Source organism: Pseudoliparis swirei, chromosome 22 (genome assembly GCF_029220125.1).
Source record: "Pseudoliparis swirei isolate HS2019 ecotype Mariana Trench chromosome 22, NWPU_hadal_v1, whole genome shotgun sequence".
Taxonomy (NCBI): domain Eukaryota; kingdom Metazoa; phylum Chordata; class Actinopteri; order Perciformes; family Liparidae; genus Pseudoliparis; species Pseudoliparis swirei.
Window position 1 is genome coordinate 15882545 of NC_079409.1, and position 141700 is coordinate 16024244.

General features: G+C 42.1%; 4 protein-coding genes and 1 pseudogene across 12 annotated transcripts; 3 read left to right on the forward strand and 2 right to left on the reverse strand.

Annotated features, from left to right (window-relative positions):
* Window positions 1-2050: 2050 nt before the first annotated feature.
* On the forward strand, window positions 2051-9738 carry LOC130213521 (protein tyrosine phosphatase type IVA 3-like). 7 transcript variants are annotated; one of them, XM_056445226.1, is made up of 8 exons: window positions 2052-2368; window positions 2638-2690; window positions 5022-5473; window positions 6220-6357; window positions 6560-6652; window positions 6831-6961; window positions 7433-7507; window positions 7877-9738. In XM_056445226.1, exons 4-8 carry the CDS (start codon window positions 6250-6252, stop codon window positions 7992-7994), a joined length of 525 nt encoding a protein of 174 aa, XP_056301201.1. In that variant the 5' UTR covers window positions 2052-2368; window positions 2638-2690; window positions 5022-5473; window positions 6220-6249; the 3' UTR covers window positions 7995-9738. The 7 variants fall into 7 exon arrangements, with proteins under 7 accessions (XP_056301206.1, XP_056301201.1, XP_056301202.1 ...); XM_056445227.1 differs by having other exon boundaries at window positions 2671-2690; XM_056445228.1 differs by lacking the exons at window positions 2052-2368; window positions 2638-2690 and adding exons at window positions 2727-3363; window positions 3463-3516.
* A 972-nt stretch (window positions 9739-10710) lies between these two features.
* Window positions 10711-17614, reverse strand: LOC130213268 (cytochrome P450 2J2-like; annotated as a pseudogene).
* Window positions 17615-27193: 9579 nt separating this feature from the next.
* On the forward strand, window positions 27194-38976 carry LOC130213514 (zinc finger protein ZFAT-like). Of its 3 annotated transcripts, none has more exons than XM_056445210.1 (24): window positions 27194-27332; window positions 28435-28593; window positions 28741-28881; window positions 29288-29425; window positions 29625-29723; window positions 29819-29941; window positions 30055-30116; window positions 30535-30620; window positions 30810-30902; window positions 31223-31371; window positions 32090-32181; window positions 32398-32546; window positions 32631-33528; window positions 34076-34202; window positions 34348-34580; window positions 34859-34940; window positions 35179-35298; window positions 36494-36667; window positions 37100-37188; window positions 37336-37474; window positions 37623-37729; window positions 38138-38234; window positions 38353-38450; window positions 38528-38976. In XM_056445210.1, exons 1-24 carry the CDS (start codon window positions 27314-27316, stop codon window positions 38726-38728), a joined length of 3675 nt encoding a protein of 1224 aa, XP_056301185.1. In that variant the 5' UTR covers window positions 27194-27313; the 3' UTR covers window positions 38729-38976. The 3 variants fall into 3 exon arrangements, with proteins under 3 accessions (XP_056301185.1, XP_056301188.1, XP_056301186.1); XM_056445213.1 differs by having other exon boundaries at window positions 38534-38976; XM_056445211.1 differs by having other exon boundaries at window positions 30813-30902.
* Window positions 38977-39960: 984 nt separating this feature from the next.
* mtbp (MDM2 binding protein) lies at window positions 39961-68112 on the forward strand. The gene is made up of 23 exons (XM_056444636.1): window positions 39961-40108; window positions 40515-40598; window positions 40701-40774; window positions 41691-41839; window positions 42179-42237; window positions 44396-44540; window positions 45096-45210; window positions 47825-47935; window positions 53265-53359; window positions 53620-53686; window positions 53940-54057; window positions 54971-55150; window positions 57252-57320; window positions 59276-59440; window positions 60621-60714; window positions 61234-61392; window positions 63175-63270; window positions 63443-63706; window positions 63854-63972; window positions 64575-64687; window positions 66509-66622; window positions 67406-67471; window positions 67568-68112. The coding sequence occupies exons 1-23, from the start codon at window positions 40042-40044 to the stop codon at window positions 67607-67609; spliced, it is 2565 nt and encodes an 854-aa protein (XP_056300611.1). The 5' UTR covers window positions 39961-40041; the 3' UTR covers window positions 67610-68112.
* A 10381-nt stretch (window positions 68113-78493) lies between these two features.
* On the reverse strand, window positions 78494-113852 carry sntb1 (syntrophin, basic 1). Its single transcript, XM_056443898.1, has 8 exons — window positions 113132-113852; window positions 100407-100662; window positions 93169-93286; window positions 92942-93031; window positions 90583-90719; window positions 88680-88876; window positions 83330-83559; window positions 78494-80774 (listed from the first exon to the last, which is right to left on the reverse strand). Exons 1-8 carry the CDS (start codon window positions 113664-113666, stop codon window positions 80682-80684), a joined length of 1656 nt encoding a protein of 551 aa, XP_056299873.1. The 5' UTR covers window positions 113667-113852; the 3' UTR covers window positions 78494-80681.
* Window positions 113853-141700: the final 27848 nt, after the last annotated feature.

Consider the following 141700-nt stretch of genomic DNA (forward strand, 5'->3'; position numbering starts at 1 on the left):
GCTGATGCCCCGCCCACTCCTCCTCTCTACCTCCATCTGCCTGATGGATCATGGAGGTCTGGATCGTGGTCCATGCCTACTACCAACTATTCATACACTCTGTCATACTCATTGAATGTGTTGTAACTCTGTAATGATTCCTTCTGTACACATGGCATCTATTGTTCTGTCCACCCTGGAGAGGGATCCTCCTCTGTTGCTCTCCTGAAGGTTTCTTCTCTTTTTTTCCCCCTGTAAGGGTTTTTTCTATTTCTTGGGAGTTTTTCCTGATCCGATGTGAGGTCAAAGGTCAGGGATGTCGTATGTGTACAGATTGTAAAGCCCACTGAGGGAAATGTGTAATTTTTGATATCGGGCAATACAAAATAAACTGAATTGAATTGAATGATGACTTAATATGAGTTTGTGTCTGCGCAGACTCTGTGGGGGAATAGTCAAGTGTGGTTTGTATTCATTTAATTAAACATTACAGTGCTCGTTGCAGACACAGCCATGTTTCACTCTGCTGAGGGCACCGTTCTAGTTTGTTTTATAGATGATTATTAAAGCTCTGCAGTCAGCCAGCCGAATAACCCTGGTTGTATGTATAACACAGATAATGTTTATCATCTGTCTAATTTCAAACGTGTCACATGCAAACATTTTGTTCATGCCATGCACATGTTCCTCTCTCTCTTGACTGTGCTTACAATCATAGTGATGACACACGTGCTTGAAAAGCTATAACATACACGTACTGAACGATGTGAGCAAGCCGTACTCCCCTCTATTCTATGTTTAGATGTCGTTTGCAGTCTTCAGCAAAGGACATCAAGGCAAAGTAGTATCCTCTCTTTTTCCATCTTGTTTAGAAGGTTTGTATCTGTCTGACAGTCACTTTGTTTTGGAAACCCAGTGATCACCACTTGTGGCTATATTTACTCAGATTATCCGGAAAAAAAGGTGACAGGTCACCTCAAGGAAAGTAAGAGGTGAGATAACACTGGGCCATGAGCCGAGTACTTGTCACCATAAAGCATTCAACAAACACAGCTCAAATTCTGAGAGCACGTTCACACACAGAACATTACTAAAGTAATAAGCAGCAGTCATGATCCTGAACACACACATTTAAACTGGAAAGTGTTCAAGTAGTGAAGTAGTGTGTTTCAGCTCATTTGAGCTGTTAAGAGGTGTTTTTTAAAGCTCTGTGCGTGGGAGAACAGTCATGTCAACCTCTACCCAAAGTGATTGATAGTGAGGTGAGGCCCCATCTTGTTCTGCTTTGAGACGGCACTGTATGACAACCTTGTGACTCTCTGCAGTCACATATTCATACCATAACCTTGTAAACAAATCGGAAAAACGAACCTTAAAAACTCAGAAATACAAAGTTGCGTGGATTTATTTGAAGCTTTCCTCAACACATTGTTGGCGAGAAGAAATAACTCTTTTTATTCCGTTTATAGACAAAAGCGCTGATACGCTGAGGCAACAGCAGTAGTAGTTTCACACAGGCTGAAGGAACACAAACAAACTTGACACTATTGTCAATTAAGGGGAAAGTTAATTCCATGAACTGGGACTCAAAGGTTTTACTTGTCCCGTCTGTCTGGTAGTAGCTCAAAGGAACGGCTATTTTTAGTTGGTACAGGGAGGGAAAAGGGGGAGAGAGGGAGGAAAGGAAAACAAGAGAAGATCCAGACAGACGTGTCATGACATAAACAACTCATTGGACCTCCAGTTCCACACATTATAGAGATTATATTATATTTGAGAGAAACATGAACTGAAATGACTGATCTGTATTGATTGTGTCACTAGGCACTGCACTGGGTGTGAGACCACACACACCTCCTTGACTGAGCCTTGAAAGCATCAGCCTATAGGAAGGGGTGAGGAGGGTAGGACGGCACCTCTTTTTTACCCTGGAACAGGGGAGGGAAGAAGGAGTCGAGTGGATGAAGAGCATGAGGAGGAGGGAGTGAGGCTCTTCTGCTCTCCCTCTAAGAGCATTAACTGTCGAGTGTTCTGGTAGTGACAGGGCTGTCAGGGTCAGATGGCTGCTCAGCCTGATTAGACCAGCTCACAGCAGATCCTCAGTCCAGAACGCTGCAATGCTACAGCAAGGTAGAGCCACAAGCCGACACGTACAGTACAGACATCGCAGCGGTTACAGAGAAGCCAGGAGGGGCAGGGAGAGTTCAGAGTCATAGTGCGGCACCGCAACAGGTTGTTGCACAAAGACCTCATTTTCTGCTGGTTGACTTTTTGGCTTCTAGAGGCAGACGACAAAAACTAAAAAAGAAGCATATTGACTTTTCTGTGCCAAAGAGGGAGGAGGAGAATTGATATTTAGCCTGGGGTTGGCGATGACATTGAATAGCAGGTAAGGACAATCACTTTATAGATCTGTTACTAGACACAGTGGTCGAGCTAATCACAGTTCTTCACTGGGACAGACTGAGTGACAAGACAGGGTTGCAGACTGTTGCTTCCACGAAAATTGTGGTGTGTCACGGAATGAGCTGCTGGTATATATACAGCTATAAATACAACTGCAGGTTTTCAGTGTCTACAGGGGTTTACTATTACAGGCAGTCAGCTGGTTGTAGGACAGCACTCACACTGTTGAAGGATTATTGCATGCTTTTGCAGGACTAACTGTGGTTTGTGGATTTTCCTGTTCAGCATCAAATCTGTCCACTGAGGTAAGAGGGAAGACGGTATGTTTGCTGTTTCAGAAACAACTCAGTTTAAGGCATTTAGCACATCTTCTTTTTTCAGAGTGACATGTGATTGGAGCTGCTGCAGAACACGTCCTCTGTAGTTGTCAACTAGAAGGCAGCAGAGGTGAATGTGTGAACAGGGTCAATCCTATCTGAGGTTACTCACCTGCAAGGTTACTGTGTTTCCACATTGCACGAAGTGTAGAAAAGTTTGGCAACCCTAACGCGACTTAAAATAATATTGAGATACATTTGTGACCCAGCCTGTGACACGAAAACAGCCAGGAGACCAACGGGCGACGCGTCTGTTTTTAGAAGATCCGCCTCACGGTTGTAATTGGAAAGACTGCTCCCGTCTCGCCATTTTCCCCTCATGCTTCTTATGCTTTCATGTGATGATTTTGAATTAAGTCACTCGGCTTTAGATGTCAGCTAAATGCCCAAAATGTCTGCACTACTTGTGAGAAGTTAGTATTAACATATGTTCTATGTTTAGATGCTTTTGAGCTTCTTTTTTTAGACCTTTCTGTCTCTCTGGTTCAGTCCCTGCTCCGTCTCGTCTGGGTCATTCACTTCTGTTGTGTTGTGCGTCTCAGCAGAGCTTTATTTTCACATGAGGCTGGTTAAACAAAGATGGCATCTTTATAAAACTCATGTAAGTAGTTGTTCTATCTACACTTTGAATTGACTGGATGGAACATTTATGATGTCTATCCTGATTAGTGGTAACAACAGGATAAATTCCTAATCATAGATAGTCATCAACCTGGAATAGACTGCACTCTCCTGGTCCTGGAAGAGTTAGTGAGTAAGTCGGCATGTGATTATGAAGAGTGTGTGTGTGTGTGTGTGTGTGTGTGTGTGTGTGTGTGTGTGTGTGTGTGTGTGTGTGTGTGTGTGTTTGTTGTCAGAGCTGAGATGAAGAGGTGAGGATGGATTACCCAGAGTGCCTCTGGACTTTCGCTTATTGTTTTTCTGGATGTTTGAGCACATGACTAAGAGATAATCAGCATTTGTTTTTCATTTCTTTGTTTAAGATTAAATACTTTTCACTTAATTGCATCATGCCAGCCTTGTATGTAAGTATGTGAGATTTCAATAGGTTTATCAGACGAGTAGTTTATTTTGCTTGTTTACCATGCACAGTATTGAACTTGTAGACTTTTGAAGAAACTGTATTTTTATTTCCAAGCTGTATTCATCTTTTTATACTTTCACCGAGACAGAATGCGGCAAATATGTATTTTCCTACAAGTATAGTAAACCAAAAAAATATTGTTTTTACATCACATCATTAACTGTTCAAGAGACACTATTATGTTGTCTGAAGGTCATCATTCATTTTGTAAAACTCAAACTAAATATCAACATGACATGTATCTGATAAAAAACAGCTGTTTGTGAGACACAATATTATATAACAAAGTATATAACTGTTGATTCACTTTTCATAAAGTAGTAATCTGACATACATGACGTCTTGTCAACAAGGACCTGCTCTCCCTGACGTAGAAGTAGCCATTGAGCGAACCTTCCTTTTCATCCTGCTTTACACCCTCCAATACATTAAGTATCCCAGTGTTTTTATTTATTTATTTATTTTTTCCCTTTGATACCACATTTGACTTGGTTGATATTGTGCAGGCTAATATAATAACATTATCATATTTTGTGAGCCACGTCATGTATTAGATTGTCTAGCTCATGCTGCAGCTGACATCTGTCTCACAGTTTTTTTGTCCATTGAATGCAAGTGGAACCACTTTTATACATCGTTCAGTGACTCCATACGATGACAGTTTACTCATCATTGTGTGAGCACTCATCACAGAAAGACAGAATCAGGACGTACGTGCAAATATTAGCAGTGTTGAATATGTTCATAAGCTAGAGGCCTTGATATTTGGCAGGTTTTAGCTTGTTATTTTAATATTTAATTTAAAATAATTACAAGGACCAACACATTTCCAAAAGCCCACTCCGGTAGAGAGGTCTGACCTCTTATAAAATAAAATAAAAAAATCTAGCAATTTAATTTTATATTTTAAACTATGCTATAGACGCGTGTTTAGTGATTTTGATGACAAATCTTTAAGATATCCATATGCACACGCACATTTGAGTGTTTATCTCTGTGCAGCTTCCCGCCGATTGGCCTCCATATTACTGACGATGGCTGTCATTATAGCCACACAGTATGGGCTGATTTTGCAGAACACTGGAACAAATGCTGAATTATTGAAATGTGCACCAACTTTAACAACTGAAATTAATTTGAAGAGTAACATTTAGTTTGTATGTTTTGTCATTTAGAACTGCTGGTTGATGGAGTTTGTGCGGCGGAGTGGTGACTACTGCCACGCTCAACACATTTAGAGCCAATCTGGGATGAAGCTGCACCATGCAGTCCTGTGGCCCTGAACCCTGAAAGACCATCGGCCCTCACCCTGTGAAGCAGCCAGCTCATGGGGTAACACGTGGAGCCTCAACACTGGAAGCTAACGGGGGACAGAAGGAAACAGAGAGCTACTGAGAGTGAGAGACAACGAGCGAAACAGAGGACTGAAGCATTGACAATCACAGAGACACCAACAGAGAGAAACTGTAGCTTCCTGGACTACACCTGATGGAGTAAAACTTTACTCAAGACAACAACCGTAAAGGCTAAAAACAGGATCCCAACAGGAAGCTCAACAAGAGACAATAAGTCCAGTCACCAGAATACCTGATATTAGTTAACAAGCAGCTACCTGCTACAGCTAAAGGTGAGAGGTGACTGGATATGGTTGTGCACACAATCTTTTTACTTTAAAATCAGCTTTTGGTTTACCTTGAAAGATTATTACAATAATGTTTTCATGTTCCACGCCTTGCATATAAATACAACACACTCCCCATTTTCAGAACTAGTTCATGTTTAATGTGGATGTTTTATCACAGTAATAACTTAATAATGCACAAACCATGAACAGTATTTTAATTATAAACAGTGCCATTGATACTGGAAAGAGGAGGGGCCTGATGTGCTTCTCCTGTGTTCCTGGGTGTTTTCCTTGAGGCGATGCTAAGTCATCACTTTTTTTATCCATTTGTTCATAGCATGTGAAGACAATGATATCACATACACAGTTCTCATCAATACTCTCACTAAAAGAGAGTATTTACTGAGTGTATGGCTCAGTACATGTTCTTAACGGCCTCTTTCACAGCAGTCAGTTTGAAATGTCAAAGCAAAGTAAACACAGGTGTAATTGATCAAACTGATTATCCAGCTCTCTTTATTGAGTCACATGTCTTGCATAACATGGGGTCTTGGTCAAAGATACAGGAGAGATGTTTCATGGAAGAATTATTCAGAAAGATTTGACAAACTGCAAACAACATCACCAAAAAACATTTTAGCAAATACCTAAGGAGCTTGAGAATGTGCACAAAATGTGTGTCTCAAATATTTGACATCATGCTACATTTCTGTTGTTGTAAACTTTACATTTCTCCCTGACATTAAAAGGTCAGAGGTGAACCCGGGATTTCAAAGGTCATGCTGGCCAACATGAACCGTCCAGCTCCAGTTGAACTGTGCCACAGGAACATGAGATTCCTCATCACACACAACCCCACAGACAGCACACTCGTCTCCTTCATCGAGGTAGGAGACATGCGTCTGTGTGTGGACCCCCGTCGGCACACTGGAGAGCTTCAGAGAGATCACATGCACAAGCCTCATGTATAAACTGCATGTTTTTCTTTCCAATGATATGCAAACTGAAACAACCAAGACGTTTTGATCGACAGCACGTGTTTTGGCGTTCTTTGTGAAAATGATCTCCTCCCACTGTCGCCACTCTCAGGATCTCAAGCGCTTCGGTGCCACCACAGTTGTTCGTGTCTGTGATATCACCTATGACAAAACCCCGTTGGAGAAAGACGGCATCACTGTGGTGGTGAGCGCGCGCACACACACAAACATACACACACACACACACACACACACACACACACACACACACACACACACACACACACACACACACACACACACACACACACACAAACATACACACACACACACACGTATTATGACATAACAGAAGTCCTGTAACTGTTCAGATTTTCTTTCAGGATTGGCCGTTCGATGATGGAGCCTCGCCCTCAACTAAGCTGGTGGATGATTGGTTGAGTCTGCTGAAAAATAAGTTTCAGGAGGAGCCAGGATGCTGCGTGGCAGTTCACTGTGTGGCTGGACTGGGGAGGTGAGACAAATGATCCATATATAGTTTGTCTTTTATAGTTAATTGAACTTAATCCTAGAGAGGGTGACACACACTCACACACACAGACACACACACACACAGGGATCAACATGTAGAGAAAGTGTAATGTTTCTGGTAAAACTAGGTCAGACCGGTTGGATCAGTCACACTGTGGTTATTGTCCAATACGTTAATAATGATAATACTGTAAACAACAACAAAATTGGATGATAAAATATCAGAAACCTTTTTCGGTAGTTTTAGTGGCATTGATCTCTCTTGTACTAGTTTAACACTATACACACACACACACACACACACTTTTGATTAGTTTACAGTAACTGATCGTTCTGGCATTACTGAAACTTTTTTAAAGATGCGGCTAAGCTGTCGTTATTTTTACTCAGACATCGGTCTCAAGAGACATGGATGTGACTCTGTGTGTGTTTGTGTGTGTGTGCATGCACACAGGGCTCCTGTGCTGGTTGCTCTGGCTCTGATAGAGAGTGGGATGAAGTATGAAGATGCTATTCAACTCATCAGACAGTGAGTACATTTATATCGCCCAACCTCATCATGCAGAAAAGACAAGCATCATACACATATACAATATGAAACAAAAACCACAACCTATTCAGATGTGGATGTATTGTACACCAGAACACTTTTTGCAAGATGCAAAGTGCTTTACATGGATTAGGAAATCATCTTTACACACCACAACCACAATGCATGAACTTGAGTGTTTCTTTCTTTGGTGCCATCTGATGGTGGTACTTAAAGAAGTCAATGTAGCAGAGGAACGCACACTGAAGAACCAGTTGAATCCAGAGCTGGATTGTGCAATAAGGGTAATCAAGAGGTGTTATACCGTTGACTCCCATCCGACATTGTGTGTCTTTATGTGTGTTTCAGGAAGCGTCGAGGAGCCATCAACAGTAAACAGCTAACCTATCTGGAGAAATATCGATCCAAGCACAGACTCCGCTTCAAAGACTCTCATGCACACAAGAACAAATGTTGCACAATGTGAACAAAACCCAAAGACACCTTGTGGTCCTCGACGAATGCTCTCAGGAATCCAACCGTACAAGCCTTGTGTCATAAGTACATTCTGTAAACAGGCTGAATTGTGTGCCCTGGAAAATTTTGCCAGCAGTTTTTAGTAGAACGCATCATTGTTCCCTTTGTTTGTGATGATCTCTTGATTTATTTATTGGAATGTTTGCTTCGAGATAGATTACAGGAAAGAAAGATATGGCAAAGGTGGGCCAGGGAAAGAAAATCACATAAACAATTACATTTTGTAGAAATAAAATACACAAAAGTGTGTTCAGGCATGGGAACCGCGTTGACATTTTAAATAAAACAAACCCAAAGTGTGCTCCTACGGGGACATCTAGGCAGATTTGGTGTAACTGATGTATTGGCCTTCAAAACCTTAAGTCAGAGTGGATATTTTGTGAAAATACCATTGAATTATTATTTATTTTTCTACAGATATTCTATAAGTTTAAACTTCACCATAATCACGGTATGAAATGACATGCAGTATTTCTGTGAGTGTTTCTTTGAAAAAGATTTTTGGTATGACAAACCTACCAAAACCAAAACACACTGGATTCAAGGGTTGTTTTAGCAGCTTAGTGTTTTTATTGAGAATTAGTGTCAATACTCTAAGATGCCCCTTTCTTTTACATTATTCCTGTTGGTGTCTGTTTTCAGTGTAACTGCAGACATAAGAGCTCATTTTCTGACATTTGTCAATGATCAGAATTCAAATCCACTTCTAAATTGTTAGATTAAGCAATTTTGTACCTCCGGCTTTCATTTGGTTTTGTTGCAGTTGCAGCGTCACTTTATTGGGCTCAAATGATGTGTTTACAGTGTGTGCATTATATTATGCTCTGTTTATTGACACCCACAGAAGAAAACACAGAAGGCTGATTTGAATTCAGGTTTAAAGTATACATATGTATAATAATAAAAAAGGAATTGTTAATAATTTAACAGTAATGGTACATTACACGTATTCTAAAAATGACAGAGAGATGTAAACTAGTTGTAAATAATATTTAATGAGGTTTCTCTTTTATTATCCTAAAGCTCAGGGTAAATCCCTCTAACACATTGACTACAAAGGGTTGCAAAGAAATTAAAATCATTGCAGGTATGACAAATGTTTTCTTTTTTATGTTTGTGAATCAGGGAGTAATTTTCTTTTTATCAGCCGTATATGACCCAGTATCTCAGTTTTAATCCATGGATTGTATATCGGTAAACTGAGATATGGTCAGATCCTAGCACAAATAATGCTGGGCATAATTTAGACTAGGTTATAGTATCTTGTTCATGATTTCTTGTGGGGTGGAATTAACTTATTCATCACATTGATCCTGAATGAGGCATGTAACCTATGGCTTCATGTTTTGCAGATGATAGAGAATACACCTTTTATGGATTAGTCAATTGCTTGTGATAGTCTCCTAACGATCTGATGTCATGAATAACAATTTGTAAGAAAGAAATACAAGCAGAGGATGTCAAATTAAGGTAGAGAGAGAGAAAAAAGATAATTTACCATCTTTACCTGAAAGTTTAACAGATTGGCAACAGTTTGTTCATATTTGTGTGTGTTTTAGAGTCTTTAGACCATTGTTTATCATTGGGACTGGCCCGAGCTGACACTTTTTAAAATGTAAAAACAAATGATGTAAATGTCTGTATGTTTGTAAATGATTGCACTGTTTAATAAAGGTTTTGTCACTGTCCCTATATTTGAATAGGTGTTCATTAATTGCTCTGCCTATATTAATGTGCCAATACAATCCTCGGTTTGCGCCCTCTTTCAGTTCCATTCTGCTGGAATTAAGCAATTTCATTAATTAAAATGATAAAATAAAAAGAGCAGTTGTCAGACACCTGATATGACTATACAGGAGGAAGCATATACATTTCCACCTTCACCAAAACAAATTCAGTTCATGCTGCTTGAGGAGGAAACATAGATTTAGTCTCAAAATATGAGAAAACAACAAATAAACACTGATATGCATTCATAGTGTAACCTTCCCTAAATTACTGTACCTCATTCAATTCATCATAGTTCAAATTAAATTGATCTAACTATGAGTTTGCGAGTGCTTGCGCTGCCTTGTAGGAAAAAGATCGTTCAGGCCTTAGCTCGCCACCTAGAGGCTTCCTTGTATTTCTACACTCTACTGCAGAGGTATTCAACTCAAATGTAAAGAGGTCCACTTAGAGACATGTTCTTGTAGCAAAGGTCCAACAGATCACATACCTGCAAACTCATGAGGGGTGAAAAAGGTGACAACGGGGTGGGGGTCCTCTGCTCTGACTAAGTCAGTGCCCACAAACCCTTCTAATAAGAATATAATAGATGTTTGTATATATATATATATACATACAAACATATACATATATATATGGCCGCCACACCTTGAAATATTTAGTAATATTTATTTTGCATGGGCCCAGGTGTGAATAGGAGCCCATTCAGACATCTCTACGGTCCACTTGAGCGACAATCACACAGGTTAACAAGTCCCACGTTACACTATTTTACAAATCAAGTAACTTCCTGAATTTGGTGCACTTGAACACTTTTTTAATTTTTTAATTTCTAAATTATTTTAGAAATTAATTCCTTTTGTTCCTTATTTTATCCAATAACCAGTAATATATAATATATAATAAACCTGCCCACCCACCCTGTCTGTGATATCTCATCAGAGGCCCACACCCCGGGAAGTGGCTGAATGGAGAAGGGGTGGAGGGGTTTCTGTGAGATTCACAGACTGAATTCCTGCTGGAAATCACTCTATATACAGACTCTGGTTCGGTGCTCCGTGACGTCACTAGCGAGTAGCGACGTCACAGCACAGAACCAGAGTCCTTACATGTCACGTGACAATGTTTCCATGGTGACGGACAAGGTCACGGAGATCGAAGGCACTGACAAGAAGTGACTTCCACCAGGAAACCTGTTTAAACTTTATGTGCATGTACATGTTGTGTATGTATATATGTACTTATGTGTGTGCATACTACTGTTTATATCTGTCACGGGACACAACATGTAACTTTCTAATCTTTCATGGAACAATGTAATTCTCAGGCCAGCAGAACATTGTACAATGGTGCTAAAACGCTAGCGCGATTAACATCCGCTAGCTAAACGGCGCTAGCCTTAATTAACTGTCTTCACTTTAACTTCTACAGTTAATAACTGTCAAAATATAAAAGCGAGCGAACATAACATTAATATATATATGGTGCTTATGTACGTTTCTCACCTGTAAACAGAGACTCGCATCAACAGCTGCGTCACTGTCTGTTACGCTGGTCTAACTTGTTTGTTTAAGACAAGAATTACGGCACCAGTCATGGCAAAACCCGCTACCGCCCCCTACTGGCGAACACAAGTATAACAATATTTAAAAAATCATTCAAATTTGGAAAAATGGAAAAGTAGCACATCTTCAAATTTAAGAAGCTGGAACCATAAAATGTTTTTTTAATGATTTAAAGTGAAATTATTATCAAATTTTTTTCTTCTTTTTTTCTTCTCTTAAGCAACTAATTGATTAATCTAATAATATTTTTAGCTGAACTTTGGTAGTTTTACAACAAAATGTATAAAGTAGAAATATTATTAATGATATAATGATAGTAATAAAAAATATGCGTTGTCATTATATATCATATGGTTAAAGTCATTCATAAACCAACTTCCCTTTCTTTGGCCTGAACAACAAGGACTCGTGAGCTCTGCTGAGCCATGACTCTGTTCCTTGAGTCTGTTCTGCCTCTACCTGGCTGTCACTAACATTATAACTTCTATACGATACCTGCCATAAATATCATGATACCAGAATTCGATACAATACCATAAAAACAATGATACCAAAAATACGATACTGGTAAATTTGTCTATAATAGTATTAAATAAAACATCTGTATGGTTCACTTTTTAACAACTTTTTCAACACTTAACAAATGGCAGTATTATAAGTATTAATACAGCCAGATATTAATGAAACTACATGGTTCCATCATAGCATTGATTATACACTATGAGGCCTTTAGTCTGTATCTGTCCAGATGATACAGAGTTCATCAGGATGAGCAGCTGTAGAGTTGCATAACTTTACAGACTGTCTGCCTTGGAGACAAAGAACTTAAACATTTCACTTCTGGAATCATCTTTTTCTTCTTTTTTTTAAAGCTGAAGACTTTAAGTCTCAAAAGCTCCGCCACTTTGCGCCACTCGCTGTGAGCGCTGCAGCGCATTGCGTGCAGACCAGTGGCGTCCCTAGGCTAAAAAAACCGGGGCTAAAGCCCCGGATGTTTTTTAATTAGCCCCGAATGTTAATTTAAAAAAGAAAAAGAAAAAAAGATTTGGCACAAAAGTGGTTGACACTTCCAGGTCGCACGTGACGTCATTCACCCAAAACAGCGGAGTCAGACTGGCAGCAGGCGCACGTAGCAGCAAGCTGCTGTCTGAGAGTGTTTCTATGTCTACACATTTCGCTGCTTCACTCTTCTGGGCTAAGCCCAGCGCCGCCGCTCCCATAACGCGCATCGCTCTGCCGTGATACGCGTCGACACAACCGCGCACACGTGAGCACACTCTCACTAGAAAAACTCACTAGCCGGCCAGTTGAACCCCCCCCCCCCTCCCCCAAAACAAAAACTCTTCGGATCTACACGATTCACTTGGATGACCTATTTTGATTTCAAAACGGTGAATTTCACCGAAAGGTGACAAGTTTGCAGGTATGAGATCATAATGTCAAACTATTTAGTGTGGTATATATTTAAGTAGCCTGGTAGTTGATTCAACATTTGCATGTAATCAATACCTGTCAAATCAAATGAATTCAGTACAATTAAAACACTTTTTAACAATATTTATGATCACGTAACATAAGAACTGGACATATGTGTGACTGCAGATATGTATAATGTTCTCTCATGAACAAAATAAAAGCAGTGCTGCATTTTTAAATAAAATAAATACAAATTGAAAATGTTGCATGTTTAAATGAAGTGCTTCACTTCAGAAAAATAAAATAAATGGAGGAACAGCTTAAATTTCCCCGTTTCTGTTTCACAGTCTCAACTCCTTTTACAGATCAACACATCTTAAGAGTATTAGAGCATCGCTCTTATGTCCCACTCCTTCACTTTTTTGCTCAATGGGAGAATTGAGCTCTAGCTTGTCCTGCCAGGATTTTAAACCTGGGCTTGAATGGAGTCAGGGCCTCATGCACATGTGGAGGATTGGTGAGCCTTGAACAATATTTATTTTTGATGATGTTCATTGTGGAGAAAGCTGCCTCACAGTTGTAGGTGGAGCCAAATATGGTTAAGATGTATACGGCAACTTCCCTCAGACCTGGGAAAGCTGTGTCAGGGACCATTTGGAGCCAGAAAGTGGAAGGGTCAGTTTTTAGAAACTGCTCTTTCAGGGACACATCTGCTTGGAGATCAACCAGTTGCATCTGGAGATTGTGACTTCCTTTGAGAAGCCCGTTATATCAGTGATGATAAATGGGTTCTGAATGAACATGGTGAGCTGCTGTCCAAAGCTGAAGCTAACAACATCGTTGCTGAAGTTTACGGTCAGCTTATCAATAAAGTCAACAAAAGAAGACACATCTCTCTCTCTCTCTCTCTCTCCACCCTCCCACCTCTTTCTTCTTCTTCTTCCCAGCACCCACTTCTCTACTCTCTCTCTCTCTCTCTCTCTCTCTCTCTGAATCTGTTCCTGCACTGCTGGGAAGTGTGCAAAGTCTCCCTGCATGTCTTCCTTGAACAACTCAAGGTAAATCATGTGGATCACCAGCGCAGATTCACCAACTGTAATAGTGACTGATTTGTTATTCATTCCAGTCCTTGCCAGAGAAAAACGACATATTATAAAAAGGGAGAAAGCCAATTGATAGTGAACGGGTGAAATGAAAACACAAGACTTTCAACCAGGAGACCGGTGTTTGTGTCCCAAAGAAGGAAGTGGTTATGATCCCTGGCCTATGGCCTGTGTCCTCTGCTTGATCGTGAGAGGGCTGATCCCCCCCCCCCCCCCCCCACACACTATGTGAGGATCACCGTAGGGTCCCAATGCATGCTGGGACAAACTCCACTATTTACAAGTGAAGACACCAAGAAGACAAGTGAACGTGTTGCTCCTCACCAGCAGAGAACGGGAGGAACGCAGCTCGCTTCACGAACTTGCCCTCCTGGTTCAGGAAGTGTCCGGGGTTAAAGGTGTCGGGCGTCTCCCACTCACTCTTGTTGAACAGTATCGAGTTCAGATTGGGGATTACTGTCACTCCCTGGCGATGGGAGTTGTAAAGACAACTCAGAAAGATGCAACACGGTTGTGTAGAATACATATACATTGCATGATGACAACTGACCTTAGGGATCGTGTAGCCTCCCATGATCTTCCATGGACGGCTGTCTGGACGTTCCAATCACTTCGTCTATCTCCGCCTGGACCTTTGCTGCGAAACGGGGGTGACAGACGCAGAACTTCCACATTAATGAACAGAATGGTTTGTTTTACAGGAAGAGGTTTGTTGCACAGAATTAGTCATAAATGAGAAGTTCTCAAATTGTTGCGCACTTATTGTAACCTTGGGAATCAGAGCAGTCACATTGTGCACCTAATTGTCACTGATGCCAAGTGTGATAACGAAGGGATTCACGGATCCGGTCGGGGCTCTTACCCTGGATCTCGGGGTGCTTTACCATGTAGAGGAAGGCCCAGCGCAGGTCTCAGATCCAGCCAAGAACAGATCCAAGACACACACAACCAGGTTTTCCTCATCAAAGGATTCGTCAGCCTGCCCCTTACTCTGAGAATAAATACAAATACATGTATTGAAATGTATTAAAAAATAATAATAATGTACTGCATGTCACAGCTAACGCAGTCGGGGTTATAATCCCCGATGACTAGGTATACTGTGCTGAAATTCCCCCCCCAAAACAATGTGGACCTATTAATTAAAATAAAATATTTGAATCTATGCTGGAACTTGTCCTTTGAAAATATTGTAACGGCTTTGCTTTATTAGATTCAAAGGAGTTTATGTTGTTGGCCTTGGCTTTTCTTTAACAGCTGATCGTTGTGATGTAGATACAAAACAAACAGATATGGCGTCTTGTGCTGATTACCATCTCACTCAGGTAGCAGTCCATATAGTCTCTATTGTCGGAGGGATCCCAGTTCTGTTTGTGCTTCTTGACCTCTACTCTTACGAAGTCCTTCACACTGTCCCAGATGTGATGGATTGTCTGATGAGGCCCTGGCAAGCGTCTCATCAGCAGAGGGAAGGCGTTGTAAAGCTGCCGAGTAGAGCAGATCGGAACAATAGAGATTGAAACCGTATTTCGGAGAAATATTCGATGTTACAATCAATCAGCGTTAAGATTTAAATGGCCGTACCTGTGCCCAGATGGAGGCTTCGAGTTCAATTAATTTGCGAAACCACGAGATCAGTTCCCTGAACTTCTCATCACCGTATTCAAAGCGATGCCCAAAAACCACGGAGCAGATGATGTTGGAGATCGCGTTGTTGAGGATGAGGTGTGAATCGAAGGCCTTACCTCCACAATTAAACAAAAGATTTCAGTAATGTGTGTATTTGTCATTGTGTATCATTGTGTATGTGTAGCTGTGAATGTACTTCTTACCTTTATGGCTCTTGAACTCTTTTGCACAATATGAAAATTCCTCAAGTGACTTCTTGCCATACCCAAAATGTTTGAGGGTTGAAATTGAAAAACGCCTCTTCTGCTTCCATAGATTTCCATTACTGAAAAGTACACCTGATCGTGGACAAAATGTTATTTAAAATTGAGGAAATATATAAGGGATATTCTTTTCCAGAAATATTTAATAGTAACAATAATAAAAAGTGAATTATTTGTCCCATCTGGTAAATGTATTTTTTCACAGCGCCCCGAGCAACTCGTACTCAGGACTTGAACCGGCTCATCTCTGGTTCCGAAGCCCAACTAAGCTACATTTGTATTAGATGAATTTAGCCTACTTGTTTTTATCGTGCATATATCTCATACCTTAAACATGTTACCTTTTGTCCACCTGATAGTGGAAAAAGGATACTATATAGAAATCTGGAAAATGAATGAATGTTATTTTTTTACACATTAAGTGTTGGTCTTTTTATTTGTGATTGCAAAAACAAAAAAGTGTGAACTTTTATGTTAAAGAGAAATGTTCTAATCGATTCTACAACAATCACATTGGTGGAGATGTTGATCCCAAATATCATGAAGATTTGACAACATTTAAATTCTTAGCAGGAACAATAAACCTCTATTTGTGTATTACTGTCATGTGTGTGTGAGGTCTGCTCACCCAGTCCCTGGGATATCTCCTGCAGCAGTGGGAGGTCTGGTCAGTCTGCCAGGCTGTCTCCCTGATCCACCAGAGATCCCTCAGAACCTCAAACCGGTTCAACACCACGAACCACAGCTGGCCCATTCGAAGGCTGTACACATCTCCGTATCTCTCTGCTAACTGTGAGTGGAATTGTGAGAGGAGGGAGAGCATGATGCTTAACTTGACAGATAACACAAACAGCCCCCGTTCGATCTTTTATATTTTCTTTACATCTGAGAGTGTCATACTCTCATGGGTCCTGGTGTAATCCAGAATGAATAAATTGCCCACGATAGGAAAGGCCTGGGGCCCCGGGGGGAAGCTTCCCGGCCGACGGTTCTTGATATAATCTGCAGTGAGGATGAAAACTACAGTGAAGAACAGCAGACTTTTGACATCCCAGTTAATTAAGGATCCAAATACAGAACAGATTGAATCCGTTCTGCACTTGAGGACTCAAGCCTGTCTAAATAAAGCCTGTCCTTGCTTGTCATATAAAAGACTGCCGTGTTGCCCAGAGCCAGTAAGCTCACCTATTGCTCTCCAGAGGGAGAGATTCAATATTGGCTCTTAGCAACAGAGCAGAGGACTCTGCCCTCCTAATGTTTTGTAAATTGTTTCAAACACTGCTACTCAGTGACCCCAACAATTAGGCAATACTGCACTGGTTATCAGGTAATAGTTGTGTTCAGAGGTGTCAATGTAAACGGGGGTCCTTACCCTTTGAAGGAGAGCTGATAAAAATAGATAAGCCCTGCAGCAGGAGGTGTATCTACCGGATCTTACAACCTATTATGTAAGTATTTTAAATTTCTTTCAAAATAAATACATATACTACTCATATACGGTCTACATGTATTTATTAAGGCATTATTTTGAAATGCATTCAGAAAACAGTGCAGATGTAGTGCAGGTTGAGTAGCAGCAGCTGGACCATCAGGGCCTCAGGTGAGGTCTGTGTTGAGGTGTATTACCATGGTTGACAGTGTAGACATTGTCTACCTGTTTCAAGTGAATTATTATTACCGGTACGTTAAAACATTTATGTGCAGATAAGGCTACGTTTTCTTTTCTTTTTAGGGAACAGTCAGTTTGAGTGACAGTGACGTCATGACGTGAGTGTAGCAGTGTCCTGGACATGAGGGGTGAACCGTACCGTACAGCAACTTCAGCACGTTCGTGTTAGCTAGGTTAGCTGTACTGAACACATTCATTACTGGCTAAGAAACACATATAACACTAATAAGTAACTTAATGAAAACATGACGAATACAATCGAAGACAATTACTATGCAAACAAATAAAGCCAGCTCAACTTGTATTTACTTTCTGAATGAGTTAACACGATATTGCCCACAGTCCCGTTCATAGAGACGTTACCTATTGAGGAATCCCGAGTCGCTTTGGGGATCCCCCACAATCCCGTGCTGCTATTGTAAAAGGCAGATACACATTTATTATTTATTATTTTTTAAAGAAGAAGAACAATATTGGACTTCAGACTTTTTTTTTTAAAGGACATTAATCATTTTACCTCTCTAAAAGTTTCAAGAAGTTGAGAGGGTAAAAGTGTATCTGTCAAATAAATTAAGTAGTTTAGTCGGAAGACAATACACTTGTATTTATCATACATCTGCCAATCATCAAGAAGAAGTATGTGCAACAAATTAAATTATATTTTAACTCATGGTCCCTTTAAAAAAATACTGAGATAATAATATATGATCAAATATAATTAGCATCCAGTTTGGCTTTACAGCGCATACAGCTGTATACTGAACAGCAATAGATCACTGAGAAATAATAATATAATAATCATAATAATAATAATAATAATAATCATAATAATAATATTTCTCGTTTGAATCAAATATATAATGTATGAAAAATATGGGGGAAATAATTAATATCTCTCTCTGTATTGCTCAATCGCACGCACGCACGCACGTGCACTAACGTCAATGCCATGGAAACCGGACCGAGGCTATAAAAAGGCCGCGGACGTTCTGATTCTTCCCTTTGCACTTTGGACTTTGACATGAGCTGAACCCCCCGTGGACTCTCCTGTGAACCCAAACCTGTGAAGGATACTCTGAGGCTTTTGCACTTCTTGAGACTTTTTGCTGGATACAAAACTTGTTGGCGAACCGAACGACACCAGATCCGGACTACGAGAGACCTGAGACCCTGAAAGAGGCCCTCCGACGACCGAGAACCGAGGACGAGCCCCTGCTGAACGGACTGGGCTTTGATTTGGACTATAACTGTGACGGTAAGACCCATTTTACATTTAATTTAGCATTTATATTATTAATGTGTCCCCTTAAATCCATAAAAGTGTTCTTAGTTTAGAAATCAGTGAAACTGTTTGAGTTTTAAGGTTTAAAATGTTGTCTGGCAATGAGGGGAAAACGATGTTTTGTGAAAAGTGAGCTTCAGTCGATGATTCGTCGTGTAAAAAAATATTTGAGCTTCAGATTGTCTTGAAAATTGCTGAAGATGTGCGGAGTGTGTTGACAATTAGTGTAGGGCATCGAAACCCCTATGATTGTGGATTTAAGGCATCAAAACGTCGAAGTTTAACTTGGCAATTACAGAAAAAAGATGGCGCCTCGAACGTTTTTATAGAATTTTCAAGTAAAATTTGCAAAGTGCATTTATTTTGTTCGATGTGAAGCGCTGGGGCCTCCGCGGTCACGTGACCTGCATGCACGTGACCCTGAGTTGCTCTGTTGTTCCCGTTGAAACGGGACTTACTGTACACACATCTGCTCCTTTACTTTAGCATATTAAAGTGATTTATTTGACATTCAACATTGAAATGCAATGTGCTCGTTGTTGCGGTGCTTTGCTTTCGGGGGGACAAGAGAGCGATCTGTTAAGTATAACTGATGGGAGCGCAGAGCGCGCGCTGCCTCCAGCACCTCGTGAACGGGAGAATAATGAGTTACAAACACGTCCAGGCCCAGGGGCCCGTGGTTTCTTAATCCGTCCATGATTGTATTTATAAGGCGCCTTTCAAGGCACTCGAGGTTGCCGTACAACACATTAAAACAGTTACAGTTAAGACAACCGGAGATTGTCTTATTCATCTTTTTATTCACAAACACCAACGTCCTGAATAAATGTATTTGCCGAGAGCTCAACTGTCGCTTAATTGACCACCAAAAGCTGTGAAAGGCCCCCAAACTTTATGAATTAATAATTATTAAATTAACTAATTCATTATGAATCCCACTTTGTTGTTTGGGGCATATGCAAATGCTGCTGACATTATCAATAACGATAATTATTATTATTATGATTTCCATAAAGAATACATCTTTATATAGTCAACATGTCCATCTTTGTGAAACATATGTTTTTAATATTTACAAAATGTATTAAAGTTTAACATGAAGTGTCACATGGAAGCAGCATTACTTGATTCTGATTCCCTCATCTGTTTAAACAGAGCTGCACTATGTTGGATGTAACTGCTCAATGTATAAAAGGCTCTTATGCACTCTTAAGCACTCTTATGTGGTCTGTCGTTGTTAGGATATCTGTGGTTTTTTTATTTTATATTATTTCTAATAATAATATTATTGCTAAATGTAATACAGAAATATGTATTTACTGTAACGAGAAATCCTGACGGTTTGAACCTTTCCCTCTTAGCTGCTCTGAACGACATCATGCCGCTGCTTGCGCTGGACGTCATCCGGATCGCCTCAGACGACGAAGGTAATCGAGGTGAGGCTGTTATTGCATTTGTGGGTCAGGCCATGCAGGGTGGTTGGGGTCGCGGTGGTTGGGGTCGCGGTTGGTTGCGTCCCCAGGTCCCATTTGATGACGACGAGGGAGAGGAGGCCATCTCGGACAGCGAGGACTCTGGCTACGGCTCCATGTCCGAGAGGGAGGACGAAGAAGATGACCAGCCCTTCCTTCCTCCCATCCCCTTCCTTGGTGCGCCGCCCCCCTTCTTCCCCCGGCCAGAAGAGGACTCCGCCCCCTCCTCCGGCTCGGCTCCTCCGTGAAGAGGACCAGGAAGAGGACGGCGGGACCCTCCACCAAGAGGACCAGAGAAGAGGACTTCGGGGACGTTGCTACCTTCCGAAGATACTGGCGGACGGATGAGGACAGCGACGAGGATTGAGGCCGACCACTTGCTTGCTGCAGGATCTTAAACCTTCATGTCTGGCAGGACTGACAAAGCCCCAGACAGCCTTCCCTCGCGTCTGGCGGGGTTGGGAATAGGTTTCATCCTGCAGCACAGGTTTTGGTGCGGTCAATCCTGAAGAAGCTCCGTCCCCGTTGTGCACTTTGGAGTCCCATGGTCAGGAGGACGCAGTGCGGTCATTCTGCCTTTAGAACAGCAGCTCACTTGATGACATCATCACATCAGCTGCTCTTGCTCTTGAGTTTACTCGGGCTCTTCCCTGTGAAGCATTTTTACCATCACGCCACCAAATTGTCCCAGCACAATTTTAAGGAGGCAGCATTCTGGGATATTTGTCTCCCAAGTATGACAAGTCATTTAGGATGCATCACTGTTAAAGTGGGCGGAGTCACATCCGGGCTCGGATGTGACTCCGCCCACTTTGGCTCTATGGGAACTTCAGAATTGGAACAACTTGACAGACTTAAGATGTTTCACAAGTTCAGACAAGAACTGGTTTTGAGATGAGGACCACGATCTCCGCCCTCCACTTCAGGCCTCGGATCCTCCACAAACAGAACACACTGGCAGTGGGAGGAGGACAGCGACTCGGATTGAGACCCCCAGCCTGTTCGCTGCAGGATTTTAAACCTTTATGTCTGGCAGGACTGACAAAGCACCAGACAGCCTTCCCTCGCGTGTGCCGGGGTTGGCATTAGGTTTCATCCTGTAGTGGAGGTTTTGGTGTGGATCATCCTGAAGAAGCTCCGCCCCCAGATGTGTACTTTGGAGTCCCAGGCACGGGAGGATGCAGTACGGTCATCCTGCAATTAGAACAGCAGCTCACCTGATGACATCATCACTTCAGATCCATTTGTATGGAGGCTTAATCTTGACAACCCGACCAGATGTGATGATTAAACAACTCACATCTCACCTCAAGAAAATACCATTCCAAAGTTTCACCTTCCAGTTGTGTATTGTCTCCTCCGCCATTGTTCCCTGATGCTGGTGGGAAATGCATTCTGCATTCGGTAAAGTGGAGCAAGTCCCATCCGGGCATCTGAACCGTGGTTGGCTATATGGGGACTTTAGAATTGGAACAACTTGACAGACCTATGATGTTTGAATGAATAATGGGTCCACAAATTGACCTTTGACCTCTAACTATGAAGGCAACGACGCTCGAACTTGAGATCCACTACCAGTAACTTACCTGAAAACCATGTCACCAATACAATTAATACAATGTCACATTAGGTTTAATTAAAAACTTACCTTCAAAAAAACCTGCAAGTATTATAATAATTACAACTTAGACCTCCAATAAAACTAGGAATCAAAATAAATAAAATTAACGCTTAAATTACTTTAGAATTCAAATTAAAACTCCTCCCACCTCCCGACGCTCCCAACTAATGGAGTGACGGGTAGGTTTGCAGACTCGCCTATCCAGGTGAGTAAGGGTGCTCGGTGTATCCACACCCCCCTTACAGCTCTGCTTCCTGCTTGCTCACACCATTCCACTTTACCACAGACCTTCAGTCTCTTCCTAACGAACTACATAGGTTTTAATTCTTTAAAAACCGTAACACGAACTTCAACCACCTCGGGCTCGGGGGCCGGACTCAGCTGGGACCACAGCCTCTCCTTCTTAAAATTCTTTTATACTCAATAGTGGCCCTTACTAATAAATCCCGACTCCCTTTCAATTTAGGAACTCTTACCAGGGTCGAAGATCTAACGTCAGGGGCATCGCAAGTGACAAGCGTTGGTCAGTGCATAGTCGGGGTCTCCCATCATACGCTTAAGCTGACAAGGCGGTAGCAGGGGGACCCAAAAAACCAAAACCGTCCCGGTTGTGAAACAGTGGACCAGCTCTTTACCCTCGCAAGACTGCTGGAGGGGTCCTGGGAGTTTGCCCAACCAGTCTACATGTGTTTTGTGGACTTGGACAAGGCTTTCTCCTGGGTTCCTCTGGGGCTTTTGTGTGGGGTGTTGCAAGAGTTTGGGGTGCCGGGCTGTCAGGTCTCTGTGCGACTGCAGTATGAGCTGTGTTTGTATTCTCTGCAATAAATCAGATATGTTCCCGGCGTTCATTTGACTCTCTCTGGTTATTTTTAGAGTTAGGTGAAGGTGGCTGAAGCAGACAGATGTGTGATAAAAACTACTAACGTTAAGAAAAGTTTCCAAGTCTCTTTTACCCAGGTTAAGGACCAGATGACTAGATGAGGAGGATGGAGGACCAGATGAGGACCAGATGAGGACCAGATGAGGACCAGATGAGGAGGATGGAGGACCACAGCACCAGATGGACAGCGGCGGTGGTCTTTCTTTCAGTGGGCTGAGTAAGTAATCCCTCTCCAAGACTACAGAAGTAGTACGATTCCATCAATGGAGGCCAGATTCAACACAACAATGTGTCGTTGAGTTCAAAAGTATTCATCTCTTGTGTTTGTGTCTCACAGGCAGGACTCCACTGGGCTTTTGTCTCACTCTTGGGGAAGCTGAGGGTGGGCGTCAACCATCCCAATGCCCAGACCCCCAGCAGACCTCTGAACCCCTCTCAGCACCCCAGAGAGTCCAAGACCCAGTGAATAAGGTCCTAGCTGCCCCCCCCACCCCGACACCACCCACCAGCCAGGAGGACGAGGAGGGTCCCGTCCCCACCAGCACAGAGGACGTAGTTTGTTTCCATCTGGAAGCTCCTCACACAGGAAGCTGTCATCCGCTGTTTGCATCATCTGCTGACAAGAAATCAAGGAGGAGACTGACGCTTCAGGCTGAACGAGAAATAATCATCTAAAAGCTTTCAAATGTCATTTGTCGCATAAAATCCTGTATGTTCATGTTCATGTATGTACAGTATTGTTACTGTTTATTTACTGAGTAGCACAATTATATACATGTTCAACAAACCTTCTCAACATGTCTTTCTTTATATTGTATCATTTTTCTGATCGTTGATATGGCAATGTATAACACTTTATATATAAATATTCTCCCTTTTTGATTTCCATTTGACTCAAAGGCCTTATTGTTATTTCTGTTCATGATTATATACTGTTGATATAAATGAAATGGAGAAACGGCCAGCAACGTGCAGTATGATTGTTCCCAATTCTATTCAAATATACTCAAACAATTGTTATCTTTACTGATCGCGTACCAGAACATAAAGTAATTTATGCATCATTATAGACATATGTAGGTGCAAGGGAACAAAACATGCCTGTAATAAGTGGGGAAACAGGTAATTTAATTAATTAATATCATTATTATCATTTGTATAACACTGCGGGCGCTTATTTCAAAATGATCATAGAGAACTTACCAACACTGAAGAGGCACCGACGATAACAAAATAAAGAACCCTATTGAAAATAACTACAAAGGTACATTTGTGTTTTTACTTTGCAACAAACAGGTCCGGCTCAGAGAGTATTGTCAGGTACATACTGTTGGCCTGAAGAGATCAATGAAACATTCGAGATATCACATATCAAAAAGGAAATTATGAAATGACAAGGGCACCTCATAACTGGGAACCATCCTGGAACCATTAGGTGCATGGTGGTGGAGAACAGGGTCCTCCCGGTCGAGCACTTTCAGTTAGAGACGGATCCAGATCCTCTCCAGGAGCTCCTTCCTCCCAGCTGCCATCTCACTCTACAAACAGTCCAACATTTTTTACAAAAATCAACCTAAATGCAACTTTGGTGAAAATCACTTTCCTGCTTCGAATCACTGCTTTCAGTTCAGATTTGTAGTCACTGACTTTGTTGTTAATAAACTTTTTGCTCAAGCTAAGTGTTGCATCACTGTTCAAATAGACCCTCCCATTCTGTTGGACCACTATTAAAAAAATGATCAATGGTGAGAGACAAATAACTGATTCAGTTGGAATTGTGCCATGAATTGCACATAATGTTTCGTAAATTAACACATAAAAAAAAAAAATCAAATCATTTTGTCATACGACCAATGGATTTCTATGACTTTTCCATGACTTTAAACCAAGTTTTCATGATCAAACAATTTGTGAAATCTCAGTGTATACATGAAAAAGTGAGAACATTTAGTATTTAAACATACAATACTAATTCCAAAGCATAAAGTATACCATAAACCAGCGGTCCCCAACCTTTTTTGAGCCACGGACCGGTTCCGTGTCAGAAATTATTTTCACGGACCGGCAATATAAATGACGTCATAAATATGACGTCATACAATTATACGAAGCGCATAAAGTGCCAAAACTACAACTCATCATTACGCCGAATGAGTGTGAGCCGTGCGCTTGTTTACCTGCAACGAGCCGCTAGTGGAGACGGCGACACAGACGTGTGTTTGGTCCGCTGCTCCTAACCAGTGGCGTCCCTAGGCTAAAAAACCCGGGGCTAAAGCCCCGGATGTTTTTTAATTAGCCCCGAATGTTAATAAAAAAAGAAAATAAAAAAAGATTTGGCACACAAGTGGTGCGACCTGGAAGTGTTACACTTCCAGGTCGCACGTGACGTCATTCACCCAAAACAGTGAGTCAGACTGGCAGCAGGCGCACGTAACAGCAAGCTGCTGTCTGAGAGTGTTTCTATGTCTACAAATTTCGCTGCTTCACTCTTCTGTCTTAAGTCGACTCTTAAACGAGGTGACTGTGTCTGCCTCCCGGACTGAAGGTGGAAGCTGGTTCCATAAAAGAGGAGCTTGATAACTAAAGGCTCTGGCTCCCATTCTACTTTTTAAGACTCTAAGAACTACAAGTAGTCCCGCATTTAGTGAGCGTAGCTCTCTAGTGGGGCAATATGGTACTACAAGCTCCTTAAGATATGATGGTGCATCACCAATCAAGGCTTTGTAGGTTAAGAGAAGAATTTTAAAAGTGATTCTTGATTTTATGGGTAGCCAGTGCAGAGCAGCTAGTGCAGGTGTGATGTGATCTCTTTTCTTAGTTTTAGTGAGAACACGAGCTGCAGCATTCTGGATCAACTGGAGGGACCTAAGAGACTTATTAGAGCAGCCTGATAAGAAGGAGTTGCAGTAATCCAGTCTCGAAGTAACGAACGCGTGAACCAATTTTTCTGCATCTTTTTGAGACAAGATGTGCCTGATTTTTGAAATATTACGTAGATGAAAGAATGCAGTCCTTGAGATTTGCTTTACGTGGGAGTTAAAGGACAAGTCCCGATCAAAGATAACAACAAGATTCTTTACAGTGGTGTTGGATGCCAGGGCAATGCCGTCTACAGAAACCACATCACCAGATAATTGATCTCAGGTGCTCAGGGCCGATTAAAATTACTTCGGTTTTGTCTGAGTTTAACATCAAGAAGTTGCAGGTCATCCATGTTTTTATGTCTTTAAGACATGCTTGAATTTTACCGAGTTGGTTGCTCTCCTCTGGTTTTATCGATAGATATAGTTGAGTATCATCTGCATAACAATGAAAGTTTATGGAATGTTTCCTGATAATATTGCCCAAAGGAAGCATGTATAAGGTAAATAAAATTGGTCCAAGCACAGAAGTAAAGGCAGACATCGCCCGACGGAGTTGCCATGTTCATGGCTTCCTCCCAAGTTTCCATCCACAGTTCCTTTTGCGCAAGTGAAACATTGATTTTCGCTCGGCGAAAAAAGCAAAAAGAGATTATTGACGAGAGTTTGTCAATGGAAACGTGCCCACAACCCGATGTATCAACAGAAACACATGAGAACAGTCCTAACGCTCATACGCCGAGTGAAGCCGAAGTAGATGCATGACAAGTTGAAGTAATAGCCTGTCTTGTTGAGCTGATAAACCCATATTCTGAATCATTAGTCCCACATCCAACAATGAGGCACAGTACCATAATCACAAGGCACACCGCTTTGAACTGAAATCGTGTCTCCTTCAGGATATAATGGTCATTTCTAAGGGAAGAGCGGCATACAAACAAGCAAAACAATGCTGTGGTGGGACCCCAACATGGCCGCCAGAGTTTGTTGTGGTCACGTGAGTGAATACGCTCTATACCTGCCCATAGGCCCCGCCTCTCAATATTGGTAATCCAATCAAAAGACGTGCACGCACTACGCCTGCGAGCTGGCTCCTGTGCCGGTTCCGGGGCCAGCTAGCTGGCCTACAGGAGCCAACTCTAAAGCTGATTGGTTGACACAAAATGTTCATTCCCATTCACTTTAAGCTATCAGCGCCCGCAATGTTGATTCTGAAGGTCTAAGGGCAGATTTTAGCCCCCTGGCAACACACGATGGCTGAATATGATTGGATAAAAGATCTAACATAAAGAACAGCCCTCCAAATCTCAACCTGGGGCTGGAAGCAGTGCAACCAAGAGGAAAGCTATGAAATGAAGAGTATAACTCTTATTCTGGGGAACAATTGAATACATATTTGTGGGAACATTTATTTAAAAAAAATTATATTCTGATGATGTTTAGGCCAGCAGAGAAGGCCTTGCTGGCCCTGACGGCCCACCACTGTAAAAATGTTAGTTAACGAAATCCTTGGTCCAAATTTGTTTCTTTGAGAAAATCTGAATTGGTTCTCAGCCGCAGTACAGTCCTCCTGCCACAGAGGGCGCTGCCAGCTACATCGTCACTGAGTCTTGTCCACTTCCGCTGGTTGGACGGACTCATGTGGCAGATTCGACAGAAATGTCAATGCGCGTAATATAAAATGAATCTCTAAAATCCCAATTCAGTTATTATTTGTAGCTGTATGACTTCTCAAATCTATCCATAAATTAGTTTTCCTTTGTTGTTCGGGCGCTGGACAATGGACGGTCAAAAAGCAGGTGAGGATTCAACTCGAATATGTTTGTCGGGTGTTCACGTTAGTTTGGGCCACATCAAAATAAACCGATGTTAGTATTAAACGTGTGCTGATGGAAAGTGTTTTAGTTTATATTCTCACCGAGGACATTGTTTCAGATGTTCTGTTGATAAAGTATTCTACAGGGAGTGGTCTGTCTTGGTCGACAGCGAACTGTCAGTTCACCGTTATATCGATATGCAAAAAGGAATGTATTATAATAAATAAGAGATTGTCAAACTTATTAAAAAAATTAATTAAATAACACAGCGCTCATTACTAACCCAATATGTTCATTGGTTCTTTTTTATAAAAATGATGTTTGTTGATTTCACAAAAAATAAAACCCTCATATCTGTCAAAGCACGAATAACTGCTGATGAATGCCTGTCAGATGCGACGATTAATTCAATCTGATACCAATGTTTTAGCAACTTTCCCATGTAATACATTTACATTCATGTAAATGACATCCAATTGAAAAAATGCAATGAAATAGTGGATCAATATAGAACTAGCCTCGTTGTTTACTGTTGCATGCCCTTCAACGTTGCTTGGGTGGGAACTATTGGCCAACTGTGATTAATAATATACCTACTTTTGAATCCGCTTTGTTAGATGTGGACTGTGGAACGATAACACTGAAGCAACGAGTTGAAATTTGACAATTTTAAAGAATCTTTTCACCAACATGTTTCTACCAACTTGCATGTCCTCCTCTATTACCTATCATAAGTCTGCATTAAAGCAACACAATATTCCTTCTCTTTAATTTCTCTTTTTTTTCCCCCAAGTACTGTTGCATGTACAATATAGAAATACATTTGAACAAAATAAAATGGCAGGGTCAACAGTTTTGAAACTGACATCGACACAAAGTAACACATTTAAAACAACATATTACAACATGTCGGAAGTAATATAACATTTTAAATTAAGATTCAAAAAAACTCTGAGGAAATGGGGGTAAAACGACTCAAAATAGCAATATTTGATTTGTTGCTTTAACACATGCAAATGTCGCCAATCACTCTCTTACAATTATTGTATGTTTCCCTTCTCCACTTTTCTTCTTCTCTCCCCAGCTGGTTCTGTGTTTATGTGTCGGCTCTGCAACCTCTTCTCTCCCAGTCGCGCCCAGCTACTGGTCCATTGCTCCACGCTGCACACCAAGCAGGAGCCTCCTGATGACATCATCATTTCTCTGTTACCTCTTGCAGGAGAGCCCGTGGAGACGTTGGCAGGTAAGATCAGAGAGTCAAGATGACAACACAGAAAATAAGTGTGTGTAGGATAAGATTGTTGTTTGTTTTGGACTCTCAGTGGGATTCTTCTAAATGAAAAGAGCCAGTCTTTCTTCTTATCTGTTCTGCTGTCTTGTGGACCCACAGAGAGCCCAGTGAAGCGAAAACGAGGACGACCGAAAGGCTCGAAGAAGAAGACTTGCAAGGCCGACTCTACCCAGTCTAATGTTCAAAGAGAAGAAGAAAGGAATACAGAGATGGGAGAAAAACAATATCGCGCAGCACAAGGTGGTACTTTTTCTATTTATGTGTCCAATAAGTTTTCATGCAAAAGATAGTACCCTCTGCACAAGAGAAGATACTTGCTTAGTTTATTTTATATATTTATATATAAACCGAAATGGTCAAGTTCATAAACTTGACAAGAATGCGATCGTGAATATCACCTTGCTGGTTGAGTCATAACAGACAGATATCACACTCTGTTTTATCTGCTCATAAATACAGGCAATGTCAGTGTTTTGGGCAAATGGCTTTTCCCTGGTTGGTAATCTATGTAATCTAACGGCATTTAAGCAATTATTTAAATTTCTCCTAAATTAAATTTGTGTTTGTTAGAGATTTTAGTGAGTGTGCAACACAAATTGTTTTTCCCGCTCTGGCCTTTCTGACAATTTGTCCCCCCCTCTGCTAGGAGAAAGCCATGACGGGATAGTGGGGCTCGAATGTAGAGACTGCCATCGCTCGTTCAGCAACAGACGACAGATCTGCAAACACATCTGCCTGAGAGAAGAGGAAGAGGAGGAGGAAGACGAGGATGGAGAGGAGACTGGTGAAACAACAAATCAGCAATAGCAAAGTTAACATGTGCCAAAGATGCATTCAAAGGGAGCATGTTTGGAGTTATCCGTACTATATTATAGATTATTAAATACCTCTACGTTAACATACAGGAGAATATCATTGACATACTTTTATTATACTTGCAAATGCAGGGGATTCTGGATAACAGACAGAATCATTGTTTACAGGAAGCAACTGTGGGGGAACAGGAATCGAGGGTTCTGGGAGTCTGGATCCAAACCAAACGCAACAAAAACCTGTAAAACCAGGACTCGTGAGAGAAAAAGGTTAGTTTAAGTTGAGGACATGGTTTCCTCAAATGTCTTCTTACCAGGAGAGACGAAGGAGCTGAGCGGTCTGACCCTTTCTTCTCTGCTTGTAGATGTGAGCAGCTCCAGACACACGAGAACCAATCGGAGCCGCACCTCCAAAGAAGGAGGCCGAGCAACGGGAAACAAAAGGTCGGTCATCAGTGTTGTTCTAACGGAAGATGAAACACTCCCAGGTTTGTCTTCAAGAGCTTTTCTTTGTGCTAGCTTGCATGCTTTAACGAACAACTGAGTCGGCTGTGGGACGATACATATTTATGAGCAAGATTATTACCTTTCATTTTAACAGGTGTTTCTGTAATGGTTCCAGTAGAGGACATTTCAGCAGAGTCTTCGGCCATCCGACCTCAGGTAACAAATACACGGGAACATTCACCCAAATATTGAAACGTATTTCCCATTTACCTCTAGAGATTCATGCCTAATCACACACCTTTACATCTGTGTTGTGTCCCAGTCCCTGAGGGTAGTGCACAGACTGTTTTGTCAGCAGTTTCTACCAAAGAGATAATCTTTGGTAGAAGCTTCTTGTGTCGTGGTCCTACTGACCTCAGTTTAAATATTAACATTAGGATGTAGGCTCAAAAGCCAAATACAAACATTGTATTTATAAAATGTACATTGTTTTATCATTTCAGCTGAATTTCAACTGTGATGATTCTGTGCTGCAACGTTGCAGTGTGTGTGTTTTAGATTATTATACAACATTTATTTGATTCCCAATATTACATGGGTTTATTTATTATTTGTTTTTCTGGGTGGTCCGCAGTCTGCAGTTTTCCAGAGTCGGTCACAAGACCTTGCAAGTGAAGCCACTTCCTGTGAGGGGAACCCGAAAACAAATCAGGAGCCAAGGTAACATCATGGAGAATGTCCATCTCGTCATGCTTTCAACGTCGTACATACCTGATGGTCATGATGACAGATAGTCAGTAAGCTGGATATAGAAGATCTGACGACGAGAGTTGATTTGTCAACTGCATGCATAAGGATGTAAAGTTTGTAGTTGTAGTAGTCCGACGTATCAATTATTTTTCATGTCAGCAGTGGGATCCCTTTGTCAACAACAACAACCACAATAACAGCAGCAGTCAGCAGAGGCTTCCAGGAATATTCCATAAAGCAAGATGCTCCAAAGTACTGTAGGAATATATTTTATTAAATATATTAATATTGATTTAATTGTATAGTAGTTGTAGTTTTGCAGGTTAAGTTTGCTGAATGCTCCTTTTGTAAACCACGAGCTCCACACAACTGTAAATACATCCGCTTCTAATCTAATAATCTGTCATAAATGAGTTGTTGGACTTGTTGAATGTTTTTTCTGTGCAGTCTAAAGCCAGTCCAAGAAGTTTGTTTACTTTATGAGCAACAGCACCAATCTCCAATGCCACAATAGCAACAACAATGATATTAATCATCTGCCAAGTGTCATATTGTTACTCTCTGTCTCCCAGTTTACTACAGAGCCAGTTGAAGATCTTTTCCTGTGAGTTCTGTAACAAGATCTTTAAATTCCGACACTCTCTGATGGCCCACCTCCGGACACACACCCAGGAGAAACCGTTCCAGTGTCCACACTGTGAATACGCATCAGCCATTAAAGGTAAATCTAGGCTCACTAGAGAAACTTATTGAGGCCACACAGACATTACCGCTTGATTATTATTAAAAGTGAGACTGAATCAAGATGGTAAAGTTACAATTTAAGAATCCAGTAGATAGATAGATAGATAGATAGATATATACTTTATTAATCCCCAAGGGGAAATTTGTCGTGACAGTAGCAGCAACACACAAGAATAAAAAACAAAACACAAAATATAAGAAACAGGGATGAAAGATATAGAAGTATACAAGTAAAATAAAGTAAAATACAAAATATATATGTAAATATACAACACACATGCATACACAACACACAACAACACTGACAAATCAAAGACAAAAATATTAAATATAGACAGAGTGCAAAAAGCAAAGTGTGTGTATGAGTGCAGAGCAAATGAAATGTGTGTGTATGTGTGTAGTGCAAACAAATGAGATGTGTGAAGTGCAGATCAACATAGTGTAAGTATTCAGTTATTGCACTATGATCTGGCAAGAGGTGATCTGTTATAGAGCCTCATAGCTCTATGTAGAGAGCGGTGCCTGTGTGAGTTAAAACAATAGTGACAAACAAGTAACACGCAATTATTGGAAGGATACATATTTGTACAACTTATAACAGAGCAGGGTAATTTCAGCAATCTCTAAATAACAAAATATAAAATTGCAGTTACAAACTAATTAAGGCTGCTCACCTTGTGCGTTTCCCTTCAAAGCCAACCTGAATGTTCACCTGAGGAAGCACACAGGAGAGAAGTTCAGCTGCCAGCACTGCCCTTTCAACTGCCTCAGCCCAGGACACCTCAAGGTACTTGTGTTACCTGTTTTTTATTTTACTGTGTTTGATATTATTCGTTACACTGAGATATCTTTGGTAGAATTTGTATTAACATGCAATATTTGACACCCAAAGTGAATTCTGCTGTTCTGGTTTCTACATCCAGATGGATTGGATCCATGTTCAGGTTGCAGCTGCACTGTTTGTTCTGCTTGCCGCAGTGAGTCTGTGTTTCTGGTCTTGCAGGTCCACATCGAGCGAGTCCATATGAAGGTGAAGCAGCACTGCAGCTTCTGTGAGAAAAAATACTCCGATGTAAAGAACTTACTGAAACACATGGAGAAGCGGCATAACCTGAAAGACCCTGCTGTCCACCAGAGTTACCAACAACTAAGGTTTGAGCGACATCATCGACATTATTTAACATTCCTATGTGGCATCGCACACGTCTGCCCTTCTGATCTGTTAAACTTTGTCAGGTTGAAGACCCGTCAGGGCCTCAGACAGCTCCTCTACCACTGTCCCACCTGTAAGCGGCGCTTTAAGAACCAGCTGGAGCGGGAGCGTCACCTGTTGGTCCACGGACCCCAACGACCCTTCGTCTGCCTAATCTGTGATCATGCTGCAACAAAGATGGCCACCCTCACTGCTCATGTCAGGAAGCACCTCTTCCTATACATGTGCTGTGTGTGTGACGGGACGTTTGTCAGCTCTCATAGACTGAGGAGCCACTTGAAAGAGTCTCACCAGGAGCTTGACCAGGAGCAGGCCTTCACTGACTGTATCAACAACAGCTACTATCTGATACAGCCCGGAGGAGGCATGTGGGGGGAGGGGGAGAGGGAGGATACAGAGACGGGGATGAAGGGAGATCCAAGGATGGAGCAGGAGGGGGAAGCAGAGAGCATGAGGGAGGAGGATGGACAAAATGGTGTCGGAGGGGAGGAGTGCCGAGATGGGGAAGTGGAGCAGCCGAAAGTAGCAACAGGCGAAGATAAGGAGCAAGAGGAAGAACAAGCCAAATCTCCGGGTGAAGGAGCAGAAGATGTGCGGAGGAAAGAAGGAGAATTAGAAAACGGAAGTGCACAGCATGATTCCCAAGATGGGCTCCATCAAGCTATTTCTAGAGAAACGACAACTCCCTCTGACGGAATGGATGAAGCAACCGCTGCGGAAAAGCCACAGGACAACACGGCGGACACCTGCTCCCCGGCAGTTGGAGAGGACTCGCACACTTTTGTATCGGCAGAGAGAAGTCACACCCCTGTGTTGGAGGTCAGGACTCAAGGAAACGCACACGCAGCCGATGAGAACACACAAACTCCTTTGGCGTCGGTACCTTCAGGGGAAGACCCTCAATCTCCACATTTAGAAAGTGTAAGTTAATTTGAGGTACTCAAGATGGGCAATAATGTCCGCTCGAACCGCATAGCGCTTATTTAAGTATTTGCCAATTATTATGATCTCAATTCATCATTTTGGCTTAGTTTGTCCTATTTCGTCCAACCAACAATCCAAAACTGAAAATATTTAGTCCTGATATATAATGTTGAGACATTTACATTTCAGAAGCTCACCCAAGAGATTTTTTGGATGTTTTACTCAAAAAAGGACTCTATGATTATCAAAATAGTTCCTGGTTGATTTGCTGTCGATCAATTAATTTACTAAATGTCGGCACAAAAAAAAAATCTTACACTGCAATACTTTTAATGTGGCATTATTCGACAGATCAAGCTGATTATGTTCCCCATATCTGATTATCCTTCCAAAATACAGTTCTTCTGCATGTATAGAAAAGGCAATGACTGCTCTCAATTTGATGTAGTCGAATTATTTTATAATACATATTACTAATATTTCATACATCTTGGAGGAATTCAACTCCCGGCTGTCTGACATGTCCTCTGCTCTCTGCCCGTAGGTGTCGGAGGTTTTGCATCAGAGTGCGTTTCAGCAGGTGATCTCAACGCTTCAGAAGACTCGGCTCGACACGGAGTCTTTCCAGCGGCTCAGGAAAATGTACGGAGACCTGGAATGTCAATACTGTGGTGAGGAAGATGACGAAAACCCCATTGAGGAAGCAGATTCAGTTTTGTCCTGTTATTTTATTTATTTAGTTGAATTTTCTTTTATATTATTATTATTTATGACTTGGTTTGAGTGTTAACTAGTGTCCTTTGTTTCGCTGTACAGGGAAACTGTTCTGGTACAAAGTCCACTATAACGTCCATGTCCGCACACACACCAAGGAGCACTCGCACTACTGTTCAAAGTGTAGCTACTCGTCCATCACCAAGAGCTCGTTGAAGCGACACCAGATCCAGAAGCACAGCGGTTTGCTGCTGCCTTGTTCCAACCCGGGCTGTAAATACACCACACCCGACAAATACAAACTTCAGGCCCATTTGAGGACACACCAGGAACAGGTAACCGGCTTTCACCTGGAAACATAACTATAAATCAGTCACGTTTTTGTCTCGTGGACCTCAATTCAACTTTACATGTGTTTGATCAATTGAAGTTGATCTGCAGTACAATGTAAAATTCGTTAAACTAGTTCATGAAAAGTATTGATGGAGTTAAATCTAAGCTTTAATCTGGGAGATTTTTACCCTAATTTAATTCTGTAAAGCATGCAAATATTTACCAGTGATGTCTTTTAGTGAGATTAGTTTTAATGTTTTTATCTTGTTGCTGTGCACAGAGGAAGAGTGTGATGTGTCCTGTCTGCCAGCACAGCTGCCCAGAGCACAGGCTAAAGCACCACATCAAAACATCCCACCCTGGTAAAGAATACATAGATGTACATCTAAAGACACACACACACACACACACACACACACACACACTACCTATTTATGTGTGTTTCAAACCTGTGCCTCAAATCAATGTGACACTTAGCAATTGTTTATTATTCACTGCGACTGAGAATTAATACAGTAGCTCGTCAAAAGTTTAATACAATTTCCACTGTGGTTGCGGTTTCATTTTGTGCGTTTGTGTCTGCATGCTTGTGTTGGACAGACACACTGCCTCCGCAGGGTAAAGGACTGATGGTGCAACGGGCAGAGAAGTGCCCCTACTGTGACTCCTACTTCTTAAAGAACAGCAGTGACTTCCAGCGGCACATCTGGGCCCACCAAGGTGTGACATTTCTCTTCTTTTTAACACAGGCAAACGCTTACTCCTCGCACACGTGGGGAGAAACGCACACGGGTCCGTGCATGACCATGCAGAGGATTGCACGGCGTGATTATTGAGTTCTCTGAGGTTCTAGCCGTCTTTCTTTCTCCGGGCTGATGGCCTGACTCAAAACACGCTGCACACGTTGTAAAAGGAAATTGGCCTGTTGGTCAAGTCACATGTAAAACTAGAACGGGCACTCGGTAGAGCGCATACCTTCGCATATCACAAGATTGGGCATTGAATTATGAACATTTTGGCATTAGTTCCATGCCAATTGGATACAAATTGACCGCGCTATGGTAAAAAGAAGATGTTGACCTTTTCATGACCTTGACCTTTGACCCGATCGATCCCAAAATCTAATCAAATGGTCCCAGGTTAATAACCAATCATCTCACCAAATTTCATGCGATTCGGTTTAATACTTTTTTAGTTATGCGAGTAACACGCATACAAATAAATATATTAATATATAAATAAATAAATACAGGGCGATCAAATCATAACCTTCCGCATTTTCAATGCGAAGGTAATGAGGATACAAGTGTCTACTTGTATGCTGCTGGCATTACACACACACTCTAAGACATGCTGGTTTTTCAGTTTTAATGACAAACGTGTACATTTTGCTTCGATGTACGCGTGTTTATCTAATAAGTAATGTGAGGCTGCTAAAATCACCGCTTCTACCGATGTGGTGGCTCAGCTGAAGCGGTTCAATACATAAACCATGTCTCCATCAGCTGTGATGTAGGTGGTTTTGTTTTGAGGAAGTGACGTGTTCGTCAACTCCTCTTCCTCTCAGCCCCCTCTGAAACACTTCCTTAGCTCGAGGTTGTGAAGTCCAGAAGCTTCATCCAGCACAGGTGTTGATGAAGGTCTAATTGAGCAAAGCCAATTTACAAAAACAAAACAGTGCAAAACATAAGATGCAAATTTCTTACCGATGTTGTTTTATTAAACTGCAGATAATGTAATTACTATTAAAAATAACTTTATTATCCAAAGGTCCAACTTATCTTGGCCTCGTGCATGTCCAACACACCTCGTCAAATACCATCTTGCTTCTTCAGCCTCGTTTATCCTTTTAACTCTCAAAGCGTTTTGTTGCCGTCTCATGTGGTTAAACCTTTGCACACACGTGTGTTTGTAGGTTTGAAGCCGTACGTCTGCAGCGTGTGTGACTACGCCGGCCGCAGTCGGAGTAACCTGAAGACCCACATGAACCGACACAACACGGAGAGACTTTACCTCTGTGATCTGTGTGGGAAGAAGTTCAAATCTAAGGTCACCCTCAAAAGCCACAGACTAAGCCACTCTGAAGAAGGTACATATATTATTTATATTAATATTCATGTTTGAATTGATTATGCTTGACTAGAAGAATTTTTAGATTAGATTAGATATTCCTTTATTAGTCCCACGGTGGGGACATTGCAGGATCACATTAGAGCATTAATAAAAGATAAAAACACAATAGCAATACTAAATATACAGAGGAACACAAAATACATACACAAGGAAGTCTAAAGCGACGATAAATGGAAGGACAATTTCTATTTACCGTATGTATAATTTCATTTCATTTATTATTTAAATTCTTAAATGTAATCTGCCCTGCTATTTTATTTTATTGTATATTTGTCAACATGATTGCGGCTGCTTCAAGAAATTCCCCCTATACTACTAGGGATATAATATACTACTATATAATACTAGGGATGAATAAAGTAAAGTCTAATCTCTCTGTTTTGTTTAGGGAAGCGGTTTCAATGTTCAGAGTGTGACTTCACCTCAGTGTCCAAACCGTCCCTACTCAGACACATGGAGCAACATGCTGAGTTTAAGGTCAGAATAAACACACACGTATCACTTGTGATGTCATTGTTTTAACAAAATTGATTGACAAGTTATTCAGAAGAATCGATTCATATATCAAATGGATTCCTGCGCAACAGATTTATCATTGTTATTGTTATTTGTTTATCGATGTAGCCGTTCCGCTGTGCTCACTGCCACTACTCCTGTAACATCGCCGGCCCCCTGAAGCGACACTACAACATGAAACACCCGGATCAGAAATATCAGAATGCCGGACCTGGAGTGCCAAACCCCGATGTTCTGAAGCAGCAAGGTCCGAGCTCTGCTCTCATACTGTCTCCACTTTTGATTGAAGATTACTTTAAGCCTGTAACAGAACAGAAGGCGTGTTCAGCTGCATGACGTAACATTGTGAGTGTGTTTCTCTGTGTGTGTGTGTGTATGTGTGTGTCTCTGTTTAGGTGGTATGAAGTGTCCTGAATGTGAGTTTGTGTATGGCACCAAGTGGGAGCTGAACCGCCACCTGAAGAGCAAGCACAGTCTGAAAGTAGTGGAAGGCACATGGGAGGTAAACAGCTCGCACGTGAACAGACGAGAGACGGTGAACATCGGGTCATTTCTAGCCACGTGAGAGACGTGGCTCTGGGATAAAGCTGCTATCCACATGAGAGCATTATTTTTGTGAGCATGTTTGCATGCTAGTGTAAAGCTCAAAGCAGCAATGTGCCTGAAGTACAGCCACATACAGCTGCTAGCATGGAGACTCTTTGTGTGGTTTCTGTCGCAATCTCTCTTCATTTAAAATCCAATTTCTGATTTATAAACTTAAAAACTTGCTAAAATCCCCAAAATTGGAACCCCTCTTGGAAAACGTGCCTGCTCGACAATGTCGGCATATAGTATAAGTAAATTGTTTTTTTAATTGAACAAAGCATCAGTATTTTTGGGATCATACAAAGTCTGTATGAATATCCAGGTGGGGGAGACGGTAGAGACGGTAGAGACCCAGTTCGTGCCGGTGGAGGATGAAGAGCAGCTGGCAGAAGTATCTGTAGCATCGCTGCAGGACAACGGTAACAACAGCAGCGCCAGTGATAAACCAACAGACCTTTCTTATAATTGCTTCCCTTTGGGGAAGTGCTTCCATATGTACCATGTAATAATTACAATAAATGTGTCTTTTATGTTCAGTTGATATCCAGCAAATCACTGAATTCAGTTCAGAGACTCTCGACGCCGTCACCTCGATGGTCGCCATGGCTCCCGGCACAGTTACTGTTGTGCAACAGGTAAACGGCAACACATCCCTTAGTCAGGAAATTATGAGCGGTTACAACAAAATGTTGACTGTAAGTCGTGGCTGAAGTTGCAGGTGGCTGACGAAGAGGAGGTCGGCGAGTGCACAAACCAGCTGATGGTGGTGAACGCGGACGGGGATCTGAGTGGTAACCAGGTGATGGTGGTGGAGGACGCACACGGCCTGGAGGCTCTGACAGTCCTCACTCAGGGAGATAACACTCACCACTATATCGTCTACGTCCAGGAACACACAGTAGAAATAAACTAGCGATGCTAGCGACATCTGCTGAGTCATTAGTGTCAGCAGATCCGTTTACAAAAGTGAAGTAACATGAATTGTACCAATGGTCATTCAGGATTCAGTGAATGCTTCCATCTCATCATTGTGAATTTCCTTCATCGGTTTTATTTTTTATTCACTTAATCATTTTGCTTGTTTTGTTTAATAATTGTTTGTGTGATTATGTGTCGTATTTTGTACTTCCAAAGTATATTTGATTAAACTCTTGCCTTGAACTGCTCGATGTACTGGAGTGTTGTAGATGTTAGTAAAGGGCAATGCGGGTGAGTTCAGTTCAGTTTTTCCTAAAAGTTTGGTACAGTTTTCATGTTGTGACCAACATTTGATATTTGTGACAATATGATGTGAGACAAAGCAACACAGACCATCTATAATCTACTTCAAACTATCACAACGTATTATGTTTCTAGTCATTTAGGAGTCGTAAAACAGAAACTTTTGGGATAACATTAAAGAGGATGTGATTCTCTTCCATACTTAATTTGTGATTTAGAAAGAATAGCCAAAACATCGAAGCTCACGCGAATGGAGTTCCTCATAAAGAACCTAAGTAAAAGACAGCTAGAGGACCAGCGCTGTGCAGTATGATCTCAGTATACTGGTTTATGTTTGTAACTTGGGAACAGACTTTACAATGTGCTGTATGACACTGACTTGAACGTACACTACAGACTGTAACAACTTTGGAAAAGAGGTCAGTTGCCACCATTATATTTAATAAGAAGTCATGTCAGCATAGAATGAAAACCATTTAAAAAATAAGTGAATAAACAAACAATCAAGGAATGTATATATACACATCCCTTTAATGTGTGATATTGTTTTGAATACAGTATATTTACATGTTCCTGGTAAATGATACCATGGATAAACCGTGAAAAAGCCTGGCAAAGCTGCTACACTTTGAATGCATTATTGAAAGATTGTTTAGACAACTATGTGATTGAAAATGTTTTCATTTTCACATAGTGTGTATTCTTTAATTTGTTTTTAAAACTAGGACTGACACGTTAAGATGGGCTGCTGCCATTAAAGCATACATAACTGCCCTGTGTGTTGTGGATGGAAACACAGATTCTGACATGCAGTAGTTCAGCCCGGGTCCGCTAGGTGGCGGTAGTGCGTGTTGTGGTCTTTTGACAAACGCTGGTACATCGCACAGATTACAGAAGAAGAACAAGAAAGAACCGGTGGGAAAATTGACTGCGCGAAAGATTATTGTTCACATTTCTGCCCAAGCAAACATTCATCGTGAACATATTAACTCATATTTACATGACATGGACCGGTACGTGTTGGTTGTATCCTTTTGCCAAACGGAGGACGACCTGGCGGGGGAGTACACGAGTAAGTTTGACCAACGTCCGAGCTGCTAAACCGACTTTAGTTAGCCAGTGTAACGTTAGTTATGGTTAACAGTCTACGTGTGAGATTTGTCTGGTGGAGCAGTTAACTAGTATTTAGGTTACATTGGAGACTTCTGTCACATGTAATTTAATTTGGTAGCATTACACATGCCCTAACTTCACAGTACACACAAGAGATAACCTAGTTGGTTGGCTAAGTTAGTCTCTCGGCGTTAAGATGTTGGTAACTTGCAGGAATGTAAATGTGGTTATATCAAATGTTAGTAAAGCAGATAAATGTGTTTTAAATCGTCTTGGATGTCAGTATTTAGATAATTGCTTAGGATGCTCTACTATACATCTGAAATAAACCAGTTGATTAACCTACTGAGTGTCCCTGTCCACAGGTCTGGAGCCAGTAAAGCAGATGCATGACACGCTTGTGGACATTTCCACTCAGGAGGCAAAGAGAGGGATCTCTGTGCTTCCAGGTACAGTGCATTGGGCAGTATGGGCATCTTTCACCCGGTCCGACCTCCTCACACTGAAGCCGTTGTTATTCCACAAGTGTCTTTTCTGTGTATGTTCCCCAGCTTGTTCTCTCAGTGGCAGCCCATCGGTTCAGAGGTGGTACTTTGCTGTGCAGGCTTACCAAGGAGTCACGCAGGTGAGGCGCTTGGAAGATTCAAGACAGTTTTGCTTTCCGATAGTTTATTACATTACATCACATGTCATTTAGCAGACGCTTTTATCCAAAGCGACTTACAATAAGTACATTTCAACCTAGAGTACAAACTAAGAACAACAAGAATACAGGAAGTAACATTTCCTCAACATAGTCGAACTACAAAAGTACCACAATAAGAGCTATTTAAGTGCCACTGAAGTGCAAATCTGTGTTTTAATCCAGATATAGTCGGAAAAGGTGTGTTTTCAGTTTCCGGCGTTTATGTTGCGAGGAACGTGCCACACATGGGCCTCCAGCCTTTCTCAGTTTGTGAGGGAGGAACATGAAGTATCCATACTGTTGAAATAACATAATAAATTCGCGTTCAGGTTTCAATACACAAGACAATTGAGTCAGCGCTAAGTATTGCTAGTTTGTGGCCCAACCATATGAATCCTCTCACTTCTAGACTTGCATCACTCTGAATCTTACGCTATATTATATATTTGAAAAGTATTGATGTACCACTGCAACACAAGCTTTTTGATGGAACACAATCCTAGAGAACAAGTTCCTCCTAGAAAAGTAAAACAGGAGGTGAATGTGCTGACCTTTACTCCTTAAGTTTACAGAATGATGTAGAATACTGGATAAACCACAGCTTCAATAATTCTACAATGCGACACAAAAAAACATCCTGTCCTCTGTTTTTTTTCTTCAAAATGACAAAACAGAACTTTATGGCAAATTTGCAACATACATCTGATGATTTCCAGTTGTTGGATTAGCTATTAAGTTTGATGATAAAATATTGAATCCACTTGTATTTTGAATTGTACCATTATTAACACACTGATTGAGGAAAAGAAGCTGGAATTGTGAATTTATACTTGAATCTCTATCGTCTGTTTGGTAGTTTTGCAGCTCGGACTGGGAAGAGCTGGGTACAGGCCGTCAGAAGACAGACAGCGAAGAGGACAAGCCCACTGCACTGGAGTCATGTCTCACTTCTCTGAGTAATCAGGAGGCACCGGACCAAAAGGCTGATCAGCCGTCACTGACAGAGTGAGTGTCAGATGATACTTACTTTTCTTTATGTAGATATATATTCTGTTTTTTGTTCTTCTTGCTGCTGCTCTGTGGTGCAGGTATGTGCATGAATCATCTGTGTCTGCATAATAAGTTATTATCTGAAATAGTGAACTATATCATTGATGAGACTGCATTTGCAGAGTATAATGAGTAAATGGAAAGAAACAATTTTATATTTGATCTTAACTTATATCTTATTTTTTATCCAGTATTAAAAAAATACTATTCATGCGTCTCAAAAATAAATCTACGTGCTGCATGTTGTCCAGTTGGCTTGCAAGTCTTTCAGATGTGAATGTCTTTATTGATCAGGTTGTTAGAGGAGGCTGCAGAAGGACTTCATCACCTGTCAGACAAACTTCCCCCTCCAGGTACTGTTGACTAATCCACAGCACTCATTTTGTTTTTACACAGAACCTTCCTGAGCAGTCGGTAGTCATGTTCTCAGTTTGTGAAGATGTTAACTATGTGCACAGTCAGGAGGGCTGTCAATGTCTAATACAGTGCATCCGGAAAGTATTCACAGCGCTTTACTTTTTCCACATTTTGTTATGTTACAGCCTTATTCCAAAATGGATTAAATTCATTATTTTCCTCAACATTCTACACACAACAACCCATAATGACAAAGTGAAAACTGTTTTTTGCAAATTTGTGAAAATCTGTTAAAAATAAAGAACGAAAACATAACATGTACATAAGTTTTCACAGCCTTTGCTCAATACTTTGTTGAAGCACCTTTGGCAGCAATTACAGCCTCAAGTCTTCTTGGGTATGATTCCACAAGCGTGGCACACCTATTTCTGGACCTCAGACTGGGGCGACGGTTCATCTTCCAACAGGACAAGGACCCGAAGCACACAGCCAAGATAACAAAGGAGTGGCTTCGGGACAACTCTGTGAATGTCCTTGAGTGGCCCAGCCAGAGCCCTGACTTGAATCCGATTGAACATCTCTGGAGAGATCTGAAAATGGCTGTGCACCGACGCTCCCCATCCAACCTGATGGAACTTGAGAGGTTCTGCAAAGAAGAATGGGAGAAACTGCCCAGAAGACTTGTGGAATCATACCCAAGAAGACTTGAGGCTGTAATTGCTGCCAAAGGTGCTTCAACAAAGTATTGAGCAAAGGCTGTGAATACTTATGTACATGTTATGTTTTCGTTCTTTATTTTTAATAAATGTGCAAAAATGTGCAAAAAACAGTTTTCACTTTGTCATTATGGGTTTTTGTGTGTAGAATGTTGAGGAAAATAATGAATTTAATCCATTTTGGAATAAGGCTATAACAAAATGTGGAAAAAATGAAGCGCTGTGAATACTTTCCGGATGCACTGTATGTTTACCTTCGCATTGAAAATGCCGGAAGGTTATGTTTTGATCGCCATTTATTTATTTATTTATTTATTTGTATGCGTGTTATTCGCAAAACTCAAAAAGTATTGAACCGAATCGCATGAAATTTGGTGAGATGATTGTTTATTATCCGGGGACCAGTTGATTAGATTTTGGGATCGATCGGGTCAAAGGTCATGAACAGGTCAAAATCTTTCGCAGAACTCAAAAAGTATTGAACCGAATCGCATGAAATTTGGTGGGATGATTGTTTATTATCCGGGGACCAGTTGATTAGATTTTGGGATCGATCGGGTCAAAGGTCAAGGTCAAAGGTCATGAACAGGTCAAATCTTCTTGAATCACATGGAATTTGGTGGGATGATTGGTTATTATCCGGGGACCATTTGATTAGATTTTGGGATCAATCGGGTCAAAGGTCAAGGTCAAGGTCATGGAAAGGTCAACATCTTTTTTTTTACCATAGCACGATACATTTTTGTCCAATTGGCATGCAACTAATGCCAAAATGTTCATAATTCAATGCCCAATCTTGTGATATGCGAAGGTATGCGCTCTACCGAGTGCCCGTTCTAGTTTAATATTATTTCAATCTTTTAATCTATGGTGTTGAATCCCACAATGATTCCACGCACTACTTTCCTGGTTTTGAGTCTTGTCATAGTCTGGACAGCACGGCTCGCCAGTTTTCTCCACTTAATGAGGAGAACAACAAACGTCTAGTTTACTTGTCGGGCAACAGAGCAAGATGTTAGTCTACTACGCACAACAATCTCTCAAGTGAGAGTTTTAATGTTGCCAAAAGCTTCCAATCACAAGGAATTAAAGCCTCTCAGCTGTGTGTGTGACAAGGATCCAGTCCAATTTCAAGCAATTAGATTTTGAATATCTGCATGCTGCAGCCTTGTAGAAGAGCCTGGAGTAGCCTACTCTACTTCATACATATGCACTCAGCACTGGGAAGATAGAATACCTTTGCTCTGACTAGTTCTCTGCAAGTCTGCCTCCTAAAGGGATATTTACTTTCACTTCATTTTCACTGTCTGAAGGAGCGTTTCTTAGTAAACATAGTGTCTCCTATTGACGCCTCGGGAAATCGTTTCAAGACAAAAAAAGAAAGACGACAGAAAAGTTTCCTTAATTCCAGTTTGGTTTGTCCCATTTCCCCCTTCAGGTAAAGCGTTGCTGGATGTGCTGCTGTTGGGCTCTGCAGAGCAGTCCCCTCTGACTAAAGACCTGCTGCCTCTGCTGGGAGCCCTCAAGCACATGTCCTACTGGCATGCTGCCAAGATCACTGTCATCACACAGCACACCGCTGGGTAAGCAGACGACAAATAAGCGTGCGTTACATTTCTTGAGTTGCACAAAGCAAATGATGACTACACCTAACTAATACGCTAACAAAACAATCTTTCTAAAGTCATCGTATGAACAGGATACCTTCACTGGGCTGCACACACACAAAACTAATAGTTTATGATGTATGCCATACGGGAAAATCGCAAAAGAAAAAGTGGCAAAGATTACCCAAATGCAGGAAAAGCATAAATATTGTACGATTTAGAGGATTTAATTGTTTTTGAAGTTCTCTGCGTTTACCACTAGGGGGCGTTAGACGAGTAATTATGAGCCAAGTACATTCTTCAGTAATACTTGAATATTCTGAGGAATGTCTTTACTGAAGCACTCATTTTAGATGTTGCTAAAATAGCTTTATTAAATCCATAGCAATGAACTGCTGTTGCACTCGCCTAAATAAGAGATATATTATAAATCAGCACTTTTTTTTTAACCTAAGTTACAGGAATCGATACAAGTTCCCAAAGTTCTGGTTCGGTGCTGTTCATTGAGTAATCCTTGTGTTTCCAACTCAGGTGGCAGAAAGCAGCGTCTTACCTGAGTGCCGGTCTGGTGGAGCCGGCTGACCTACACAGCTGTATGGATCATAGAGAACTATGGAGGGGCAGCCTGGTCATCAGAGAGAAGAAGGTAAAGACCTCAGAATTGAGTGGATAGTTTATTTCACTGTTGTCCTCCTTTACTTGATGTAGAAAGGTGGAGAAAACATGAATTCAGTTAAACCTGTACAGTACGAGAACTTTGAAGGTGTGTGTGTGTGTGTGTTAGCTGAGATGAGACAAATAACCTCTTTTGTCTCATCAACTCTTGAGTCTCTGTTTGTGTGTTTGCTGAATAAGCAGCGTAGAGGGCATGCTGCCTTTTTTAACGTACCTGTTTGCTTGCTCGCCCGGGGCTTTTTATGATGAGCAGTGCTCTCTACGCTGGAGCACACGGCTCGCTGAACTGAGCGAGAGACGGCAGAGGAAACATCACTTTCGTAAGAGCCCCCTTTACAAGGGCTACGTGTGGAGACCTGAGTCAGGCCTCACTGTTCTGTTATCTTTCTCAAATGGAATGACTCATGCAGTGCACACAAGGGCCTGGGGTACATTTTCACATATTTTCTTTTGAATTGTGTGAATTTTCAGTGTGACGTAAGTCTGTTTCTGCTGCTGAATGAATCTAGAGGTCACTGAGGGGTCATGGGAAATTGCTCTACCTTGCTGGCAGCGTCGGAAATACACGAAGGCAGAGGGCAAAATCGCCCCTGAAGAAATATGATTAAATATAATATAAAACCACGAAATAGAATTTTGAATGATATTGCCCTTTACAATTAATGGGGGAGTGCTGGAGTAGGCAGAAAGAGAGACGCGAGACCTCACCACTCAATGAGCAAAGTGGACTATTCACCATTAATCTTTCAAAGTGTGAAAGATCCATATCGGAGACCGATGGATTTTTTTTTTAATGTATCATTCAGTTTTTTGGGATGACGAGGGAGAGAAATGAATTAAAAGTATGTGGTCTGGAGGCGCAGATCTGGAAAGGAAGGGCAGGCAGGGGGAGGAGTTATTGCTAGGTTCTTCAGATAAAATCTTTGCCGCCCGGTCGTTGATAACCCCGGTTTTAGAGATCGGTGTGATTTCTGCAGTGTGTCTCATACTGTTGCTGTTTTTTGTTTAACCTGCCTGACTTTTCCCAGCGCAACTTTATAATAACTTTAACCGTTGTTGAGATCTAAAACGATATTCGACTGAGGTATCTTGAAACTTCTAAGAAGTTATTTATGTTATCTTATGTTAACTTATATGTTTGTCAAAAAATATTAAATAAGGCAACATTGTTTAATTTGTCATTCGCAGAGTGTAAAAGTTCTTATATATTAAACATAACCAAAAATGTCTTCAGGCCAGAGAGATTGGAAGAAACATTCCCATCAAATAATAAGAACTAGAAAGGGCACTCGGTCGAGCGCATACCTTCGCCGCAGCCACATTGTTGGTACTTGGCATGAGAGTGTGGGGAGCTTAATGTCATGTGAACATTTTGGCACTAGTTGCATGCTATAATTGGATAAAAATTGACCGCGCTATGGTAAAAAGAAGATTTGGACCTTTTCATGACCTTGACCTTTGACCCAATCGATCCCAAAATCTAATCAAATGGTCCCTGGATAATAACCAATCATCCCACCAAATTTCATGCGATTTGGTTTAATACTTTTTGAGTTATGCGAATAACACGCAAACATAACCTTCCACAAAATGCAACGGTAATAATGTTTCTGGAAATATGTTTGTTTGATGCAGACCTGTTGTGGAAATGAAAATAAGTTTCTAGGCTCAAATTTCTTAGTGATTTAATTTGTTTAATTTATTGATCTCGTGCTGTTTGGGTTCTTCCCTGAAATACGTGTAAAGCAGCGTTAGCTGACATCTTTTGGAGGAGTGGAACAACCTTCAAAACAAAACTTTTAAAGTGAAGTTGCAGGCCAGTTGAATGTCTTTCCGAGTCCACTGGCAACACCGTTTTCAGAAGTTTTCTCCGGTCATCTCCGGTCATCTCCGTCTACCGAGCTTCGAGTCCGCTGAGGCGAGCACGCGGCGTCTCCTTCACAGAAGTGACCTTTTCTAAGTTGCTGCTTTCAGATGTGCATCTGTCAGTAAAAGTTTCCCAGTGGGCGAGCAGCGGAACAAAGGAGAATTCCCAAAAGAATAAAAGCCTGTCTGAGAACAACCACCGCTCATACATAGCATAACAACCAATGCAGGGCTCTCAAGTTTTGAAGACAGGCAAGAGTGACATTTCCACCCCCCCCCCCCCCCCCCCAGAACTAAATTGTTTTCTTTCTTTCCTTTTCTTTTTTTTGATTGGCTGATAAGTGGCTCCTCACAGCAGATCTCTAGGGGAGCGCTTGATTCCTCCACGGTGAGGGCAGCGCGGCTCATGTTGGCGCGCTGCGGCAGATTAAAACATTAAATAGCCGAGAGTTTTTTTCAGCGTGAGAAATACGATGTGTGGCGGGAGTGCGTGACTTAAGACCGAAATGCGTGAGTCTCACGCTCAATGCGTGACACTTGAGAGCCCTGCCAATGCGTGTCTGTGTGCCTGTCTGTGACCATTAACCATCCAGCCATGTGACATAGCAAACGGGTCCATTTTGGTGTGAAACAAACATTTGATTACTGCGTGATGGACTGTGACGCTATTAATCAAACAATAAAATAAGTTGTCCCTCTGTGACCGGCTCTCTCCTCAGTTTGTGTCGGAGCTCCGTTTTGACGGCTTTTCTCTGCGCTCCTCATTGCGTCTCACACCAGGGACCCGCCCAGCCCCCTCCACCACGACGGACCGCAAACTGCAGTCCGAGGTGAGTCCTCTTCACTTCGTTTAAGCCACCTTTTACCCCCGAGCTAAAAAAACAACACCCTCAGATCACCAAAAGCCTAACTGGTAGAACAGTTCATACTGCACTAAGAATGGGGCCCTCTTTGTGCACATGTGTGATAGCTAGAGCCTGACAATTAGACTGAAGAGCCATTTTGTTTCAGGACTTTGTCTTTTGTTTGCTCTGACCAATCAGTAGCATCCTTTCCATTAACTTTGAAGCAATGTTGGTCCTGGTTTTGTTTGTATGAACACATTCATATAGGCGGTGGGATTCACATCCTGCCACTTGTTTCACGTTTTTTTGCGTTTTGCTAAGAAATGAATGTTAACATTACTTTTTTGTTTACAAGAAAACTCCGTGGGGTAACTTTTCCCAATTTGTCACCTCATTATTTATAGTTTCTTTCTCTATGACAAAATACATTCTCTGATGTGCCAGCAGTTGCATCACAGTAGCAAGCCGAGTTTTCTGCCAGAGGGCTGGAGGCCCTGCACTTGGTCCAAATGATGTCAGTGAGGAAATTTTGTTTAGAGAAATGTAAAATGTTTGAGGTTGTTATTAAGCTTGAAAGAAGACTCATGCAGCTATTGTATGGCCTTTTCCCTTCACACTTTAGGGACGGTTTTGATTGACAGCATGTTAAGTAGATAATGACTGGATTTACATCTAGGGGAGAAGTGTTCCTTTAACCCCAGGTCAAGCCTCATCTTACCTCCAAGCTAAAGAGTTGAATGAGCTGCACAATCTCCTCATGATTTCTGGTGGTTAGATGGAAAGGAGTTCAAAAGGGTCACTTCCTGGTTGCCCTTCAATCACAACAAGGAACCTGTGACTGAAGGACCACCAGTCAGATCAATCACATTAATGTCATCTGCCAAATGAAGGCAGCCCTCTTGTACCTCTGATGACCATATAGCCACAAAACTGTATTAAATATAGATTTTGGCATCTCATCACAGAGAGCCAAAGCCCAAGGGTTTAACGAAGAGAAATGTGTCTGCTGCAGTCACATGTTGTTCCTCGGTTTTGTCCATCAATCTTTCACCAGACTTGATGTCCTTCACGTGGCATCCTTCAATTGCATCATTCACTTTTCATTTGTATTCAGCATTTCTAATGGAGCGGTTCCGAGGTATTTGTCTTGAGGGGATATGAATCTCTGGCAGCGACTGAGAAACTAGAGTCAGCTGTCAGCTCGCAGTGATATCTCTGTGTAGCCTCAGTTAATGTTCATGTATCAACACTTTTGTCGGTATGTGATTAGTATGAACTCAAAACCTTTTCATTAACTATTATAGACTTAAAAACAATGATGTGAAGCATCTGACTTTTTTTATTTTTGGATATTGATACCACGGCATTGGGTATTGACCGTTGGAGAGAACCAATCTGATACCAGTTTTTATTTTTATAGCTCTTTAAAAAAAAAGAAGAAAAAAAAATATATATATATGCTTTCATTTGCGTCATACTACTTTGTTATAACACTGCACCATGAACATAGAGCTTCTTGCTGGTATATCCAGACTGCAAATTGCGATTGTAAGATAGTAAGACTTCCTTTTATTGTTGGCATACTGCATTTAACATATTGTTAAATATTGTCATCTTTTTCTGGCATACAAAATAGTACAGTAGTACGAGTATTGGAACACGCACTTGGTTACTATCATAGTTTGTGACTAATGGTAAACATTACCTGCTCAAGGTCAGCATGTTGCCGCATGAATGACATAACAACACATATGTTTACCTTGAGCACTAAAACCCAAATGCGAAATGTTCTAGCTTGTAATCTGTCGTATTTTTTTGATTGTGTTCTTTTCCATGGAGAAGATGTTGTGTGCTGGTTGTGTGCGGTGTAAAAGCTGTGTATTTGTTGAAGAAGTGTACCCCGTGTGAGACGAGGTCTTTTATAGCCGTTGGCATTGTTCTGTAATGAGTCTTCTTGCGGAGATCAACATCCATAACAATAAAGCCACACAGAAGCTCTGCCTCAGAAGTTATGCCCTGATATGAGGTCTAATAGCACACACACACACACACACACGAACGGGCGGCCTTGATGAGCATTAATAGAAATAGGACACTTGGCTTCCAGGATGTCTGTTGTACACACTAAAGAAATACTGATGATGTTGATTTGCGCATCAGGATAGAAGTGATACAGAGGGGCTTTTGTAAGTCATCATTTTGAATGTGTGTTGTGTTGATGTCAACCATTGTCTGCTTTGTGAGTATGTTGTGTGTGTGTGTGTGTGCATATGCTCATTAATCAGTTAACACAGCAGAGTGCCACAGTTGAGTTGTGTGTGTATGTGATCGTCAGATCTGTGTACAGAGAAGCAGATGGTGGTGATTGTCTTGGCGCACAATAAAAACAAGACTCCGAGGACAACAAAACTATCACATCTCCGCTCTGCTGGGATAAGTGACTGTAAAATCTAAACTATGCGCTGACAAAAACTATGAGGCCTCCTTACTGTCGGGACTAAATGTTGTGTTAATTACTAACGCACACAAACAAAGGCGCCCAGCCTCAGTGCGTAGCGAGGCCACACTGGGCTGTGTGAGCACCAAACCCCAAGTGTGTGTTTACTGTGATTTATGACATGAGGGTATGAAGTGTGGGCTTCCCTATATTAAATACTTATACATGTTGGTCTATTATATGGTTAAAATGTTCAAACAGTCATTTGTATGCTGCGATATTGATATATATTATGATGTAATTATAGTACATTTAATAAAGACAATGTTTATTGTGAAAATATTGAGATGAGGATCTGTAGAGTAGATAAAATACGTGTCAAATCAAGACACTTAATCACATTGATTTCCTGCTCATTGATTTTCATCACTGGATGAGCTAAAACAATGACAGATATTATGAGAATGTTGTCCTTGTTACAGGGTTGATGTTCTATAATGATAATCAGAAGGCTGGGCGTTGAGTCCAAGTGGAAACAGTGATTTTGAAAAAATGTACAGGGAATGAAATATGGCTCAAAGTACGATACAGTCCTTCTACACATGTTCAAAACGATGTCACAGTCAACTTTTCTATTCATACTTAATTATCCAGTAATCTGTTCATCAAAAAAGCTTTTTATTAAAATGTAATGTTCTACACAGATTCCACTGCCTTATAGCACATTCAAATGGTGACATTTAGTCTCTCTCTCTCGCTCTCTCTCTTTCGTGTCCTTTTTATAATTTAAATAGGCTATTGGGCACAAAATCTGCTTTCAAAGTTCTGCACATCCTCCTGAACCCTTTATCTTATAGTGAAAGTCCGACGTCAGATTGTCACTAATGTCCTCGGCTGTTTTGTTTGTTGCAACATACCAACGAGTTCTTGTTGATGTATTGAGGCTTGGAAATAGACCGTTTGTTTTACTCTTACCTCTTTATTGATGTCAGATGGACATTTACTGTAAAAGGCTTCTTTGCCTTCACAGCGCTCCTGAACTGCACTTCCAGCTCGGCTCTTCACAAAGGAAGCTCATGAGACAAGATTACAGCAATCTGTGTACTTCAGGATGGGAATAATATGCAAAGTAAACACACAGCTATCAGAATGGATAAACATTTGCATTCTCGAATCACCCAAAGTCATGTGGAAAAGTACAAACACATTTTAACTGCAGGGGATGTGTAATTTGAAACCATGACAAATAGAGGGACAGTTTCAAGTAATGAGGACTGTTTACTATTGGAAGCCACTGCATTAGTGATTCTCTTCCCATGGTTGAACAAATGAGGAATGCACTTTACTATCTTGCTAGCAAGACTGGAATTTGACCCAGGTTCATCTAAAATCTCGCTCTACTCTTAATCTTTGAGTATATCAGAAATGGGTCAGCCCTTCATTCTCCAGATCAATAAATTATGAGATTGAGATTTCAGGCTTTCCTTGGAAATAATGTAAGTTTCTTTTTGCAAAAGCCCTGTTTTTCCATTTGACAAATTATTTATTTATGATTTATTGATTTCTTCATAACCCAATGAGCTCATTAAATAAGTAGGACAACTGCAGATAGTTGAAATGTAGGTCTCTTAATATTTTCTATTTTTTTATGTGAGCTACATTGTGTAAATTAACTGATGGGCTCCTGAGAGGAAACATGATATTCTGTGTTTAGTATAGATGCAAATCTTTTGGTCAATCACGATGCGATTCAAAATTGATTCTCCATGTGCTGCTGATTTCAGGATCTGCTATGTCAGCTGTGCACTAATAACATTTATTTATTTGACAAAAGTCACATCAACTGATTGCAATAAAGTAAATACACAAAGACAAACGCCCAAGACCAAAGTTGACATTTACTCATGCTATACTTGTACGAATACACATTTTACTCAAATATTTGTCTATTTCTCAGTGACTTTAAAAATATCAAGTTTAAGTTGTAAACAAATTAAAATAAATCTGCCCTAAACCTGCTCAAAAAACAATTTCTAGGCCTGGGCTGGTTGACATTTATTTCTATATGTTCAACAAATCACACAATGTGAGAACGACTTTGTTTATCGTGAATCCGTTCAGAATCTGTTAATATTTAAAGTGTTACGTAACGCTGATGTGAGTCAATTACCGGTTAGTTAGTCAGCAGTAAGTTAATCAACAACAATCTTGATTCAATAAAAAAAAATCTGTTATATGTACATGTCGCAGTAAATGGATAATCTTTGTGAACAAGAGATTTGAAGATGTCATCTTTAGCTGTTGGAACTTAAAATATTCATTTGCCAAACAATTGATGGATTAATTGACAATGAAAACAAGTATATATATATAAGTATTATTTAGTGGGTGTACCGGTGGATGTCCGTGCTCAGTCTCTGTGTGTTTTCCTTCCTGCACACACGTCTGGGTCCAACATGTAAATTTGGTGACATTTCCACTGGAAGTCCAAATCCAGATCTGGAACTGAGAGGTCAGATTCAGGGTTGTTTGTATAACATGGCCTCTGAGCTGGTTAAGGTTGAGCATCTTGCTCCAGGACTCCTCCGTTCTATCTTAGTCTTTCACCTGTTGGATGTTCTCCAACTCCTCCAGCTGTTGCCTCATAAACTACTGAGATATTTTTGTTGTTGTTGCTCTATTTAGATGCTGTTCTGCGTGATAAGATAGATAGATAGATATATACTTTATTAATCCCCAAGGGGAAATTTGTCATAAGATAACACTGTTGTTTTTTCTTTGTCCTCTTCTCTGTGTTTGTTTGCTTCTTTCTTTATGCCTCCTGCTTTCTCTTCTCCTCCTCCCCTCTCCGTCTCTCTGTCTTTCTGGTCCTTGCAGGTCTTCCATTACTACGCACCCATTTTGGATTTGGTTCAGCTGGTATCTCTGTCCGACCTGCCCAGCTTTCTGATGTCCACAAGCCAGTTTGAACTGTATCCTCTTTCCTGAAGTGTGTGTGTGTGTCTATGTGTGTGTCATAATAAAAACAAAGTCATTATTTTTCCTCGCATTTAGATTTAATACACTTGAGATTACCGGCTTGAATACAAGTCACACAAAATGTAGCTTCTCCTGTTTTTACTGCTGCGTTCACACCAACAGCGTGGCGAATAATGAGGATTATCTAGTCTCAAAAGGGAGTTGGTAACACCGTCTCCCTTTATTGTTTTGTTCCTTCACCACCAACAAACAGAAGCGTGTCTGGGAATTCGATGAAAGCTAAACTTCTGTTGGAACAGTTGAGGTCACTGCGTGGAAAGGTATTGCCCCATAAAGTGCCCTTGAATGTACACATATTAGAAAAAGTCAGTCATATAACTTCATAATCTCAAATGAAGTACATAACTTAATTCATTGTATTTAAAGCTTATATTTCTGCTTTTTTACTTTTACAGTCAAATGTGAGTTCATGTCGAGAGGACATAATGCCTATAAGATGCTTCTTGTATTCCATCTGTGGGACTGCGGGGCTGTGTGATGGTGTATGTTTATCGACTGTGTTTCTCTGTCTAGGTCGGAGCGTTATTCAGCTTGTCCTGTATAATCACCCCCATTGCTCAGCACGCTGCCAGCCAGCTCAGCTCGCAGCGCTGGAGAGAGTCTGTAGCCAGCAGACCGAAGGCTTTACCCGGTAACACTGTTTTCCTCTTCATGTCCTTTTTATTGCCTTGTTCAATTGATGACTGTTTGGCAACAACAGGGGAGCCATATCACCTTCTGTGGGGAAATTAATGGGTAACTAGGAATATACTAATATCGATAATAAAACACTGCGCTGGGGAAGTAGACTTGGAAGTAGGACTGAATCAATTTGGAAAGCACCACTGGAAAAACCTGAAACAAAATGTACACCGCAGGATTAACTGATATGGCCATATGTGTGATACATCTGGATTGCTGGAGCAAATGGTAAACAATAAATATAAGAATTGGACAGCAGGGATAAAATACACAAAACGCTTCATCAACACATTTTAGAGTAAGATATATTCGAGGTCCAATGTGTAGGATTTATTGGCATCTGTCGGTGTTGGGCAGAAGGCAACCAACAGAATGCCCTCACCGCGCTCGGCGTGTAGAGAACCTACGGTGGCCTTCGGGTAAGTCAAAAACACAAAAGGCACATTCTAGAGCCGGTGTTTTTGGTTGTCCACTCCGGGCTACTGTAGAAACATGGCAGCCCTCGCTCCCTAAGTAGATGTGGGGGCCTCAGTCTAAGGGAACATAAACACAACCATTCTTGGCTTCAGTTGATTAATATGAAGGAAACATATTTAACTTAAATACCCTTAAATCCTACAGACTTGACCTTTTTGAAGTAGAATTGTACGGATGAAATATTTTGTTTTATACTCGAGAAATGTGAAATTATTACCAGCGACCCATAGGACAAATTAGGATTTAAAAATCATATGTAGAGTGTGGCAGGTGTCAAAGCAATGACTAATCGTAATAACGCAAGCGAAACGTGAAGAAGTGAATCACCTCTTTAGTCGTGGATTAACTCTGGTTGTAATCTCTCTTTTTCTGCCGGTACTCTGCAGTGCCTGACGTAGAGATGAAAGGTGAGAGCGCTCACTACCTCCTCTTGGTCCAGGGCTCAGATGAAGTTGGGTTCGGAGGCTGCAGGGTCAGGATGTTGCACTCGGACAGTCAAATCAATGGAGCGGCTGCCATGGCAACAGTCTCTGGGTTGCTGAGAGAGAAGTCTCTGTCATCACCAGGTAAATGAAGTTGTCATGTTCGTAGAGGTGTGTGTGTGTGTATTTCTGTGTGTGCCGCTGTGAATGTTTTATTGTTACTTTAATTGCTAAAGCCTTGAATCGCAGCATCTTGGACCTGTCTGGTCATCATCCTTTTAAAAAAATATATACTTTATTAGAGAATGTGCACAATATAGCGACAGGGATCAGCGAACAAGTATTTATTTATTTTCACTCCTGAATCTTAAATAAATATTGATAGAACATTGTTTTGCACTATCATTAAAATCATGCCAAATCAGCTATTCGCAGTTCCTGTTTGTTATGTACCCATAGATGTTCAGACGAGTATCACTGGATTCCTTCGATAGTGAAGAAAACGTGATGAGTCTCAGCAACTTCGGGGTTGTAAGGAGTCTTTTTTCCTACATTGTGAAAGTGGTTAATGCACGTTTATTTGCAATGGGCATGATCAGAGAGAACGCTGTCCTCGGGAAGTGTTTGAGTCACCCTGCATCTAAACATATGTGTATGATGTCTGTTATGAAGGAGTATACATTGCTGATGGTTTTAAACTACACGCGGAGAGGCATGCCTTGGTTTGAAAAACATTTGGAGGTTTTGAAACATTTAGCAGAAATTAATCTTCTGCCATTGCAAAGAAAAGCATTTCAAGTTTCTCTTAAAACATTGAAAGAGTGAGGGCCTTTGTTCATCTGGCTAGCCTGTATGAGCTTCACTGTTTCCCCTCCCCTCACAGCATTGGGAAGCTGTGCCTGTTCTGTTAAGGACTTCCTCATCCTTTTCACTAAAATGAGAACAATCAATCAAAGAGAAAAGAAGTGAGAACGGGTGTTGAAGAGACGGCTGGATTGACGGAGAGAGAGAGGAAGATGTTGAGGAGGAATGGAGTGAATGTTTAGGTGAGGGCTGAATTGGATGGTTGAACAAAGGCTTTGGCTGCCGATGGTGGAATACGTGACAGACACGTGAAACTCAAACTGTTGTTTGTTTAGTCTTTCCTCTAAACTTCTCTTCTTTCCAGATGAAAGTCCTTCATGGTTCTCAGGCTTCATATCATATTCAAGAGACCTACTGTGACGTTTCCTCCCGAGAGTTTCCACTGTTAACGTTTCACGAAACCTTCGGGAGACATTTTTTGAATACTGTTAAATGCAGAGCGAGACTTTAAAAGGTGCCCTAACTGCTTTAACGACAGCAGAGTCTTGGAATGCATTCCTGAGGGTGGTTGCACAAGAGAACGAGAACGGGCACTCAGTAGAGCGCATACCTTCGCATATCACAAGATTGGGCATTGAATTATGAACATTTTGGCATTAGTTGCATGCCAATTGGATAAAAATTGACCGTGCTACGGTAAAAAGAAGATGTTGACCTTTGACCCGATTGCTCCCAAAATCTAATCAAATGGTCCCCGGATAATAACCAATCACCCCACCAGATTTCATGCGATTCGGTTTAAAACTTTTTTTGTTATGTGAATAACACGCATACAAATAAATAAATAAATACACGGCGATCAAAACATAACCTTCCGCATTTTCAATGCGAAGGTAATAAAAATTTTAAAAAATACACGGCGATCAAAACATAACCTTCCTTTTCAATGCGAAGATAAAAAGCATGAAATGCACCTTTTGTGTCCTTCACTCGCATAATGTTGCAAGTATCTTTTGCCAACCAAGCCGTTCCAGATGTAATTATTCAACCATATGTTTACGACAAAGTATTGAGCAGCAATAGGTGTATCTGTTATTGATGACTCATTTAATGGGCCCCGACCTTTTAACCTTGTGATTCCTTATAATTGGGCTGCAATGATTTACAAATTTGTCATAATTCCTCTCAAGAGTGGTATTATTTGGTCTCATTTTACCTTGATTTTAATCGTTTTTTTGCAACGTATTTCAAGTGTACTGACCTCTTTCTGCAAAATCAGTGGAGCAGCCCTTGAACTCCATTGGCTCTTCAGTTCCCTCTCAAGAAGTATCAAAACATTCTCGAAATAATTTTCCAAACAAAGACACAGTGGAGATTTGCAAATGTTCCCTCCACTGTGTCTCTGTAAGCAGCATGTTGTGCCCTCGTACCCGTCTCCTAGGAGCCGGCCTGCTGACGAGGGAGAAGAAGGTGAACCAGGTCCAAACGCTGGTACTCAAAGAATATCTCAGTGAGTTCTACTTTTAAAGAGCTGCTAAAAATTGTAAACAAATCCCGGAATATACTGTAATTCTGGGAGTAAAAAGTAGGTGGTGTAGAAGTCGAACATTATTTGGACAGAAAATACTGCACACTCACTGTTGTGTCTTTGTTTTCGATGCTTAATGTGTGATCACAACCAAGACGAGCACTCAGAACAGCCCCTTGAGTTGGCTGAGATATGTCAATCAAACTTTTATGCCCCCACGCAGGATGGGGAAGCAACCTCTCACACAACAGTAGAAGAGGGATTTGGTTTAATGGGCACAGATTTGTCACTTAGCACAAACATGTTTTGCCTTTTCTAGTAATTAGTGTCCGGAATAATGTTTGTTTCTTAAAAAAGAAAAACTAAAATTTAAAAGTGTTTTTTTCCCCACTTAATGTTGACTTAATGACAGACACACACCCATGCATACATTCATACACCTGGTCGATGAGCAATTATGTTTAGAGTATGATGGGAATATATTGATTACTGACCCTGAAACAACTCATTGTGCAAATGTGTCTTTATGGTTTGGGGATGTATAAATATATTTCATGACTGGAAGAACGCATCAAACCATTTACTTCATGGCTCATATCTTAAAAAACAGGTCATAAGAAATGCAAAGTACTTGGATGATTAATCTCATTCCATAAAGTTATAAGAGCTGAAAGAATTAATTGATTAACTATTCAGTCATTGTACAAATGAAAAATGTGCAACTATTTAGATAATTTACGAGTCATTTCAGTTATTCTAAAAACAAATGTCAAAACCCTGCTGGTTCTTCTAAAATGTGAAGATTTGCTGCTTCTTTCAATTTTATATTATTATAAATTGAACATCTGTGGGTTTTGTAATGTTATGTTTGAAAATGTCCGTCTTCAGCAGAGTGTGAGCTTTTTACAGTGTGTATCGACGGTCGGGGCAAATCTGAGCTTCCTGAACTGTTTTCAGTTGGAGCTCCCCCAGCCCTCAGCACAGGCTGGTGCACAGGAACACTCTGTGGAAATATCATTATTTTACAGACTCCTATTATGTCCCCTTGGCAGGAGAAGATAGAGAAACTCCAGTAGAGTGGAGCCCGATTAAATGAAGTGGAGTGAAATTCTTCAACTTCAGGAAAAGCAATAGGGCTGCTTCTGGAAAAGGCCGTGAGCAGAATGAAGAGCCCTGAGAGACCCGGGACCTAAATGAAATTCATTGCAATATATTCTGACTTGGCACTAAATTGAGAAAAAAAAGCATCTTCTTACGAGTGGCAAAAGTTAGAGGTATTGTATTAAAGTTTACTGGAAGTTGTTCTTATTATGTGCAATGTTATTTGCACCACCGTGGGTCTGTTTGTTGTCTCATTGGCTGTCATCAGTCTGTGTCTCTGCATGGGATGTAATGAGTATTCAAGCTGATGCATGCGAGTGCAAAGGGCCTAATCTATCACTCTGTTTCAATTTCACTGGTTGAAACTCCCAACCATTTATAATGTAACGTGAAACTTTATTATAATTGCCCCTTCACACCCAAAGCACACTGCAGATTGTGTTGACAAATATTACAAAATAGTTGCCGGGGTCCAAACCACGATTCTGTCTGATATCAGGCAAAAGAGTAGAGACGTGGATAATTAATGATGAATTTTAACACTCAAGTCAAATTGACAAATCGAAGCAATTTGACCATAACATAGATAGATGACAATTTATTAGAGCAATACTAAATCTCACTGGGGCTCCATCAGAGAGGAAATGTATCTCCCCTCATTAATGCAAGGGATTCTCCCCGTTTCATAACATACATCTTTGGGGTTTGGTGTAGTTGAGGGGAGAAACTAGTGTGGTGTTGAGTAGTAGAGAGATTAAAAATTTAAATCAGGGGGAAACCCCCCAAAACTGTAATATATTGCCAAGATTAAAACCAGTGTCTGTCTGTGTGTCTAGGACACAAAGAAGAAGCGTCAGCTTCAACCTCAATGCCAATCAGTGACTTGAAGGTGATCCTGAGTCTGGCCAGGGAGCAGTATCTGAAGATGATTGACTCCACTCCGCCCTCTGCCTCCACTTGTCTGACAGACGAGGAGGAGGGCACGGCCGCCAAGGACTCGGGTATGAACGAAGAAAGAGATGAAAGAAAAGCAACAATATTTACACATCCATCCAGAGCCACAGTGGAACTCCTGCCACTCACAGACTGCCTTCTCCTGCTCTGTTTATAACACTTGAATAACACTTTCAGTTATTAATAAATGTGTCCAAAGGACACAGTTTTACATTAAAAATCAAAACAGGTAGAAAGTGAAGAACTGTAAGAACTTCCCTCTTCCGTCTCCGCAGTGTTCTCATATTATTCCAGGATAGTTATCCTCATTGTTTGCTTGCCATCTGAGCATTTCAACTAATTCGCTTCTTTTGTTGTGTTACTTTTATGGAGTGGTATGTTAACAAGCAGAACTACATACCATCTTCTTGGGATTCTTGCCTTGATATGTTAGTAGATTGAGGCTCGCCTCATACTGTGTACATGTATTGGAACTCGTCTAATTCTCTGGAACAGTCCACATAATGATCTCGTCTTTCAGTACATCTTCCCGATTTCATATTTTATAACATTTTCATATACGTAGCTCTCCATGCGGTAAAGCCACTAAACTTCAAATAAGAGAAGTGAAGATGGACATGGAGAAACATGCTTTCTAAATTGCATATCAGGTATTTTTTTTCTATAATCCTCACCCGACCTCTGCTCTGGAGAATAATATTTACAGCAATAAACCGCTTCTGCAATGCATTAGGAATGTATTTTACATTTGCATTTCTGCAGCACCTAAAGGTGTGAATGACTTCAGTCTCTTCATTTCTCACACATATATAATCTAAGGAGATTACTTGTCAGTAAACCTACTCAAGCAAGGTCAATCAGTATTAAAGCATCTGAAAGCGAGCATTTACTTGGTATTTTTATGCTTGTCAATATCAGATAACTAATGCCGTATCTGCAAAACTAAGGATCGTTTACCCTTGAAGGCTTCTTCTGAAGTGCGCTGATCTCGGTGCACAGTATACTCCATATTTGCTCCACAATGGGAACCAACCTCTCTCTGCAGTTGAATGGAAATCCACCTGTTACGGTTTTGAAGAAAAGGGAGAAGTTTTTAATTAACCACATTTTCAATCAGACAAATACAAATGTTTCATGCGAGATGTATATTCAGCAAGGTTAGTTCTTGCTTAAAGGGAATCTACTAAATGAAACAACCAGCTGAGCCTTCAAGTTTCTTTGTTGTAGGTTCTCCGACCGTTTCCAACCTTCTATCTGACTGGCCTGAGAGGAGTGTCCTCCACAACATGGAGAACTTGCAAAGGAGAAGACAGAAGAGGAGGTACTTTTAAAAACAAATATTTGTTGTCTTTTCGTCTTTATTACCGGAGCACGTATGGCATTTGACAGGCTCACTCATCAACATCAATAAATGACGACGATCACAGCCCAAAGCGTCTTCACGCCACACGGCCCAGACGCCACCGAGAGCTGAGACGGCTGCCCCAAGAGGAGAAGGCAGAGGTGGAAGCTAAACTAATCCAGCTAGGGCATCCTGGATTAAGCTGCACTTGACGAGAGGAGGCGGACTCAGTGTTCACACTAATGACGCTTGGTGCTCAAACAAAGTCAACGTGGGTGACGGTGTTCCCATCATGTTGAATTTGTAATGTCTGCCCAGATACCGGCCTTGTTATCTGCCCAGAGAATTGTTTTTGTTGCTGCTGTTGTGCAACCCTGTGTTGTATAATGATGGCAATACATTATACTTGAATCCTTAAATTATATTTAAATAGACACATGACCGTTTTGTGCAGCTAATGTAATGTGTATGATCTATAGTGTATTTTGTGTGTGCCAGGTTTGGTTTGCTAGGTCCAGGCTCCAGCGACAGTCTGCTGGGTCCTAAAGACAGTCAGAAGAGCTCCTCTGCATTACTGGACGCCAGAGAACTTCTCAAACATTTCACATCTGATGGCCTCCCTGCTGGGGAGCTGCAACTACTGGCTATCAATAGAGGGTAAGTTCAGTCATCTTTTCTGGTTCCATGACCTGACTAATGCTCATCAACATATGTACCTTCACACTGAAAGTCATAAAGATGGAGACAGAGGCAGCAACAGGATTACAAGCGGCCATCCGGCTGAGAGCGGCTCACACAAAGATGGTCATGAGACGAATGAACAGTAACACATACTGCAGTCAGGTAGACCGTATCCATGTTGTTTTAGCTTGGTTATGGATGGCAGTTAATGAGGCCATAATGAGAATTTGATTACGATCATTAGCCCGCTACAATGGACTTGCAACCCGTTGATTGAGTTAGGGCGATGGTTCTCAGACTTTTTCTGTCGCGCCCCACTTCGGAGGAAGAAAAATGTTCGTGCCCCACTGCCCCAACAACAATGTAACTAAATGGTCCACGCTGAATTTGTATTGAAATAACAACTTTGTTTGAGTCCTCCATCTGAGCTTTTTCAAATAATAGAATAAAGAAAATTTTAATCACTTTTAATTGAACCAGATTACTCCATCAGACAAAACCAAACACAAAGTGTAACCACTTTGTTAGAACAATGCAAATAAAGTTGTGCAAAAAATAACTGATATTTAGCAAATAGCTTATTGTGGCTGCACTTAACATGTTGGGCACTGGATATATTTTCAAGATAATAACAATAAGTCCAACATGTGAAAAACAAAACAAGTTACTGAGTTTTACACGAACTATCTTTTCAAAATAATAAAGTGCAAAACTAAATTAATGCAGATATGTGTGAGCCATCAAGTTGTAATATTTCTAATTCACTCAGATTCTCAAAGGAATCAATATTCTTGATCAGGTGTCCTGTGACATCTCAGCTTCAGTGAAACCTGATCTGCTCTGCCTTGAAGATGAAGATTTAATTCATTCATTTTTTCAAATATGTCACTGAGATGTGAATTTCATCAGAAATTATTCATCAGCAAACAAATTTGACTCCAAAAAGTATATACATGTGTTACGTTATAAAGATAAAATAAAGGATAAACTGAGTACACCACCTCTTTGCAGATTAATATGTGGATAATTTCAATTGTATTGCACGGTCCTGTATGACACATGTCATCATATGACGGATGTGTAGTGTCTCTCAGCTCAAAGACGCGACAACACGTTTCCTCCTGAGAGCCACCGAGCTTCATGTGAAACAGCTGAAGGCTCCCATCTCCTCACAGAGTGAAAACTGGTGCTTTCAGGGACTTTGTTTTTATGAAATTGACCACGCTGATAGCATCGGTCAAATCCTCGTCTAGTTCACGGCACATGTCATTCAATTCAATTCAGTTTATTTTTTTGTGGCCCATTATCACAAAATACAAATTTGGCTCAGAGAGCTTTACAATCTGTACACATACGACATCCCTGTCCCAGGACCTCACATCGGATCACATGTAGAGCTTCTCGGTGTATGACAGTGTGTCCATTGCACATTGGAGACTCTCTTGACCATCGCCTCCCTGTTCCCCGCCATGGTCTGCACACACAAGCGTAATCTGTTAACCGCGTAACCGTAGCGTAAATATTTACACGTACTTTTGCCTTTAATATCTCGGCGCCCCACTTGAGGGACGCGCCCCACAGTTTGAGGGGAATAAATATGTATGATTCAGTAATCAGTTAGTCGTAATACTTCTCACTGGCCAAACTGTGTTTTAATCAACAACTTTTGTATTTGTGATTCATTGAAGAGAAGAACTATTTTATTTGTGAAACTTTGAATTTTTTGTTCCCCCACCCCTACTCTCTCGTTCTCTCCAGTAATAATGTGTTCCAGATGTCACCGGACCTTTCTCCCGGGAGAATCAGCCAGATGCCCTTCAACAAAGCCGCAGTGTCCCATTACCACGGCATAGAGTACGTTTCTAGAAGCTATGCAGCGACTGTTCAGCTACAGTAACGGATATTTTATAGTACTGGCAGCAATGAAACATGTATGATGATTAACAGACGCTCAGACAGTAACAAGCCACATCAGTCTCCATCCCTTCTTCATCCAATATTCAGAAACGTGTGTGTGTTTGTCTAGGTTCTGCCTTGACAATCAGCGCTCCCTGGACCGGGACCAGGCCTTAGTAAAACTCCAGTCCCGTCTGATTCGATACGAGACCCAAACCACTTGCTCCAGGGAGCCCTGTGCCCTCCCGTTCACCCTCAGCCCCGCCCCCTCCCCCGCTGTGATGTCAGAACCAGGAAGTGTGCCGGACGGAGAGACTCTGCAGAACGCCGATGTCGCGCGACTCAAGCGCAGGTCGTGGGACACGGACATTATCGGAGGTTATCCTCGCAAGAGGTATGATGATGATGAAGATGATGAATGTTGGTCCTGAAAGTGCATGAATGAATGGATACATGGATGGATGGATGTTGGGGTTTACGGTACATGTACCAACGATGCTGACCACGTCTGTGACTTAATGTTTTTGTCTGAATGATCCAGGCTGGTGAAGTCCGAGAGCAATGACTCCCTCTGTTCTCAGAGCAGTGGCAGCAGTGGGACGCACCCTGCCATTAGGTCTGTCCGACAACAGCCGACCAGATCCCAGTCCACGGCCTCAGGTGTGTGCATGGTATTATTGATCAGGACTATCTCATAAACGACACTCTCGATCGGTTGTAGTCAAGTATATAGGTGCTTCAAAGCTTGGAAATCTGCATGAGAAAATCTGCACACCATTGCTTATAATGTTAAATAATGAATTATTTATCGACATCCTCAATGTCCTGTATGATGATATCAAATTATACATAGAGCAGCAATTCCAAACATTGTAAACATGTATCATCTTCTCTTTTAGTGTCTTGTATACATGTAAAAATACATCATGAAATGTACTTTCTTTTAAAGAAAATGTTTATGGAATTCTTTATTGAATAATTTAAGAGGCCTAAAATATCATTGAAATGTGATTACACCATCAAAAGCGACCAAAAAGTCTTTTATTATAGGAATGTAACGTTTGTTGGTGATTTGCTTTTAGATATCATGTCGTTGTGGAACAACACACTTATCAGAGTTCAGGCTTGTTGTGACATGTTTTAACCAATTCAAATGTTAAATAACTTATTTATATTGATCTGATTCTGATTACGTCTGGCTCTACTCGGACACATGCCAAGGATTTGTATTGCCTTGTTGTTCATTTTCCTGACATTGCTAGGTTTGGTGACTTTTCCCCCTGCTGACAAACCTAAACCTCAGCAGCTGAAAAGTCAAGATGACAAAGAAGAGGACAAACCTTCCAAAGAGTCACGCTCCCAGAAACACAACAGGGTGAGAGTGTGTGCTTGTGTGTGCGTTATTTAAAGAACACTTTCTCTAATTATTATTACCGAACATGCAGTGATTATTTTCACCAACATATTGATGCTATATAAATAATCTAGATATAGATGTGAGCTTTTCCCACATGTAGCCACACACAGGAAGAATGGAGAGCACTCGATGTGGCCGTTTGGTTCATGCATGACCTTCAAATCCGTTTCCCTTCGTTGTGTCGCGTTAGGAGGCACGCTGGTCGCGGCCGTTGAGCATGAGGGCTAAACGCTGCGTTTCTCTCACACCGACCACTTTGTGACTCACAGTAAACCTGGTTGAATTCTAGTCAAATCAGCTCAGCCCATGTTTGCATTGGATTCCAGACCTGACCAATTGAAAAGTTAACAATTTATTGGTAATTTTTTGGACTTCAAAACAGGCAAACTATAAATAGTGTAAACAACCGAGGAAAGAATGTGAAGTCCATGTTCTTGAGGCTGCAAGTCTCCCCTTGCCGGTCATGTAAAATGCTTGCTCGCTCTCTCCGTCTCTTTCTCAGTTAACTTTACGTTAGGGCGTCCTTTAAATATCAGCACTCCAGTAGGTCGACAAGCAGATGTGAGCGTTGCCTTGGTATCTGGAGCTGAACGGATTAAGAGGCTGGATGTTTGACCCGCTGTGGTCACTCTGCGCCGGTTCAACGGGTAAAAAGGCGAAACCTTGGCGTGACTAACAAAATAAAGCTGCACTTGAAGACTGGAGCCCTGTGTTGTGTTCATGGTGCCACCTGAAAGCAAGGGTAGAAAATGCTCGCCGGGTTGTTTTCAGTATGTTTCACCACCGTATGAAGCTCCGTTTAGTGAAACACTCGCACAAGAGATAGGCAGTTACTTTGAGTGGACGGTCATAACTAGAGCAACCAAACCAAAACATAGGTGATGATAAACAATAGTTTTCCTGTAATAGTCATTCGTTTAACAATTAATAAAAATAAAAACATTGTATTTTACTTTTTATACTAACAAGTAAATGTGTAATTTCCCGACTCGCCACAAAATTTCAAAACAAAAAATCCCCACTTTCTGTCTTTCTACTACAGATGAGAGATGTGCAAAAGTTGCAAACGTTGTTTTGCATACAATCACTGTGAATGTGGGGGCTGTAAAACATATTTTAAAACTACTATTATCATGTCAACTGTATACACACACACACACACTCTCTTTCTCCCGTCTTTTTTGTATTTTTTTCGGTACAGTGTGCAATGACGGGAACACATGTGGTCACATGACACACACACCGTCACACCGTTACTTCTGTCCCACGTACAGCTCACAATCTGCTCGGTGACCTGTACCTGTTCTGATTCCTGATTACTATTCAAACTCTTATCATCAAACCAAGTGTAGGAGAGAACAGTTGGCCCTACTCAGAAATAATGATGGCAGTTTATTCAGGACAGATTACAGATTAAATGCTGCCTTTCTCCTCATGAGACTGAATAGCACAGATGATTCCTCACAATAATTTATCGTGTTTACTCTGAACAGTCGCTGTGACGAGATCAAAGGCAGATCTATTTATTTCAGGAATTTTTCTCCGGCGAAGCTGCCAGTAAAATATTTGTATGTTTGTACATGTAAACTCTCTCTGAATGTAAAACCTGAGCAAGGACGGCCCCCGAAGACGGGACATTTTGACATCTCTCCCTTTTTATAAAGGGAGCTGTGCTAAAATGAGTTTCTCTGAACCAGATTAGCGTCAGGTGGTTCGGGAATAAACACAACTAGTTTCACAATAATGCAAATAAATAAGTGAGCGTGTTTGTGTTCTCAGATGCTGCAGGAGGTCGTGGCGAAAGCGCTCCAACACCACGGGATCGCTGCCGAGCACGAGTGCTTTGAGGCCTGCGGAAAACGACTGTTTGAAATCTCGAAATTCTATCTCAAGGTTAGTCTGTTTACCGCCCACACACGCTCAGCGCTGTCCTCTCATTTGATTCATCTATGGATGCAGGAGTCGTTCTGCAATGTTGACCATATGTTGTGTTTTGTTTTCGAGCCTCGCAACAAAGTCGAGTGATAATAAGAACCGTTGGAAAACACCATTTGCCCGAAACCCCACATTTCAATCTATTTTTTTTTTTTTTGCTCCTTGTAAATTGTGATCAGGTATTTTTGTTTAATATAAAATAAACAGAGGAAAAATTGCTGCCAGAAGAAAGCTACTTGATCTACTCTATATGCGGTTGGGTGTCGAATATATATATTAAATTTCTTTTGAGTGTTGATTTATCTGAGATATTCGTTTGTTTTTGTGTATATAGTATTTTCCTTTGCTAATTCTTTGTTTTGTAAGTATTGGGCAACTCTGCCGGCACTTCAGGTTTATTGGACCAGCACCTGGAATCTTTACCACATTCAAGATTAACATTTCTAGATGGACAGTTCACTTCTTTTGTCTGCATATCATTTATTCCTGTGACGCGTCACTGGCCTGTTTCAAGTGTTTGGTTTTGATTATGTACAAATAGTTTAATTTAATACATTTGTTAAGATATTTGGGTAAATGTACTTATTTACAGTTTGCTTTTCTCTCTACTCTGTTCTCCCAATATTCTCTCCGCACTTTAAAAGTGTTGACTTATAATATCTGATCTGAATGCTGTGAATCCCATTTGAGTTCACCGCACTGCGCCCCTCAGTGAGCTCCTCTTCTGTGGTTTGATCCCAGGACCTGAAGACGTCTCGCGGTCTGCACGAGGAGATGAAGAAGGCAGCCGGCAGCAACGTGAAACAGGTAACGCCACCACACGCACACACACACACACACGCACAACGCGCTTGGCTTTGTCGTCTTTCTGAACCTCCTCACACTTCTGTTGTCTTGTTGCAGGTCATTGAGTGGGTGTTGGAGAAGTACTCAAAGAATACATGAGACAAACTTCATTTGTATGTGAATTTTATTTCATAGCTAAAAGAGGATTTCACCTTTTTGTATGTTTTATGATAAGAGTGTTTACTTTTTACGACTTCCTGATTAGTTTTAAATTGATACATTAAGTCTGTTTTAATGAACTCAATCTTTTATTTTACTTTATAATTTATTCCACTAATATGATCATAACGGGACCTTTTTGAAGATGTAGCATTATAATTATTAGATTTACGCCCACTGCTCCGTAGCCTGAAAACAGAAAAACAGAAACCGACTGAGACCAAAGCGTCACGGTGCACTGTGACCTCTGACCTCTGAGAGGCAACAAGGGCGTACACGTTGGCTCCAAGTTGCTGTTGTCTTTTCTTCTGTAGCTATTTTTAATCCTTTCCCACTTGTTCATTTTGTTTTCTAAATACTCTAATGATTTTAGGCCTTTATGAATGTACATATTTTATTTTTGTTCTGTTTGTAACACAATAAAGTGTTTATTTCTTAATGTGTTCAGAGTGTAACTTTGTCATTATTACATCATCAGTGCCGGTCTGAATGGTAGCCGTTATCCAGACTTTGAAAGCAAGTGCAGAACGTCACGCAGCTTTGGATATCACTGATGTTTTGACTTTGTACGCAACACCGCGAATAGTTGTGCATCTATGAGGCGCCACAGCCACGCGGGCACCACGCTGTGTTTCCTCCAACAGGAGCTGGCCTCAGGTTTCTGGCAACCGCAGCGACATCTCCTCCATGCCAAGATCACATAACATTACATGTCATTTAGCAGACGCTTTTATCCAAAGCGACTTACAATAAGTGCATTCAACCTAGAGTATAAACTAAGAACAACAAGAATACAGGAAGTAACATTTCCTCAGCAGAGTCGAACTACAAAAGTACCATAAGTAAGTGCTATTTAAGTGCCACTGAAGTGCTAATCTGTGTTTTAAGAATGTTCTGCACTATTTAAATATAATAAACTTTACTCTCCATATTGGTTGAACTATTTGCTTCCATGTCTGGTCATTCAGCAGTTTTTGTGTACTCCTTTTATTATGAAATATATCAAGGCACAGATTTCCCCCCACTTTACTTTGTTTCCCCTCCTGTATATTTAGTATTTAGTTTTTAGTATTTAGTTGTTTTATATTTATTTTATTGATGTTCTGATGTGCACCGCTGCTGTGATTTTTGAAATTTCCCCACTGTGGGACGAATAAAGGAATATCATATTATTAGGAAACTACAAATGTACAGAAGATACTCAACTTATTATCACATTGCTGTTGTATGAGAGTCAAGGTATCTTGACTGAGGGGATTCCCACAGTCTTTATTTAGTGTCGGGTTGGTTCTGCCCTAATGTAACTGAAATGTAAACATTGTGACACTGACCATCTGCTGCTTTCTGGTCAGATAGTTGAGAAACAACATGAGACTATCCAAATATAGTGTGCCTGTGTGTTTCATAACTCACTTTGAGGTTGTTCAAACTGAACAACCTGACATTTTCAGTGTGCACACTTGTGGGAATGGAGTCAGTGGGAGAACCACTGAATGTCAGGCCGAGAGTAGATAATACATGTTATGCTATCTGCATGTGCTGGTTGTATCGCAGTGGACCAACAGAAGAGATTAAACGGGTTAGATTGTAACTCGCGGATCTGCGTCACACACAAAATCCTTGGTAGAAAATGACCAGACAAGGAAGAAACTGGCAGTGCAGAAGAGAAGGCAACACATGGTGCCACTTATCACGAGTCACTAGGTAATCAGGGATAAGGGGAACCAAGCATGGGGATTACACTGTGGAGTTCCTGTGTTCTTTGTACACAACAATGCCAGATAGGAAAAAAACTGGAACAACAAATCTACAACCAGAGATGGCAGTGGACATTTGTTCTTGGTTTTAACTCCAGGACTCCAGGAATTTTGTTGTTTAGTTTATTGTTTTATGTAAATATGTATGTGTGTGGATTTATGTATGTGTGTGTGTATATGTATATATGGGTGTGTGAATGTGTATGTATGTATATGTATGTGCATGTGTATATGTATATATGTTTATGTACAGGACTGTCTCAGAAAATTAGAATATTGTGATAAAGTTCTTTATTTTCTGTAATGCAATTAAAAAAACAAAAATGTCATGCATTCTGGATTCATTACAAATCAACTGAAATATTGCAAGCCTTTTATTCTTTTAATATTGCTGATTATGGCTTACAGCTTAAGAAAACTCAAATCCTATCTCATAAAATTTGAATATTTCCTCAGACCAAGTAAAAAAAAAGATTTATAACAGCAAAACAAAATCAAACATTTGAAAATATGTTTCCAGGTGTTTCGAGTTAATTAGACGATTCAAGTGATTTGTTTAATACCCTACTAGAATACTTTTTCATGATATTCTAATATTTAGAGATAGGATATTTGAGTTTTCTTAAGCTGTAAACCATAATCAGCAATATTAAAAGAATAAAAGGCTTGCAATATTTCAGTTGATTTGTAATGAATCCAGAATGCATGACATTTTTGTTTTTTTAATTGCATTACAGAAAATAAAGAACTTTATCACAATATTCTAATTTTCTGAGACAGTCCTGTATATATATATATATATAGGTATATGTATATGGTTCTCTGAAATAAGTTTTTTCGTGAAAGCATAGGTAAGGGCACTTATAAGCTTGATAGTTTCAGCCTCGACCCTTTCGGTCAGCCACTTTCTTCTTTTCAGAATCAAAATCAGAAACCGTTTATTGCCAGGAATGTTTACACAAACGAGGAATTTTTTTGGCGGAAGGTGCAACATTAGACATGACAAACAACAATCAACGTGACAGCAACAGTGCAATGTGTGTCTTAACTTAAGTATAAGATAAAATGCTCGGACAACAAATAATGTTTTGTTGAAATTTTTATTTTTGTATATTATTGCTGATCGAAATAAACTAAACTAAACTAAATTTACAGAGGTGACCTGTGGGCCCATTTAATGAATAAAGCACAAATAGTTGTCCGTCTGTTGTCACGACTGCTGGTTGCAAAATATCAAATAAATGCGATGCAGCGCCAAAGAAGTTCCTTGATGAAACATTTCCGTCACTATGAGGACCCACTAATGCAGTGCCTCCTTCTCTCACATGACACTTTGATTATGTCTGTTAATCTACATGATGGTCTTAATGCTGTTTCTCATAAGATAAATTAAGCACCAAATCCATTCATTCCATCTTGATTTATATTTTGCCTAAAACTTTCGAATGTTCATTTATTTAGTAATTCATTCTCAAACACGACACACAACGTGACCGTGGTTCCCTCAATAAGAGCTCCCTCCCTGGAACTTATTGTATGTTTGTACGTGGGTTGCTAGAGTTTCAGGAACATAATTAAAAACACTTGACTTGATGAAGACTGAGTATAAATAATAAGAGAATAGTACCGGACACTGAAGTTCCATTTGGGCAGCTTGTAGATGCTCGACGTCGCCATGAGAAACACAGAAATGTTTGATACTCGATGCCTGAACTGGAACAGGGATGAGCTGTGATTAAAATACACCGTCCCACGAGAGCGGTTGTACATTTTATAATAAATAATTAGTGCTGAACCGTGTCTATGTGTGCCTGTGTGTGCGTGCCTGTGTGTGTGTGCCTTTGTGTGTGTGTGTGTGTGTGTGTGTGTGTGTGCGCGTGTGTGTGCATGTGTGCCTGTGTTTGTTTGTGTTTGTGTGTGTGTGTGTGTGTGTGTGTGTGTGTGTGTGTGTGCGTGTGTGTGTGCTGATTTTGTGCAGGTGCATCAATGTGTGTCGCTGCTCATTTCAGGGACAGTTATAGATTAAATTAATGTCGCCTGCACAGCTTCATCCATGTGTGCCAAACCGTTATCAGAGATGAGACCGCACCGCGTGACAATATGTTCACTTCTCACACACAGCTGAAATGTATGTCTTACTTTACTTTTCTTTCTTTTCTTGTTTTACAAGCTTTATTGTTATCTTTTTTTCAAACAGATTGATACCACTCTTTCTTTTGGTAAATGGAGTCACCTGCTCCGCTCTTCATCTGGACAATGATCTGTAAACAGCATTCTGAATGAGCTGTAGCTTCAAGGACAACATGGCATTTCTTTTTTTTAACCAGTTTGGAAAAATTGATCTTTTTGCCCAACTTTTCTCAGAGGTTAGGCAAAAAAGCAGAATAAGCACGTCAATTAAGTATCTCCATCGACCGTGAGCTGCTGGACCAGTGGAACATTGTAAAGTTTTACAGTGAATGCTGGAAGTGTCTGGTGTTGGAGACGCTGCTCATCAACCCAAACAACTACTTTTGTAAGAGTATGCATCAACAAGAAATTCAGAACTGTCATCCAGCAGGTACAGCATCAGCAATAAGGCAACGCCGTGTCAGTTGAAAACTGTCAACATAATAAATTGTATTTCTGATCTCGTACTTCTGTCATCTCATTATTGATTATTTCTGCTTTTATTATTTAAAGCACTTTGCGAGATATAAATGTTAAATTTATCATTATCATTTCACTTGCTGCTCAGCTGTGTGATGACCACCATGGTGTTTAACTGTGTGCTCTTCCCGTGGAGAATTGACCAGGAATTAGAAGACGGAAATCAAAGCTGTATTTCAACAGGGCTGCTTTCCATCAATGGATGCTAGAGGGTAAAATACTCATTATATTTCCACATTAGTTACTATAGTACGATATAGAATAAGATTTAAAACTCTATCAGCTGAGGGTTTTTTCTTCTTCATATGATCAATAATATGAATTCCTATTAAATAGTCGGTGGTTGGTAATATGGTTAACCACACATTTGACTGGTGTCACTTGCAGCCATGTTTATGAGAGCTATTGTCACTTTGTAGTAACAGACTGTAATGTCAGTTATCAAGCTCCTCTTTTATGGAACCAGCTTCCACCATCAGTCCAGGAGGCAGACACAGTCACCTCATTTAGAGTAGACTGAAGACGTTCCTCTTCATAGTTAGCGCTGAATCACCTGGTCCAGCCCCTAGAGATGCTGCTATAGGCTTATTGGCTGCTGGGGGACGTTTTAGGATACACTGAGCACCTGTATCCTCTTCTTTTTCTACTTATGTAAGAATTTTCATCTCTCCATCACACATTACTAACTGCTTCCTCCCCGGAGTCCTTGTGACTTCACGTCTCATAGGGTCCATCGGACCTGGCTGGGTCTGATGCCATGGCCCTGCTGATGCCCCGCCCACTCCTCCTCTCTACCTCCATCTGCCTGATGGATCATGGAGGTCTGGATCGTGGTCCATGACTACAACCAACTATTCATACACTCTGTCATACTTATTGAATGTGTTGTAACTCTGTAATGATTCCTTCTGTACACATGACATCTATTGTTCTGTCCATCCTGGAGAGGGATCCTCCTCTGTTGCTCTCCTGAAGGTTTCTTCCCTTTTTCCATGTGAAAGTTTTTTTTCTATTTCTTGGGAGTTGTTCCTGATCCGATGTGAGGTCAAAGGTCAGGGATGTCGTATGTGTACGGATTGTAAAGCCCACTGAGGCAAATTTGTAATTTGTGATATCGGGCTATACAAAATAAACTGAATTGAAAAATGTGTTGGTTGACAACAAATTTGATACAAACGCATCAAAATTCAGTAAAAAGCTTATTTGTAAAAATATGAATACAACTTAAATTAAAAATACACACATCATTAGCTATCGAAACTAAAGTAATACAAATTACTTGGAGAACGTTTATAAGCAGTATAAATTGGTTTTACATGCCTCTTCACATTAAGCAGAACTAGTTGTAAACACAACTCGACTTCTTTTTCAAATTCATATTGTACATTTTTCAGCAAACAGTGAGCGGTCTGTACATCGAGAAGACAGAGCAACGTTAGCATTTATTTGAAGTCATGTTTCTGGTAGATAAAAAGAGCTTTGGTTTTGTCTCCGCAAACCTCTGAGGGACCTGTCGCTGCTGAACGCTCCCCTGTGTGCTACGCAACGTCGTCTGTCTGTCATTCAACAGGAAGCGCACAGTTCAATTCAATTCAGTTTATATCAGTTGTTTCAGATTCAAAACCATGAGCTCAACAAGGCTAAAACCCTCCGTGAAACACGAGGGGAACTGCAGAGCTGGTGATAATGATTTGTGGACAAACACCACTTTTCACTGTCAATTGATCAACTTTTAATATGAAGATATAGATTAGCGTAGCTTGAATGTAAATAATGAATACATCTTCTACTTAAATAATCACCCTTTAACTGATGTTCAGTCCTCCAAATCTCGCTTTGAAGCATTACTGCAGTGCATCCTTTCATTGTCCCGGTGTCATTTACTTCCTCATCTCGTCGTCCTGTTTCTGCTGCATGTGTTTCTTTCTGTCTCTCGGTTTCTGCCTGGTCAGATCATTTCTCTCTTCTGGGACTTTTCCCCCCCATCTACCCACTTATTATTTGCATACACATTTTGACGATAATACCGATCATTAAAAAACTAAATTCAGTGAAGTACGTCTCCTCGGAGACTGAAGGAAGGTATTCTCTGGTAGGCACACAGACCCGGTCGGACCGGCTCTGCTGACCAAATAATCTTGTCATGACACAATGTTGCCATGAGGTTTTAATTAAAAAGTCCCAGCTTCAAACTGGGACTATTTTTATAACAGCTCGCTGTACTCATGGAAATCATCCACAGGCGCACACATATTACCGTACACATTAATCTGTCCCTGTGCCTCTTTGCACAGGTCAATGGGAGAGAGGGGAACACTGTGTGTGTGTAGATGTGTGTAGATGTGTGTGTGTGTGTGTGTGTGTGTGTGTGTGTGTGTGTGTGTGTGAGCGAGAGAGAGATGGGGTTGCATTTAGAGGTAGTGTAGGGACTTGGCAGTAGCATCCTGAAACATTCTTTTCCATCTTCCCCCCCCTTCCTCACCCCTTCCTCACCCCTCATCTATTTTATCATGAGGTTCCCAGAGAGAAGAGAGAGAGAAAAGGAGATTGGAGTACATAGTTCCAGAGTGATTTAAGGCCATGTATGTGTATAGGTTGCATGTGGGTGGTTGTTTTTGAGAATAACAGAGCTTGAGGGCAGAGCTTGTTAAGGGGGAGGATCAAGACATACTTACCATCCCCTACTGTAAGACAATGTGTCCTTTTGTGTGTGTGTGTGTGTGTGTGTGTTGCTGAGAAGGTTACTCATCTTCTTTGTGTACATTCAACAGATAATAACAGTGACAGAGGGAGGCAGTGACCCAGTTTATTTCTCTTGCAGTGCCTACTAAGTGTGCTTTAGTCCCACAGATTATTTGTGAACGTTCTTGTGTGTATCACATCAGAGACCAGTTGTGTTTGCCGAGTTATCAGCTCAGATATTTGACATGTGCGGTAAAACTAGCAAAGAGTTCTTTTAAAGACCCAACTTGGACTCAAAAAAGCTCTATCTTGTACAGCGACTTGGATCAGCACCATCGCTGTGCACTCATTTACTTAATGATTTAACAAGGTCCTAATATGCCAGAGGTGTGGGTTTTGTGTTAGCTTGCTGTAGAGAAGTCAAACAATTAATACATGTATAGATGTAGGCTTCTATCTATTATGTATATACTTCTGACAATGTGATATTTCAGTTTTTCTTTTTTAATAAATTTGCAAACATTTCTACATTTGTTTTTTTTTGTCAAGATGGGGTGCTGAGTGTTATTAATGAAAAATAAAATGAACTTTTTTGATTTTAGCAAATGGCTGCAATGAAACAAAGTGAACCATTTAAAGGGGTCTGAATACTTTCTGTACCCACTGTATATATGATAGAGAGATTATATTAAGCCCAAATGTAATTGGTTGCCCTGGGTAACGTCCTCTTCATCTAAGAGAAAAAGCATTTTGCAGCAGTACTGCTTGTTTTCTCGTTCTTCTGGTCTTAAAATCAATAGACATTACATCCCTCAACCAGCCCCGGATCAAACTGCATTGTGGGTCGCCTCAAACAAGATACATGTTTTCTTACCAGAGGTGGGGAGGGAGAGATCCGCTTAGTGGCGACCAGAGCGTTGGCAGCAGAGCGGGGACTAAACATATAAATGCACACAGTTACTATTGGTTCTGATTTTGTTGTAAAAGCTTTTTTATTTATTTGTTCCCTTAAATTATGACTCAAGTTCTCTCTTCTGTTGGAGGAATGAGTGTCACAGTCAGATAAAACAATCTAACCTCTCTTACAGTCCAGATCAGACGTCTCTTCCAGGGCTATGCGGTTCATGGTGGCGGCGGGCCGAACCATAATGGCCGTGAGTCACTCTGGCATCCAGACATAGAATTAAATTTCGTTGAATTGATTAAATTCCACTGATCGTAAAGCCAATTAATGGCATCGATTCAGTGGAAGAATGAGTCAACAACGATCTGTAGTTATCATCCTGGGCTTCTTGTATGGCCTCAGTTTCTTCTCTGGGTCTGGCTGGTGCTGCAGACTACAAAGGTCCATCACTATCAAAACATAAAGTCACATTTATGTGTATGGCCAGCAAAAAGTCTTCCCACCTTGTTGCGATTACTATTTCATGTGTGTGAAGCAGTAACATACGAGCTTACAGCTCGCCATGCACACAAACAGATGCACACACTTACCGGCGGCTGAGGCGGGAGCCGCTGTTGAGGAGCTCTTGATAATAAATGGCCGGTTTAGAATATCTCGAGGTGTAATCCCTTTCTTTCCCATCCGAACCTCAACATCCGACCCGGGCGCATCACTGCAGCCCACTGCTCCTTAATAACTAAGGATGGGTTAAATGCAGAGAATACATTTCGTTGCCTGTGTACCTGTACTCTGTGCAATGACAATCGATTGAATCCAATCCAGACAGCTCGACTCCCCCCTCTCACCGCCATCCATCTCGTTGGTATCCTCCAGGAGCGTCTAGAAATGCAACAGTGGTCAGGTCTTTTTTTTCTGAATTGTGAAAAGACAATTAATGAAAGTCACTTTTCAGCAGCTATAATAATAATCATCTATCACCCTTCTTAACCGCCTCCCATCTTCCCTTCACCCAGAGAATGGAAGGTGTAGAACTTGTCGTCTAACAAGTAATCAGTCGATTCCTAGCACTCCTCAGTATGTCAACACATTTAACGCGTAATAACTGCAGTAAAACTTAAAAAATATATGAATATAAGAAAAGGAAGATTAAAGATGACTATTGTACAATTCAAAGAATGAGTATTACACCTTCAGCGTCCACTGACTGGATGCTATTTTCTTTAAAAAACACCTTGGATTTCTAACCAGGAGATAATCAGGTGTGGAATCTGAAGGTTGATGAATAATTGTAGCTGAAGACAAAGGACATCATAAAAATGTGATATATAAATGACTTAAGCACCGGCAGCTGAGAAGAAAGCGTCAGCAAAAAAGAATCACATTTGTTCAGAACTGAGTGTGTTGGAAATTGTGGGAAATTGACCTACTGTGGACGTCTGCAGACCCAAGCCATGATGAATCTGAGTGTTATTATTATTATTATGAGATTCATGGGTGTATCTCTTTGAGATAAAGGTCTGCTCAACCTTGACTGAAAACGTTGAGTGAGCCTTTATGAAATTGGTCAGAATGAGCAGGATGAAGATATTTCAGATTAGTCAGTCCAGCTCCAGGATTTATGGCTAATGCCTGATAATGAGGGCCACCTTCACTGTTCATCAGCCACGCTAAATATTGTTTCCACCAAAGAAGAAAAGTACCAAGGAGCCACCCACAAACTGAAGCATCGTGCCTGAAGTAGCTGAGACAGTTTTGTTAAAAATGCATTCATAATGTCCACCGTGCCACATTGGCACTTGGAGTCCAGTGCAGTCGTGGCATGTGGATGACTTCTCTCATCTCCCTCTCAACCCATCCCAAGACTGAGAATGAGTTGTATTTCTTTAATTTAGCACAACATTGAAATAATAACAATGTTGACTCAGGAAATGGACCCTGGTAGCATGTAAAGTAGTTCAGGCTTTCCAGTCAAAGGCACACAAACCCAGAGCAGACTGTATATGCCACTGAAATAAGTAGCCACTGTCTCCACTGTGTCCACATGGACACTCACACTTTATGGCTGATTACTAATTGATCTGGCTCTCATCCAGCCCCTTCAGACTGAAAAGCTGACAGGCTTAGTCAATAAAGCCCTCTCATACGCTCTCAAGAAAGCTGGCTATTAGTGAGTGTGCATGTTCGTGTGGTTGTGTGTGTGTCGCTGTTGGTCCATATGCGAGTTTTCTTTTTTAAGTCTTCGAAATTGGCACAAACACAGCTTTCTGTCGGTCTCAGTGGGAAAGGTGACCTGCAGAGTTCTTTGTGTTTTTCGTCTGCAACAATAGCCATCTGCAGACTTTAAGTGTCCCGCAGGGACTCTGACTAGAGTCAATAAAAATCTGAGCAGAAGGTGAATGGCGATAAACACAAAGAGGTGGGAAATGCTGCTAGTAAACAATGTCAACTGCTGAACATGTCAGGAGTTATGTCTGTGCTGGAGGTTTGAATGCCTTACCCTCAATTACATGAATGTGTCAATCCATCTCTGTGTGTGTGTGTGTGTGTGTGTGTGTGTGTGTGTGTGTGTGTGTGAGAGAGAGAGAGCGAGAGAAAAGATGCCAGGTACCTAGGAGACAAGTAAACAATGCCAAAGAGTTACGATTGTCTTAAGCGCTGCCTACAACTCAATTACTCTCAAGCTCTTTGGCTGAAGAGACACGTCAATTCTTCCTGCTGAGCTGATCAATAAAACGATTTTCAAAATCAAGCTAATCTGTCACTAATAAGTAATAAACCACCGCTTATCCTAACTGTAAATAACTGCACAGTTTACAGCAGGGATTATCTCAATTCAAATTAAAAGGGAATGGTTTAATATCCTACTCATAAAAACAAGTATCGTTAGCACTCAAATTGTCAAAGAAATTTACATTTTAATGCACTTTAAGGGAAATGTAACGTCAATGTTTTCCAGGCTTCTTCTCTTCAATCGTATTTGCTGTTGAGAAATGAATAAACAACAAGTGAAGACAATAAAAAAATAAACTCATTTTGCTTTTGTTAAATAGATGATTTATGACTTTTATGTGCACCGTTTGGGTTCAAAACTAGGTGTGTCGTTGTGAATGACACTACAGGAGCTGCCAAAGGCATCCGAGTATTCTACATATCAAAGCAACTTTCGCTCCACGAGCTTCTCTTCACTTGAGGTTATAAGTCAGTGCTGGCATCTTGGCTGAACACAAGTCTTTTCTAGAGAGTGGTGGGTTTACATTATGTGTCAATCATAGTTCACAGTGTCAGTGTGTGTGTGTGTGTGTACATTGGAAATGTGTGTTTGATATGAACAAGAGAGCAAACCCAATACATCTGCTAGTTGAGCATTTCTGTGCTCCTAAACCAGGAGAAAGGTACCCAAAATAGAAGTCACACTGTTGCTACATCCTGTGATCTCAACTGTATGATTACTTCCTCTTACATTTTAAATGTGCTCCTCTTCGTCATCTCAAGGCACGAGGAAAGACCCAGCAGCCGGCTACCTCAGAGACAGAACAGTGTATAGGTTTGATCTGCTGCATAACATGAGTCCTGCACTGAAGACCTATCTCTATTATTACAAATAATACTTGATGGGGAGATTGTGGCACCGTTGGCTTGAGTTTCAGTTTTCAAAATATGAATGTTAGAAGTACTCCTGACAGATGGCTTTCGTCAGTTCATTCATTCCTCAGAGACCATAAAATAAATTCAGTTAATTAAATCAGGCTATTAATCATCAACAGTTCCCAACCCACTCTAAAATAAAAGAAGGAGTGAGGCTGCAGACCCTTTGAGGAATAGTTCAACATTTTGGGAAAAAGATAAGTATCCCTCTCATATCTGTTCATTAAATATAAGACCATAACCAGTAGCGGGTTAGCTCATCATACAAGAAACAGCTAAGTTACAGTACAAAATCAACCTACTAGCACTCTAAAGTTGTCTGATTAAATAGATTATCCATCTCTCTATTTCCACTGTTGCCATGAAACAAAGTTATCAAACTTTCAGTGAGAAAGTGAAAAAGCATATTTCCCTAAAAGATCAAACTATTGCATTAAAGTTTCTGTTCAAAACGTGTTTACCAAAGTATCCTTCACATTCTTTGGTTGTGGAACTATTAGGGATACATTAAACATATGCATCTTCAATCCTCATCATAAACTGCTGTGCATATAACTCAAATTGCATGTTTCTCCATAACAAGCTATTCCGCTCTCTCTAAGAGATAAAGAATACATGGAATGCTTGTTGTGTATGTTATAATTCATGTTAATTATTGAAAAGATTAGAACTGACTTCAGATAAATCAGTCAAACACTGAAATACTTTAACGACCGGATGGCCCCTGTATGCAACATCTCAAAAGAGTACGGGGACATTTTGAATTTTGAGTCAGCTGTCACATTGGTGGAGGCCGTGCAGGCGACTGAGCCGACCAGTTTCAGTGATGAATGATGACACCGCTAACAAGACGACTCAGGGGACGCTAACAAAGACAAATGCATTACGTGTCTCCACAGCGTCTCAAGTGTTCGCCGAAGAAAAATGATGAGTGAAATTCAGAATGTCCTTTCTGAGCGAATGGTGAATAAATGATACAATTGGGAAATGAAAGGCAGTTTGCTATTACTTTTTTGATTGAATTAAAAGTGAATTCATCTCAATCGCGTCCAGTCCTTCTGACAGTAATGCCCAATCCGTCTGTATACATCATCCCTCTCCTTGCAGTCCAGTCCAGGTTTTCTTCTGCGGTTCTTCCGTCAACCCTTCAGTCTATGCAGCCCGTAAAGGGAGGGTTTATCCCCAAAAACAGTCCGGTAGACTCAAACTCTACCTGGGTTGGTTTCTCCTGTGTGTCAATAACTTGGAGTTTGAGATCAATTTCCAGATAGAGGCTACATTCAACTGAGCTTGGGGACCCGACTGATGGAGTTTGACGTGGAGAAACGACGTGGACTTCTGTTTTCAAAAGAGAGTACAAGTCTCTTTGGAGAGGTCAGGCCACGAGACCCAGGCGGTAGATCTTAGCAGAGAGGAAGGAGTGGAGGATGAAGACGATCGGCTTCGGACACGAGTGGAGGTCCAGTTGCTGGAGGAAAAAGGAAAAAAAAGAACAGAATTTGAAAAAGTAGAAAAAAAACACGATACAAAATAATAATGAAATGTGAGAGCAGAAGGAATGACAGCGAGGGGTCGAAGCAGGGGAGGGAACGGAAAGATGCTGAAATACAAAATTCCCGTCAGCCTCAGTTGTACTTTGTGTTTAGTGCTTATTAGCAAATATTGTCATGTTGCCACACTAAACTAAGATGGTTAACCCTCCTGTTACCTTTCGGGTCAATTTGACCCCATTCAATGTTTAATGTCGGTGTTCTTTCGGGTCAATTTGACCCCAGGCTGTTTTTCACTGTGTCAAACATATAAGAAATATCAACTTTTTAAATATATTTAAAGGGCTATTTAGGTAGTCAACAAACCAACATAAAGTACCTCACACTTAAACTTGGAAAACAATATTAATTCTAATAATTTTCTGGAGGTTTTAATTGCTGGGGTCAAATTGACCCTGAGGGTAAAATATGTCAGTAAATATAAAGGTAACAGGAGGGTTAAACATTGAATGGGGTCAAATTGACCCTAAGGTAACAGGAGGGTTAAACATGGTTTGCATTGTACCTGCTGGACATCAGTGTGTTAGCTTTGTCATTGTGAGCTTAGCATGCCGAAACAACCATCTCGTTAGCGTTTAACATTCGCCCTGCAAGTCAACCACAGCAGAGGTGTGTGCATCTCATGTTGGGTCTAAACCCAACACATATTCATCCCAATGTGTCACCTTCATTTAAGGAAACTTTAGGACACAAACAAGTCCTGTGTTTGTCTCCTCCCACCCACCCGGTGTGGGTTTTTTGGTCTTTAAACTACTTTATCACACACAGAGCATTTTCTCTTAGCGTCTAATAATGTTGGGATGGTTTTACGTAACAGAGACTCACATGCGTGCCTCGGTGACAAAGTGTCGGTATTTGATGCCTTGGGAATAAAAACGGACTGCCAAACCACATCAATGGTTTTAACTTCATCCTTGCTCTACATGTTCTGTATGGGGGAGAGGAACTGTCAACTACTGTGACAAATTTAGATCATCCCTGCCAACTATCACAGTGTAGTCAACACTTAAAAAAAAAAAGCCCCGCTGATACTACCTTCAAATGTTCAGCTAATGAGCCACATCCACAAGAGCCTTGGGAGATCTATAAAGCCTCGTCTGTGACTGCCTTGGGATTCAGAAAGTCTACACACGAAAATCTGTTGCGCTAAGGTAGCCGACAGAGGGGTTTGGATCAAAGTGCCTTCAGCAGTATCCGAGCCCTGAAACATGCGTGTCTGACAGTTTTATATGGAGCTGTATGTGCACTGTTGTTTGAGACATTGATATGAAACGTCTCCGTTTCCCATATGAAATCCCTCTAGCTTACACACTAAATACTTCTGTTTTCATTTCATTTCCTATCACAGTAAATCTCAGTGCTACGGCTTTATGAATGACGAAACATTAATGTAAAAACTGTTTGTAGAAGTGCCAAGGGAGGCAAATAAGAGAGCTACTAGAGCTCATCCTCCTGACACCACAATAATGTGTATATTAGTTTTGTCAAATAAGATCCAAGAGGCTGACAACAGAGGTAATACATTTATATTGAGTAGCGGGTGTGTGAGTACTTTCAGGTCCTCGCATCAATAACTTTGGAGGTGGCCGCTGAAACACCACACAGGAGGCTGATGAGTGGTGTAAACAGATGAAAACTCTTACAGCTAGTGGCAGGAAGGCTATCTTATAAAGAGAAAGGCTATGTGTGAAGTTCTTTATTTTATGATGAAGTGTTGTAATTTACTTTCAGCTGTTCCACTTTCCCTCTGTCTGTCTCGTGGACTTTGGCTTCATTTCTCAGAAGGCCCCCTCAACCCCCCTGAGAGCAGGTCTGAACACGACCGCAGCAACGCACGCTTGATATTGAACATTGTTTTTCACCAGCTAACAAAAAGATGCACAACTTCTTAACGGAATAACGTACCATGGCAAAACTCAAACTGGTAGACTCTTGTGGGAGGCCTCTTCGGTCCAAGTCCTGTTTACTCGATGTGGGTTAACCCTGACTCCTATACTTAGGCCACGCCTTCTTTCATCACTCACGAACAATGCATTTACACAGGGATTAATGTGTGTACGTGGCACAGCTATAGAGAAGTCACGCTATACAGACAATCGGGAACATTAAACAGTCTAAGAAGTAATATAGACATAATAATCAAAACACCTTCACTTTACAGTGAGGTGGTGAGGAGTGCGCTAGGTGGGTTCAAAATATAAAGAAAATTCAGAGTTTGTTCTTCATTTTCTATCTATTTTCAAAACTGTAACTACCCTGTGGCAAATCAGTCTTTTCTGTGGTGGTTTTCTACCTATGCTTGTTTAACAATCGCGAGTAGAAAAAACTACTCTGGTTACTTCACATGATTTCACATCCCCTGTGTTTGACTCTTCAGACCTAAATGGAGTTTTAGTGGACAACTGAGTTCCTATCAGAGCACATCTTGTCGGTGCGTGTCAAAACGCAAAGCTTTAAACACAGAAACACTCACAATCTCCCCCTCCTTTCCTCCAAAGTCAAGGAAGAGCATGCGCACTCCGTCATCCGAGGACATCTTCAGCTTCTCGTAGGGGTAGGACAGCAGCGGCCGCGGCCTGGTCGCTGTGTGAGCTCCTCTCTCCTCCACATCTTCCCCATCTCCCTGTTTGGGGTCAGCCAGCACGGAGAAGCCCTGCTCGTAGTGAATCACCAGCCGACACTCCTGACTCTGGTACAGACAACCTGGAAGAGTCAATAGATATTTGAGCTTTTCATTGTTAGCCAACACGACGATTATGGACACATCCTCTCGTTTTCCTTGGTACACACGTTATAGAATGAGTCATTACTATAAGAGGCAAAAGTTAAACTATAAATCATAGACTTTTTATTAGCAGTACATATTTACATTGATATTGCCCACTTCAAAAATTATATTTCATCTGTTGGAAAATTCTCTTTACTTTTATGGAGGATGTACACTTTCTATTGTAGGTGTTGGCTCGGTCACTCAGCATGATTAATGTCTCATTACGTTACTGGGTTGGATGTTTGTACAACGTGTAAACAGATTTATGAAATCCTACAGTCTCTTGTTCAGCGAATTTCTAGTGACATTCAGCTCTTCTCACATCAAACAAAAACATAAATTACTTTTTATTAAGTTTTTAATTAGAAAGCATTATTCTTTTAAACAATACCGACATTTCCACTAAAAGCCAAAACATACACGGTGAATAGTGACAGTGAGTATACTGCACTATATGACATTCTTGGCTATATTTTCCCGCTGTTACTCTTATCTTTTTAATATAAAATAATGACACTCTTATGATGTAATAATAAATCTGTTCTTTATGAAAGTTAGGATTCTCAGTTTTTGTTGAAATGAGTTTTACATACGTATTTCTGATATTTATTTGTATCTCTTTATTTACATCAATGAGGGAAGACGGCGTATTGGACACACTTAGCTGAACCTGATAAACTGCCACGTGGGCGTAGATTTAGGCCCTTATTGGGCAGCTCTTGTATGTTGTCAAGCCGACATCACGTGTCTTTTACACATTAAAATGCAACACATTTCTCTGGGCTTACTGAAAGTTGAGTGTAATGTTTGAGTTCTACGTCATTTCTAATCACCGTCTTCCCCTCCTCGCAGCATGTGTCCGTCTGAAAGCATCTTTCTTAATCTACTCTCCCAATTTACGCATCACTTTCCTCCGCTTTAATGACGAACCTGTCGCGTCTCCACACAGTGTGATGTAGCTGCATTTACTCCTATTTTTAGTGCCTTCACAGCAGCAGCCTTCAAATACAGAACGCGCACCTCTCTCTTGACGACACCTGATCTATTGAGTGGCGTGTTTGTGTGACGAAGAGGCGAGGAAAGAGTGGTTATGTTTACATTGTTTGCCGACTGCCTGAGCAGGATGTGTGTGTGTGTGTATTGCATGTGCAGGGAGGAGAGTGTGTGTTTGCACACATATGACTGTTCATATGCTGCGAGTGTCTGTGTGGGAAATGCCTTTAAGCAGGTGAAGGAAATGAGCGTGTTTTCTATCTTGCCGCCATCTGAATGAGACATGGCTGCATGTCGATGTGTGTGTCTGTTCGCTCTCTGTGGGTTATGGAATAACTATGCATGTGTGTTTACATACAGTGCATGTGCACTCTGAGTGGCCTGCGTCAGTCAAACCTCGCTAATCACACACACCTTTAGCAAAAGGCGCTTATGAAACCAAGGTTGGCAAATATGTGCACAGTTACGTACACACCAGACTATGAATGGCAAATAATTATTGTGAGTTGAATTGACCCTGCACATTATTGACAGATCTGGTTGTACTGCACAAAAATGCGATCAAGTCCTAAAAATGGATGCTAAATTAATTTTCTATTATTATTTTCGATATGGTGGCACACTGTAGGTTCTACACATTTGAATCTTTAAAAAGTATATATTTTATAACTTCAGCAAATAGATACAATAAAGATATCTTTTTAAAAGCCAATCCTGGATGTTAGCATTGGACTGGTTCCCTCGGGGGGGTTTTCTATTGGATATTTCAAGCAAACACGGTCAACAAACGTGAATGATACTTCAGCGTTTTGTTTTGCAAGTGTTCATAAGTGAACACCACTTTTATGATTGTGAAGCATGAATGCAATCATAACCGCCGCCGTGGAGTCAAAGACCAAATTATAGGTGCACTGATGAAATAAAACTGCAGCCCTAATCACTTTGTCAACTGATGGGGGTCACAATCTCAAATAGTATGAGCGGAGCGGAGCTCTAGTTCAGGCAGAGCACCGTCTCTAAAACGGTCAAATAAAAAAGGCAAAAATGCCCCCAGAAATATTTACAAGACACACAAACATTTAATAAAATTTCAAATTACCAAAAGAACGAAAAATGAACATTTCAAACTCTGCAAGGTGAATTCATTGCAGAGCTGCTGCACGTATACCCCGATACCTTTCACTGCTCATCTGCAGTAATCTTCATGCAAACTACGTGTCCCGTTACATCTCCCTCTGCCACCTCTTCTTCCTCCTTACACTATGTGCTGTAGTTTTGATATTTAATATGCATGTATCTGTTTGTTGAGGGGGGATTACGGGCCGGAGTACACTATCATAGTTTTTGAGAGATGCTGTGTCACCAATTTTATTTTACTTTGGCCGTTTCAAACGACTTCACTAGATAGCGCAGTGAAAAACTGCTTTATTGCGATATAGAATATTCTACTTCTTCCAAGATAGGCTTCAAACATCACTCGATCTGTTGGGACCATTAGGCGCCTACATCGGGTCCTCAGAAGCTCTTTTTGTGAGAGAGAGAGAAAGAGAGAGAGAGAGACATAGGGAGAAGATAAAGGGAGTAAGATAAATAGGGAGACAGAGAGAAAGATAGAGGGAGAGATAGGCAGAGAGAGAGACATAGAGAGAGAGACAGAGATAGCCAGAGAGAGAGAGACTAATACACAGTAATATCCCCAGAAGAAGACATCCCATTCATGATGAAAAATGAGTCTCATAATGTGTAACATCATTCTAATGACGTATAAACAATCTTGCAGGGCGAACGTCTCCCTCATGGCAGAAAGGTTGTAAATGGGGCAAAGAGTGCCGTGTATGTCCTGTTCAGGAGAAACAATTCGACCTGAAACTTTACTCCTTCACCCGAGAGCCTTGACACACACACACACACACACACACACTCACACACACACACCTACACACACACACACACACACACACACACACACACACACACACACACACACACACACACACACACACACACACACACACACACACACACACACACACCTGAATGAGAGAAAGAGGGAGGCAGTGAGAACCTAACTACTTACTATACCATAACAATAAGTGAAAAAGCCAATAGGCTTTTACAGGACAAAACTCAGTTCTCTCAGTCATTAGTTTTAAACTTGTAAATGACATTAACAGTCGGTAAACTATTTCAAACGTTCTCTTCGAAGTGTCATCGCAGGTTATTAGGTTCATTTTTCACAACCACTGAGGCTTTTCTTTAAAAGCTGTAACCTTTGAGGACAAAGAGAACGAGAAGCCTGTGGGTGTACAGGAGGAGGGAGGGAAAGGGGGATTACTAACTGTAAACAGATACATATGAAGCTGGTCATAAAATAATAATGTGGTTCAAGATAGCTCGCCACCACGACCAACTTGAGGTTGTTACACTTTGGTTTCTGAACAGATTAATCAAGAGAGACATAACTCTCTTCAGGAAGGCAGATTGAGTTTCCTTTGGGCGGAGCCAGGCCAGTCATTTCTCTCCGTATACAGTCGTTATGGAAGGATAAGGTAACGGACAGCTGGTTGGAGCTTCATATTTCGCGTGCAGATGTGAGAGTGGTCTCCATCCTCTCATCTAACTCTCTGCAAGAAAGTTCAGAAATTGCAAACTATGTCCTGAAGGTGCTCTCAAACATCATAATCTGCGACGCCATGACAACTGGACCAACCATCTGCTGGATCATGACCCTCTGCACAGGATTGTCATTATCGATGCCTCATCGGACGTCGGCATAAACAGGGTTTGATCCTTGGGACTACATGATAGGCAGTGCCTTATCCTGCTAATTGCTCAACATATCAATGCAGCCTCTGAAAAGTTAGCAATACAGTCTACATCATTTGGCAGCTAAATGGATGCGAATTAATCATACTAATTAATTCTAATTTTGCTACATATTTTTAATGCAGGTGTTAAGGAAGCTGTGTTTTCTCTTTTCCCAGCTGATTCGACTTCTGCTCAGGTTGAAGGTGGCAGAGAATTACATGCGGCCGCTGGATGGATGATAAAAGGTGTAATATTCACAAAGCTTACAGAAGAATAGGGAAGATGATAATCACACAGAGACACACACTCCTGGGAAAAGCTCTACCATCCAAAAGAAGTGTAATCCTCTGTGTGGGTGTTCAGTGCAGGGCCCTTCACTTCATCTGGGGACTTAAGCTACAGCACGTCAATACTGCGCCGCTCGTTTTAGTCTAGACACCGTTTTGTCATGGGATTAAATACGATGCCCTCTTAACGACACACAACATGTGCTTATCACAAAACATCTTGGGAGCGTTTGAATTGAATGAAGCCTTGCTTAGCCAATCGCAGCATACCACCTGGATCAGTGGGTGAAGACATGATTTAGGGAGAGTTTTAACAGTTTGGCGAGGCGGAAACGAGGCTGACGACGAGGATGTGGTGTTAGAGTCTCGTATCATCTGCTGCTGGAAACAAGCCGCTTCATTTATGAGTGGAGTCTGAAGTGAAGCATAATTTGGCACAGTGTTATCATAGATGGAGAGAGGAGGCGGACCCAGGGGAGAAGAGCAGTTCCCAGGACATTTTGTGCTTGGAGAGAAGGGGAGGCAAAGAGAGAGAGGGGGGGGGGGGGGATATTATGTTGGACACACACCACACACACACACCTTTCTATAAATAGCAAGTGCTTTGTCCACGTCTTCCATATGGCTGTCAAACTATATTACAAACCCTCCCCTTTCTCAGTGTTTGAGTGGACCGATAGTGTATGTTTACATTTTGATATTGCCCGAGACTGAGACTTTATTTCAGGCTCTTAAGACCTCAGGCAGTAGAGACTCGTAGGTTCTCTCTGGGAAGGTTTTGCTGCAGCGTGCCTGAACTCGTCTGCGGATGCACCAAAGACTCCAGCAGAGTGACCTGTGCTGCTCGCTCCGCTCCATCCACAGCGACATGCTCCCTTTTCTCTCTAAAGCCTGTATGTCTCCATGTCTTTGGTACTTTGAGTTACTCGATCTAAAATGTTAATGTGTTGCGTATCACTACTCACTTGTCGTGACTTCTTTGATCATCTCAGCTGAGGCGTGACACCCGTTGACGATGTGTCTGGTCCACAGGGACAGGTCCTTGGTGGTCTCTGCCCGGAACAGGTGAGTCTCGATGCCGAGTCGTGTGCCGGTCCGAGTGGCAAAGAACAGTTCTGTGCCCGAGTGTGGCGACCCCCGGTCAGGGCCCGAGTGGACCAGTCTGGATAAACACACACACATGAAGTACATTCTTAAATGTAATATGTCCTGCTATTTTATTTGAATGTGTATTGTATATATGTTGAACATGCTTGCTGCTGCAATAAATAAATTCCCCCCTGTGGATGAATAGAGTATATCTAATCTAATAATCCAATATAACTATAATGTAATGTAAGGAAGGGAGAAGCCATTTGTGTCATTATGTAACTGGATGGTAAATCTTTTAGATGTTATTTTCCACTTAGATTGAGAGCAGTTCTCAAAATAGTTTCAATGATATGGATTTATTTTGTGTGCAACATTCTGTAAAACTAGGTTAAATGTGATTTGGCCATCACAGTCACATGATACTGTAGATCTTGGGCACAAGGTGGCAGTATTGAGGAATAGCATCATGGTCATTCTTCTTGTTTATGTGCAAACAACCTGGAGAGTTGAAGTGTAGACCATGCTGTGACCTCGTTGAGTAATGTAGTTGGTAAATACACACATAGATTTATTTAAAAAAAAATCCATATACAGATACGTACAGTACCTGTAGATCTTTAACGGGCTGGTTTGATTTAGGCACGACGGGAATGAATTTCCGGAAACTTTGTCCGCTAGTCGTAGGCTAATGTTAGCGTGCGTAAAGCTACACAGTGCCGTTACACTACTAGAGAACAACTGATACAGGTGTTACATTATGTTCTAATACAATTCAGTTCAGTTTATTTGTATAACCCATTTTCACAAATTACTAATTTGTCTCGGAGTGCTTTACAATCCGTACACAAAGACATCCCTGCCCCAAAACCTCACATCGGATCAGGAAAAACTCCCAAATAACCCTTCAGGGGGAAAAAAGGGAAGAAACCTTCAGGAGAGCAACAGAGGAGGATCCCTCTCCAGGATGGACAGGTGCAATAGATGTAATGTGTACAGAAGGAATCATTATACACAAATTAAAACACAGTAACAACACAATCAATGAATATGACAGTGTATGAATAGTTGGTAGTAGTCATATTCCACGATCCAGACCTCGATGATCCATCAGGCAGATGGGATCTATGACGTCTCATAGGTTCTAGATGGTGTGTTGAGTTGCGCAATCTCTGGGAAGCTCCACATGGGTTTGGTGAAACTTGTTGGAATGCGGTGGGGAGTTGAGGCGATCTCATTTATAGTTTGATAAACAGTAATTTCCATTATCCATCAAAACCGCTTATCCTCATGAGGGTAAACAGTAATTTCATCAAATTCATATCCACACGCCATATTGACTATTGGCACTGTCATATTTATTTACTTTGCATCAAGGCTTCTATCATACTCAAGTGGGCGTGGTTTCATGTGAGCCTCATGGACACTTTTTTTGTGCATTTTTCTTAATTATACACCGAGTGAACTCAGACTCAGACCTGGGGTGAAGTTACATATGAAAAAAGTGTTTTAACAACTCTACAGAGCTATGCATGTTAGCGTTCTGACTTAAGATGGCTGTAGACTCACTCTTGTTGTCGTTAGGACTTGTGATAAAGTAAATACAAAAATGGTAGAGGTAAGGTAACAGCAGCCATGCTAACAATGGTCACAATGAAAATGCCAACATGCTGGTGTTTAGTAGATAATGTTAGTTTAGCATGTAATGGTGCTTTGCAACATTCAGATAAGCACTCGGCACAAAGTACCTAAAACTTTCCGCATGAGGGTCAGACCTACCGGGTTGCTAAAAGTGGGTACGTGTGTGCAGGGCTCTGCCAGGCTTCCTTGCCCCGCGGTAGACTCTCATACAGCAGCAGGTCTTTGGCCGTCACCACCATCAGCACCGGCTTCCAGCTTTGCTTCTCACTCTCTGTCTGCAGCACAAACACGTAAACATTGAGACAACAAAGGTTGTAGCCATCATCGCTCAGATTACCATCAACGCTCATCCTGTGCAGGGTCATTTTGGGATGCGCTGTATTCAGGTAAAAAACAGTTTGAAACTATTATCTGGAGGATTGCACTATATTGTTACGTGCACAAATTACCAGAGCCTAAGGTAATAACTTAAAAATGATTATCGGGTCTGATCAGCAGCCCAGAAAAGCATTTAGTATTCATTCTTATAAAAATATTAGCAGATTTTTGTTACGCATAACTCAATTAATTCGATGCTGCAGGTTTTAAAATGCCTAAGTCCTCTTATATTTGTGACTTTTACTGAAATGGTTAAATGAAAGCAGGTATTTCATCTGTCTTTATGAGACTAATGTCGTGTCAAAGAGAGGAATAGTGTGTGTGTTTCATATGTAAAGCAGTGCACAACGTATGTACAGTTGCTGTAGACCAGTGTTGAACTCTTTCCTCCTGGAATATTTTAGGCAAAAATACGCCCAAAACACATCAACACATTTCTAATTTAAGGTGTTATGAAGCTGTTCTGGACCTTTACAGGGCGTTTGTACATTCATTATCCTGGTGTGTGTAGTTGGTGGAGAATAAGCTATAAATAAAAAAATCGTGGGATTTAAGAGTCATGGGTCAGCTGCTTAACATAATGAGAATATATTGCTAAGTAACAGTATTGTACTGCTTTTGAAGGATAAAATACTGGAAAATTCACAAGGACTAAATTATACAGGTGTGAGTGTGTGTGTGTGTGTGTGTTTATTTGTTTATTTATTGGATCCCCATTAGCTGACGCCTTAGCGACCGCTAATCTTCCTGGGGTCCACAGAAAGGACAAAATACAATACATACAAAAACATACAAAACATATCGTGAAACCGACAGTTAAAAATAGTACAACAAAGTAAAAAAAAGAAAAAAATTGTGCAGTCAGATGCTCAGTACAGTTGAAGGATAAGATATATGTTATGTTATGCAAATCAACTTAAGTCATACAAAGAAAAAGAAAAAGAAAATCAGATGACTAAAAAGCAATAGAATACGTGGTGAATGTTCTTAGGTGCACCTTTAATTGTTTTTTGAATGATAAATTGTTACTCATGTGAGTTAAACGAGGAGGCAGTAGGTTCCAAGCGGTAATTGCACGATAGATAACGGTACGTTTGAGGAGGTTAGTTCTTGGGGTTGGCGGTATCAATTGACCTAAAATAGCATTCCTTGTGTTATGGTTATGTCTGTTAAATGTGTATTGTAACTGATTGAAGAAATATACCGGTGTCTGATTAAATACTACTTTCCTGAAAAACATGAGAAGACAAAAGTGAAGTTGAGTTTCAACTGAGAACCATGACAGGCGAGAATGCATATATGCAGTATTAGTTCGAATTGAACAATGAAGAGCTAATCTGGCAGCTCTGTTTTGAACCATTTGTAGTTTGTGTATGTCCTTCTTAGCAGCCACTGCCCATATGAATGGACAGTACATTAGATGACAAAAGACCAGGGAATGTGTGTGTGTGTGTGTGTGTGTGTGTATGTATGTATATGTTTGAACAGGTAATGGTGTTTTTGTATAAAAGAGAGCTGTGAAGCTTTACGTGTGTTATGAATTTCAAAGACGTCTGCATGCGTGTGTATGGTAATGAAAAAATACCCGTGCAAATACAGACCCCTCGCTCACACACATTTGTAATTCTATACCCGACTGCCCTAATGCCTTTCTGAGCTCAAAGAACATCTAAACCTAATTCTAACTTTATCCCTGTTATTAATAGATAACTACTAAATTAAGGACACATTTATATGCAATTGATCAATTATTAAATAAAAAAGGAACATTATAAATGATGCACTTGAAAAAGAAGACGTGAAAACATTCATAAATGACAACTGCAACAACAATTAACATGCAAATATCACATTTTATGTTTTTAACTCTGTTAAATCACGTTTTAACCTTTGAAAAGTTCTTTCAACATGAAATTGTGTGTCCCAATTTTCCCAAAAACTTCCAACCTTAGGGGTAAAACTCCAACTATTTCACACACACACACACACACACACACACACACACACACACACACACACACACACACACACACACACACACACACATATATAAAAAGAAACGTTGCACCACTATAATGTGAGAAATCTAGAAGAATGGGCGTCAAACAAACGGTCCTACCTTCCCTGCCAGCCACCCCAGGTGTCGTATTTCTTTGCTGCCAGCTACCCCCGTCCTGGCTGTGCTCTGGATGACCTCTGCCAGCGCCCGCTGTGGTGGGATGATCATTCAGGGCGCATTACATTCAACGCAGCTCTGAGGAGCCGAATCACGGCCACAGTATGGGATCATTGAACTATTGAAATGGTCACGTAAATGACAATATAAAATATAAATAAAAAACAGACCTGTGCCAGTTTGGATGTGACCGAGTGCATGGCAGAGAACCAGGACAGGGCAGATAGTTGGTCGGGGCACCGCAGCACCACGGTGTGCCTGACGTCAGGGGAGTGCAGCTCCAGTTGTCTGGAGGGGCGGATAAGAAACGTTAAAACAGCTTTAACCTTTCGTTTATTGTTGGACGGGTTTCTAAGACTTTTACGGTTCACATCCCTCGATGAATAAATTCCCTTTTGAATATTGAAAATCTATTGCTAGCCTTAATCAGGCGGACCCGATTGGACTTAATTTAATCTCAACTCATAGGTTTAGAATCCAAATGTAATCCTTTTAGGTCTCAGCTTCAACAGATGCTCGTTTGTATCATCCATTTGAAAATGGGCTCTCGGTCAGAACAATAGAATGAAGTGCATTGAAATGTTAGTTTATTCAAGTCAATTCAAAATACACAACATGTATCCTCTGGGGGCCATATGACACAATACTGTCTCCCACGAAATTTCCATAACTAATCTGCTTGAAAATCATATGAGTATTTCTGTCCTCCAGAGAATCTGTAGGACGCTTCTCCATCTCATTCAACCGCTCTTTGATTATATGCCCAATGAATATGAATTTTAAAAAGGCTCACGTTGCAGCCTTCACAGTGCATACAGCAGTGTATGTCAATACCGATAGTGTTCATCGCTGGGAGGTGAAGGAGGACGAGGAATGGTAAAGGACTCTTCGGTGCGTGCCTCGTGCTGAACTTTGGCCGTGTGTTTCCCACCTACTCTTTAAATTTTTTTATTTTTTTTAATGGTTTATTTAATAAGGGACAGTGCACATTGATAAACACATTGCAGTAAATGTGTCAGAGTTAGCCAAGAGGCTATTTTTCATCTGTAGTCCCAATGTTGCTGATGTTAAGAACAAACCTAAAAACATAAGATTACAAATACAATCTACAGATAAAGCAAATAAAATAAGGGAGAACAATGTTAAAATGGACAGAATAAAAAAATAATGTCAGAGATACAACGTAAAAGCATACAGACTAAATGTGATATATAACTGCAAACAGGACTCTCTACTCTATACTCTGAAACTAACGAGCATCCCGGCTCACAAAGCACTTCACTGTCCAGGTGCTCCCTGTGGTTTAAAATAAAAAACATTTCAAAATCCAGGGTGGTTCCACCCTGCAAACAAGCTTTCTTTGCAGCTTCTCATACAGTAAACACTGGGGACCTGGAAAAGCCCTAGTGAATGTGATGAATCTGCTCTTCCACTCAGGCCCCGGGAGGTGGGAGAGAAAGTCCAGATCGGCTCCAGGTGTTTCTCTTGGGTTAAAAATAGAAATGCTGCCTAGAACGCACGTTGATTAAAGACGAGCCAGGGGTGAGCCGAGGGGGAGACTCCAGGGCCAGATGTGCGTTTGATAGAGGAGGTCCTTGAAGCATGACGTTTGTTTGAGCAAAAACTTGACTCCTTTGAGTTATACTAGACCGAGAGGAAGTGTTATCTGCCATTTTCTTGCCAAGATGTTGGGTGGCTTTTGGGTTCAATTACCCATCTGGAGCATGCATGACCAAATGCGTTAACATGGGGAATCACTGGGAGAGCAGCACATGGACTAGATGACCTGTGGATAGACTTGAATGTATGGACTTACATATATCCTGCCTAAATGAAGATCACGTCTCACATGATCAAAGGGTAGTTGTTCTCACAGGCTTAGCACTGTATATTGCAAATATGTATTCAAGCTCAGTACTGTAGGTCTGTTCCAGCATACAGATGTGATTCACGCCATAATTGCATTGTAAATATTCATGAACGAACTCTGCATGCACACACACCAGTTGCATGAAAGAAATATTTTAATGGCAAAAATATGCCATCTATAGCAAACATGTGTGTGATAATATTGTTGAATTATTGATACAACAAAACAAATCCAAGCTGATTGGAATCAATTGTCACAGGCAACCAGAAAAGAAAGATTTAATCCGTTTGGTATTTGTCATGGCCCGCCCTGCCTATACCTAAATCTAGGTGATGACTCACCGTGGACTAATTGTTGCCTCACATGTACAATCCCTAGACTCGTCTCACGTTTATGTAAAGCACAGCTCATGTCACATTTCAAGTCTTTGAGGGTAATTCTTCAGAAGCAAATTGCATTTCAGTTGCCGGTCTTTCGGTGCTGTGAATGCTAATCTTTTAAAATGATGGGGAACTTAAATATTTCCCTTTTAAAAAGATATGCAACAGCATTTCTACATAGACGAGTTCTCTAAATTAGATTAGAGGATGTGTGTTTTGTGGCCATTTGTCGCTGGATTATTAATATATTTAGAAAACTGTCAAAAAGTAGTCTTAACTGGTTTTCTTTTCACATCTCTGAGGTTAAAAAAAGCATTAGAATCGTCTGATCTTCAGGATATCCCCTCAACAGATTTATGTCCAAGTGGTTATATCAAAGCATTTTTACCATCTTTACAGTTCTGACCCGAGGTTAGTCTTGTGTGCATTTGCAGGACAGGACATCCATCCTGTTCTTTTTGTGTTTTTGTGGAACTGGCAGCAGTGTTCTTGGACATTTAGCTGACACTTGAGGGATCTTCTGCACTCAATGCTCTTGTTGAATGCTGCTTCTCAATTTGCCCTCCTGCTCCGACTCAGAATTGAAGTCTCCATGTTTCATTTCTTGAATCGTCTACATAGTTTATATTTTCAGATTTTGTACCTTCTTTCTTTTTCTGAAGCTGCTATTCGAGCATGAAAATGATCCAATACGGTTTTGTATACAAGCTGTGCATGGGCAGTTCAGCTTACTCTTAGCTGCTGGTTGTTTGGGTAAAATATGCAATGAGATATGGAATTAAAACCGGTAGGCCGACTCTGCTTTCAACCAATGATAATCGGGACAGCTTAAGACATCAGTAAAGTCAAATGTTTTCACAAAGTATGCTGGTTCACGCCTGACCAAGGTGAGAATTGGGGAGAGCGTACAGCTCTGTCAGGAGTCATTTCCTCCCTTTACACAGCCATTTCCTTTGGATCTTCCAGTCTCCTACATTCACTCTGCAGGGTTTTCACGCATGTTGTCTCAGTGATGACACAGATTACAGTTTTTTTCGATTGCTAAACGACAGTGGGCACAACTGGAGTCACATGTGCAAAACTCTAACTACAGTCTGCACTACCAACAGTCACCTGAGCTAAACAGTTCACATCACCTGCAAAACTCATTCCAAGCAACACAACTCTTAACACATGGCTCAAAACACGCTCAGTGCAGCCAAACAACATGCACAACCCTCACTGAGATAACACACACTGTCACTCAGAACACACACAGAGTAAAAACACGAGCATCAAACACCAATACAGAAAATACTAACTTTTCATCTTTACAGTTTGAACAATTTCAGTGACTTCAAACAAAGTAATATTTTCTTCAAAGAAAAGAGTGACATTCTTTCACATGATTTATTAAATTTTTTAGAACATAACAATTCTTTAAGGTAAATGACAATTAGCAGTTTGCTTCAATACTCTGTAGTAATTTACGGAATTACAGTAATGAGAAAAAAAAGGTAGAAACTAAAAGTAGATACTGTAATTCAAACAAATAATGGAGGGGCTAATCCTGCCTCTAGCATCAGGCCACATGTTTTCATCAACATCACATCTAATGTTCTCTCCATGCACCTGGGGAAGAACCTTCTGGAGTGCCTTATCCATCCCTGGCAGTCCTCTGGACTCGTATCCTCACATCCGGCACGCATGGCTTCCAAAAGAGACATTTGGTCATGTGGGTGGTGACCAAACACTTGGTTCACGACATTACATGACATGCTCTATAAGTGTAGCCCTTATTTCATCTGGAATAACAGCTCTTTGTCTTCCTCCACGTATCCGCCCTCTCCCTGCCACCATTCTCCCTCCACGAACCCGTCTTCCTTGTTCCATTTCCAAAATGAGTCTTTCTGAGCTCTACCTATATATACTGTAATATATATCTATATATGTGTGTGTGTGTTCACTAACAAGTCTAAAACAAGACACCTGCTTAGCCTTTCAGCTGAAATTGCAATCAGCAATGTTTGAAAGGCACCAGGCTGAAATGTATTCCGTTTTGAATGTGTGGTTCACAGTTTTGACAGCAGTGTGTTAGCATTTGAACAAAGTGCTGTAAATCCACAGTGTTGTGCAGGTTGTGGTTAAAGTCATGGGATAAGTGTGTAGAGTTTTGAAAACTGTGTTCAAGCAATGAAAAACAAAGTAGAGTTTGGTCCACATGAACTGCTGCTGTGCAGACTGTAGTTAGAGTTTTGCACATGTGACTCCAGTCATGCCCGGTCGCTTAGCAAACGAAAAAAACTGTAATAGTGAAAGACAAGAGACATGTCATCCATTTTAAGAGCTAATTTCCTTTCCTCTCTTGTCGCTCTCCATTCTATTTTCTCTTATCTTTGAAAATCTCCGCCTTTCTTGTTTTTTCTCAATTTCTTTCCTTTTCCTACTGCACAACCTCTATACATACTGTACCCACTCATTTTACTTTCCATGTCTTATATCACCTCTTTTCATCAATGTACATTTTCATATCCTTCTCTCTTGTCTGCCCTCGCCGAGTTTAAACAGCATCTGCTGAAATGAAGAGGGAAAACCTCAGAGGGATGCAACATTGCACCGAGTCTCGTATGAAAAGATAAGCCTGTCACTTAATATAAAGCCTCTTGAACCATTTCGGCTCTGAGCCCAAAATAAGAAAAACAGGAACGGTTTAGTCTCGCCATGCAATCTTTATCTGATGCACATCAAACACCACTATATTGAGAAGCAGCCGACTTTTCAGTTTTATTGCACGTTTCATGGATATAGAAGAAAGAAAACCACCAGATTTCACCTTGGGTGCCCTTCCACGTCAACATTTACTCAACACTTGTTTACTGGCGAGTCAAAGGGGAATTCATCCTGGCTGTGAGGATAAGGAAGGACCTTCATGAAAAAATACAAGCTGACAAAAGTCAATCTGGCCAGCTTCATCAACACACTGCGTTATCTTTGGAAGGCAACAGCTCACCTCGTCACGAAGAGAGTTATTGACCCCAACTCCTTGTATAACTGGCTGACCAGCAAAGTCAATGTTCAACTCTACTGTGCTGCTAAAATATGTAATACTTAAACCAAAATGTTTGCAGCTGAAATTGAAGGTGGGTAATCCTTTACTATCTGAAACTTCATAGCCCGTTTCACATGTAGCTGTGAAGAAGTACTTTTAGATATTTATTTTTTTGCAAAACCCTTTTGAACAACACCAGTCTCACGTCTGTACGGAGAGCTGGAGGCAATTAACGAAACATCGCATAAAAGGTTGGGAGAGAGGAGAAACCTGCAGCATGCAGCGTGAGCGTGGCCTCCGATCCTGGTCAGCGTTTCAAACTGGAGGAGTCACAGCGGTGCTCGTGTTGCCGCGGGCAAAGTACAGAGAAAACGCTCATGGAAGCAATTTCTGTCACTAACTTACTCGACAAAGACGGAAACGCATTCATTCCCATCCAGAAAAGCGACAACTACATTTCCTTCTGTCAAGAATAATGTACTTTTGTTTTTCTTTATTTTGACACTAATAAACATCTTACCATACAGAAGAACCATTTGCTCTATCTGTGCACGGTGCTCTCATTTGCCATTTTATTTTCAAGTATTTTTTGCATCGATTGTTTGTGTTTGTTAGCATTTACATTTTACAGTCACAGTGTTGAGCTGCCAACGCCTACACAGACAGAGGGACTTTGAATTCACCGCTACAACTTCACTTTGATGTTGTCTCAATTGTCTGAAGCTCCGATGCCAAGTGAGGCTTAACTGTCCTACACTTTTAAAGTCATACATATGCAGAGGACGCGCATGAATGGAGGGATGGAATGATTAAGAGACACACAGAGCTGTGGAGAGAGAAAAATGAAATAAATGAAGAGAGACAATAACAGGAAGAGGATGGAGATAGAAGAACAGACATCAGGTGTAACACCCTGTTCTGTTTCTCCTGTGTTCCGTGTCTCCTGTGTCTCCTCTGTGTCTTCTCTGTCTTAATTGTTTAATTCCCTGCACCTGCCCTCAGCCACTCTTGTCTCGTTACTGTCTGATGTCGTACACCTGTTTCCCCCCCTATATATTGTGTCAGTCTTTCCCTTGTCTGCTGTCGGATTGTCGTCTCTAGTTCCGTGTCTTTTTCCTGTCGTCCTGTCTGTCGTATCTGATCCTGCCTGCTTCTTCCCTGCCTGCCCTGACTGACGATCCTCTGCCTGCCCCTTTTGGAACTGTTTTGCCTCATTAAAGAGTGCTTTTTGTTATTTATATTGCGTCCAGTCTGTCTCTCTGTGCCTGAGCCTCACCCCGTCACAAAGACCTGACATCAGGAGAGTAAAGAAAGGTAGCTAGAAGACAAAAGGGACCAGAAAAAAACACAAACAAGTTGGAAAAAGTGAAAATCACCAGAGTGACGGCACAACAAAACAAAAAGACAAGCAGGAAGCAAAACAACATAATAAGAAGAGAGAAGGGAGATCCTACAGGGGCAGAAAGAGCACATTCACAGACACCAAAAATATTTAAACAGGGAATCTTTTTCTGCCCCCATGCTGTTTGATTGGGCCAATTAACTTGATGACACCTCCTAACAGACCCTCTCCCCTCTGAGAATTATCAAAGTGACACTTCAAATGTCTGTCTTGAAGAAAGTCTGACTGAACAAGCCTGAGACGACAGCATCGGGTAATCCCTCCTCTGCGATTACTCTGCTCCGCTCTCTCTGTCACACTGTTGAGTAAAGGAGCGCAGCAGGATTGATTAACCTTTGGCTCATTAAGGTAATCATCTTTTAAGGGGTTGAAAGTTGAACTTTGGAGCATTTGCAAAGGACAGTACTGAAGTAAAGCCGCTGAGCTAGTTTAAGCAGTCAACCACACACATTAAAATTATGTTCAGTAATTACAAGACCAAGGCTCCCCAGCCCAGTTGTAGCTACTGAAGATATACATCTTTAAAAATGATAACACAAGTTGGCTGGCTGAACTATGCGAGTTACTCAATGAACTGTTAGTCATTAGTCAGTAAATCTGAAGCCCAAGAGAGGAGCAATTAAGAGAAACTGAAAAAGATAGCGGCCTCTCCAGCAAACTTCAGCTCAAGAATGACTATGCAGGCATTTTCTATGGTGTGTGTGTGTGTGTGTGTGTGGTTCACCTACCTGTTCTCGGGGTCTGGTGTGGTCATGGCTCGGGTTACACAACACATCTTGAGTGGTATGCGCCTCCTGTCGCCCTGCGGGGACAGGGAGGGCTGCGTAGGAGAGCTCGCAGGGTCAAATGTGGAGAAGGAGGAGGAAGAGGAGATGATGGTCGGGCAGTCGAGGCGAGGAGACTCAGGAGGGGGGGTTTCCCAGCCGATCTCTGACACAGGGGAGCCCTTTTTGACATACGGTGTGGCCTCACGCATGTACTTCACTAGGCAGAAAAGGAAAACAGAGATTTCCAGTATACAGTGAGACACGGTGTGTAGCACATCTAGAGATTAAAATGCTCTGGAGATACTTTTCGTATAGTAGGGGGTTCATTTAAAGATGTTGTATGGCTTCACTTCACAATGAAGTCTCTTGGCATTGGTTTTAACAAAATTGAACACAGAGGACATGTTAAATCTGAGAATAATCTACTGTATGTTTTTCTGTAATGTATCAGATGCAACAAACAAATTGTTGTTTAAAAGGCTAAAACTAATGAAGATAGATTGTTCCAGAAACAGGATGTGGGGATACCACAGTTTAGATACACAGCAGAAATAGAAACTGTTTAATTATGGTACCTCGGGCATTTGGCGAGTATTACTGACATCAGATAGAAAGATAACTCTCGGCATTATCTCTGTACATAAATGATGCTTGAATTCAAGAAGTCTTTGGAAACAGTTTTTGACCAGGAGTCTGTTCAATAGCTTTCTTTGCATGAAGGATGGAGTTAGACCGAAATACATACGTTAAATAGTTAAATTAACTGTTGCAGAACTTTTTATTCTGCCATGCAAACAAAGCAGCGCATGCTTATCGCCGTCGGCAGGAAACCCAGTTGATCAAGCGATTACATTCCGATGAGCTCACACAGTCTCTGCTGTCAATTTAACAACAGCAAATGTTGAAATGCTGATAGCCAAAACGGACTCAGGTGTGATGTATTTATGCTGTAAACTGCACTGATGACTCACACCTCGTCTCTGCTGCTACAGGCAGGCAGCATCAAGAGAGTCACGCTCGTAAAACACTGAAGCTCCTGTTCAGTTACAACGGATAACCGGCTCCATCCTAAAGGACGACTCCCACCTTCTGCACGGGGAGTTTCATCTTCTTCCTGATATTAAAACTGTTTTGCTCCAGCAGCCATCACTCAGCTGAACAAATTAGAATAATAACAGTGCACTGATTTGTGGCTTTGTGTACTCTTATCATGTCTGTTGATTGTAATTGAGAGGAATGCCTCACCTTTCCATTTCGAAACAAGTCTACCTACGGGTATGAATAAAGTAACCTGAATACGACCCGATAGGACAGTCACAGTGTATGCTGCCAAATGTCCCCAAAAACTCCATTTCCAAACACAAAGCTTTACTTGTAGACGTCAAACTCGATCATTGGAGGCTTGACAACCATTTTTACTTGCCTGTGTTTTGAGGTTTTGAGAAGGGGAGAAAAAAGGACAAGACACATGTTTCAGGACAGAAACGGAGAGGCAGTCATAAAATGAGAGCTCAGTACGCTTTCTATATCCTGGGTGTTCTGAATCCTTGGTTAGGCCAGGATGTTAAATTAGCATAGCCTACTGTACTCACAGCGTATAATTGGCATTCGGCTGGTGGCAATAGTAATCCAGCAAGTGAAGTATCCTTGGGAGAAGCACTATGAAACCTTGTGAGAGTGTGTAACACGCTTAACTGCCAACCTGTAGAGGAGAGATGACAGGCTGACAGAGACAGAGGAGGAGACGGTGCCACGATGTGTGAATGTCCCCAATGGACCTGTGGCGACGACGTGATCCAATTACACAGCAGTATAACCCACACACACTGATCAGATTATAAGACTGAACAATCCATTTGTTAAAATGCATCATAACAAGATAGAATACAAGTGAATTCAATGGACTGAAAAGATCGAATCGGCTGCAATTGGATGATGACAACCTTGTGTGGTTATGTCCGTTAGGAGCCATGATGACACTGAAGGGACGTGTAGGATTTGAATTTAGAAAAGGAAAACGCAACACGGTCTTCAAATTTAAGATAGACTTGGTACAAGATACACAAACTCATAGGGTCTTCCTCATCTCCTGTGTGTGTTTGTCTGGGCTTTGGAAATTACACACACGCGCATATTCACTATTAAGCCTTGTATTAGACTGCTGTTATCGAAGGCACTATTTCATTTAACGATAGTGGCAAACTCTAGCCATGTGAGCCACATTGATCCTATTCAAATACTGGATCTAGAGATTTATTTATCTTTCTTTAAAGTTATCGTTAATGAAACAATTTAAACACGGTTACTGCTGGGGAATCTAATAATGCGTGATACAACCTTACAAGTACAATACATCCGTTGAGTGTTGGGGGGGATGCTATCAAAGGGAGAAATCTGAAGCAGAGTTATAAATCAAAACTCATGACTCCAGAGGACTCCCATTAACCTCCTGCATTGACCATAAATCTGTCTTTACACAGCTTCACTTAATACTTAATTATGAGTGGAACAAAGACAGACAGAGTAGCACTGAAACAATTAGTGTCTATGGATAGAAATCTCTTTTATTGATTAGTTGTTGAAGAAATTTATCAAACACAAAGGCCTAGAACTATCCGGTTTTAGCATTTAAAATGTTTGTCTTTCTCAGCTTTACATCATTCTAAATAATACATTTCTTTGGGTTTTGGACTATTTGTTGTTTAATTGTGTGTTTATATGATTTAAGTAATTAATAATGTCAATTTTGCAGTCTTGATTAGGGATTTTTTTTAATTTGCTTTGAACTTTGGTTATTTACAATCCATTTCTTTTCTGAGCTGACATAATTAAAACAAATCAAATGCATGTTAAGTGGGTAATTTGTCTTCAGTTAACTTTCACAATGTCAGTCTGGAGGGAGCAAATGTAAACTTCTGGACCAGCGTCACTGTGCCCAGAAATAGAGCTGTAACTGTTTGCAGCGGAGGGGGAAATATATGGGGTGGAGTCCATGTGATCATTGCACTGGAAGTGTTTAAATGTGTGTTTCCATTTCATTACAGCACCAACAGAGCACAATAACATCAACAGCAGGATAAGAACTTGGAGAGGATATGGCGCGTACTGATTGGACCATCATTTGAACGCAACAGTTACGCAAGTCAAATAAAAAGATCCGCAATCCAAATGGCCTCCCCCCCCCATCTGTTTCATTTTAGTTTCCTTTTTTTCTTTTTGTGCCTGAGACAAAGTGAGAGACAAAGTGAGAGAACACACAAGCACGCACACACGCACACAGTCAATTGTTTTCATTATGACTCCTACTCTCCACTTCATTTGGAAACAGTGGCGTGCTGTTTCAGGAGTCGTGATGCAGATGTCTGGATGGCAGTGCTTCACCAGAGACCAGCTGTACGACTCACCATTCAGAAAGCCACTTCCATTCATGATATCGAAATATCATTCCCTTAAATTGTATAACTGTACTCATTCAACCCCATTCACTTACACATTTTCCAATGAGGTGTTCAGTTACGTCCACAACCCACATTCACAGTGAATACGCACACACGCACACACACGCACGCACACACTCTCCACTCTTTACCACAAGGTGTAATTACTAGATCAGCCTCATTGTGTCGTTTTCACTGAAATGGTCCGTAACAGTATTTAATGAGGCCCCAAATCATTGGAATTTATTGCATATGCTTCAATGGGGATTTTAATTTTATTGAGAAAATGTACTAGAGGAAAAATAACCCTCCTCTCATTCAGCTGTAGGTCGTTCCTACGTTGGTGGAAGCTGGAGAGAGAACAGAGCAGGGCAAAGAGGTAGAATAGAGGAAAAAAGCTCCTCTGAGTGAAGGCTTTTACTCCTTGTCGGCACCAGGTAGCTGGATACCACAGCAGCACAAAGAGCCTTTACAAATCCACCCTCAAAGCTTTTGGTAAGATTTGGACCAATATCTCAAAGGAGTTCAAATGTCGCCTTAAATGAACAATGAACAGTAAGGATGAAACTTTTTAGAGAAGGAATTTGACATGGAACATGTAAAAATGCTCAGGCAGAATCACTTACCCACATTGAACTCTGAAATGTATGTCAAACCGTCACTATTGAGAAATTCGAAGCCACTTTGGTTGAATGCAGGTAAAGAGTCCATGTGGAAAGCAAAGTTGGAGGAACGCAAGAGACAAAATGCAAACTCAAACCCGCCTGCTATCGTCTGACAATGATTTGGCTTTTTTGTTTGTTTAAACTTGAAACTGGAGAACTGGCTACTCTTGAAACAATCCGGTTGTGCGCGTCGCCTCTCAAGTCCAGACTCAAGTTTGCATCTCGAGTTGCAACTCGGAATGTAAACAATGAGCAGCACACGCTAAAGGAAGGATTGCCTCAGACCGGCTACACCAGAACCCGAGAAGCATCGGCCTTTGACCCCAGAGGCCTGCGTCATCAGATGGATAGCTGATGGGTTCAGACATTATGAGATCTTTAAATCCTCCATCATCATACCAGTCCCCAAAAAACCAGACACACCCACCTTAAATGACTTCAGGCCAGTGGCACTCACACCAGTCGCCATGAAGTGCCTAGAAAAACTGGTCCTCGCCCACATCAACCACACAGTCCCGGACAATGTCGACCCCCTCCAGTTTGCATACCGCCCCAACCGATCAGTGGATGACGCGGTAGCAATAGCTCTACACCACACTCTGCAACACCTGGAAAGCCGCAGAACGTATGCCAGAATGCTTTTCCTGGACTATAGTTCTGCCTTTAATACCATCCGCCCGGGAAAACTAATCAAGAAGCTGACAGACCTCGGCGTCCCAACTCCCACCTGCAACTGGATTCTGGACTTTCTGACAGAAAGACCCCAGGTGGTGAAAATGGGAGGACGGGTGTCCACCGAGCTCACAGTCAGCACAGGATCCCCACAGGGCTGCTGCCTGAGCCCCAAACTATTCACCCTGTACACCCATGACTGCACCTCCACCCAGGACAACACCATCCTCATCAAATACGCCGATGACACCACCGTCCTGGGGCTCATCAAGGGGAGCGGGGATGAGTCAACATCCTGGTCTATGGAGAGGAGAACGACCTCATCCTCAACACAAACAAGACCAAGGAAATAATACTGGACTTCAGGAAGAACCCTCCCCCTCTACAGCCTCTCATCATCAAAGGGACTGAGGTGGAGAGGGCTGACGGGTACAGATTCCTGGGAATGCAGGTGACATCTGACCTGAGCTGGACTCTTCACACCACAGCCACGGTGAAAAAGGCCCAGAAAAGGCTTTATTTCATCAGGATGCTCAGGAAAGCTGGTCTGAACCGTTGCCCTCTCACCCAGGCCAATAGAGGACTGATAGAGCATCCTCACGGCAGGCATCACTGTGTGGTATGGAAACACCACACAGGCAGAGAGGAAGGCTCTGCAAAGAGTCATAAGGACCGCGGAGAGGATCACAGGGACACAACTTCCGTCCATGGACTCTATGTATGTGCAGCGCTGTCGGAAAAGAGCAGAGGGAATCATTGGAGACTCACTTCATCCAGCTCACTCTCTGCTCAGACACAAACACTGCACATACAACCTGAGACACAGCCGAGCGGACAGCATCGTCACCCACAGGACACGCTTCTTCAACAGCTTCTTCCCTGCCACAGTCAGACTGATGGCACAACACAGCTACTGAGAAAGAGGCACTCCTTGAAACTGTGAAAAATGTGCAACACTACAATCAGTGCAATAGCCCCACACAACCTTCCCCCAACATCTGAACATGTGCAATATCCCCATATCACTGTCCCCTCCCCCTCCTTCTTTCCTTTTACAAGCCAGGTACAGCACTAGCCTACTTACATACTTATTACTGTTTATACTGTAAATATTGCATACATACACATTACCACACTATGTACAGTGTGTTTTTTGTACGGTGTTTTTTGAGATATGTTTCATATTTCTATTATTGTTACTGTTACTGTTATTATAGTGTGTTGTTTTGTACCTCTTGACTCGGAGAACCCTGCAAAAATAATTCCGATGTGTCTGGACTGCTGGTCTAGGCACAGATGGCAAATAAAAAACCTTAAACCTTAAACCTTAAAGCACACTATTTTGGAACTTGAAGTAAACTAATTAATAGACCATAAGTCTTCTGTATCAAGTATAGCTGATCATACTATATTATTCTGCTTGTAAATAGGGTCTTGGTTATGGGAATGAAGTTCAGTGAATTCTGTTCACAGAAAGTGAACAGAACGATTTGTGGTGCTCAAGGGCCCATTTACAAAAAGTAAAGCAGATGAAAATAGAGTAGGTGTTCAAAAGGACGCATTATATGCAACATCTCCATTACACCAAACAATGATTTGAATATTGAAGGCCAGAAATCTCCGTAATATGTTTAACTGCAGTCAGAAAAAACCCTCATATCCCACATAGTATCACATAGAGCTGAGGCTTAGCGGTGTGTGTGTGTGAGGGGGGGGGGGGGGGGTCGTAAACCGTGTGTTTAAATGTATTTCACTCATTTAGCAGAACAGCGATTGTTCAACCCCAGTTTCGCAACCATAACTGGGCACCGCAGGCCTGTCAAGCATCAAGCTCCACATGCTGAAGTGGTGTGCAGACGGGTTTAGTGAGAGTAATAAAACAAGGCATTTAAAGAGTTAAAACCAAAAACAAGAAGAAAAGTGTAAAGGATTCAGGCCAGGGGCCAGCTGATTTAAGCGTGATAATCTATTTTAACGAAAGCTGATAAAGTCTACCGGTAAAATAAAAGGATTGCCAGCTGGAGATATAACAGTTTTGTCTAAAATCAGGGACAAATTGAAAAAATATATTCAAGTGGTAAATCATAGTAGACCGCTTATGTGCCGTGATCAACAGCAACGAAGGAGGCCAGGAGGTAGTTCATGTTGAATTATTGCACTTAATCTTTATAAGACCAAGAGGTACTCTACATATCTTAAAGAGACGTCAGACCTCAAAAATGGTGAGCGCATCAACCATAATTAAACAAGTACGCCCCTGATGCCACCATACAACAACTTGCTCAAATTAAAAAAAGAGAACAGAGTGAAAGGCACTATATATTATCTTTATCATCATGCAGCTTTATACCAGTGAGTTACATGTTCCATGATTTCCATAATTTATCATCCTTGATTAAAACCACAACCACTTGTGAACAAATTGCAGTTCATATAGTAGGCTGTTGATTCAACAGAAGTCCACATCTTACAATGGGTCATGTTTTGGTCATGATCTTAAATGTCTTTCAAAATTTCAATTAAAGCATTTAAGTGGAGTACTTAGCCATTCTTGAGTTTAGTTCTACGACAACCATCACTAGAAAACCAGGACAAAAACAAACCCAACGTCAGCTCCAAAGACCCAGTGCTTACACCTGGAGGGAAAAGGAGTTTCCGTCTTCTCCAAACAAAGCAAACAGGAAAAACAGATGAGCTTTGACTCTCTGACTCAGCCTTTGTTTTGGCTGTAAAATAAACATTCCCGAAGGAATGAATGATTAAATGTATTATCTTCACCACAACAATGCAACGCTGTTGTTATCGTCATCACCATCATCATCTGCTCCGAGTCAGACGCCACAAACAGACGCAGAGGAGATGATCATTTCTCTAATGACATCAACAGGCAGCACATTGTCTCTCTCTCTCTCGCCCTCATACACACTAGACCACATATCCCGACTGTAGCATCAGACTAGACCGCACTGCTGATGACACACGTGCATGTACACAAGCTGCCAGGCACGCTGCTTACAGCAGCACATGAACACACTCGCAGACAAAGCCCTCCAGATGCCAGGTGATGACAGGTAGGGCTTGTGAGGGGATGAACAGGGCAGCCGACAGGACACCGACTCATTTCCTGTCTGCTGAATCGTGGCAGATGTTCTGTCTTGTATTTTGACTTCCAGGCTCTTTGGAGTTACCTCCACAGTGTGTGTGCACTGAAATACACCTGGTTTATTTTTCTTTCAGGGTGTAACTCCTGCTAATTTCAACCATGAGGGTTTTCTCTCACCATTCCTTTGTGATCTCCAATACTTCAACTTGGTGTGCCGTATTTGGCTAACCTCTTTCCCGGACATAGTCTACTCATCGAGTAGCTTAGCAACCGTACCTTTACATTTTTTCCACATGAACTGTGTGTGTAGGTGGTAGTATGAGCAATATTCAGAATTTAAAAAGGGTTTGGGTTTTTTCTTCTTTTTATTAAACCTTTATTTAACCTTTACTTTAGTTGCGTCTTTTTTATTAGCCTCTCTTAACCACAACAGCAAAGTGGAAAGAATGGGTTAAACAGTGTGTTTGTGTGCTCTAATGTCATCTATAAACATCAGCATGCCCTTCAGTAGTAACCTTGCAGGTTCTTTAGGCCAAGATGTTTGCAGCACATTATTTATTTAAGGTTACATGGTTACTTATTACCTTCGCATTGAAAATGCGGAAGGTTATGTTTTGATCGCCGTGTATTTGTATGCGTGCGTGCGAGCATGTTATTCGCATACGTCAAAAAGTATTAAACCGAATCGCATGAAATTTGGTGGGATGATTGGTTATTATCCGGAGACCATTTGATTAGATTTTGGGATCGCTCCGGTCAAAGGTCAAGGTCACGAAAAGGTCAACATCTTATTTTTACCAATAGCGCGGTCAATTTTTATCCAATTGGCATGCAACTAATGCCAAAATGTTCATAATTCAATGCCCAATCTTGTGATATGCTAATATATGCGCTCTACCGAGTGCCCGTTCTAGTTATATGCTATTTTAGTATGATACCACATTGATGTGCCAAAGATCACTTTTACAGGGTCCTCGTTTTTAAAAACAAGTCAGCTTGAAACAAAAAGTCAGCCGGCAATTTCATTGAATTAATTCATTCGAGCTAGCTCGCTACAGAGGATACAGCCTGCTGTCAGAGGTTGTCTTCCAGCAGGAAACTTGCCAACTAGAGATGGGGAGCCACCGCCGCAATGACTATGAATGTTGATGGTGAATACGTTGACACCGTTTAGTGCTGATGGGCAGCAACAGCAAAGCGGGGCAGAGCTTGTGGGCAAGTGTCAATTTCACTGTGTGCTCCTGTGAGAAGACAAATACAATTTTCACTCCTAAATATACTGAGTATTACCAACACCACTGGCTACTCAGACAGCCTGTACAACTGGGAGGTCAGTGGAAATCTTTTTAGCCTGTTTGCAGCAAGTCAACCTTGAGAAGTATTTGTTCAGTCGTCATGTGACTTTATGAATGATCACATATACGATCAGCAAAGTACATAAATATGACTAAATACATACTCTGACCTCTCCTTGTGTGGCGTCTACAACCCCTTCTGGTCCCAAAATACTGTGTAATCTAAATATGGAAATACCGTTAACATGTGAGCTACACAACTATCTTCAGGAACTTCTCATCTCTTTTTTAATTTAATCAAATTGCTCTTCATGCTGAGGGGAAAATAAACTTCACACCCACATGGTTGGACTGAATTTTCAATCATCATTAAGTTTTTAAAAAACCAATACAAAAATGAAAACAATGGGAGGAAAAGGAAACAGTGCAATGAGGGCAGAACGAGGACAGCTGTGATCATTAAGAGCAGTTATCCCTGTGTGGCCGCGTCTTGCAGCCGCGTCTGGCAGCCGTAAAGTTTTCCCATTCCTGCACCAGGGACTTATGAAGTTGTTTATCACCAGAAGCTAAAGGGGTCCTGTGTTCTGATGCTGACATCCACAGCATCTCACAGGTTATCTGCGGGGTAAGTGAAGGCAGCATCTGCTGACTAACAACGGTGTCCTTTTAAAGAGAGAAGTCCACCTCTTGCTGACGATCTCTTGTACACACCTGGACATTAGGGCTTTTTGAGTTTAAACAACTTGACATATTGCAGTAGGTAAAGCACAAGTATATGATCAAATTAATAATGGCTTAATTACACGTATTTACTTTAGTTACAGGTTCTTTCCATGGCATATAGAGACATAAGAAACACATGTGCTTTTCCTACAATGACGAATCAAAATGTCCGCTGTGAAAGAGGCCAATCGATGCGTGAAGCTCAGATGGCCTGTTTGGAAAAGTTGTACAAATCATCAGATTCAACCCCCTCCAGTTGTCAAGTCAGAAAAGTGTACAGCTTTCAGACACTGAGACAATTCAGCAAGGACTGCCTGTGTGTGTGTGTGTGTGTGTGTGTGTGTGTGTGTCCTGGCTCAGTTTCGGGAGGCCTCTCTCACAGCAGACATGTTGACTTGTCATCGTAGGAAAAGCACAGCTGATACCAGTAACATTGTCCTCTGTAAAAAAAATTAAAAGGCCTTTTTGTCAGAAAACCACCTTCCATTGCTGTGACAACAGCCTTTTTTCATAGCAGACATTTTGACTTGTTAGAACAGCAAAAGCACAGGTAATAATGGAAACAAGGATGGCTGAATCCCGTGTAGCTGCTTTGATTTCAGAATCCTGGTATCGTGCGTGCTGTCTGACTAATAGCATCACCAATGGCTTTGTTCTATTCATCTCACCACAGGTGACCCGTTTAGGCGGTGCTCCAGGTGGACCTCACTAGTTCACATATCTCTCGTGTGGTGCTGAAGTTGCAGTGCACTGTACAAGCTATACACTGCTTTGAATTAGCAATAGTATGTACAAGTACTTGAAGACATTACTTGTGGATGACCAATTATTCTTTGCACCTCTATAATGGCAGTGGCTGTGGTTGCTAGGGGCTTCGTGGTGGAGCTGCAGAACCCTGACCGACCCCCAGAGGGAAAGTCACTTTGGACTTTTCAGACTGCATGCTGAGCCACAGAAGAGAACCAGCACGGAGCCGGCGTCTTGCTCAGGGGACACTTTAACCAAGCGGATGCTCTCCGACATGCGGGCCTGAACTGTGATCCTCTCAGCTTTTGACCACAAGGTCATTCTGCTGCACTTCTGCCTGCATCAGGCTGCAGTGAGTGAGTGGCCACTGCCTATTTTTGCTGAATTTGTATTCCATCTTCCTAATGAGTTTCCAAGATGGTTTGTCAGTACCACAGTAAAAATACACAGATCACAAATACAAGGTCCCTTACATACCGAATTACTCCATTGTCCACACACACAGACGCACACTCCTCTCCCATGAGACGTGTACCATCTTTCCCAACAGCTGAATCCGATGTTTCCTCCTGACCTCCTTCCTCACAGTCTTCTTCTTTTCATATCTTCCACTCAGGAATAAAAAAGCTCAAAAATTACGTAATTGTAAAAAAAAAAGCATTTTAGATGAAAGTTAACATGCTGGGTCACAAGTTAGGAACCTTTTTATGACCCCAGAAGTCCATGAAACCCCACAAAAAGGCACTTCACCCCTTTGTGATATTCCTCGATGTGCCACTGCTTTCAGATTTGGAGCTGTGGAGAACTTTGGTCTCTTCGTTACCCTTAAGTTAAACTCCGCTGTCGTCTTTATAAATCAGCCTCTTAGCCTCCCTCGTTAGCTCTCCTTCTGTTACATCTATTTCCATCGTTCTCCCTCTCAGCACTTTCCCCATTAAATTCACATTTCAGCTACGACCCCCTCCCATCTCTCCCATCTCTCCCTCTCCCACATCTTCTTTGCCCACTTTATTCCTTCTCTCTTATCTTGGTAAGTTTTCAGCTGGGACCTGATTTTTCCTCTGCAGTATAGCCGTGTGTCCCCCTGGGAAGTGTCATCACCATGCTCATGCGTGTGTATATAAGTGAGAGAGTGTGTGTGAGTGTGTTTTTGTGTTAAGGGGGTAAAATGATGTGTGTCTGTGTGTCTTTACACTCGTGTACGTGTGTGTGTGTGTATGTGTTTCTCCCATGGCACTTCTTGTTGTGTAGTTTTTATGTTTGGGAGACAACACATTTTGACTTTGATGATAAAACAATATGTTTCTTTCTTCGCTCTTGCCATTAACTCCTTTCTTCAATGGGAAGTAAATCACATCTAACAGCAGAGGTTTTCAATCCCAGGCTTCGACACTGAGTGCTGCTGTTTTTCCTCTAATCGGGGAGTGATTTGCACCTGGGATGCCAACTGAATGCAATCAACTGGCTGGTAGGACAGAAACCTTGCAATACCCTGTGTGCCAAGGATCTGCTGGATGACATGCACGAAACAAACTCAGCCTTTTATCAGCTAGTTTTAGATTTGGGGTTAGCATGTTAAAGTCGACAGTTCCCTTCGGGATGTCCAAGTCTGGTTATAATGAGTTTACATAAAAATGAGGCAGAAAACAGAAGGACTTTGGCTAAACTATTATCTTCTCTATAAGAGATATCAATATAAACACTCACATGTGGTCTTCCTCAACCTTATCTTGTGTGAGTATATTCAATGAGTTGGGTCATGCATTCGATGTTCCCGAACCCATACATCCTCTTTGAATCACCCTATTGTTTCTGTCATACACACGCGCACACACACACACACACACACACACACACACACACACACACACACACACACACACACACACACACACACACACACACACACACACACACACACACACACACACACACACACACACACACACACACACACACACACACACACACACACACACACACACACACACACACACACACACACACACACACACACACACACGCGTCTGTCCAGCTTGCCTACCTTCCAGTGTCACCTCTTTCCCGGCCCGTTTCAGCGCCTGCACAGCCTCGTCGTGGGTCGCGTCCCGCAGGTTTACGCTGTTCACGGACAGGATGGCGTCCCCGACATAAAGCGCCTGGGTCTGGTCCGCTGCGAGTCCCTTGAATATCTTACTGATGAGGATGGGCATTTTATTCTCCTTCCCACCTTTGATGCTGATCCCGAGTCCTCCGACCTCCTGCTTGCTCACCTTAACGCACCGCTTTCTGTTGGCAATCGACTCCGGCACTCGATCCGGGAGGTCCGTGAACGCAGTGCGCACAGTTTGGGGACCGTTGTTGGAGTTTGCGTTATTGTTATCAAGGTAGGATCCGTTAGAAACGCCGTTGGAGTCGACACTCTCGTTCCCGTAGCCCTCCTCGCAGCTTAACGTAAGCGCTTCCTCGTTTAAGTTGACCAAAACTTTGTGCCACTGCTCCCGCACCGAAACCTCAAGAAATCCACTTTTTGGTACTCCGGAGGCACCTGAAACTCCTGTCGTTATGACCACCGCCATCTTTGGAGCATTTCTTTAAAAAACAGACGTGTGATGTTGTTCCCAGCACGCTCTCACACATTAACTTCCACCCCGTCTCCCTCGCAGTCAGGCTGGACTTCGCCCCTCTGAAGTTTTCAGCGGGACTCGACCAACCAGCCCGACCCTTTCGGCGCAAGCTGCTCCCCACTCCGCCTGCCCCAGATCCTATCTGCTGGGTGGAGTTTGCTCCCCCCGCCGTCAGCCGATCCCATCTTCAGATCCTGCGTGCACAAATATGCTTTCATGATTTCCCCTGAATGTTTGAGACCTGACAGTTTATGCACAGTTAAAGACGGCTAAACAATATTAGAAATCCATTCATGAACTCGTATCAGGTTGCTGATAATATAATTAATACAATTGTATGCTATCATGTTAAAATATATGGATGTTCACCGACCATAAAAGGAAATAAACGTATATTTTGGGGGAAACTATTAACTTGTTGTTGTGAGTCATTAGGCCACGTGGATCTGAAACACTCATTTTTTTATGGCAGCAACCTTAAAGCACGATTAAACAAATATAATAATCCAAATATGACTCGCACTGACTTTTCCGTCTTCAAATTCCCAGTGGGACGTCACTGTTGAACGTCTTATTACGCTGCAGTTATGCACGTGCAGGAATGCGCCTGTGCCTGTTTTAGATGTTCCAAAGAGAAATAGTTCGTCTTGTCAGGAGGCTGTGACAGCTATGGAAAGGATTGCGAGGATTTACTCACCATCTCTATTATTATTATTATTATTATTTCATTATTCTTATTGTTGTTATTATTATTATTATTATTATTTTAATTATCATTATTCGTATGCATTATTATTATGCATTGTAGGCCCGTGAGAGTTCGTATCAGTAAACACAAACCGGGTGCAACTCGTGTTATCATCACTGCGATGCCTGGAACCTCTCTGTGGCTGTTACGCGGTTTCAAGTCCTGTGAAAGACTGACAGGAAGACTGACAGGAAGACAAAAGCCATGATGCAGCTTTGCAGCCACATGAGGAAACCAGAATATAAAACAACCAGCAGCTGTCGTGAGGGACTTAAATGAGGACGTAATGTGCAGAGAAGCTACCGATTTTAGGATGTAACAAAACTTAGAACCGTAAAAATGCATCTTCTTTTTAAAGCTGTTCCTCAGTCTTAAGCATGTCATCATGCGTTCAGTATCAACCGACCTCACACTGAGCTATATATTAGCAATGTTGCTACGACACCTACTGGTAGCTCTAAATTGATGTCGGTGAGGGTTACAGTGAAACCTTTAGGAAAGCCTCCATTGGTAAACAAAAAGATACACAAGGGTACAACATTTTGAAGTAAAATGAAAGTAGCCTCATGCTGTTAGATTTCAATATACAAGCTTTGCTCACATTTCTGTATTGATGATGATTTGTGATTTGTGTTGGGTTGTGACTGTCAATCTTTCTGCCTGAGTGCCATTAAGAATATTCTATTTTATACTATTCTAGAAAAGCAACACCAACCCATATTGTATAAAATCATAGGCCACCTACACAAACTGACAATCTTTTCTTAATTCCCCAAAATATTTTGTAACACACCTGTTTCATGTCTTTTTTTAAAGTTTAAGTTCTAAAAAACATAAAGCCAAGCTTCTTCTAAAAGGCATAACGGCCTATTTTATATATTTATACCTAAAGACATGTGTAAACTATGAGAAATAAGGACAATATAATCATGATGCTAAGTATTGTTTGTTTGTGTGTGTGTGTGCCATAATTAATCACATTGTGTAATCACATGAACATAAAGGCTTGCTGTGAAGGAGCACACTCTTCCTCACTTGCCCGCCTTCTAAACTACAATGGATCATTACTACTGAGCACAAAAGGGGATTCATTTTGAGAAGAGACTGAAACAGAAATACTAAGAATTCTTTGGCTTAATGAGGTGTGGAAACAATTTTTTTTTCTTTTATATGGAAATGAGCTATCCGATGAAATGTACATTCTTTGTAGTGCTAATGATCTTCAAAACCAACAAACAAACACACTCGTATTAAAGGTGGTGGTATTTAAAGGTTGTTAATGAACTTTTTTTTGTACCTCATTCAGCTTCATACATTATTTTTCCAACGCAACAGGGAGCAGCTACACAGAGGATTACACACAGGCACACAATCCAACATGGGATGTTGCTGATCTACTGACTGGCTTTCTGCAGTTAAAAGAGTCCAGTCTTTTGCTCAAGAGCACTGCAACCATTTTAGGAAATCAGTTTAATCATAATATACACTTTTATTAATCCCCAAGGGGAAATTAGTTCTCTGCATTTAACCCATCCTTAGTTATTAAGGAGCAGTGGGCTGCAGTGATGCGCCCGGGAAGCAACTGGGGGTTCAGTGCCTTGCTCAAGGACACTTCGACTTGCAACTAATGGGGAGAGCGGGGACCCACGACCTTGCGGTTGCAGGACGGCCCTCTTACCCCACTGAGCTACAGCCGCCAAAACAGAGGCTGTAGAAATATTCCTCACCCATATTCTGCACCACCATAGTGTGGGTTCTTGTAGTATTTCAAGGTGCCTTGTAGAGTTTTAGTAAATAGTACATTCAATGTTTTTTGAACCAACATGCATTATGTATATCCTTGAGGTCCAACATTGAGTGCATTTCCTCCCTCATAATGATAATTGTGCATGGTTTACCCTCATGTTCACTTGCTTCTGGTCTTCACTTGCACTTTCTAACCTTTATTGGTGCATTGCTACACTTCTTTGTGCGCCGCCCCCAACTGTCAATCAGCAGAATAGACACAAAGAAATGTTGGTGAAGCACATGCAGTTGGTCTCAGTTGAATTGAAATTACTGGAGGGGATGACTGAATGGGGTTGAATGTGACGGATGTGTTGCAATATATGTGCAATATATGCATAGCTGCTCCATATCTTACATGCTGCAGTCATGTGAGAGAAACTAGTTTATGAACTTTCAGAATAAAATCCAAAACTGTCATCAAAAGGCGAACGACACTGTTGATCTTTTTTTAGACTAAAGACTGTCGGAATAAAAGCATCAGCCTATAGACTACTTGTGGGAGAAGAACAATGTTGATCACCTCCCTTAGTTGTGACTCCCTGAACATCTTCCCAAGCTGTACATGAATTAACTTCCTCTGCCCTTCTATCCATTCACCCATCTTTCCCTCGGTCCTTCACCCTCATCTTCCCAACTTTACCTTTTGTTAATTTCTGATCTAATGTTTGACCTCCATGTTTAAAGACAACTGTAACAGGACTGTACGGAGGACACAGCAGTTAGGGCAGTGCAGCAATCACAGGCAGAGTCAGGTCTGCAGGGTTTCTAATCCAAAACACACAAAAAAGAACTGAAAGCGTGGCTCAGTCTCGATCTCTATCACATTCCTACAGAAGCTATCTCAGCTGGGCCGCAAGCCGATTTACCGGCTTGACCTTCTTTAGGCAGAAGAAGTTTTTTCCCCTCCTCTGCTCCATTTCCGTCCTTGCCCTTTGTTTGCCTCCCTGACAAGGAGATCAGGATCAGGTGAGTCTCTTCCCTCACCTGATTCCCATGCTCTCCTGAACGAGTGGGTTGCGCCTTCTGGCTTAAGTGTAGATTCTAGCCACCACCCTTCCCATCAGGCCCTTACATTTTCTAGACCTCTTGCTCAATGGCTGCCCTTCTGGCTTTGGGTATCCTGTAGGGCCACAATTGTATCTTCTTGCCTGGTTCTGTGTCAATGTGATGTTCTATCAAGGATTTACGCCCAGGTTGTGCAGAGAAGACATCACAATTCCTTGCCAGGAGACCAAGAACTTGTGGTTAGTGATGGGTATTAGGACCAGCACGTTGTCCCCTTATTGGAAGTCCCGAGGTTGGGCCCTTCTATAGTATACTCGCCTTTCTGCTTCTTGGGCTTGAGCCATGTGTTCCCTTACCATTGGCCACATGTCCTTCACGTGAGCCTGCATCTTCTCCACATGTTCTACCAGGCTATGGTGAGGACTTGGTTGCTCCTCCCAGGCTTCCTTTACTATGCTGAGGAGCCCTGTGGGCTGTCTTCCATATAGCAGCTCAAAGGGGGAGAAGCCAGTGGATGCTTGAGGAACCTCCCTGATTGAGAACAAGACTTAGGGCAGGAGCTGGTCCCAGTTACGACCATCTTTATCTATCACCTTCTTTAACATAGACTTCAATGTCTTGTTAAAACGTTCAACTAACCCATCAGTTTGTGGGCGAAAGACAGAGGTGCACAGCTGTTTTACCTTGAAAAGCCGACCAAGGTTTTTCATTACCTTAGAAGGGGGTGCCCTGGATTGTCAGCATTTCCTTGGGGATCCCAACTCTTGCTGACCAAGTGGATTAGCTCCTGAGCAATCGTTTCTGTGGTCATAGGGAATGGCCTGAGGGTACCTTGTTGCATAATCTAGTATCACCAGAATATATTGATAACCCCTAGCTGACTTTGCCAGGGGCCCTACCAAGTTCATGGCAATGTAGGAAAACAGCACATAAATTATAGAGAAATGTATGAGGGGACTTTTAAAATGGGGCTTAGGTCTCATCTTTTCAACGCAGGTACAACAATAGTCTTCTTCTGCTCTTACTGGCCAGTGGAACCGGCTTGCAATCTGCTGCCTTGTCTTCTCAACCACAAGGTGGGCCCACAGGACATAGCTGTGGGCTAGGTGCAACACTGTGGGCACATACGGTTTTGGGACAAACAACACGTCTCTCCTCTGGCCTTCTGTCTCTTTAGTATAGTCCAACTGGATATTTTTTCACTCTCTGTCATTTTGGGAATGAACCCACTAGGATTTGGCTGCATGGTCCCTTCCCTTGGTTCTGGAGGGGCTGCCGCCAGCCACATTTGGACCTCTACATGGAGATGGGCATTCTGCTCTCGTTGATCTTGAATCATTGTCCAGTGCAAGGTCTAATGTTCAGTAGAAATGCGCACAAACTCTGTTACTAGGTCCTACATGGTTTGACTGCTACGCCACCACTAGGGTCCTCGTGCCCGCATTCTCCACCAGTCTAACAGGACGGTACGGAGGACACAGGAGTTAGGGCAGTGCACCAATCGAGGCAGAGTCAGGTCTGCAGCGTTTCAGGGGTTTTAATGAAACAAACAAATTCAAGAACTGAAAGCTTAGCTCAGTCTCGAGCTCTATCAATTTCCGACACAAGCTATCTCAGCCAAGCCGCTAACCAATTTACCGGCTTAACCTGTGTGGGTGGAGCCTTCTGGCTGGAATGTAGACTCCAGCCACCACCCTTCCCTTCAGGCCCTTACAAAAACTACAATACAAGTTACATGTAATGGCCCATTGACTCAGAGACAAGGAAATAATGTCAAAATTAGATTTAGAGTGTCAAAAGTCAAAGTCAGGACAGGCAAGTTAAAAAGGAAAATAGGGCAAAGTCTATAGGCCAGTACAAATCATATCGGGCAAACAGGAACAGGTGTCATACTGGACCTCTTAAGGCATGAAAGGTATTCTGCCTGACCCACTTAAGGCATGAAAGGTATTCTGCCTCTCACAATAACCTGAGGGTTCGACTGGTTTGGCAACAACTTCGTAATGGTTGTTGCTGGCATTGTTAGAAATAAGTCTCCAAACTGAAACTATCCGTACCAATCCACATGTATTAAAACCAAAGGGCTGTGCAATCAAATTAAGCAAAGAAATATAAACAACACATTAAAACATTATTTATAATAATGTTAAAATGAGCATCTAAAAACATTGGCCACTGCTGTTCCAACAGGGGGTCACACAGGGCTTACAGAGAACGATAGGGATCACGGAACGATAGGAGATTCATTTATATTTAGCATACTGCAAAAAAAACAACTAATAATGCATTGCCTCACATAAACTTTAGTTTTGGACGTTTGCATTGATTGGATCTATAAATAGAACAGATGGGTGGAGTATGCGTCAGAGAAGGAGGCGCACTATTAAATGTAGAGAAACGAAACTATAAGAAACACAGTTCAGCTTGTTTGCAAACAAAGACCAACAGCAGAGCAGCTCATCCAAAAAGGTGAAGTTCAACTCTCTTGTTATTGATAATATTATGATATTGTAGAGTACTCATAGCTTCGTATAACATGTAACAAAGTTTTTAATCAGTTGTTCATAAAGTGTCTCATACTAGTTGCACTTTAGACTAGAAAAACATGTATTTAAAAGCTCTCGTCTCCTCTAGATATGGCCACGGCCGGCAGCTTCCTGTCTGAAAATCAGTTCCTGTGCTCCATCTGTCTGGATGTTTTCACTGAGCCTGTTTCGATTCCATGTGGACACAACTTCTGCCATGCCTGTATCCACAGACACTGGGAAAACAACGAGCAGTGTCAGTGTCCGCTGTGCAACGAGAAGTTCAAGAAAGGGCTCAAACTCCGTGTCAACACAGGATTCAGGGAGGTTGTGGAGAATTTTAAGAAACATAATGCCTCAGCTGACAATAATTCCCTAGCAAAACCAAATCAGGTGCCATGTGACTGCTGCCTTGGCAAGAAGTTCAAAGCCACTAAAACCTGTTTGGTGTGCTTGACATCTTATTGTGAAATACACCTAGAGCCTCATCTGAGAGTTGCGGCCTTAAAAAGACACAAACTGACAAATCCTATGCATAACCTGGAGGACCACATATGCAAGATACACAACAGGATGTTTGAGTTTTCCAGGAATGACCAGAGATATGCTTGTGTCCAGTGTAGAGAACAGAGCTCTCACGATACAATACCTTTAGAGGAAGCCATTGTAGACAAGAGGGCTCAGATATGGAAGAAAAAAGCAAAAGTACAGGAGACACAACATAGGCATAGAAAGAAGGGCCAGAAACCAAAAGAGTCAATGCAGACCAAGGGGAAAGGTGAAGATGAAGTAATGTCAAACTGTGTGATGTTGAATCAAATGCAGGATTCTTCCATGTGGTGGATTCCAGACATATTCAATGGAGGTAGCAATGTTCCTGGAAGTACGGCCCCACAAGGGAGATTCTACCGTAAGGTTGTGGCTGAAGGGAGCACTAACTGGGATTTAAGAGGAGTCAGAGAGCCGGTGCATGGAACAAGGACATTCATACCTAACCCGAAGAATGGAAACTGGGTTGTAAGGGTAGGGACTGTTCCCAACGGCAAGACTCAACACAACATCCCCACCCATTGCTTCTTGATAAAGAAAACTAACAGAGTCATGTTGGTTGTAGACTATGACAAAGGATCGGTATCCTTCCATGATTTCGACACCGCAATCCTGGCCTCCACTTTAACTGGCCTCCATTTCAATGAGATGGTTTACCTATTCTACTGCCCGGAGGACAGCTGGACCAACATGCTGCAAGAGAAGGCTCAGAGGATGAATGCGTGGTTTCATCTCCCAGATACCATATTTGTCTTGCGTTGCATTGGCTTTTTCTTTGCAGTCGTGGGTTTTCTCTTCTCCTTCTACCTTCACTCATAATCTGTCACATTCATCAATTAAATAATACATGTTCATGTACAGTAGCCTAAGTCTGTAAATTACAGGTTCCATGTTATTATGACTGTATGCATGTTTTTTGATCTTGTGTTGAATTATCAATAAATAAATTGAGTTAAAGTTTACATCTGAAAGGTGTTGGTAAAGTCCTTTCTGATATGAATCAGCAACTGAGTGTGATTGAACATGTATGATCCCTTTAGTGACGATAGTGACAGAGGCTGTATTCAAACACACCACTAGAGGGAGCAATCTACTTTCCCTTTATACGAACAGCGGCCCTATTCCTCGTTCCATTAAGATGGAGATGATGAAAGAAATGTCTTTATTAGCTTGGTCTATCATGTATGTGTCGTAATGCGTGTCAATGACTTACACATTTAAACTGAATGGGGAAACTGCACCACAGAGGTTAGTCTATCACACTGGAGAACACGGCTGCATTCATGATTCAACCCTGTATCACAAAAATTACGTTCCCCCAGACCTAAAATACAATTTGCAGTTACGTTTGACTGAAACGTATTTCTCTCCAGATTACGTTTGCATTTGACGTATTATAATTACAAATACGTCTCTGATCAACGTATCTTTGCCGTTTGTTCTCTCTCTTTTCTACAATGCTGTTATGAATTGTAAAAAGCGTCCTCTAGCCTTATTTATTATTATGTTATATATGTTGTTTCGCCTGCGTATTCTGACAACAATAAGCGTTGTAACGGATCATATGAATTGGCGTGAAGACTTACTGCTGGTGACTCTCCTTTATTTTCTTTTTTTAGGTGACAATACATTAATTAAAACTCGTACACTATCACCACCTCATCACCACCGTAACAGAGTTAGTCCCATACGGGTCAAATCAACTATTAAACTTGTTATAAAATGCGCATCTGTCCGTAATCTATACCATAAAGTTCGCATTTTAACCTAAAAAAAAGTGCGTTTCCTTTTAACCTTTCAAAATAAAAGTCCGATTTATCTGTTAAGCGGAAGTAGTATAAAACGTCTATATTTATTCAAACAATACAATATAAAAGGCATACATACATCAAAATCAATAAGGAAAATGCCAAACAGTCAAACAACTCAAAACAATAAACCCTTCATGGCGTTATTTACAGGCGTATTTACTTTTCATCAAACAAAAAGAGCAGGTACCCGGAAAAATCTGGGAAATAATTTGGGAATTGTTAATAAAACATGATTTACCCTTCAACTTCCACTGATATGCATGCAAACTAATACATCGTTTCACACACACACACACACACACACACACACACACACACACACACACACACACACACACACACACAGAAACACATAGACACTCATATACGTACACACACACAGGCAGAGACACACACATACTCACACACACAGACACACTCTCATACGCACACACTCTTACACACGCACACACTCTTACACACGCACACACACACAAAACGTTAGCAGCCAGTTAACGTACGACAGATGCACACTTCTGGAGATTGGATCGGCAGTTGCTCGCCGCCTACCAGAGTTTTTCAACTCTTACTCGGACGTCCCGCCAGGAACAGTAGCGGAACTATCTCCGTCCATTTTAGGCGCGATCTCACGCAAACGTCGCCGACGGAGGGGGAAGCGAGCTGGCGTGCTGGTTAGGCTGAGACGTCGAGCCAATCGACCCCCACTACCCACCATTTTACTGGCAAATGTACAGTCTTTGGACAATAAGCTATGCGAGCTACAGGCTCGTATTCAATTCCACCGGGAAACTAAGGACAACTGCATCATCTGCCTTACGGAGACATGGATGTCGGAGGAGGTTACCGACTCAGCCATCGAGCCGGCAGGATTTTCCGTCCACCGCGGACAGAACAAAGACTCTCTCTGGTAAAGATCGTGGAGGGGTATGTCTCATGATAAACAGATCTTGGTGCAACCAAAGTCATGTACATACTCTCAAGTCGTTCTGTTCCCCGGACCTGGAGTACCTAATGCTCATGTGTCGACCATTCTGGCTACCGGGGGAGTTTACAGCAGTCACCATAACTGCTGTGTACGTTCCGCCTCAAGCTAACAGGGACATAGCGCTGAAGGAACTCTACGGGCGATCAGCGAGCAGGAGTCGGCACACCCGAGGCTGCTTTCATTGTGGCGGGACTTCAACAAAGCGAACCTGAAGAAAGTTCTCCAGTTCTACCAACACATAAAAGCAACACGGGGGAGCGGATTCTCGACCACTGCTACACTCCCTTCCGGGATGGATACAAAGCCCTCCTCCGCCCACCGTTCGCAAATCGGACCACCGCTCCATCCAACTACTCCCGCCTACAGGCAGAGGCTTAAGCAGCAACCAATCGCTGTGAAGGAAGTGCAACGCTGGTCGGACCAATCGGAGTCTATGCTACAGGACTGTTTTGAGCGTGCTGACTGGGATATGTTCAGGGTCGCGTCGGACAACAACGTCAGTGAGTACGTCCTCAGTCACCGGGTTCATCAAGAAATGCATAGATGACGTTGTTCCTACCAAGTCGGTTCGGATTTATCCCAACCAGAAACCGTGGATAAATGGCGATGTTCGCTGCACTCGCCGCGTAACACCGCCTTGACTCCCGGAATATGGCGGAATACAAAAGAGCCCGCTACGACCTCCGTAAGACCATCGGCTCTGCCAAGCGGGAGTTCAGGAACAAGGTGGAGGAAAAGCTCAAGAGCCATGACGTGAGAGGTGTGTGGAAGGGCTACAGACAATCACGGACTTCAGAGGGAGAACCAGCGGTGAAGAGAACTCCTCTACCTCCCTCCCAGGCGAGCTAAATACATTCTTTGCTCGGTTCGACGTGAACGGCAGCCCGCCAAGGCAGCGCCGCCGAGGAGACCAGCCCGCTGATCACCCCAGAGGCTGCCGTGCGCAGAGCCACCAAGCGGGTGGACATCCGGAAGGCGGCAGGTCCCGACCACATCCCGGGCGCGCCTCAGAGCATGTGCAGACCAGTTGGCAGGAGTCTTCGCAGACATCTTCAACCTCTCCCTGTCCCAGGCTGTTGTTCCTGAGAGCTTCAAGATGTCCACCATTGTGCCTGTCCCCAAATACCCCAAGGTAACCTGCCTGAATGACTGGAGACCCGTAGCCCTCACTTCGATTGTCAGTAAATGCTTCGAGAGGTTGGTCAAGGACTTCATTTGTTCCATGTTGCCTGCCACGCTGGACCCATGGCAATTTGCATATCATCAAAACAGATCCACCGACGACGCAATTGCCATGGCACTTCACACCGCACTTTCCCACCTGGAGGGGAGGAACTGTTGTGTGCGAATGCTGGTTGTGGACTACAGCTCAGCGTTCAACACTATTGTTCCCGCCAAGCTCGACACCAAGCTCAGAGGTCTAGGCCTGCACTCTACCATGTGCAGCTGGATACTGGACTTCCTGTCGGGCCGCCGCCAGGTGGTGAGGATGGGCAGTACCACCTCAGAGCCGCTGACCCTCAACACGGGAGCCCCTCAGGATGCGTGTTGAGCCCTCTCTACTCCCTGTACACCCACGACTGCACGGCCATGCACAGCTCCAACGTCATCATCAAGTTTGCTGACTACACAACAGTGTTGGGGCTGATCACCGACGACGACGAGACAGCCTACAGGGAGGAGGTTGGATCACTGGTACAGTGGTGCCAGGAGAACAGCCTCGTCCTCAACGTCAAGAAGACCAAGGAGCTGATCGTGGACTACAGGAAGCGGAGAGGAGAGCACACCCCATCTCCATAGACGGAGTTGCAGTAGAGAGGTCAGCAGCTTCAAGTTCCTCGGCGTGCACATCTCCGAGGACCTCACATGGACCACGCACACCACTCACGTGGTGAAAAGGGCCCAACAACGCCTGTATTTCCTTAGGCGACTGAGGAAATTCAACATGGCCCCCCGCATCCTCAGAACATTCTACACCAGTACCATCGAGAGTGTTCTGACAGGTTGCATCACTGTCTGGTACGGGAACTGCACCGCCCTGGAGCGTAGGGCACTACAGAGGGTGGTGCGGTCGGCACAGTACATCGTTGGAGGTGAGCTTCCCTCCATCCTGGACATATACACCAAGCGGTGCGTGGCCAGGGCCAAACGGATGATGAAAGACAATAACCACCCGCCACAAACTGTTCACCCTTCTACCGTCAGGCAGGCGATACCGCAGTATCAAGTGCCGCACAAACAGACTGAGGGACAGCTTCTTCAGTCAGGCCATCAGGCTGCTGAACAAGGACTGAGACCCTCATTAAAACTATACACCAGAACATATTCTGTGAATATCTATGGCCATGGCGTATATTTTCTTACATTGTTTTATATATATATATTGTATATATATATTGTATGTATATACATATATATATATATTGTCTCAAAAAAGTGTATATTTTATTACATTGTTTTATATATATATATTGTCATGATGTATATTCTATTACATTGTTTTATATATATATTGTTAATACTTTCTTCTTTTTTTTTTTTTTTTGTGTGTGGATATTGTATAGTTTATTCTCATTCTTATTCTTTTTTTAGTCTGCTACTGCTGTCGGGTGTTTTGCACATAAGAATTTCACGAACCGATTATACTTGTATAAAAGGGGATGTGACAATAAAAACTTGAAACTTGAAACTTGAGACAGACACACACTCACACACACACACACAGAATGACAGACACACACTCAGACACACATACAGACACTCACATACATACACACACAGGCAGAGACACACACTCACACACACACACACACACACATTTACACATGCACACACACGCATACTCTGCAGACTGACCCTTGACCTCCCAATTGTCTCTCAGATATAACCCTCCTGCTTTATATTTAATATATTATATTTACCTAAATATAAGACTTTGAGGTCATGAGGGGAATCCCCTCCAAAACTTTCACAAGAGAAAATTGTCACCGTGCCAATAACCCTTGTACGATCCTTAAAACCAGTCTTTTAGTACATTTTTTATACTTTCAATCAACTTAAAGATCTGGATTCTTTTCAGATTCAAAGAGGGGCCTCTGAATATGAATACCCTACAGGTTTGGACCGATAGCTCTGAGCTAAGGGCCCCAAAAACAGGTCCAAAGGGTCAAATTGGGTAAACATGTCAGAGCTTAGCTTTCTTTTCCAGGTTGTAGCCACTCCCAAATGGGGTAGAATACAATTGAAATTGTTCATATAGTACAAACATTTAAGGAGTTGTTAACCTTTGAAGGAAGGAATTTTTTTTCCCCCGGGTTTTTAAACCCTTCCCAAGCAGGGATGCTAAGTGCTATATGTTGCCAGCCTACATGGTTGGGCCCCATTTTGGAGTGGCTACAACCTGCAAAAGAAAGCTAAGCTCTGACATGTTTAGAAGAAAAAAAAGTTAAAATCAGCCCAAGCTCACAACAGGGTCTCAGATTTGTTAAACCACACACCCTCTTCAAGTCCTGGATTTCAGACAGCCAATTAACTCTTGTGGGTGTTTCAGAGGAAATTTCACCCCATCACCTCATTGTAGGCCCTGTCCTGAGTGTCTGTGTTCAATTTGGGATTTCCAGGACGAATATTTAGAAGATTATGGCCATTTTTGCACTTGTCAAAAAATATGCAAATTTAAGAGAATAAGGCCCAATTTGACCCTTTGGACCTGTTTTTGGGGCCCTTAGCTCAGAGCTATCGGTCCAAACCTGTAGGGTATTCATATTCAGATGCCCTTCTTTGAATTTGAAAAGAATCCAGATCTTTAAGTTGATTGAATGTATGAAAAATTAACTAAAAGACTGGTTTTAAGGATCGTATAAGGGTTATTGGCACGGTGACAATTTTCTCTTGTGAAAGTTTTGGAGGGGATTCCCCCCACGACCTCAAAGTCTTGTATTTAGGTAAATATAATATATTAAATATAAAGCAGTAGGGTTATATCTGAGAGACAATTGGGAGGTCAAGGGTCAGTCTGCAGAGAATGCGTGTGTGTGTGTAACATAGTCAATCTGGTCTGCATTAAATCCAGCTAAAATGGAATTTACGCCACCTGCTGTGGTTCAGGTGCACTTGCATTTCATAACAAGACGCAAGGGATTGTGGGGGATCCCCAGAGTGACTCGGGATTCCCCAAGAGGTAACGTCTGTCTGAATGGGTCTGTGGGCTATATCGGGGTAATAGATAGGAATAGTGAATGTAAAGTGAGCTGGCTTTATTTGTTTGTTTAGTAATTGTCTTAGATTGTATTCGTCATGTTTTCATTAGGTTATGTATTTGCTTTATATGTTTCGTCGCCAGTCATTAATGTTTAATAGTAGCTAACCTAGCTAACACGAACGTGGCTCCGTCTCTCTAGAGCGGAGCACGCGCTGTCCACAGAAGCTGACAACGTCCTCTGTCCCTTTGTGTGAATGCAGGTATGTTACAGTGTGTTGTTAATGAGTGTGTTATTAATGAGTGAGTTGTTATTATTACTTTGTTATTGAATTGTTGTAAATATGAATAATTAATTAGTTAAGAAAGACAGTGTCAATCCACTATACGATCACTGTTTCTTTAGTTCACTGTTTTGTATATTATTTAATGTGACTGTATTTAAATGGGTAACGAGAGTGACTCGGGACTCCCCAAGAGAGCGGAGCACGCGCCGTTGCCCACAGAAGCTGACAACGTCCTCTGTCCCTTTGTGTGAATGCAGACACCCTGATGCAGAATAAACAGTTGATACCAGCCTGCCCAGCTCCAGGGAGATTCATTGACCAGGAGACATCTCACAGGGGTTACATTGGTGCCGTGACTCGTCCATGACTACGCCGGACCGGGCAGATGTCTTCTCACCACTGCATCGATCTGGAGCTGTGATTCCTTCTTCTGCATATCTGACATTCAGGTTTATTTAGCGAACAGTCATATTCTCTTGAGACTGTATGTGAATGTGTCTTGAGTGTGTATTTTGCTATCATATATGAATCATAACACATTTGGTACCGCTGAAATGACTCCTATCAGTTTTGGGAGGGGTAGGGGACTGCGTGTTACACCTGTTCCATTTTCACTAGATGACCACCAGGTGGGGGATAAAACAGCTTTTGGTGTGGATTTGGTTCACAGTCCTTTCAGAAGTGGGGAAGTAGTGACACCTCAGAGTCAGCCAATAGTTGTGTTAGATCCACCACAGTGCGCTAGTACATCAGTTCCAGACACTCCCCCTGATGAGGTCAGACTAGCTGACCAAATGAGCACTATTGTGCAGCAGATAGGGCAGCAGCTAGCTGATAGCATTATGTTACGCCTAAACACATCAAGCCCTACAGCTTCTGTCCCTACAACTCATGAAGAAACATGCCCAAAGAAAGACTGCAGCCGCACACTGGATCTCTCTCAAGTCCAGCTGGTAACTCAGAGAGTGAAGGACCCACCTGTATTCCGAGGGGAGAGTTCAGATACGCTGGCTTTTGACGAATGGGAGGAAACAATGAGAAACTACATCAGAAAGAGTGGCATTCAGCTCGAGAACCACGCTGAGGAAATTCTCATCCACCTGAGAGGCAGAGCAAAGGACATTGTGAGATTTGGAATACGGAACGGTGAAGTTGATGTCCAGCATAACCCACAGGCCATCTATGGACTCCTGCGTAGACATTTCAGTGCAAGCCATTGTTCCACTTTGCCTTTAGCTGACTTTTATTCGACCATGCCAAAAGAACAGGAGGATCCATATGAGTATTGGCTCAGACTGAACCGAGCTGCTGATGTTGCTGCAAGTTGTCTTGAAGAGCAAGGTAAAAGGTTTGACAACCCCAGTGTTGAAATCACACGTATGTTTATCAGACACTGCCCCAGTAAAGATCTAGCTCTTACCTTTAGGTCCAAGACAATGGATAAATGGTCAGCTCGTGAAGTTCAGGAAGTGTTGGATGAATACCATCTGGAGAAGGGATTCAGGTCTTTTACAGTGGGGAGTAGCAGAATCGATATGAATAAAGTGGAGGTTAGTGCTAATGCTAATTTAGCTTCAGACGTTCCCGAACAGAAAATTGCTGCAAGTCAGGAGAGCTCTACTCTGGAGAGGTTAATTGGAATGCTAGAAAAAGTGTTGCTCCAGGGCCCAGGTCATGCCCAAGCCAACAGAAAGCCACATTCCAACAACAGGCTTCCAAGAGTTGAGGGATTAAACGACATGCCATGTTCCATATGTAAAGACGTCTCTCACACTGCCTTCACTCACTGTCGAGAGAACAGGCTCTGTTTCCTGTGTCACTCCCCTGGCCATCCAAGACGCGACTGTCCAGAGGGAAGACGTCCTTCTGCCTACGCTCAGCAGGGAAACTGAATGATCTGTGCGCAGGGGAGGACAGTGCAGATCAAGAGAGTAAGCCTCCCACTTTGGATTTTACAGACATTGATGATTATGAATCATTGTGTCACACCTACAGCAGCATAGTGCCGTCACAAAAAACACTGATTGTGCAAGGCTTGCAGAGACTCTCAAAGACTGACAGTCTATTCTACACAGATGTGACTACTGATGGGGGGCATGTCCTCAGAGCATTAGTAGACAGTGGATCTATGGCATGCACTATAAGTGAGACGTCTGCCACAAAACTTTCACAGTCCAACATTGAAAAGAAATCAGCTGAGGACTTTGTCATTGTTGGTTGTGGGGGTCACCTTGTCACACCTTCTGCCATGTATGACCTCACTGCATCAGTTTATGGCTATAAGGTGATCATTCCTGTTCTAGTTGTGCCAGGACAAACTGATGAGATGATTCTGGGCAGCAACGCCATCAAGTGGCTCATTCCACAGTTAAAACAGACTGTTAGTGGCCGAAAGATCACGTCTCCAGCAAACAGTGCTCCAAATGATGAGTTAGATTAGATTAGATTAGATATTAGATATATACTTTATTAATCCCCAAGGGGAAATTTGTCGAGCCAGTAGCAGCAACACACAAGAATAAAAATAAAAATAAAAAAACACAAATATAAGAAGGGTTAGGGTGATCTGGCAAGAGGTGAACTGTTGTAGAGCCTCATAGCCGCAGGAATGTTCTCCTGTATCTCTCCTTGTGGCAGCGGAGCGTGAGAGACGTCTGGAGAAAGTACTCCTCTGTCCCTGTGAGGTGGTGGAGGGTGGTCCGGTTGTCCAATATGGACACCAGTTTCTTCAACGTCCTCCTCTCCACCACCTGTTCCAGGTGCTCCAGCTGGCAGCCGATGAGCCAGCCTTCCTAACCAGTTTGTTAAGACGGCTGGTGTCACCGCTCGATGCTGCTCCCCAGCAGACAATGGCAAAGTGCAGCACACTGGCCACAACCGACTGGTAGAATAACTCCAGCATCTTGCTGCACACCTTGAAGGATCGAAGCTTTCAGGAAAAGAGACTCATCCCTTTCTTGTACACAGCGTTGATGTTGGCCTTCCAGTTCAGTCGGCTGTCGATGGAGACGCCCAGGTACTTGTACTCCTCCACCATGTCCACGTTGTCTCATTTAGCATCCCTGCTGTCCCACTCGGATGAATGGAAAGGCGATGCAATGCCAAACAGGATCGGTACGGCCAAACTCAAAAGATGTGTCACTTTACAGCCGATGTCTGAGCATTTAGTGTGGGCTAAACTGCCTGCATCTGACATCTCTGCAGTGGGACAGTCCTCATCGAACCCACTCAGTCCAAAGCCAGACCTGCGCACATTTTGGTGGGGAGAGTTGTTACTTTGTGGGAGACGCTGGGTTCCAGTTAAATTGTAAATCCTACTGAGAAGCCCTCACCATTAGAAGAAATGCAAAGGTCGCAGATGTTTCCCCTGTCTTTCTGTGCAGGACTTACCTGAACCAGAGCGTATTCAATCCAGTGCGATACACACAGGGATCACCACCTGCACCAAGATCGGAAGAGGAGATATCGCATCCTTAGTGACATGGGAGGACAAACTGATGAGATGATTCTGGGCAGCAACGCCATCAAGTGGCTCATTCCACAGTTAAAACAGACTGTTATGTTTATTAGAGAAATTTCAATCAGGATTTAGAAAACACCACAGCACCGAGACGGCACTGGTGAAAATTACAAATGACCTCTTAATGGCAGCAGATAAAGGACTCCTCTCTGTCCTGGTCTTGTTAGACCTTAGTGCTGCATTCGACACCATTGACCATGACATCCTGTTACAGAGACTGGAGCAGTCGATTGGCATTTCAGGCACGGCACTAATTTGGTTTAAATCCTATTTATCAGATCGATCTCAGTTTGTATTTGTAAACGATGACGCCTCGATAACCACCAACGTTAATCACGGAGTTCCACAAGGTTCTGTGCTTGGACCAATTTTATTTACCTTATACATGCTTCCTTTGGGCAATATTATCAGGAAACACTCCATAAACTTTCATTGTTATGCAGATGACACTCAACTATATTTATCGATAAAACCAGAGGAGAGCAACCAACTCTGTAAAATTCAAGCATGTCTCAAAGACATAAAACATGATGACCTGCAACTTCTTGATGTTAAACTCAGACAAAACCGAAGTAATTTTAATCGGCCCTGAGCACCTCAGAGATCAATTATCTGGTGATGTGGATTCTGTAGACGGCATTGCCCTGGCATCCAACACCACTGTAAAGAATCTTGGCGTTATCTTTGATCGACTTGTCCTTTAACTCCCACGTAAAGCAAATCTCAAGGACTGCATTCTTTCATCTACGTAATATTTCAAAAATCAGGCACATCTTGTCTCAAAAAGATGCAGAAAAATTGGTTCACGCTTTCGTTACTTGGAGACTGGATTACTGCAACTCCTTATTAGCAGGCTGCTCTAATAAATCTCTTAGGTCCCTCCAGTTGATCCAGAATGCTGCAGCTCGTGTTCTCACTAAAACTAAGAAAAGAGATCACATCACTCCTGCACTAGCTGCTCTGCACTGGCTCCCAGTAAAATCAAGAATCACTTTTAAAATTCTTCTCTTAACCTACAAAGCCTTGATTGGTGATGCTCCATCATATCTTAAGGAGCTTGTCGCCATATTGCCCCACTAGAGAGCTACGCTCACTAATGCGGACTACTTGTAGTTCCTAGAGTCTTAAAAGTAGAATGGGAGCCAGAGCCTTTGGTTATCAAGCTCTCTTTTATGGAACCAGCTTCCAATTTCAGTCCGGGAGGCAGACACAGTCACCTCGTTTAAGAGTAGACTTAAGACCTTCCTCTTTGACAGAGCTTATAGTTAGGGCTGAATCAGGTTTGCCCTGGTCCAGCCCCTTGATATGCTGCTATAGGCTTATAGCTGCCGGGGGACGTTTTAGGATGCACTGAGTACCTATCTCCTTTTTTTTTTTTTTTTTTTTTTTTTTTTTTTTCTCTCCTTAAAGAAGAATTTTCATCTCTCAATCACACGTTACTAACTCTGCTTTCTCCCCGGAAGTCCTTGACTTCACGTCTCATGGGGTCATCGGACCCTATGAGACGGCATAGATCCTATCTGCCTGATGGATCGTCTGGGTCTGGGTCGTGGAATTCCTGCTCGCGATGACGCCACTGTCCTGTTGAGACTCCCCACCTCCTCCCCACCGCCATCTGCCTGATGGATCGTGGAGGTCTCCATCGTGGAATATGCCTACTATGAACTATTCATACACTCTGTCATATTCATTGAATGTATTTTAACTCTAAATCTGTCCTTCTGCACACATTACATCTATTGCATCTGTCCATCCTAGGAGAGGGATCCTCCTCTGTTGCTCTCCTCCAGGTTTCTTCCTTTTTCCCCTGAAGGGTTATTTGGGAGTTTTTCCTGGTCCGATGTGAGGTTTTGGGGCAGGGATGTCTGTGTGCAGATTGTAAAGCACTCCGAGACAAATTTGTAATTTGTGAAATTGGGCTATACAAATAAACTGAATTGAATTGAATTAGTGGCCGAAAGATCACGTCTCCAGCAAACAGTGCTCCAAATGATGAGTTGTCTCATTTAGCATCCCTGCTGTCCCACTCGGATGAATGGAAAGGCGATGCAATGCCAAACAGGATCGGTACGGCCAAACTCAAAAGATGTGTCACTTTACAGCCGATGTCTGAGCATTTAGTGTGGGCTAAACTGCCTGCATCTGACATCTCTGCAGTGGGGAGTACAGTCCTCATCGAACCCACTCAGTCCAAAGCCAGACCTGCGCACATTTTGGTGGGGAGAGTTGTTACTTCTTTGTGGGGAGACGGCTGGGTTCCAGTTAAAATTGTAAATCCTACTGAGAAGCCCTCACCATTAGAAGAAATGCAAAGGTCGCAGATGTTTCCCCCTGTCTTTCTGTGCAGGACTTACCTGAACCAGAGCGTATTCAATCCAGTGCGCAATACACACAGGGATCACCACCTGCACCAAGATCGGAAGAGGAGATATCGCGCATCCTTAGTGACATGGGCCTGCAGGATGTGGACCTCTCATCTTGTGAAGTTTCCCTTGAGTGGAAGGATAAGCTTCTGCAACTCATTGAGCAGTATGAGTCAACATTTTCAAGACATAAAATGGACTGTGGTGAGGCGGCGGATTTTGTCCACAGAATCCGCTTAGTGGATGACAAACCCTTCAGATTTCCATACAGACGGGTCCCACCGTGCCATTATGACAAGCTTCGTACAACTCTGAATGAGATGGAGGAATTAGGGATAATTCGGAAATCTCAGAGTGAGTATTCATCTCCCCTCGTCCTGGTTGTCAAGCTGACTGGGGATCTTCGCATCTGCAATGACTTCAGGTGGTTGAATGCAAGAACAGTGAAAGACGCACATCCATTGCCTCATCAGACAGACTCCCTTGCTGCACTTGGTGGCAATGTGTTCTTCTCAACAATGGACCTCACATCAGGGTTCTACAATGTCAGAATGCACGAGGACGACAAGAAATACACAGCGTTTTCCTCCCCGTTTGGTCTCCATGAGTACAACAGGATGCCCCAGGGCCTGACAAACAGCCCTGCCACTTTCATGCGAATGATGATGTCCATCTTTGGCGATCAGAATTTCACAAGCCTGTTGTGTTATCTGGATGACCTTATGGTTTTTGCTGCATCAGAACAGGTTGCCCTTGAGCGTCTGCAGATGGTGTTCTCCCACCTTGCTGCGAACAACTTGAAGCTCTCGCCTAAGAAGTGTCACTTTCTTCGTAGGTCTGTCAAGTTTCTGGGACACATCATATGTGGAGATGGTGTTCAAACTGATCCAAGTAAAGTGCAGGCTATAAATGATGTGCAGGAAGCTGACCTGATGGATTCTTATGGAAAAACACAGTGTGCTAAGAAAATCAGATCTTTCTTGGGAATGGTTCTCTACTACCATCATTTTATTGAGGGATGTTCAGCTAAAGCCAGGCCACTATTCAACCTTGTGGCTGAGCCTGCCACACCAAACAAAAGAGGAAGAGGCCATAAACCAAAATTCAAAAAAGGCCATGTTAAACTTTCCACGACCGACTGGACTGATGAGTGCAAACCTAAAAAAAGTCATGCAGAACTTTCACCAGCACATTACGTGTGCTACCAGAGGGGAAAGAACGTTGGACCACTGCTATACGCCATTCAAGAGAGGCTACAAGGCTGTCTCTCTCCCTCCGTTCGGCAAATCAGACCATGCCGCCATTTTTCTGCTTCCGGAGTACCGGAAAAAGATCGCGCGAGAAGCGGTAGTGACGAGGAACGTGAAGCGGTGGTCTGACCAATCAGAGGCTGAGCTACAGGACGCTCTGCGTGTCGTCGACTGGGACATGATCCAATCCAGTTCCAGTGACGCCAGTGAGTTTATGAAGTAGCAATGAGCCTCATAGCAACGCTTAGCGGACACCATCGTCCCCACGGTAAAGTTAGGGTCTTTCCTAACCAAAAGCCGTGGGTTGATAGATCCATCCGTGAAGCTGTGAACGCCGCATTGCTGCCTATAACTCCGGTCTTGTATCCGCAACATGGACGAGTACAAGGCAGCGGTCTATGGACTGAGGAGGCGGTGAAGGAAGCCAAGAGGAGGTACCGAGACAGAGTGGAATCACAGATGGAGCAGCGCGACACCAGGCGCCTATGGCAGGGGCTACGGACTATCACAGACTACCAGAGCAGACCCCGCGCTATGGTGAGTGCCGACGCATCCCTAGCGGACGACCTGAACTCATTTTATGCACGGTTTGAGGCTAGCAACAACAGCGCTAGCTCGCCTAACAACAACACCGTTAGCGTAGCCGAGGTGAGTTCTACCGCTGGGGATGAACACACACTCTCTGTGACCGAGCACAGTGTGAGGAGGGCTCTGTTGAGGGTGAACACCAGGAAAGCTGCAGGTCCAGATGGCATATCTGGGCGAGTACTGAAGACCTGTGCTAACCAGCTAGCTCCAGTGTTCACCACAATATTCAACCTCTCCCTGGCTGAGTCCGTGGTCCCCGCCTGCTTCAAGAGATCCACTATTGTCCCTGTGCCCAAGAATGCTTCTCCAGCATGTATGAATGACTACCGACGGGTGGCCCTCACCTCGGTGGTCATGAAATGCTTTGAGAGGCTGATAAAGGACTACATCTGCGCCTGCCTCACTTCCTCCATGGACCCGCTGCAGTTTGCTTATCGCCCAAACAGATCCACGGATGATGCTGTCTCCCAGGTACTGCACACCACACTCTCTCATCTGGACAGCCAGAGGGGGGGCTATGTGAGACTGCTGTTCATTGATTATAGTTCAGCTTTCAACACCATAGTCCCTTCCAGACTGGCCGGCAAGCTGATTGAGCTGGGACTGAACACCCCCGTGAGCTTGGATCCTGGACTTCCTGACCGCCAGGCCACAGGTGGTCAGGTGGGCAGACACACCTCCAAATCCCTCACCCTCAACACAGCATCCCCCAGGGTTGCGTCCTCAGCCCCTACTGTACTCCCTGTACACACATGACTGTGTGGCCAGGTTCAGCTCCAACACCATCATCAAGTTTGCGGATGACACAGTGGTGGTGGGCCTGATCTCCGACAACGACGAGAAGGCCTACCTGGAGGAAGTTGCTGATCTGTCACTCTGGTGCCAGGACAACAGCCTCATCATGAATGTCACCAAAACTAAGGAGCTGATTGTGGACTTTAGGAGGGTACAACAACAGAGGACGTACTCACCACTGGGGATTAACGGGACTACTGTGGAGAGGGTGAGCGGTATAAATACCTGGGAGTCCACATCACCGAGGATCTGACATGGTCAACAAACACAGACACTCTGGTGAGAAAGGCAAGGCAGCGCCTCTACCACCTCAGGCAGCTGAGGAAATTTAAAGTTTCCCAGAGGATCCTTCAGTCCTTCTACTCTGGAGCTGTAGAGAGCGTCCTGACAGGAAGCATCACAGCCTGGTTTGGCAACTGCTCCGCTCAGGACAGGAAGGCTCTGCAGAGAGTAGTGCGTTCGGCTGAACGCACTATTGGAACTACACTCCCACCCTGCAGGACTTGTACACCAGGAGGTGCAGAACCAGAGCCGGCAGGATCATGAAGGATCCTCACCACCCCAACAACAGACTGTTTCAGCTGCTGCGGTCAGGCAGGCGCCCCGTAGTCACGCTGCAAGAACAGAGAGACTGAGACGGAGTTTCTTTCCTCAGGCCATCAGGACTGTGAACTCCGACCTCACCAGGACCCCCACATAGACCCACACAACTGCCCCTCTTAGGCACACACACACACACACACACACACACACACTTACTGTAAATATTGTGTTGTTTTTTATTGTAAATAGTGTGTACTTGTTGCCCTTGCACATTCCTGCTGAGCATTGCCACTTTCATTTCACTGCACACCCTGTGTGTGTATGTGACAAATAAAACATCTTGAATCTTGAAGGAAGCTTTCAGATCTTTGAAACATGAGCTTGTGCAGAGTGTCACATTGGCCCACCCAGATTTTGATGCACCATTCATCCTCGCTATAGACGCGTCTTTTGATGGTCTCGGAGCTGTACTCTCACAGTTGCCTCCTGATGGAAAGATTGCCAGACCGGTGGCGTTTGCCAGCAAGACACTGTCACACTCCCAGCTGAATTATCCAGCACATCGGCTGGAATTTCTCGCTCTTAAATGGGCAGTCTGTGACAAATTTAGCCATTGGCTAAAAGGGCGATGCTTCTCAGTCTGGACAGATAACAATCCATTGACATACATCTTGACTAAGCCTAGGCTAGATGCATGTGAACAAAGATGGGTTTCAAAGCTTGCAGCATACAGTTTTGACCTAAACTATGTCCCTGGCCCAAAGAATGTGGTTGCCGATGCACTGAGTCGGGAGCCATTTGTCCAGTCATGCATAGGCCATCGTCTGGTAACTGAACCGTATGCCTTCTTACTCAACCATGTAAATGGAATGGTGGATAGGACAGTACAAGATGCATTCAGATGTACTGTTAACTGCCAATTGGTTGTGGATCAGTCCGAGGAGGGAGCTACTGTCACTCCATCTCCTCCTCAGGGATCCCTGTCTTCACAAGATGTCTCGGCTGTGTTGGATGCACACGACTCCGGAGGTGTCAGTCAAGTGAGAGGCACAGGACCGGCGAGTCTCCAGCTTGCGGATGTCAACCAAATTGATTCAATCCCAAAAAGTGAACTGGTTAATCTGCAAGAGCAGGATGATGTCTTAAGCAGAGCTTTCTTTTACGTCCAGCGTCGCAGGAGGCCCTCCAGGCGTGAGCGTGCTGGTGAGTCTCGTGCGGTGATGAGACTGCTGAGACAATGGCCGAAGCTCTCCATAAAGGATGGCGTCTTGTACAAGGTGAAGAAAGACCGACAAATGAACATGACAATTCACCAGGTTGTTGTTCCAGACTCTCTGAAGGCCCAAGTCCTCCATGGCCTCCACGACGCATCTCGTCATCAAGGGCAAGCACGCACACTTTCTCTCGCCAGGCAGAGGTTCTTTTGGATAGGGATGGAACGCGATATCACTGATCACGTGAGAAACTGCTTTCGCTGTGTGGTTGGAAAGACACCAGAGCCTAATGGACGTGCTCCTCTTGAAAGCATTTGCACCTCTGAACCAATGGAACTAGTGTGTATTGACTTTTGGACTGCTGAGCAGACAGACAAGAAGAGTGTTGATGTTTTAGTCGTCACAGATCACTTTTCCAAAATGGCACACGCATTCCCATGTAAAAATCAGTCAGCGAAGCAGGTTGCCCGTCGTCTATGGAATGACTTTTTCTGCATATATGGTTTCCCTAAACGTATCCATTCGGATCAAGGAGCCAACTTTGAGAGTCATCTCATCAAAGAGCTCCTGGAGATGGCTGGCATTCAAAAGTCACATACCACTCCATACCATCCAATGGGGAATGGAGTTGTCGAGCGATACAACAGGACTCTTGGTAACATGATAAGAGCTTTACTGCCCCAGTCCAAAGCCAGGTGGCCACAAATGCTTGAGACGCTGACGTTCTGCTACAACTGCACTGAACACGAGACGACAGGTTTTGCGCCTTTCTTCCTGATGTTTGGGAGGATTCCGCGTCTGCCTGTTGATGTTATGTTCCAGCATGCCCTCCCAAATGGTGCTGTAGTTGACCACCATGAGTTTGTCTCTCGCTTGAAACGTGACCTGTCTGAAGCTGCACGCATTGCCCGGCTGAACAGTCGGACAGAACAGACTCGGCAGGCAAAGAACTACAACCGCAAAGCAAAAGGGTCACCCCTCACTGTTGGTGACAGAGCCTTGCTTGCAAATCGCGGTGAGAGAGGCAAGAGGAAAATTGCAGACAAATGGGAATCCACAGTCTATGAAGTGACATCCGTGAGGCCTGGAATCAATGTGTACAGCATCAGAGATCCTGTGACATCCAAAGAAAAGGTTGTTCATAGAAACCTCCTACTACCTGTGAGTTTTCTCCCTATGGGAGGTGATGACGTCTTGGAGTCAAGCTGCTCTTCAGTAGCTGGCAGTGAACAGTGTGAACCAGTGGTTCCTGTTGACGTACAGGACAGGATGACAAAGACGATCGACTGGCTCCGACAAATGGATGATGCAAGTGCTGCCAGCCAAACCGACTGTTCTTCTGTTGTTGCTGTGAGTCCTCCACCTTCAGAGACTGAAGTGACTGTCGTCCCACATGCTATGTATGAGGTTTTGAATACCTCGGATTCGTCAGTACAAGCTGCACAGTTGCCTTCCCCTGAGCCCCTTGCTGACTGTGTGGTGTCCCAGGATGCACCCTCCCAGCCTGCAGCAGAGGAAGCTCTACAGATCTCCCCTCAACAGGCAAATGACACACAGCTAGGTGCACTGACACAGGACCAAGTAGTTTGTGCACAGCCGCCTCCACTTTGCACTAGGGCAGGTAGAACTGTAAAACCCCCAGTTCGGCTCATTTGTGAAATGAACGAACAGATTGTAGATGACTCCGAGTCATCAGTTGATTCTTTGTTTTCTTTTGTGAGGAATATGTTTTCTGGGTAAAATTCAGACTAGCTTGAGAAGTTTCAAACTGAACTGAGGTATCTTACAGTTGTCTGTCATAGAGCAATGTTTACAAAATGAGAGGTGTACACGGCATCTTTTGGGTCTCTGTTGGTAAGGGGATTGGCCAATCCTTTGCTGACTTATTTCTAATTGAAAAGTTTTGAACTGACTTGAACTGGTTTTGCTCTTGTGGCTAAACAACTGTAAATTGTTTTTTGTAAATAGTATCTTTTGTGTTTTTCTCATTTAATGTGCCCCAATTTAGCAGAATTTAAGAGGGGTGTATGTAACATAGTCAATCTGGTCTGCATTAAATCCAGCTAAAATGGAATTTACGCCACCTGCTGTGGTTCAGGTGCACTTGCATTTCATAACAAGACGCAAGGGATTGTGGGGGATCCCCAGAGTGACTCGGGATTCCCCAAAAGGTAACGTCTGTCTGAATGGGTCTGTGGGCTATATCGGGATAATAGATAGGAATAGTGAATGAAAAGTGAGCTGGCTTTATTTGTTTGTTTAGTAATTGTCTTAGATTGTATTCGTCATGTTTTCATTAGGTTATGTATTTGCTTTATATGTTTCGTCGCCAGTCATTAATGTTTAATAGTAGCTAACCTAGCTAACACGAACGTGGCTCCGTCTCTCTAGAGCGGAGCACGCGCCGTTGCCCACAGAAGCTGACAACGTCCTCTGTCCCTTTGTGTGAATGCAGGTATGTTACAGTGTGTTGTTAATGAGTGTGTTATTAATGAGTGAGTTGTTATTATTACTTTGTTATTGAATTGTTGTAAATATGAATAATTAATTAGTTAAGAAAGACAGTGTCAATCCACTATACGATCACTGTTTCTTTAGTTCACTGTTTTGTATATTATTTAATGTGACTGTATTTAAATGGGTAACGAGAGTGACTCGGGACTCCCCAAGAGAGCGGAGCACGCGCCGTTGCCCACAGAAGCTGACAACGTCCTCTGTCCCTTTGTGTGAATGCAGACACCCTGATGCAGAATAAACAGTTGATACCAGCCTGCCCAGCTCCAGGGAGATTCATTGACCAGGAGACATCTCACAGGGGTTACATGTGCATGTGTATTTGTGTGTGTGTGGGTGTGTGTGTGCGTGTGTGTGATTCTGCCTGTGTTTGTATGTATGTGAGTGTCTGTATGTGTGTGTCCGAGTGTGTGTCTGTGTGTGAGAGTGTGTGTCTGTGTGTGTGTGTCTGTCATTCTGTGTGTGTGTGTGTGTGTGAGTGTGTGTCTGTCTGTGTGTGTGTGCGTGTGTAAGAGTGTGTGCGTATGAGAGTGTGTGTCTGTGTGTGTGAGTATGTGTGTCTCTGCCTGTGTGTGTGTGTACGTATATGAGTGTCTATGTGTTTCTGTCAGTGTGTGTGTGTGTGTGAAATGATGTCTTAGTTTGCATGCATATCAGTGGAAGTTGAAGGGTAAATCATGTTTTATTAACAATTCCCAAATTATTTCCCAGATTTTTCCGGGTCCCTGCTCTTTTTGTTTGATGAGAAGTAAAAACGCCTGTAAATAACGCCATGAAGGGTTTATTGTTTTGAGTTGTTTGACTGTTTAGCATTTTCCTTATTGATTTTGATGTGTATGCCTTTTATATTGTATTGTTTGAATAAATATAGACGTTTTATACTACTTCCGCTGAACAGATAAATCGGACTTTTATTTTGAAAGGTTAAAAGGAAGCGCACTTTTCTTTTAGGTTAAAATGCGAACTCTATGGTATAGATTACGGACAGATGCGCATTTTATAACAAGTTTAATAGTTGATTTTACCCGTATGGGACTAACTCTGTTACGGTGGTGATGAGGTGGTGATAGTGTACGAGTTTTAATTAATGTATTGTCACCTAAAAAAAGAAAATAAAGGAGAGTCACCAGCAGTAAGTCTTCACGCCAATTCATATGATCCGTTACAACGCTTATTGCTGTCAGAATACGCAGGCGAAACAACAGATACAATAATAATAAATAAGACTAGAGGACGCTTTTTACAATTCATAACAGCATTGTAGAAAAGAGATAGGCCTAACAAACGGCAAAGATACGTTGAT

What these genes read in the sequence shown, in the direction of transcription:
- LOC130213521 (XM_056445226.1), top strand. Translation starts at nt 6,250, where the DNA reads ATGCTGGCCAACATGAACCGTCCAGCTCCAGTTGAACTGTGCCACAGG. An exon ending in TGTGTGGCTGGACTGGGGAG is followed by an intron (nt 6,962 to 7,432) that starts GTGAGACAAATG and finishes GCATGCACACAG; the next exon opens with GGCTCCTGTGCTGGTTGCTC. An exon ending in GCTATTCAACTCATCAGACA is followed by an intron (nt 7,508 to 7,876) that starts GTGAGTACATTT and finishes TGTGTGTTTCAG; the next exon opens with GAAGCGTCGAGGAGCCATCA.
- LOC130213514 (XM_056445210.1), top strand. An exon ending in CAGAGTTACCAACAACTAAG is followed by an intron (nt 32,547 to 32,630) that starts GTTTGAGCGACA and finishes AAACTTTGTCAG; the next exon opens with GTTGAAGACCCGTCAGGGCC. An exon ending in GCACATCTGGGCCCACCAAG is followed by an intron (nt 35,299 to 36,493) that starts GTGTGACATTTC and finishes GTGTGTTTGTAG; the next exon opens with GTTTGAAGCCGTACGTCTGC.
- mtbp (XM_056444636.1), top strand. Translation starts at nt 40,042, where the DNA reads ATGGACCGGTACGTGTTGGTTGTATCCTTTTGCCAAACGGAGGACGAC. An exon ending in CTTACCAAGGAGTCACGCAG is followed by an intron (nt 40,775 to 41,690) that starts GTGAGGCGCTTG and finishes TCTGTTTGGTAG; the next exon opens with TTTTGCAGCTCGGACTGGGA. An exon ending in GGTACTCAAAGAATATCTCA is followed by an intron (nt 57,321 to 59,275) that starts GTGAGTTCTACT and finishes CTGTGTGTCTAG; the next exon opens with GACACAAAGAAGAAGCGTCA.
- sntb1 (XM_056443898.1), bottom strand. Translation starts at nt 113,666, where the DNA reads ATGGCGGTGGTCATAACGACAGGAGTTTCAGGTGCCTCCGGAGTACCA. An exon ending in ACACCAGACCCCGAGAACAG is followed by an intron (nt 93,287 to 100,406) that starts GTAGGTGAACCA and finishes CCGCCCCTCCAG; the next exon opens with ACAACTGGAGCTGCACTCCC. An exon ending in GATCAAAGAAGTCACGACAA is followed by an intron (nt 83,560 to 88,679) that starts GTGAGTAGTGAT and finishes TGACTCTTCCAG; the next exon opens with GTTGTCTGTACCAGAGTCAG.